General features: G+C 43.3%; 2 protein-coding genes across 5 annotated transcripts in view; both read right to left on the minus strand.

Annotated features, from left to right (window-relative positions):
- Positions 1-2,332: 2,332 nt before the first annotated feature.
- Positions 2,333-99,637, minus strand: LOC112248839 (whirlin). Of its 3 annotated transcripts, none has more exons than XM_042320752.1 (12): positions 98,231-99,637; positions 57,880-58,092; positions 45,102-45,227; positions 33,265-33,491; positions 21,476-21,512; positions 17,109-17,291; positions 16,443-16,646; positions 13,839-13,913; positions 12,840-13,617; positions 12,038-12,210; positions 11,569-11,691; positions 2,333-3,929 (listed from the first exon to the last, which is right to left on the minus strand). In XM_042320752.1, the coding sequence occupies exons 1-12, from the start codon at positions 98,987-98,989 to the stop codon at positions 3,717-3,719; spliced, it is 3,111 nt and encodes a 1,036-aa protein (XP_042176686.1). In that variant the 5' UTR covers positions 98,990-99,637; the 3' UTR covers positions 2,333-3,716. The 3 variants fall into 3 exon arrangements, with proteins under 3 accessions (XP_042176686.1, XP_024273949.1, XP_024273950.1); XM_024418181.2 differs by having other exon boundaries at positions 11,569-11,694; XM_024418182.2 differs by lacking the exon at positions 13,839-13,913 and having other exon boundaries at positions 11,569-11,694.
- A 19,367-nt stretch (positions 99,638-119,004) lies between these two features.
- The window catches only part of noxa1 (NADPH oxidase activator 1), a 10,118-nt gene continuing 6,850 nt past the window's right edge, over positions 119,005-122,272 (minus strand). Inside the window, exons 11-16 of one of the 2 annotated variants that reach the window (XM_042320753.1) lie at positions 122,182-122,272; positions 121,912-122,024; positions 120,687-120,847; positions 120,411-120,516; positions 120,077-120,200; positions 119,005-119,960 (exon numbers count right to left, since the gene is read on the minus strand). The exon at positions 122,182-122,272 is cut by the window's right edge and continues 54 nt beyond it. In XM_042320753.1, the coding sequence (XP_042176687.1) occupies positions 119,815-119,960; positions 120,077-120,200; positions 120,411-120,516; positions 120,687-120,847; positions 121,912-122,024; positions 122,182-122,272 (741 nt within the window). In that variant the 3' untranslated portion in view covers positions 119,005-119,814. The remainder of the gene's footprint in view (positions 119,961-120,076; positions 120,201-120,410; positions 120,517-120,686; positions 120,848-121,911; positions 122,025-122,181) is intronic. The other variant, XM_042320754.1, reaches the window with a different exon arrangement.

Raw genomic sequence — 122,272 nt, forward strand, 5'->3', positions numbered from 1 at the left:
ATAATACAGTGATATTGTTTGTAGTTGTGTGATACTTTCAAACAGTAATGTAATCTGTCACTATATATGTCTATAAATCTATTTACAGCATATACAGTGCATTCAGAAAGTATTCAGACCCCTTGACTTTTTCCACATGTTGTTATGTTACAGCCTTATTCTAAAATGGATTAAATAAAAAAAATCCTCATCAATCTACACACAATACCCCATAGTGACAAAGCAAAAACCGCTTTTTATGAATTTTTTGACATTGATTAAAAAACCTTATTTACATAATTATTCAGACCCTTTGCTATGAGACTCGAAATTGAGCTCAGGTGCATCCAGTTTCCATTGATCATCCTTGAGATGCTTCTACAACTTGATTGGAGTCCACATGGGGTAAATTCAATTGATTGGGCATGATTTGGAAAGGCACAAACCTGTCTATATAAGGTCCCACAGTTGACAGTGCTCGACAGAGCAAAGACCAAGCCATGAGGTTGAAGGAATTGTCTGTAGAGCTCCGGGACAGGATTGTGTCAATGCACAGATCTGGGGAAGGGTACCAGGACTCTTCCTAGAGCTGGCCACCTGGGTAAAATTGAGCAATTGGGGGAGAAGGGCCTTGGTCAGGGAGGTGACCAAGAACCCGATGGTCACTTTGATAGAGCTCCAGTGTTCCTCTGTGGAGATGGGAGAGCCTTCCAGAAGGACAACCATCTCGGCAGCACTCCACCAATCAGGCCTTTATGGTAGAGTAGCCAGAAGGGCGCTACTCCTCAGTAAAAGGCACGTGACAGCTCAGATGTTTTTCAGCGGCAGGGAGACTAGTCAGGAATGAGGCAAAGATGAACGGAGTAAAGTACAGAGAGATCCTTGATGAAAACCGACTCCAGAGCGCGCAGGACCTCAGACTTGGGCGAAGGTTCACATTCCAACAGGACAAAAGCACACAGCCAATACAACGCAGGAGTGGCTTCAGGACAAGTCTCTGAATGTCCTTGAGTGGCCCAGCCAGAGCCCAGACTTGAACCCGATCGAACATCTTTGGAGAGACTTGAAAATGGCTGTGCAGCGACGCTCAGCATCCAACCTGACAGAGCTTCAGAGGAGCTGCAGAGAAGAGTGGGAGAAACTCCCCAAATATAGGTGTGCCAAGCTCGTAGCGTCATATCCAAGAAGACTCAAGGCTGTAATCGCTGCCAAAGGTGCTTCAATAAAGTACTGAGTAAAGGGTTTGAATACTTATGTAAATGTGATATTTCAGTATTTTATTTTGTATGAATTTGCAAAAATGTCTAAAAAACTGTTTATGGGGTATTGTGTGTAGATTGATGAGGGGGAAAAAAAATCGATTTTAATCCATTTTAGAATAAGGCTGTAACGTATGCAAATGTTGAAAAAGTCACGGGGTCTGAATACTTTCCGAATGCATATATGTGGACAATATATATGTATCATGTTTGGACTGTTTGCAGTCACAAAAACATGTCATTTGTATAATATTAAAAAATACCTACAAACCTTTAGTCTATGATAATCTGTTATACTCTTATTGAAAGATGTATCGTTAGTCATTTTATACATTCTTATACTCTTTCAACAGTTCATCCAGTTCAAGACATCCATCAACAGCAAGCAATGTGATCTTTCCCAAATGGCACCCCATTCCCTATATAGTGCACTACTTTTGGCCAGGACCCATTCGGGAAGTAACTGGTGCGAACCTTCCCGTTATGGTGACAGGATATCCACTAGTATCTCACGACACTAGCATACACTGCCGCTGATACACTACATGGCCAAAGTAGGTGGACACCCCTTTAAATTTGTGGATCCGGCTATTTTAGCCACACCCGTAACTGACAGGTGTATAAAATGGCGCACACAGTCATGCAATCTCCATAGACAAACATTGGCAGTACAATGGCCCGTACTGAAGAGCTCAGTGACTTTAAACGTGGCACCATCATAGGATGCCACCTTTCCAACAAGTCAGTTTGTCAAATTTCTGTCCTGCTAGAGCTGCCCCGGGCAACTGTAAGGGTTGTTATTGTGAAGTGGAAATGTCGAGCAGCCACACACAAGCCTAAGATCAGAAGCGCCAAGCGTCAGCTGGAGTGGTGTAAAGCTCCCCGCCATTGGACTCTGGAGCAGTGGAAACACGTTCTCTTGAGTGACGAATCACGCTTTACCATCTGGCAGTCCGGCGGACAAATCTGAGTTTGGCGGATGCCAGGAGAACGCTACCTGGCCGAATGCATAGTGCCAACTGTAAAGCATGAATAATGGTCTGGGGCTGCTTTTCATGGTTTGAGCTAGGCCCCTTAGTTCCAGTGAAGGGAAATCTTAACGCCACAGCATACAATGACATTCTTGACGATTCTGTGCTTCCAAATTTGTGACAACAGTTTGGGGAAGGCCCTTTCCTGTTTCAGCATGACAATGCCCCGTGCACAGACGTCGATAGTGAAATGGTCCGCCGAGATTGGTGTGGAAGAACTTGACTTTTGGCGATGTGTACAGTATATTCTCTCCCAAACACACAATGTGCATTATGGCTGCTGCTGCATCCCCTCCACCCCATCTCTGCTAATAGTGAGTCAGTTACCTATAATTGACAAGTTATGTATCTGTATAACGATGCATTAGCAGCTCATGTACTAATTTTCCTCTCCCAGGAAACATTACTGTCTCTGATACAGCTCTACAGCTCAGATGAAGTACCTTTGCTAATTCTCAGTATTGTCTCTGCTTTTATCTACTGTGTATATACTGTATATATACTGTATATATATATATATGGAAGTGTATGAAAAAGGATTCTTAATGTAATCACAAGATTCACCCCACAGTCAATTAACCAATACTGTATACCATGAACACAAAGTATAGAAAACGAACTGCCCTTATAAATAAAAAATTAAGTAAATTAATCAAATCCATAAAGAAATGTTATCTTCTTACATACAGACGACCTAGTGTTATAAATAGCTCAAATCCTCTCCCCATTTCAGTGTTATATACAACATATAGGGTGTTCATAAAACATTACAGAAATTAAACAAATAAAGTATTTTAGAGATAGCACAAAGGTATAGTTCGACTAAGATTTAGATACCATTTCTGTCCATTTTCAAAGCACCGTCTTGGTATAACCACTTCCAGGGGAGAGCTGCTACAAATGGCAGACCTACTGGAGAGGAGAGAGCAGGGAGACTGAAAAGCAGCTAAATGTAATGACATAATTAATGACATCACAGCATTGATATTGTTGTTATAAGCTGTGATTTTCAAGATTTCAGTTCAATACCATTCGGTTCCTTTGGTGGGTTCTTCTTAAGTTCTATTAGGTTATATTGGTGAGTTCTTCTTAGGTTCTATTAGATTATATTGGGGAGTTCTTCTTAGGTTCTATTAGATTATATTGGGGAGTTCTTAATGCAGAATGTCATGCATTTTGGCAATACAACTCTACATGGAAAGCCTGGTTGTGATCTACAGACAAAAAAAGTGGGAAGGGAGAACAGGCTTAGACGAGACTAAGATAGATTGTTTATATTAACACTCAGACCTCTCCCTCCCGTTCTCTCCTTCTCCTTCTCCTTCAGTTTCACCTTAAAGTGCAAAGTCCTGCTAAAGCCCCTGCAGGAAAATAGGAACAAGCATTTCTTATTTGACAAGTTCAGGTAGTCCCTGCCTATTTTAGTCAATTTTCTTCTGTATGGTGGCTAATGAATACGACCCTGCAAGAGGCCCTGCAGGAGGGCTGCGTTGAACTCTGTGACCAGGAAGTCAATGTGGTCCCTCTCTTTGGACTTGTAGGCCTCAGCGATGATGCAAGCAGCGTCCTGGTGCTCACGGCCCCTCAGGGAGACACCGTTCACTTCCAGAATCACCTGACCCACCTTCAGCTGCCCACAACCGTGTGCCGAGCCCCCCTTCTATAAGAGAGAGAGAGAGATGTGGGGGAGAGTGAGAAAGTGAGTGAGATACAGAGATACAGAGGGGGGAGTGAGAGAGAGAGTGAGAGAGATACCACAGTGTGCCATCACAGCAGCAAGATTTGTGACCTGTTGCCACAAGAAAAGGGCAATCAGTGAAGAACAAACACAATTGTAAAGACAACCCATATTTATGTTAATTTATTTTCCCTTTTGTACTTAAACTATTTGCACATAATATGACATTTGAAATGTCTTTATTCTTTTGGAACATTTGTGAGTGTCATGTTTAATGTTCCTTTTTAATTATTTATTTCACTTGCTTTGGCAATGTAATCATATGTTTCCCATGCCAATAAAGCACTTAAATTGATAATTAATTTAATTCAGAGAGACAGAGAGAGATACAGGTAGAGAGAGATAATGAAGCATCAATTAAATAATCACTTTTGTAGACAGGATGTGTCCTTGTGGCAGAAATAAAGAGCTAAAGAGAGCAAGAAGATATGAAGCGAAGAGAGAAGGAGGAGAACATGGTTGGTGGTTTCAAGGAAAGGTGAGAGACAAAATACAAAGGTAGAGGATCTTCTGATTAATTGTCAGAAGAGATTGAGGGGAGGAATGATTTGGCACTTTGTGCGGGGGGGGCCTTCTATCGGTCAGGCCAAATAAGGACAAAGACATCAGGGTAAAGACATCAGGCTAATCCAATCAAATACCATTTTATTTGTCACATGCTTGTATACATCAGGTGTAGACTAACAGTGAAATTCATACTTACGGGTCCTTTTCCAACAATGCAGAGTTAAAGACAAAACATTTCATTAAAAAATTATATAATGACCCAAGTAAGAAATACACAGTGAAAAACGAACAACAGTGAATCACTGTGAATTACTCCTATTCTCAAGCAGGCATTGACCATCAGAAGGAGCAACATCACAACATCTGATAAGCCATGGATGACTCCTCAAATAAAGGAGCTCATTGCCGATAGGCCGAGAGCTTTCCAATCAAAGGACAACAGTGAGTACCAGAGACTGGGCTCCAAAGTGGCATACCTGGGGCAGCAGGTAGCCTAGTGGTTAAGAGCATTGGGTCAGTAACCGAAAGGTTTGCCGTTCTGCCCTTGCCCCCTGGGCGCTGATGACGTGGATGTCGATTAAGGCAGACCCCCCCGCACCTCTCTGATTCAGAGGGGTTGGGTAAAATGCGAAAGACACGTTTCAGTTGAATGCATTCAGTTGTGCAAATGATTAGGTATCCCCCTTCCCTGTCTCATTCAACATGCTAAGAAAAGATACTGCACTAGGAGGATAAAGTCTCTCATCTCAGGACAGCAGAAACTAGTCCATTAAAAAGCTGACGGGTGATGCAGAAGACCAGAGTGAGAGAGATGACACAAAGACACAAGAGTGTGAAACCCTGAGTCTATACTTCTCTTCGGTGTGGAAGGGTGCCACATGCAACCTTCCAAGCTCGGAGGTTGAAGACAGCATATTAGCAAACATCACTACTGATACCTACAGTGTTTGACACGTCAAGATACTTATTTTCAAGGTGAACGGGAGGAAAGCAGCTGGCAAAGATGTAGTGGGGTAATATTTGATATATGCATTATTATACACCTATAGGCAATTAGCCTATAATGCTTTTTATCTGACTGCATAAAGATAATTCAAATATACAAGCAAGCATTACATGCTGACCACACCGCTTGCGTCGCATGAGCAATCGTTGCAAAATAAATGTACACATACATGTTATTCAATCATTGCACCCACACTGCTTGCACGAGTCATCAAGTGTCTGCGTAGCCAGGTGCTAAAATAGAACTTGGTTCTATTTGTGATGCTTGACATGCTGCAAGTCCCGCCTCTCCCATCTCCTCATTGGTTTTTAGGAGCATATATCCATGTGAGTGATTGAAAGATGAACTGAGGTCCACGCTCCAGTTCAGTTGGTGGTGGTAATGCTTGATATTTGATATTTCAACCTGCGTGTCCTGATCGTGTCTTGTGTGAGTGGACAAAATCAACATGCGCACATGGACACACGCATTGACGAGCAAGACTTGGTCTGAGAATTGTCTATATCAAAATGCAGATATTTAAGAGATAACGCCCGAGAAGCCAGTGTTAGGAGGACACTGTATATTGGCACAGGCCCGAGTTGAAGTTGAAGGCCGGCAAACTGTGCAAATATATCCTCTAAACACCGGCTTCGAGGGCATTTTCACTTTTATATAACGGGTTACCAACAAATTATTTAAAAATAATGATTGACATATTTTCATTAAAACCTTTCTTTTGATAAATGGGTGAAACGGTTCACAAAACTCACGGTTCGGTACGATACGGTACGGTGGTGTCACGGTTCGGTACGGTTTCGATACATTGACGAAATAAATGCCTGAGAAATATGTCATTTGTATTTAGATTTTCCATTTATTATAATAGTAAACATGGGTAGCTTGAATTCCCAGGAGCATATGGAATCAAAGGGACAACAAAAAAACAGCAGTGCCTGCCTTATAACAGAACTTCAACCAGAGTGCATAGTCCAGCAGCACATATCAAAATTAAATCACATAGCAGAGCCTTAAACAAAATAGGACCACTTGAGACTGGTTAGTTCAAATTTAAAAAAAAAAAATGTAATCAGATTTTCAAGTTTTTCTTTAAGAAGATGAATCTACTGAAATGATCTGCAGTGAGCACAGATCGGCTTGCTGTGACATTGTCAGGCGCTGTGGAGAATACCCTCTCGCTAGGGACAGAGGTCCCAGGCACAGCCAGGTAGCACCTTGCTAACATGGCAACATTATATTATTAACTCTTTGGTCTTCCACCATGTAGGTGGATCAGCATCCAGGGAAATACAGTCCACTTCCCTGTATGAGGTCACCTCCTCCTCTATGACCTTGACCTTTGACTTGGTTCCCTGCTCCTGGGTTGTGAACAACTCTCCAAAAAGCTCAGCCATGGCAGACTTCTTGTCTGGAGGAGAACCCCTGTCTCTGTAGAGGGGTTGGCTCCTGTGGTATCTGTGGCTTGACCCTGCAGAATTACAATTAGATGAAAATGACTGTCTCTGAAGTGGCTTTAAAAATATGATTTGTTGTTAGAAATATATATCAGGCACTATTATGACAATTACAATTATAACTTTATAATGAATTGTTAAATCACTAATTAATCAAATAAATGTCACATTAACAAAATAAATACAATACCTGCTGTATATTGGTCACAAACTTTTAGATGGGCAGCAGCATCCAGGTGCAGCAGCGACTTGAACCAGGAGTCCAACGCGGTGCTCTTGTGTAAGAAGTCTTGGACACCAGGGTCAGCATATCTAGGCTCCAAGTTAACTCCGATAGCAGTCTTGACACCCCTTACTGCGGGTTCATCTTCATCAGATGCCACCATTGATTTCAGGGTCATTGTTTTCATAGGCGGGACCATGGAAACTGAGAATGCTCTCAGTGCATATCAGTGTTGTGACTGTTTTGAGAGGTTTGCACACTTTGATAAACTTCCTCTGCTAGTCTCACGTCATTTTTAGACAAAGTCACAATATCTTTGACATTCTTTCTCACAGCTTGATCAGTCAGTGTAAAATACACCGCACCTTTCTGATCAAAGTATCTCTCAACCATGTCATGGCTTGAATTCCATCTAGTAAGGGACATCTTGGATTAGTTTGTGGTTTGGGAACTCCAGCATGTGCAGCAGTTGTGCTTTTATGAAAGAAGGATACCACCTTCCTGATCTCTGCTTGGAGGCGAGAGATTGGATTCACTGACATTGCTTTTTGAGATGCTAAATTAATAACGTGAGGAAAGCTTCCTATCTGTGGCCCCAATCCAGCTAATGCAACTGCTTTTACAGTATTTCTAGTGTTGGCTATGCATGGCTTTTTTTATCTCCCACTCTGAAGGGGACGTGCTTAAAGGACATGGCTTTCTATCTCCCACTCTGAAGGGGATGTGTTTAAAGGACATGGCTTTTTCTATCTCCCACTCTGAAGGGGATGTGTTTAAAGGACATGGCTTTTTCTATCTCCCACTCTGAAGGGGACGTGTTTAAAGGACATGGCTTTTTTTATCTCCCACTCTGAAGGGGATGTGTTTAAAGGACATGGCTTTCTATCTCCCACTCTGAAGGGGACGTGTTTAAAGGACATGGCTTTTTTTATCTCCCACTCTGAAGGGGACGTGTTTAAAGGACATGGCTTTTTTATCTCCCACTCTGAAGGGGACGTGTTTAAAGGACATGGCTTTTTTTATCTCCCACTCTGAAGGGGACGTGTTTAAAGGACATGGCTTTTTTTATCTCCCACTCTGAAGGGGACGTGTTTAAAGGACATGGCTTTTTTATCTCCCACTCTGAAGGGGACGTGTTTAAAGGACATGGCTTTCTATCTCCCACTCTGAAGGGGACGTGATTAAAGGACATGGCTTTTTTATCTCCCACTCTGAAGGGGACGTGTTTAAAGGACATGTTGTAGAAGTTTTATCCACCACTCGTTGGTAATCCCCGTCATAGTTTAAAGGGAAAGCGAAATGTTCTCAGACGGCAGACCTGAATGGTACTGGGGCGTCTTCTAGTTCTGGCTCGCCATGTTGCTCCTTCGCATTGAGCTAACTGCTAATTCCTTCATAAGCTAATTGCTGCTACGATGTTCTCAGCTCTGTTCTCGCTGAAGTGAAATAACTACGTCTATGAGCGGAGCTGCGGACAACCATAAACAACTTTATTATTATGTGGATATGTTGCCCATGTTAATTTATACACCATTGGTTCATGCAATAATATTTTTTTACAATGAAAACTAAATAAATAAATAATGATTGTTTTCTTCTTCCTCGCTATAATATATGATTAATGTATTGTTCAGTTTGGAGTGCGTACCGAACCGTGCACCGTGGACCCTGTGCTGAACGGTTCAATATGAATACACTTACCGTTTCACCCCTAATATATATACACTACCGTTCAAAAGTTTGGGGTCACTTAGAAATGTCCTTGTTTTTGAAACCTCATTTTTTGTCAAATAACATCAAATTGATCCGAAATACAGCATAGACATTGTTAATGTTGTAAATGACTATTGTAGCTGGAAATGGCTTCTTTTTAATGGAATATCTACATAGGCGTACAGAGGCCCATTATCAGCAACCATCACCCTGTGTTCCAATGGCACGTTGTGTTAGCTAATCCAAATGTATTATTTTAAAAGGCTAATTGATCATTAGAAAATCCTTTTGCAAGCACAGCTGAAAACGGTTGTCCTGATTAAAGAAGCAACAAAACGGGCCTTCTTTAGACTAGCTGTGTATCTTGAGCATCAGCAATTGTGGGTTTGAGTACAGGCTCAAAATGGCCTCTGATCTGGCGGACTCACTAAACACAAATGCTTTGAGTGTTGGAGTGTTCCCCTGGCTATCGATTAATAAATAAAAACAAGAAGCATGCTTGTCTTACTGCTCTCACTGTTCCTTCACTGTTTCTTACAATTTAGTCATTCAGCAGATGCTCTTATCCAGAACGATTTACATTCAGTTCATTTTTTTGGTAGAAACCCCCCACCCCCCACATATCACAGTCAGTGCAAGTAGACCCTTCTTCAAAATAATTATCCTCTATCAGCAGAATCAGTGCCAGGAAGAAAAATATAAGTGTGGGATGTAATAACACTAATCAAAACACCCTAACAACAATTATATTGGACAGCAGCAGTCGCCACTTAAGTTTAAGCACCCTGCAATCTACCCTCATTACGACAGAGGGGGAAGGCATTCCAACTAACCAACAATGTTTACTCTTTGGAAAGCAGTTGCACTCTAGCGTTACGCAATAGCTGCTGCAGAGCCTTGAAATTGGCTGTGACAACCTATTGTTTATAATCTTCTTATCGCACCATATCCCCAGAGGTGGCAAGGCTCCATATCATTAAGTCAGTAAAACAATAAAATCCCATTATTGTTGACTGTCATATCCTGAAGTAACCTCTTCAACCATGTCACTTTTAATTCTCTGTGTGACCATTCCGAGCCAACCTAATGGCTGCGTGTCAAATAGAACCCTATTCCCTATGTAGAGCACTACTTTTGACTAAGGCCCATACACTCTTAGAAAAAAGGGTTCCAAAAGGGTTCTGTGGCTGTCCCCATAGGAGAACCCACTTTCGTTCCAAGTAGATCCCTTTTTGGTTCCATGTGGAAGACTTTTGGGTTCCACGTAGAACCCTCTGTGGAAAGGGACCAAAATGGGTTCTTCAAAGGGTTCTCCTCTGGGGACAGCCGAAGAATCGTTTAAGGCTCTAGATAGCAACTTTTTTTTCTAAAAGTGTAGGAACTATAAGCACTATATAGGGAATAGGTTGCCATTTGGAAAACAACTATGGACTATTACTGAATCATAGACAGTACCATTAAATGATGGGGGGAAATAGTTGGAATAACGAGGCGGTGTGATATCCCTGCTATGTTGATAAGGGGGGCAGTGAGTATTGTGTTAGATGAACCTATAAATGAGTGGGAGTCTGTCCAACAGGACTCTATTGGACTACTGATATTTATGGGGGCTGTTCATGAGGAGTCATTGATATGGAAATCTATGCACCGTCACACATACACCTGTTTCTGTCACGCCTGCTCCCACTCTCCCTCTTTGGCACTCGGGGGCGCCAGGCTGCCTTTCATTATGCACACCTGTCACCATCATTACGCGCACCAGTGCTCATTGGACTCACCTGGACTCCTTCACGTTTTGATTGCCTTCCCTATATCTGTCTGTTTCCTCGGTTTCATCCCTGTGCCAGCATTATTGTTGTTTCCATTTCCCCTGTCCAGATGCTGTCTTTATTCTGTTCCTGTCCGTAGTTATTAAATGTCCACTTCCTGTACCTACTTCTCATCTCCAGCGTCGATCCTTACATCAAGGCTGTTCTTGACAATAATATTTGCATACACATGTAGGCCCACTCACAATGACTATGTCGGTCTATTCACACCTGAAAACTAAAAATTAAAACACGTGTTCCTTATTGGACAAGTTCAGGTAGACAATCCATGTTTGGGTTTGCTTCCATTTTGTTCCTAATGAATATGGGCCCTGGTGACCTGAATTGATCATCCAATCCAAGATTTCTGAGACTAAACAGGTGGTAGAAAACTTTCTTCAACAAAGTTACAAATCCCCAGGAGAGCATCCTTTACCTGATTTGAGATTCTTATCAATGCAAATATAGGCAGCTATTACGCACATAAACAGATGCTCGGGGGAAAGTCACATTTAGGATGAAAGTGAAAATGGTAATTCCGTCGTTTTTTATGCTTGCTGCTATGCAATAAAATATATATAAGTATGGCACACCTTCAGGCGCAACATCGGGGGTCTACATTCACATAGGACGAAGTAGTTCTTACTATGTGCAGACATCACAGTACAAAAGCCCTGTGTAGTCCTCATCATGCTACATTCATGTTCAGAGTTACCCTTAAACGTTGGAGTCTGATAAGGTGATGCAGAATCATCTACTTTCACCCGGAGCCCCATAAGCCCTGGTCAAAAGTAGTGCACTATTTTGGGAATAGAGAGCCATTTGGGACGCAATGGTCTCTCTTTCTCACCTGTATGGTGACGATGCGTGGCAGCGGCTGGCGTGTGTTTGCCCCTCCCTCTATAGCGATACCCAGAGTATTGGCATTCTTTACCACATGTACCAGGGTAGGGGTGGGCACTGGAGAGCCAGGCTGCTGCAGGGAACACAAGAAGAATGAGGACCTCGAATGAGGACATTGAACAAGGTCAAAAAGACAGAAGCAAGACAAGCACTACGGTTAAAGGATGGACAGTGTTCTGTAATAAAATGTGTGGCAAACCATGAATTTGTGAAAAGGCTCAACAGAGTGTTGTGAAACTCAAGAGATTTTTGAATGTTATGTTGTGCGTCCCAAATGGCACCTTAGCTAGGGCTCTGGTAAAAAGTAGTGCATTATGAGCCCTGGTCAAACGCAGTGCACTATATATGGAAAAGGGTTTCATTTGAGACACCAACATGTTATTTCTGTTGTGATATAGGCCCTTGGTGGCCCTCACCTGTTTGGATGCCAGTGCTGCAGGTCCCTGGGCCACTTGGAACTGCTGTGTGGCCTGGTTCTTACTGGGGCGAGGACTGCTGTCTTTACTCAGCCCTCCTGCATCAGCAATGTCCACCCCACTGTCCTCACTCAGAGTCTGACCACTGTCTGACAGTTGGGATAATGTGGCGCCTGGATACACAGAAATAATATATTTGATTATATATACACACCTTCCTAATATTGAGTTGAACCCCCTTTTGCCCTCAGAACAGTCTCAATTCGTTGGGGCATGGTGTTGAAAGCATTCCACAGGGATGCTGGCCCATGTTGACTCCAATGCTTCCCACAGTTGTGTCAAGTTGGCTGGATGTCCTATGGGTGGTGGACCATTCTTGATACAGACGGGAAACTGTTGAGCATGAAAAACCGAGCAGCGTTACAGTTCTTGTCACACTCAAACCGGTGTGCCTGGCCCCTACTACCATACCCCGCTCAAAGGCATTTCAATCTATTGTCTTGCACTTCCACCCTCTGCATGGCACACATACACAATCTATGCCTCAATTGTCAAGGCTTAAAAATCCTTCTTTAACCTTCCTCCTCCCCTTCATCAACACTGATTGAAGTGGATTTACTGACATCAATAAGGGATCATATCTTGCACCTGCATTCACCCAGTCAGTCTATGTCATTGAAAGAGCAGGTTTTCCTAATGTTTTGTACACACAGGGTTCAAGCATGTAAAGTGATACACACATAGAAACACAGGCAGGAATGCACAAAAACACATAGACACACAGACACACATTGACCTTTACCTCTCTGCTGGGGCTGGGGCCTGACCTCAGCAGTCAGTCTGTGTACGCCTGCCATGGCACACTGACCTCCCTGGCTGAGGGAGGGAGAACAGGGAGAACAGGGTCTGTCTGGGCTACATGGGGGCGGCTTCAGGACAGCGAGAGAGGGACAGGGCGAGGGACAGGGGGACAGACATGGGGAGAGACCAGGGGAGGGACACGGTGAGAGACAAGGGGAGGCAGTCTTATGGGAGGTAGCATGCTTCTCATGGGAAGAGGATCTGAAGATGGGGTGCTTGATGGTCGTCTCCTGGGTTGGAAGAGCAGAGGGGAACGACAAGGGGTTGTGATCAAGGGAGCCGGGGCAGGTATGGTGGCCAGAGCTAGGGCAACCTTGGTGGGGGTGGTGGTCAGAGGTGGGGGTGGAGATGTGGAGGGAGTTTTGGCAGGTGTGGTGAAGAGAGTTTATGGATGTCTGATGAGCAGAGCTTAGATTGGCACTATGGTTGGTGCCAGGGTTGCGGCTGTTTTGGTGGCCAGGGTTGGGACAGGTGTGATGGAGGCCAGAACTAGGGGAGGTGGAGGTTTGGTGGTTGGAGGAGCTGAAGGCTTTGAGGGATTTGTGGTGACATTCCTGATGTAGCCTGGTGGGGGCAGTAAAGATCAGGCCAGACTGGGAGTGACTGGATGAGGGACGCTTGGAAGGGTCCCTCTCCTTGGGGTTTCTCATCTGGGTATGGCCGGAGGGAAGTGATGGCTTGAAGGACGGAGGAGATTCAGCTGTAGACTGCACTTCTTTCTAGAAACACAAAAGGACATTGCTTGTACAGAAAAGTGGTCCAAACTCTTTACAACCTCAGTCTGTCTGCTACTCACCTTCAAACGCAACTTCACACCTCACCTTTAGATGCATTGTACACAAAGATTAGCATTTAAGTCTAATCTGCCACTCATGCACATAATAAAACCTGACTATTATTTCCATCAGACTAGAACAACCTGAAACTCACACAGACTCACCAATGTAATGTCAGGTAGGGCATTAGTGCGTACCCCTGGATCTTGCTCTACACTGTCACCATGTGAGCACTCATGCTGAAAGTGACAGACACAAGGTTTTGTGTGTTATAATATGACTTCACCTGTTTACTTTAACGTATCATTCAAAATAAACAGGCCCAACCATAGACTCACTGACCTGCATCCCAGAACAATGTTGTGTGACAATAATGTGCTGAAACATTAACCCAGAACCCGTGACTAAAGACTTCAATTAGCAATTAACACAGGAAGTTAATTTAGTGCATACAATATAAATGAACTGCAATGACTTGTTTACTAAGGGTGTGATTTTACAGCTATAGTAATGAGGATGTCAACGAGGCCAATTATACAAGCACAGAATGGACCATGGCAATCAGCAAAACCAGCCAACCAACAGAAAACAACACTTTGTCACCTTGGACAATGGGGAAACTGACACACACACACACACACACACACACACACACACACGCACACACGCACACACACACACACACACACACACACACACAGTCGCACACACACAGTGGCACACACACACACAGTCGCGTACACACACACACACACACACACACACAGTGGCACACACACACACAGTCGCGTACACACACACACACACACACTAAGATGAACTACTGCTGAGCACACAGAGATATACAGTTGAAGTCGGAAGTTTACATACACTTTGGTTGGAGTCATTAAAACTTGTTTTTCAACCACTCCACACATTTCTTGTTAACAAACTATAGTTTTGGCAGGTCGGTTAGGACATCTACTTTGTGCATGACACAAGTAATTTTCCCAACAATTGTTTACCGACAGATTATTTCACTTATAATTCACCGTATCACAATTCCAGTGGGTCAGAATTATACATACACTAAGTTGACTGTGCCTTTAAACAGCTTGAAAAATTCCAGAAAATTATGTCATGGCTTTAGAAGCTTCTGATAGGCTAATTGACATCATTTGAGTCAATTGAAGGTGTACCTGTGGATGTATTTTAAGGCCCACCTTCAAACTCACTGCCTCTTTGCTTGACATCATGGGAAAATCAAAAGAAATCAGCCAAGACCTCCACAAGTCTGGTTCATCCTTGGGAGCAATTTCCAAATGCCTGAAGGTACCACATACATCTGTACAAACAATAGTATGCAAGTATAAACACCATGGGACCACGCAGCCGTCATACCACTCAGGAAAAAGACTAGTTCTGTCTCCTAGAGATGAACGTACTTTGTTGCGAAAAGTGCAAATCAATCCCAGAACAACAGCAAAGGACCTTGTGAAGATGCTGGAGGAAACAGGTACAAAAGTATCTATATCCATAGGAAAACGAGTCCTATATCGACATAACCTGAAAGGCCGCTCAGCAAGGAAGAAGCCACTGCTCCAAAACCGGCATAAAAAAGCCAGACTACGGTTTGCAACTGCACATGGGGACAAATATCGTACTTTTTGGAGAAATGTCCTCTGGTCTGATGAATCAAAAATAGAACTGTTTGGCCATAATGACCATCGTTATGTTTGGAGGAAAAAGGGGGAGGCTTGCATCATGTTGTGGGGGTGCTTTGCTACGGGAGGGACTGGTGCACTTCACAAAATACATGGCATCTTGAGGAAGGGAAATGATGTGGATATATTGGAGCAACATCTCAAGACATCCGTCAGGAAGTTAAAGGGCCAGAATTCACCCAATTTATTGTGGGAAGCTTGTGGAAGGCTACCCAAAACATTTGACCCAAATGAAACAATTTAAAGGCAATGCTACCAAATACGAATTGAGTGTATGTAATCTTCTGACCCACTGGGAATGTGAAAAAAGAAATAAAAGCAGAAATAAATAATTCTCTCTACTATTATTCTGACATTTCACATTCTTAAAATAAAGTGGTGATCCTAGCTGACTTAATACAAAGAATTGTTACTAGGATTAAATGTCAGGAATTCTGAAAAACTGAGTTTAAATGTATTTGGCTAAGGCGTATGTAAACTTCCGACTTCCGTCATCTTAAAGATAATCTCTCCTCACAATGGTTTCAAATCCCCCCGGTCCACGGCTGAATAATCTCTGCTTTGTTGGAGCAAATGGCACCCTATTCTGTATAGTGCATTACTTTTGACCAGAGCCAGAGTCTGGCCAAAAGAGGAACACTAAATAGGGAATAGGGTGCCATTGTGCATTCAAACACTGTTTTAACCATTTCTATTACAGGGGGGCTGGGTCTCATTTGGATGGTTATAGAGTGTTTTGTAGAGTGACTGTGCCCTGGCAGAATGAGGTCCCATTGTACTGATCAGGGCCGTACTGATTCAGTGAAACATCGATGCTACACTGGCACTTCAGCTCAGTAATCTCATCTGAAATCACTGCTCTCTCTCATTTGACACTGGTGCCAGATCCAATTGATGACAGAACATATTTTAAAAGGATGCCTGGAGGAAATCAAACACACACGCACCATAGAACTGAAAAGGCGTGCACGCACACGTGCACACACAGGGCTAATGGGGCTCTGGTCAAAGGTACTCCACTGTATAAGGAGTAGGGTGTCATTTAGGGTGCAATCTTTCCACTACCTTGGCAGAGCAGAGAGTGGTGGGGTTGGAGTGGCTGTGGCTGGCTGAGGGCTCTGTGTGTACACAGTGGCTGTGTGGATGCAACGTTCCTGTTTCTCCATGCCAGGCCTTCAGGGCCTCCCTCTCACGGTGCAGCACCAGACCATCATACAGCTCCAGGTCCTGGGGAGCCACCAGGCTACGCACCTCAGACAGCAAGGATAACTGTAGAGGAGAAACGGTCAACAAGTTACATAGAGGCCCAATAGAGTTACATAAATGCGCTATCACAGTTACATAGAGGCCCAATAGAGTTACATAAATGCCCTATCACAGTTACATGGAAGCCCTATGATGTTACAGAGGCCCTGTCGGTTACATAGAGTCCCTATAGGTTATACAGAGGCCCTATAGGCTATATAGAGTCCTTATTTGACTTAGAGCAGGTGCCGGACGTCAGAAAGGGTTCAATAAAAGGTGAACAGGGGACTCCACACACTGCATTATGCTCTCAATGGGAATTTATTGGACAGCGTTTTACTTTCGAGCACGAGGTTTTCATCGTCTCCTTTGTCAAAGGGAACTGGAGGGAGGACAGGAGGAAGAACGGTGGACAGTTCGGGTGACCTATAGGGTGCCATTTGGGATGCTAGCCCAGATGTGCTGTCTCAGCAGGCGTTACAGTACCTTGGCGTGGGTGTTGAAGAGTTCAAACAGGGCCATAGCCAGGGGTTCCAGACCGATGTGTCCCTCCTGGTACTCCTGCAGGTAGTAAACCATGGTCTGCCTCTCTGGGTCGGTCAGCAGCAGAAAGGCCTGCTCCTCCAGAGACACCTGGGAACCTGGGGGCCACGCACCTCGACACACTGACTGTATCGAGGGAGGGAGAGGAGAGAGAGTGAGAGAGAGAGAGAGAACAAGAGGGAGGGAGAGAGAGAGAGAAAGAGAGAGCCAGAGAAAGAAAGACAGACAGGCAGAGAGTGGGAGGGAGAGAAAGAGAAAGACAGAAGAAGAGAGAGAGAAAGAATGAATGTGCACTCTTAGAATTAAGGGTTTGGTTAGGGTACAGTATTGTTAACGAAAGGTACAAAGGACATACCTTAGAGTGTACCGCTACAGTGACAAGCGTTTGTACCCCTTTAAGAAAAAATCTCAACCTTTATTTCTGAGCGCGTACAGAGTCTGCTGTACAGCATATCTCCTTTGCTCTCAGACATCCCACACACATCAACAGCACACCAACAAGCGTTTCTCAAGCTCTAACAATAGAAACCACTTCAAAGTCATCAGTGTTAGGGTGAGACCAATAACTGTATCATTGTTATTCAGCTGCAGCTTGAAATGACCATTCCAGCTTTAAATAGACCGGAACATAGAATATTGAGTACCTAGCCATTGATGAATCTTAAATACCATTCATGGTTAAACGATGGCACTCAAAACGATGCAGTTCCACTCATTCTAAAATGGGTGCCTGGATAAGAGCTGTGCGTGTATGTGGAGAGGACGTCTAACACAGATGGTTATGTTTTGACAGATGATATACCGCAGCACACCTTTTTGAGGACACAAAATGTTAGAGGTTATAGACGCCTGGGAATGTGAAGCAGATTGTCAAGAGGAGCACCAAGGGGATGAATATGTTGCAGGGCCCAGAGAGTAAAGAGAAAAAATGACAGAGACAGTTAGCAGGTCAGGAGCAAAGCATTGACTCTTGTTCCTATTAATTACTAAGGGAATTTGTCAGTCACGCTGGGCTCCTGTCCTGCGCTGTGCTGCCCTCACTTCTCCACCAGCACCATACTTAGCTCAGACCAGAGAAATTCCCAAATGGAAGCCTATTCCCTATGTAGTGTGCTACTTTTGGCCAGAGCCTCTGGTCAAAAGTAGTGCACAATAGAGAGAACAGGGTGCCATTTGGGAATCAATGAAGACATTCATTTCTCCCCAAGGTGACCCTACAAGGGTTTAACCCGGTAGCATTCCAAGTAACACAACCCTGTGGAGTTTACGTGAGCTTCCATATTCTGTAGTGAAATCCATACAATGGGAGAGCAGTCACTTTTATGGTTACGTATCTGGGTTTGAGATACAGTTGAAGGTCTACAAAGGTGTAAAGGAGAGTTGATGATGTGAACATTAGAGCATGACTAAGGACAGGCAAAACTGCGGAGAAAACACTTTCAGCATAATCAATCACAGAAAGTGTGATCAAGCACAGTATAGCTCTTTCGAGTCACCTCGGTCTCTGTCTGTCTCTCGGTTTATCTCTTTCTTTCTCTCACTCTCTCACCATTGAGCTCCATTGTGAACAGAAAGCCAACATACAAATGTGCTTAGAATGCTTACAATTGGATCTACATCAAAGGACCTTGCTAAAATTAAACAGCTATTCATCAGGAATGAGTCCAAACTGGGTGCCTCTGGCGGTCTGCAACTAATGAGATTTGTAATTGGAGATTGGTGGTGAGAGCATGTTGATTTAATACAGGTCAGAGTATCATTTTAACAGCCGCAAGCCAGACTGACTGAATGCATTAGGGATACGAGGATGTGTCCTATGGGCTCTGGTCAAAGGTAGTGCACTATTTAGGGAATAGGGTGCAATTTAGGAAACAAGCCAAATAAAAAACATCCCCCTCTTTGGAAACAAAGCTGCAACCATCGCAAGGTTAGATGACACATTGAGGAACTGGTAGATTTGAATGTGTTGGTCTAGGTTAGAAGGAGGAAAAACAGAGCTTTTGTTTGCGTACCTGTATCATTTCACAGCAAGTGAATGTGTTTTTCTAAAGCTGGTTGTTGTGAGTTAGGTAGCATTGATATTGGTCATGAGTCCTCACTTCTAGGCAGGCGGCACCATAAGGTGTTCTCCTGCTGTTTTGACTGTGAGAGAATGGTATCTGTGTGTGTGTGTGACTGTGAGATTGGTTCCAGGGCCATTAACCTCTCTCTGGCTGCCAGAACTCACCCTAGACACTGAAAATCACACACACATACACACACACACACACACACACTCACACTCACACTCACACACACACTCACACACACAGACACGTGTCTATATTGTGTGTGAAACTATTGTGGTACCATTGCGCTCCTTTGTGTCTCAACGTGTTTATGATGATTGAGTGTGTGTGTGGTGTGTGTGGCACACATGCGTGTTTGCTCAACCGTGCATCCGTGTATGCATGCTCGTGTGTATGATTGAGTGTCTAGGCTGTCTGTCATTGAATCCTGCCTCTCATCACCACCATGGGACCACTCTGCAAGCCTCCCCAGGAGAGCCTGACTGGTGCACAGGTACACATCACTCTACTCACAGCAGTAGAAGGTAAACCATCATACAAATGAAAGCTTCAGATCCTAGAATTGCTCAACCATCAAGTTGATATTTCTCTCACCAGACTCAGGGCGCTCTGCACACTCATACAGTGGCTGTGAGAAGAGACTATTCCCAAACTGGAGAACATGAGGAGAACCTCAGGGTCTCCAAAGAAATGGATCAACTCTCTCTACATATCTCAGCTGATAAACACACTGCTTGCCCTAATAGTCATACTGCTGTAAACTGTAATTCTACGTCATCTGTTGCATTGCATTGATAGTGAATGCTCACGAGTAGCGTGAGGTTTTAGGGACAACAACAGTGACGCATCATGGCTGAATACGGAATACAGCATTTCCTCCATGAGATTAGCTCAGTGTTCCCCTTTAATTAAAGATGACTAACGAAGGACTCTTCCCTCGCGTTTCTCTTTTATTGACGAGACCCGACTTTGAGTCGCCATGGTGATGGCGTCTTGTCAGGTGGCTGTCACTGTCCCTTGACAGGATCGATCAAAATGTCCAACTAAGGATGAGGTCATGGATGTTAGGAATGAAGTGAGGATGAAATTCAGCAACTCTTGGGAGGACAGTGGATAAAAATGCTTCTTTATTGTTAAAACCACCACGTTTTGGCCTGTGAAGAAGGCCTGAACATGGAGAGTTGTTGAATTTCATCTTCACTTCAGTGCCTCTCTTGCTAGGAAATAGAGAGAGAAAGAGAGAGAGAGCAAGAACAAGAGAGCGAGCGAGCGAGCGAGAGAAAGAGAGAGTGAGAGAGAGAAAGAGAGATAGAAGAGAAAAGCAGGGGTGAGCTACTCTTAACTGTAAAACGGTAAAACACAATATGTACATACAGTACCTAACCCGTGATGGTTTGTTAAAGTCCCATAACTTGAGTCACTGCTCTTCATGGTCAGATACCATCTGCAGTATTGATTTTCCAATCGAACTAGCTGCAAAGTGCCTCTCTTTCTTATCTTCCAGTAAATCCTACTGTTTTCTATGTTTTCTGCATTTGCTACTAAATTGCATCCCATATAGCAACCTATTCCCTACATAGACCACTACGTTGGACCAGAGCCCATAGGGATCTAGTACACTATATAGGGAATAGGGTGCCATTTTGGGACATGGTCTTGGTCTTAGCCCTGGTCTTACTTTAAGTACTCCCACTTTGAGCTATAGATTTGTACCTTAATGGTACTGTAAGATTTAGTATGCATCCCAAATGGGACCCTATACTTTTGACCAGGGCCCAGAGGCACTTTGCGGCTAGTTCAATTATATTGCAGATTGTATCCGACCCTGAAGAGCTGTGACTCAAGTTATGGGACTTTAACAAAACATCACGGGTAGCCCTGGTAGCCCACTATATAGTAATAGCCATTTGGGACACACATACTGTGTAGTTCATGTATGATGTGCTCAGCTGTCTGTGAGGTCAAAGGGTACTAGAATATTAAGATTTAATCTGAAGATAGTGAACGGTCAGTCTAAAAGGCCTTAAGTGTGGCCAAATCTGGTGACCCCTCAATTAAAGAGACCTATTATAAATGTGTGTATGCGATGTCCGTGTGTGCTTCACTGCTGATGTCATTCATTTGGGGTTAATGTGGAGGGAAAATAACTCGGATATTATACGTTTATTTATCAATGACGATATAGTAGCATCACGTAGTATAGGAGAATATACTGTAAGTATGTAGTAGAATTTGACTTACCTTTCCTAATACAGGTGTAGCCCGCGCTGAAGATGGCCTGCAGCAAAAAACAGTAGAACATTAAAGATGCTCACATTATGAACCACTGACAGAAAACCCATTTTACAATAGCACATATAACAACCAAGCACAAATGACTTTGAAATGTGTAATATGACATGAAAACAACAACAACAGCCCGGAGAGAACTGGCAGCAGTGCTCCCTGTGCCTCAGCAAAAAAGGAAGCCAACAGATGCATCCCAAATTGGCACACTATTCTCTACATACAGTGGTTCCTCAATTAAAAGTTGCGTGCGTAGACCAAATCACTTTTCAAATACACTTTCAGAATTCCATACAGGCAAGACATTTTGATTGAGGAGATTCTAATGAATCTATTTTTGGCAAATAACTCTCAGAATTGTTTCCAAAATCTTTTTCCCACGTGAGTACTGGAATATCCTTTCTATTTTATTCTGTTATATTCTATTTTATTGTTACTGTAAAATGTGTGTGTGTTGATTACGGTAGGACAGGGGAATATTACACTGAACAAAAATATAAACGCAAAATGTAAAGTGTTGGTGCCATGTATCATGAGCTGAAATAAAAGATCCCAGAAATGTTCCATAGGCACAAAACTATTATTTCTCTCAGATTTTGTGCACAAATTTGTTTACATCCCTGTTGGTGAGCATTTCTCCTTCGCCTAGATAATCCATCCACCTGACAGGTGTGGCACATCAAGAAACTGATTAAACAGTATGATTATTACACAGGTGTACCTTGTGCTTGGGACAATAAACGGCCACTCTAAAATGTGTAGTTCTGTCACACAATACAATGTCACAGATGTCTCAAGTTTTGAGTCAGCATGCAATTGGCAGGAATGTCCACCAGTACTGTTGCCAGAGAATTTAATGTTCACTACTCTACCATAAGCTACCTCCAACGTTATTTTAGAGAATTTGGCTGACAACGTGTATGGCATTGTGTGGGCGAGAGGTTTGCGGATGTCACCGTTGTGAACAAAGTTCCCCATGGTGGCGGTGGGGTTATAATATGGGCAGGCATAAGCTGCGGACAACAAACACAAATGCATTTTATCAATGGAAATTTGAATGCACAGAGATACCATGATGAGATCCTGAGGCCCACTGTGAGGCCCATTTTTGTAAGGTATCTGTGACCAACAGTTGCATATCTGTACTCCCAGTCATGTGAAATCCATAGATTAGGGCCTAATTAATTTATTTCAATTGACTGAATTCCTTAAATGAACTATAACTCAGTAAAATCTTCGAATTTGTTGCATGTTATATTTTAGTTCAATATATAATCCTTATACAGTGTACAAAACATTGGAAACACTTTTAAAAGAACCTCAATTCATTGGGGCATGGACTCTACAAGGTGTCGAAAGCATTCCACAGGGATGCTGGCCAATGTTGACTCCAATGCTTCCTACAGTTGTGTGACGTTGGCTGGATGTTCTTTGGGTGGTGGACCATACTTGTTCCCTGTGTTGGGTAGGTTACTTTCTAAATGTATTCCGTTACAGGTACTAGTTACCTGTCCAAAATTGTAATCAGTAACTGAACTTTTGGATTACCCAAACTCAGTAACGTAATCTGATTACAGTCAGTTACTTTTAGATTACTTTCCCTTTAAAAGGCATTAGAATAACACAAAAATCAATGTTAAAGGATGTTACATTTTTTAACCCATCACTTTCTACTACATAGAATAATACAATTAAATTATATCTTTTCATTAATATATATAATTGAAACTCCAAAAATGGATGTAGCAACTACAGATTGCACCTTTAAGTCTATCAAAAGTGTGCGAGCATTGTTTTTATCAGCATGAATTAGATTGAGCAATAAAAGCCCCACTTTTATTCCATTGGCTGGGATACCCACTATGCATATGTTGCAAGAGTGCATTTTTCACAGGCTGTCGACTGGTTTCAAAAACAATGATTTAAAGGCAGTTTAAACTTCTTGAATTCAACCATTATTGGGTTCAAATACTGGTCTCTGACTTGTTGTCAGACTCACTCATGTGGAACCACCTTAAATGTGAGCCTTTTTTCAATGCTAATATGAATATCATTGAATAAAACAGAAGTGTCTAGGATTTTTTTTTCGGAAACATCCTTTCTGAATTTAAAAGTAATCCTCGATGCAGTCATCAAGTTTTTCTAAAGTATCTGTAATCTGATTACAATATTTTTTTCTGGTAACATAACAAATTACAGTTACCGATCGTTTTTTCCCCAACATACATGGGAAACTGTTGAGTGTGAAAAACCCAGCAGCATTGCTGTTCTTGACACACTCAAACCAGTGCACCTGGCACCTACCATACCCCATCCAAAGGCACTTAAATCTTTTGTCTTACCCGTTCACCATCTGAATGGCACACATACACAATCCATGTCTCATACACAATCCATGTCTCAAGGCTTAAAAATGATTCTTTAACCTGTATCCTCACTTTCATCTACACAGATTGAAGTAGATTTAACAGGTGACATCAATAAGGGATCATAGCTTTCACCTGGATTCACCTGGTCAGTCTATGTCATGGAAAGAGCAGGTGTTCTTAATGTCTTGTACACTCAGTGTATATCAGAGTGATCCGCCGTTGATACATTTTAGTAAAGCTGGTGGTTAAATGCTGACATCTAGCACACCTAGCTAATCTACTTTGTACAAACAACAGTCAATTACATTGTTACAAATCAAATCAAATTTTATTTTGTCACATGCACCGAATACAACAGGTACTGTAGACCTTACAGTGAAATGCTTACTTACAAGCCCTTAACCAACAATGCAGTTAAGAAAAAAAGTGATAAGAAAATATTTACTAAAATAAACTGAAGTAAAAAAAATAAAAAAAATACATATATATAAAAAAACAAGAAAAATTAAAAATAATTAAGGAGCAACAATAAAGTAACAGTAGCGAGGCTATATACAGGGGGTAGCGGTACAGAGTCAATGTGTGGGGGTACCGGATAGTTGAGGTTATTGAGGTACATGTAGGTAGAGGTAAAGTGACTACGCATGGATAATAAACAGAGTAGCAGCAGTGTAAAAATGGGGGGACCTAGACTTGGTGCTCTGGTACCGCTTGCACGTGTGGTAGCAGAGAGAACAGTCTCTGACTAGAGTGGCTGGAGTCTTTAGCAATTTTTTGACACCGCCTGGTATAGAGGTCCTGGATGGCAGGAAGCTTGGCCCCAGTGATGTACTGGGCCGTACGCACTGCCCTCTGTAGTGCCTTGTGGTCGGAGGCCGAGCAGTTGCTATACCAGGCAGTGATGCAACCCACCAGGATGCTCTCGATGATGCAGCTGTATAACTTTTTGAGGATCTGAGGACCCATGCCAAATCTTTTCAGTCTCCTGAGGGGGAATAGGCATTGTCATACCCTCTTTACGACTGTCTTGGTGTGCTTGGACCATGATAGTTTGTTGGTGATGTGGACACCAAGGAACTTGAAGCTCTCAACCTGCTCCACTACAGCCCTGTAGATGAGAATGGGGTTGTGCTCGGTCCTCCTTTTTCTGGAGTCCACAATCATCTCCTTTGTCTTGATCATGTTGAGGGAGAGGTTGTTATCCTGGCATCACACTGTCAGGTCTCTGACCTCCTCCCTATAGGCTGTCTCATCATTGTAGGTGATCAGGCCTACCACTGTTCTGGCCTCTGCAAATGTAATGATGGTGTTGGAGTCGTGCTTGGCCATGCAGTCATGGGTGAACAGGGAGTACAGGAGGGGACTGAGCACACACCCCTGAGGGGCCCCCGTGTTGAGGATCAGCGTGGCAGATCTTTACCACCTGGGGCCGGCCCGTCAAGAAGTCCGACGTTACAGTTGCAGAGGAAGGTGTTTAGTCCCAGGGTCCTTAGCTTAGTGATGATCTTTAAGGACACTATGGTGTTGAACGCTGAGCTGTAGACAATGAATAGCATTCTCACGTAGGTGTTCAGTTTGTCCCGGTGGGAAAGGGGCGGTATGCAAATTGGAGTGGGTCTAGGGTTTCTGGGATAATGGTGTTGATGTGAGCCTTTCAAAGCACTTCATGGCTACAGACATGAGTGCTACCGGTCGGTAGTCATTTAGGCAGGTTACCTTGGTGTTCTTGGGCACAGGGACTGTGGTGGTCTGCTTGAAACATGTTGGTATGACAGACTCGGTCAGGGACACGTTGAAAATGTCAGTGAAGATACATGCCAGTTGGTCAGCCCATGCTCGAAGTACACATCCTGGTAATCTGTCTGAAAGTTGACCTGTTTAAAGATCTTACTCACATCGGCTTCGGGGACCGTGATCACACAGTCGTCCAGAACAGCTGATGCTCTCATGCATGCTTCAGTGTTGCTTGCCTCGAAGCGAGCATAAAAGTTATTTAGCTCATCTGGTAGGTTTGTCACTGGGCAGCTCGCAGCTGTGCTTCTTTTTGTAGACGGAAATAGTTTGCAAGTCCTGCCACATCCGACGATCATCGGAAGCCGATGTAGTTTGATTCAATCTTTGTCCTGTATTGTCACTTTGCCTGTTTGATTGTTCATCCATGGCTTCTGATTGGGTTATGTACTTTGGTAGACCAGGGGGTTTGGTCAAGACGTTTACACAGATCAGACACGGACAGAGTAGGATAAACTCGGTTTCAAGGGTGTTTATTTAAATAATAAAGAAAAAAGAAAAGGATAGGTCTCCCCTTTGAGACCCTCTCCGGGATACCGTCTTCTGGGCTCCGGGTCTTGCTGTATCCTGTCGGGATCGCAACTGCACTCACTCCTGTTCCCTCTGTAACCGTCCCCAACTATATGAGAGTCCTTTCTTCCCCCACTCTCCCTTGTGTGCTGCCCTTCTGGCAGCTTTAAGGGCCGTGCACAGCTGGTGAGCAATCAGCCCTTGATTCCTCACCAGCTCCCAATCAGCCCCATTTAGTCCCGGCCGGAAAGCTGTCGAGACCTGGCACGTCCAGCAGATGGAGCCATCGCCTGGTGATGTATACTCCGTCTGTCACCAGGCCTCGACGAGTCTCTCCCTGGTGGCTGACCTGATGTACGCCACAGTATGTATGGTCACTGTCGGGATGACGTCATCGACGCATTTATTGATGAAGCCAGTGACTGGTGTGGTGTACTCCTCAATGCCATCGGAAGAATCCCGGAGCATCTGCGTCATCTGACCACTTCCCTAGTGAGTTAGATGTAGGGAGCTGTGCTGCTGTACATAATTTTCTAATAAGAGCGGTCCATGATCTCTGTAAAAAGCATGAAGTAATTATTTAGCCTATTGGCCTGCTCCAGATCAGCCATGTGAATCCATTTGCAAATGAGAAAATAAATGGGGGCAAATTAATAATGAAGCATTACCATCGAATTTAACCAGAGGGCCCCTTCCATGTTGAGAAATAGCCTCACACACATGCATCTTGGTTGTGTGTTCTGGCTTGTGTTTGGGAGGGAGGTAGAGGGAGGGAAAGAGAGGAGGGGCTCATTTCTCCCATTCTGAGGACCGGAACGAAAGCATAATCAGCGTTCTAACTCCCCCTTGTTGCGGTTTGGCACAATGGCACAATGACTAGGGCTGTTGCGGTGACTGCATCACCGCCACACTGGTGATCACGAGTCACAAAGGCAGTCAAATTCCGGTAAATAGGCTTCTCCAAGCTCTGATGCTGATGGTTATTAGTAGCCTACCAAACTAGCTAACTGCCTGTTACTCAGCACTCTATTGTCCCTCTAGTCACTCTGACATCAATGTAAATATAATCGAAAATCTAATCAAACACGTCATGAGAGCCCATGAGCAAATGTTGCGCAACATTTCTATAGGCTATGCAATTGTGCGAGAAAACCGAGTGATGGCCTCTACTAAAAAGTGGAGGATCCCATCGGCTTTCTATAGAGTAGGCCTATTATATTTACTTCTCAACTTTAATAATATTAAGCACATTGTTTATCTTTAAAACAGGAGTATAGCCTTCCTGGCTGGCATGAAAATGAACCACATGAAAATCATCTTCCATTCGCTATTTAAGTGCATACAGTTGAAGTCAGAAGTTTACATACACTTAGGTTGGAGTCATTAAAACTCATTTTACAACCACTCCACACATTTCTTGTTAACAAACTATAGTTTTGGCAAGTCGGGTTAGGACATCTACTTTGTGCATGACACGTAATTTTTCCAACAATTGTTGACAGACAGATTATTTCACTTATAATTCATTGTATCACAATTCCTGTGGGTCAGAAGTTTACATACGCTAAATTGACTGTGCCTTTAAACAGCTTGGAAAATTCCAGAAAATTATGTAATGTGTTTAGAAGCTAATATGCTAATTGACATCATTTGAGTCAATTGGAGGTGTACCTGTGGATGTATTTTAAGGCCCACCTTTAAACTCAGTGCCTCTTTGCTTGACATCATGGGTAAATCAAAAGAAATCAGCCAAGACCTCCACAAGTCTGGTTCATCCTTGGGAGCAATTTCCAAACACCTGAAGGTACCACATTTATCAGTACAAACAATAGTACGCAAGAATAAACACCATGGGAACACGCAGCTGTCATACCGCTCAGGAAGGATCGGTACGGAAGGAGCGGTTCTGTCTCCTAGAGATGAACGTACTTTGGTGCAAAAAGTGCAAATCAATCCCAGAACAACAGCAAAGGACCTTGTGAACATGCTGTATGAAACAGGTACAAAATTATCTATATCCATAGTAAAAAGAGTCCTATATCGACATAACCTGAAAGGAAGAAGCCACTGCTCCAAAACTGGCATAAAAAAGCCAGACTACCATTTGCAACTGCACATGGGGTCAAAGATCGTACTTTTTGGAGAAATGTCCTCTGGTCTGATGAAACAATAATAGAACTGTTAGTTCATAATGACCATTGTTATATTTACAGGAAAAAGGAGGAGGCTTGCAAGCCTAAGAACACCATCCCAACCGTGAAGCACGGGGGTGGAGGCATCATGTTGTGGGGGTGCTTTGCTGCAGGAGGGACTGGTGCACTTCACAAAATAGATGGCATCGTGAGAAAGTAAAATTATGTGGATATATTGAAGCAACATCAAGATATCAGTTAGGAAGTTGAAGCTTGGTCGCAAATGGCTCTTCCAAATGGATAATGACCCCAAGCATACTTCCAAAGTTGTGGAAAAATGGCTTAAGGGCAACAAAGTCAAGGTATTGGAGTGACCATCACAAAGCCCTGACCTCAATCCTATAGAAAATTTGTGGGCAGAACTGAAAAAGTGTGTGCGAGCAAGGAGGCCTACAAACCTGACTCCGTTACACAAGCTCTGTCAGGAGGAATGGGCCAAAATTCTCCCAACTTGTGGGAAGCTTTTGGAAGGCTACCCAAAACGTTTGACCCAAGTTAAACAATTTAAAGGCAATGCTACCAAATACGAATTGAGTGTATGTAATCTTCTGACCCACTGGGAATGTGATAAAAGAAATAAAAGCTGAAATAAATCATTCTCTCAACTATTATTCTGACATGTCACATTCTTAAAATAAAGTGGTGATCCTAACTGACTTAAGGCAGGGAATTGTGAAAAACTGAGATGAAATGTATTTGGCTAAGGTGTATTTAAACTTCCGACTTCAACTGTAGATGATATGTAATTGTTTCCTGCTAATTTCTCTAATCATGGTCGCACACCTCATGTAGCCCATAGGCCTATATATTTTGATAAGGTTTGTAATCACTACTAAAGTGGCTTCTTAAAATTAAGCACATTAATCTGCTTTACAAGGGGTTCAGAGCGTAACTGGCATACATAAGCAGGGCGTGAGTTTCAAGTGTGGGGAAGATAGTTTTCACCATAAAAATGTGCCTTAATAATAAATGCATTACATGCATAATTGCATTCACGGTCATTTTTGATAGTGGTGTTTTCATAGCCTACTGCCATGTGCGCATTGCTGCACTTATAATGTGAAGAAATACCCTAATAGTTTATCAACATTTTAAGCTAAACGTTCTGATCTGTTGCATCAGCCACGTATTAATTTGGGATCTATTGCACCCCACAACTGTCCCAGACTATGTTTGGAATATTTATTTCTTGCACACAATAGAATAGGTCGACTTTTGTACTATGGGGGATAGTGGATTGACATAGGCTAGTGGTTTTGCTGTTCGTTAGGCCTTCTCATCTCGTTGCCTGACAAAAAGTAAATGTGGGCAGTTCTTCCAATATCTTTAATATGCACCTCGGAATTGGACAAGGACATGCTCAGTTGCGTCCCCAATGTGTCTGTCTTCACCTGTAGCCTGTGAGACAGACCCGATCATGTGATTGAGAGCCATGTGAGTGGGAGAGGCGCTTCCGATTGCACAGCAATCAGGGAGAAGGGCACAACGCAGCACTCTGGGCCACAAAAGGCACAGATCTTTTTAGGTTGCATTAAGGCCACAAAGGAGATGCCGCCGTGAAATTCAAGGCATTATTAAGTGCTTGTCAAATTGGGAATGAGAGACGATTGAAGTGTGTACAGCCTGAGCAAAAAACAAAGCAGAGCTCGTGCCTTTTCAAGCAACTTTTTTCAAATCATCATTATTAGTCTCATCATGCAGCCTTACAATTGTATTAAAAACAAAAACATATAGCCCAACGTTTGTGGAACAACTAAAGTTACATTAATAACTCTAAATTAAGGATAGGAGTTTATAATTCTTTGTTAACTACTCAACACAGCATAGTCGCATGTGCACACTCCATCAAATCATTTGGAGAAAATGATTCAATTGCACTCTTCATCCTATAAAATAATATAAAATAATGCCACAGATTTCTAAGCAAATCTTAGAATTAGCCCACAGCCATTTGGCATTGCCACATCAGGACCTAACATAAGGACAACCCAGAGTATGATATTATTTTCCTCTGACATAGACTACATTGTATTCATATCATGCTTCTTCAGACCTGTCTAAAATAATGATGGATAATAATAATGGATTTATTGGGAAGGTGTTATATGAAGAGAAATTATCAAGAGAAAATATAGATAAAATGTAATGTTGCTCATCGGCCATTGGACATAAACATTACACAACAAGTTGGAAATTCAACAATGAGTGGTTTGGAAGGAATCAGTGGCTACCTGCAAGCATTGCAAAGCAATCACTAGTCTGCTATTCAGTGGAGTGGGTATGTGGTCCATGTCTGGGGTTAAGGGTCTAAATCTTAAACATTGGCCATGCTGTCAATCGAGCATGACTTCTAGAAAGAGGCCCGAGTTCCTGACTTGGAAACTCGGAACTGGAAAATCTCAGACTTCAGTGAGTTCAAGATAACTGGGAACTCTGAGAAAAAAACAAGCTCCGATTGGGAAAATATGTTTTGACTGGTCATCCAATTCAGAATTCCAAGTCAGGAACTCTGGCCTTTTTCTAGAGCTCACTGACATCATGATTAGAGCTCACTGACATCATGATTCAACCTTGTTTTTTTCTCAGTTGTCTTGAAAGCACCATAAATCCAGAGAATGCCAGACTTTGATGACTGCCGCGCCACCTTCTTGTTGAAGTGAACACAACACAACAAGTTCAAAAATGTCTTGTATGCTGCTGCATAAATTATGTAATATGCCAGGGAGATATGTATACTGTAGCTAAAAAAGTAATACTAAATGTATGTTGTTAAGTAAGCTGTTTGCTGTTGGTGGTGCATATGTAGCGTATAGCCTGTTTTAGATAAATGTCATCATCGAATATTGTAAGAGCTTTCACTGTCTGCTTATATGCCCCCTTTATTAATCCTACGTTTCTGACTTGGTGTACAGAGAGAATACTATAACAACGGCCTATGTTCTGAATTCTGTCTTTGTACATTTCAAAAGTGCTCAACAAATAGTTATACTGACTACGTCCGTCCTAGCTCGCTCATTAATGTCTTAATCAAAATTACGGATTGCCTCCTGTCCGCTCGTCGTCCCCTTATGCCATAGTTTGTACATCTCAATTGTCAGTAGAAACCACATGTGATTAAGCAAGTCAGCCATGTTTTTTTTTTAAAGGTAGTAAATGAGCCTGAATTAACTGTTTTGCTGCCAGACAAGGCTTCACTAATAGCCAGGTGTAGCAGTGGTAAGGATTCATTCCATGGTGCTGAAAAGAAAGCTCTGTTGGGACAGCTTTATGTAGGCCCTAACAGTTTGTGGGCAACGTTTGTCACCGTTATAGTGCAACTAATGTATTGTTTAGTGTTGTGGCTTAGCTGGCATGCAACTTAAGCCAAAAATTTTTTGGCCCCCACCAATATTTCCATGCTAAAATCGCCACTGCACATACAAGTATACACCCACACTAAAGTGCCATAGGTTTTCCTGATAACCTTGAACAGTGAATGTCATTACAACAGTCAAGGACAGTATTCAGGAGAGAGCAGAGCAGACATTCAGACAGCTGCCGCTCAAGGTTCAGCCAATAACACACACTACACTGAAGCAGAACTTAGTGCACTCGAACCCACCACAGCAATGTGTAGGCTATGCAGTTTCTTTGTTGACTAACTACTGCCCTCGCAAACACACACTTCTTACTCTGGAAATAATCGCTGGTGTCATTCGCCCATGGGAAAAGAAGCTACTGGCCTGGTCAAGCAAATTGGCTGCTGCACTCACGTTTCGTATCACGGATACGTAAAGTGAAACAGCATGTGAGTTATTGCCAGATTAGCCTGGTTCCACCAGGCTAAGCAGCTGACGCAATGCGGTTTGATTGAATTGTGCCATAAGACCGAGTAGGCTCTTTGGTTAGTAATTAAACAGAAAGTGCTGGAAGGAGGATATCACTAATAATGAGATGCCAAATATATGGAAGTGAAGGACTAAAAGCCACCTTGCTTGATTTCTAAAGGAGCTGAGGGGAAATGCATACTTCCTAGGGTTCTCAAACAGCCTGCCTCCATTAGAGCTGGTGACAGAGAGCTGAGGAAAGGAGGGAGAGACAGGCAGCTCGCTGTGGGACTGAGCACCATATCACACGTCACAGTCAAACCCAACAATGAAGTGGATGTATTCTGCCTCACATTACTCACTCAATCACTCGCATGACAAAAGCCCTGCCACTGACAGTGGTAGGATAAATAAATACATTGGTCAGAGACTGAATGGTAATTTCATTCTGCTACCTTGCTACGTGATAATTAGATGAAATTCTTCAATGGGGGCTGTCTTATAAAGAAAAAAACTATTAAATGATGTTGCTAATCTTAATGTCAACCGGTTGTATATAATTGATTTCACCCAACAGAATGACTGCATCCCAAATGGAATCCTATTCCCTATATAGTGTACTGGTAGTGCACTAAATAGGGAATAGGGTGCCATGCAGACAAAGTATTTTTCCATCAATGCCCTAGACATTCTTTCTGCTCAAATAAGAAATTACTGACTGAATGCAAATATCATTCAATGTTTGAAGCATGAAACATACTACATCCCTCTTAAGAGAATGTTGGAGTCTACCATTGTACATTCCAAGAATGTTTGGTTTAAAGGGAATTTAAAATAAACAGAGAAAAGAGCTTACACTCACTAGTTGCAGTTAGAACTGTGACCTTCAACATGACTTTTTCGCTAAAAACAAAAATGTCATAGAACTCCCATAGGAAGCATCTCAAATGGCCCATAGGGTTCTGGTCAAAAGTAGAGTACTCGATTGGGAATTGGGGTGCCATTTGGGATACACCCATTGAATTCACAAAGAGATTGCCCTTTTGACAATGTTGTGCCTGTTTGTGCTAAATCACCGTGTAGTAGCTGGGCTGGCGGTGCTCTCTGCTATGGGCGGTGGGCTGGGGGGGCTAGGGCTGCTGATCCATTTGGTCTGGTCCACCACGGTGCGGGCATGGGGCAGGCGGCCAATGTCTCTCACCCTAACCAGAAGGTGGCGACACGTCTTCAGGATCCTCACCGCCTCATCATGGGGGATGGCCACGAAGCTCCGCCCATTCACCTCCAGCAGCTGGTCGCCCACCTGAACCCACAGAGAAGAGAGGTTGTACTTGTAGATATACACTGAGTATACCAAACATTAGATGCACCTTCCTAATATTGAGTTGCACCTTCCCTTTTGTCCTCGGAATAGCCTCAATTTGTCGGGGCATGGACTCTACCATGTGCTGAAAGCGTTCCACAAAGATGCTGGCCCATACTGACTGAAATCCTTCCCACAGTTGTGTTAAGATGGCTGAAAGTCCTTTGGGTGGTGGACAATTCTTGATACACACGGGAAACTACCCAGCACGAAACAACCCAGCAGCGTTGCAGTTCTTGACACAAAACGGTGCTCCTGGCACCTACTACCATTCAAATGCCCTTAAATATTTTGTTTTGCCCATTCACCCTCTGAATGGAACACACACAATCCATGTCTAAATTGTCATAGGGCTTAAAAATCATTTTTTAAACCTGTCTCCTCCCCTTCATCTTCACTGACTGTGAAGTGGATTTAACAAGTGACATCAATAAGGGATCACAGGCAGAGCCCCACCTCTTTTGAGCCACACCTGTTTAGCCAAATGTTATTTTGGCATTTATACATGTCACATATACATATATACATATATACATACACATATACATATACATATACAAAGATCTCTTGCTTTCTTGAGTAATGCAGCTCCAAAATGCAGGTGTTTCAGCCTAGCTCAGTGATTTCTGTGGTGGTGGGGCAGCCAGCGGAAAATACAGTGTAGGGGTTGGTAATGCTTTCTAGTTGCACCATGATTGGGCGGCAGGGTAGCCTAGTGGCTAGAGTGTTGGACTAGTAACCGAAAGGTTTCATGTTCAAATCCCCGAGCTGACAAGGTACAAATCTGTTGTTCTGCCCCTGAACAGGCAGTTAACCCACTGTTCCTAGGCTGTCATTGAAAATAAGAATTTGTTCTTAACTGACTTGCCTAGTTAAATAAAGGTAAATTAATTGGCTCAGTGTTCTGTCACTCATGGGGACACTACGTCACTTCAACATTTACAGAGATAGCTCAAAAATTCAAGATTTACATTAGAAGTGCCCATCCAAGAAGGCTCAAGATTGGCTACAGATAAAATGACATCAAATCCTGTTATATCTACTGTATGCTTTGATTGCACTGATGTGAAGGAACATCATTCATAAAACCATGTTCTAGCAGACCATAACAACCAATGCTTATTATCTTCCAGCCTATTCATTCTTCAAAAGCACAAACAAAACACTTGACATAGTGATTTACAATCAATAATCCTCTTTGTTTTATTTCCTTCCACATTCTTCCTGTTTGAGAAGCAGTTTAGCTTTGATTTGTGCTTAATAGTTATTAGGGAGTGAACGTTAACACAGAGAAAATTTGACCTCTCTGAAATTAAAATGAATGGACCTCCCTTCAGCAAAATATATTTGACCTAAACCCTCCCTGAACGCGTGAAAAAACAAAACAATTGACCCTCCCCTATACCCAAAATAATAATTAAAATAAAGTGAATAGCAGAGAACATGTCTACCGTTTACCCTCACTTCTTGGACAGACCAGAGACTTAGATATGCAGTTTTAAAAACGGTTCTTAATCCAGTCAGCATTACATAGCAAATCAGGAATTTTGATAGCGCTCAGAGCTGCCGGCCAGAAGGTTGTGGGTTTGCAAACCACCGTGGCCAAGAGTAGGGATGGAAAAATCTCCTTTATAGTTAAAGCATTTTATGATTGACATTTATAAACATTTCATGCAATTCTACGTCATTTTACACATTAGCAGAACATTTTTTTAATACCACAAAAATTACCGAAATTACAGACTAATGGACAGAGTGATAGGCCTATGTGTTCATCTTATCATTATTTATCCAATGCCAAATCAGTGTGTCTTCTTTGTAAGGAAACTGTCCCAGTTGGCAAATAATTATAACCTGAGATGTCATTAGGAATCTGAGCATGGTACTTTCAAAAGCTAGGCCTACCTTTCGCGTTCTATCGATTCCTTGGATCATTTCATGTTTTCATGTGTACCTGAGTTATTGACATTCAATCAGGCAGAAATCCCACCGGTATTACAGAGCACCGTGATAAAGTCACTCTCACTACAGTCGTGGACAAAAGTTTTGAGAATGACACAAATGTTAATTTCCACAAAGTTTGCTGCTTCAGTGTCTTTAGATATTTTTGTCAGATGTTACTATGGAATATTGAAGTATAATTACAAGCATTTCATAAGTGTCAAAGGCTTTTATTGACAATTACATGAAGTTGATGCAAAGAGTCAACATTTGCAGTCTTGACCCTCTTTTTCAAGACCTGCAATTCGCCCTGGCATGCTGTCAATTAACTTCTGGGCCACATCCTGACTGATGGTAGCCCATTCTTGCATAATCAATGATTGGAGTTTGTCGGAATTTGTGGGGTTTTGTTTGTCCACCCGCCTCTTGAGGATTGACCACAAGTTCTCAATGGGATTAAGGTCTGGGGAGTATCCTGGCCATGGACCCAAAATATCGATGTTTTGTTCCCCAAGCCAAGTAGTTATCACTTTTTCCTTGTGGCAAGGTGCTCCATCATGCTGAAAAAGTTCATCACCAAACTGTTCCTGGATGGTTGGGAGAAGTTGCTCTCGGAGGATGTGTTGGTACCATTCTTTATTCATGGCTGTCTTCTAAGGCAAAAATTGTGAGTGAGCCCACTCCCTTGGCTGAGAAGCAACCCCACACATGAATGGTCTCAGGATGCTTTACTGTTGGCATGACACATGACTGATGGTAGCGCTCACCTTGTCTTCTCCGGACAAGCTTTTTTCCAGATGCCCCAAACAATTGGAAAGGGGATTCATCAGAGAAAATGACTTTACCCCAGTCCTCAGCAGTCCAATCCCTGTACCTTTTGCAGAATATCAGTCTGTCTCTGATGTTTTTCCTGTAGAGAAGTGGTTTCTTTGCTGCCCTTCTTGACACCAGGCAGGCCATCCTTCAAAAGTCTTCGCCTCACTGTGTGTGCAGATGCACTCACACCTGCCTGCTGCCATTCCTGAGCAAGCTCTGTACTGGTGGTGCCCCAATCCCGCAGCTGAATCAACTTTAGGAGATGGTCCTGGCGCTTGCTGGAATTTCTTGGGAGCTGTCACGTCCTGACCTTAGTTCCTTTTTCATGTCTCTATTTGGTTTGGTCAGGGCGTGAGTTGGGGTGGGCATTCTATGTTTTGTGACAGAGTGATCTCCAGCCTTGTCTTCATCACTCACACCTGTGTTAACAAGAGAATCACTGACATGATGTCAGCTGGTCCTTTTGTGGCAGGGCTGAAATGCAGTGGAAATGTTTTTGGGGGATTCAGTTCATTTGCATGGCAAAGAGGGACTTTGCAATTAATTCCAATTCATCTGATCACCCTTCATAACATTCTGGAGTATATGCAAATTGCCATCATACAAACTGAGGCAGCAGACTTCTGAAAATTCATACTTTTGGCCACGACTGTACACTAGAAGTTGATAGGATTACAGACGTTTAGACTGCGAAAAACATCTATCATACATGTCTGATTTCAATATTGGCCGATGTCATAACTCGGGAGGATTTATTTTCTCGAATGAGCCATTGATCATATTTTTTCGATATTCCTACCTCGAGAAATGTGTAATTTAACAGAGGATCTATCACATTTTCTATTTGTCTGCATCTTTAAGCTAGCGCGCATTGCATGTTGCATTTGCTAGAGATATTATAGAAAGTAGATAGGAATACAATGAACGAAGGAACGTATAACGTCCCACAAGCAGACTATCAACCAATCGCGGTCACGTTGTCATGCTGCGTAACACGGTTGCTAATCACGCAATCCCTTCTCAAAGTCAGTGTATATTTTTTTCCTTGATAGTACCTAATCACATGTATCTGCAAGTTCAATATGGTGAGTTTGTAGACTCCTAAATTGATCGTGCAGTTTGCTTCTGGCGATTCTACAGCCAACTAGGTACATTACATTCTGATATTGTCTTTTGTATTGTTGTTTAACTACGTTTGCTAGCTAGTTACTCATCTCCTGAACTGCCACCATAGCCCCACGTAGCACAGCCATTGGTTAAGCAGCAAACCCTCCCCTAACTCACAGCCAGTTGTGATACAGTCAATGATTGAACCAGGGTTTGTAGTGACACCTCTAGCACTGAGATGCAATGCCTTAGACCGCTGCTCCACTCGGGAGCCCTCAAAGTGCAGCCTAGTTTTGGCATAGGCTGACCAGGTAAATCCAGGTGAAAGCTATGAACCCTCATTGATGTCACTTGTTAAATCCACTTCCATCAGTGTAGTTGAAGGAGAGGAGACATGTTAAAGAAGGATTTTTAAGCCTTGAGACATGGCTTTTGTATGTGTGCCATTCAGAGGGTGAATGGGCAAGACAAAATGTTTAAGTGCCTTTGAATGAGGTATGGTAGTAGGTGCCAGGCACACTGGTTAGTGTCACGCTCAACAGTTTCCCATGTGTATCAAGAATAGTCCACCAAATCAAATCAAATCAAATCAAATCAAATTTTATTTGTCACATACACATGGTTAGCAGATGTTAATGCGAGTGTAGCGAAATGCTTGTGCTTCTAGTTCCGACAATGCAGTAATGTAATCTAACTAACAATTCCAAAAAAAACTACTGTCATACACAGTGTAAGGGGATAAAGAATATGTACATATGAATGAGTGATGGTACAGAGCAGCATAGGCAAGATACAGTAGATGATATCGAGTACAGTATATACATATGAGATAAGTATGTAAACCAAGTGGCATAGTTAAAGTGGCTAGTGATACATGTATTACATAAGGATGCAGTCGATGATATAGAGTACAGTATCAACGTATGCATATGAGATGAACAATGTAGGGTAAGTAACATTATATAAGGTAGCATTGTTTAAATTGGCTAGTGATATATTTACATCATTTCCCATCGATTCCCATGATTAAAGTGGCTGGAGTAGAGTCAGTGTCATTGACAGTGTGTTGGCAGTAGCCACTCAATGTTAGTGGTGGCTGTTTAACAGTCTGATGGCCTTGAGATAGAAGTCCCAGCTTTGATGCACACTGACCTCGCCTTCTGGATGGCAGCGGGGTTAAAGGCAGTGGCTCGGGTGGTTGATGTCCTTGATGATCTTTAAGCATCGGGTGGTGAGGTGTCCTGGACATAGTTTGTGATGCGTTGTGCAGACCTCACATCTGGAGAGCCTTACGGTTGAGGGCGGTGGTGAAGGCGGTGATACAGGCCAGGAGATTGTGCATCTGTAAAGTTTGTGAGTGCTTTTTGACAAGCCGAATTTCTTCAGCCTCCTGAGGTTGAAATGATGCTGTCTGTGTGAGTGGACCAATTCAGTTTGTCTGTGATGGTATGCCGAGGAACTTAAAACTTGCTACCCTCTCCACTACTGTTCCATCGATGTGGATGGGGGTGTTCCCTCTGCTGTTTCCTGAAGTCCACAATCATCTCCTTAGTTTTGTTGACGTTGAGTGTGAGGTTATTTTCCTGACACCACCCAAAGGACATCCAGCCAACTTGACATAACTGTGGGAAGCATTGGAACCAACACGGGCCAGCATCCTTGTGGAAGGCTTTCGACACCTAGAGTCCATGTGGAGTCCATGCCCCGATGAATTGAGGCTGTTCTGAGGGCAAAATTACATGACCCTCCCCTGGACCATGTAAAAAAATACTAAACCCTCCCCTTGACTGAAATTGAAAAAACATGACCCTCCCCCATTTTCCTCCAGGTAACCATTTTTTCCCCATTTCTATCTGTCCCTTAGAAAGGAAAACATGATCTACAGGAGGATACAAAAGGCATCTTTGCTATCAATATGTAACATGATTAGTATCTAATAGAAATATAATTCACAATGAAATAACTTCTACATAGACTGAAGTGTATCAATGTTGTTTTTCCATTTCTCAAGTCTTATACTCGTCTTCTCAGAGCATCAGAATGTTAGTCTAAAGGCCTGGGGTGGTCTAGCCCTCTCCCCCTGCCTCATAATCTCTATCCTATCCATTAAACATTAAAAAAAGAACGGACTGCCCCACTCCTTAAAAAAGAATAAGTTAGTCTAGTGTGAAATAAAAGACAACAGAAAATCTGAGAAACACAGGAGAAGCTGAGGATGTATAGTGGCATTACGGGACCTCTTCAAATGGCCAATTCTCTTTCCACAAGAGGAAGTAAAGGAAGAAATTAGTTATTGACTTCTCCCCTCCTCTCCCTCCCTCCTAACACTAATGCATTTACAGTATAAGCAGTGGAAGAATCAGCTTGAGTGAACCTCCATAACTCATTGAAGAGGAGGGAGGGAAAGAGATGGAGGGGGGGGTGAGAGGGTCTGATTTACATCGCCCAGCCAGGGCATCTGAGGTGCAGCCACTGAACGGGAGAGTTTTACTATAGTGCACTATAAAGGGAATAGGGTACCATTTGGGACTCACACAAAGTCCATGTCCCTCAGCCCCCTGCCTCTGTAATGCTTACTCTGTGGCAGTATGGGACCCCTCCAGCGTACTGTAACTCAGCTGCTCAAAGTCGATAGATTGAACCGTCATTTCCAACTGGCGTTTCATTGATCATCCGAGATGAAGCGTGAAATAAAATGGTTATGAGTCAGACAAGACTGAGAGGAGCAATTGTCCATACACAATGTTCTTGTCCTTTCTCAGAGAGAGAGCGAGAAGGGGGGTAGAGAGAGAGAGAAAAAAAAACTAAGGAAGAGAGGCTAAGGGCAATTTCCTATTTTGGGTGGCCGAGACAGTTGTCTGACTTGATAGTTTATCTCCAGGTCGCCTGAGAGAGAGGGGCTATTACGGACACGGTACAGCAAATGGACAATCTCTCCCAAACACACTAAATGTTGTTTTTCCGAGGGTTGCCAGCCAAAGAGACAAGACACTGGCACCTATCTGTGGATGAGAAGTGGCAGAGGCTATTTCCAAAATGGCAGCCTGTGAAATGTTCCAGCTACAGGCCCTTGTCAATGTTTTATTGTGATCTCAAGCTGTATGCAAAGGTTGAACACGTCCATTTGAATTGCATACACCAGGGTTGCGAGATAAAACGTGTGCTTGGTTCATAGACCCGGGGTTGTTCTCTAATAAGAAACTACATGCATATGTTTTGGCACTGATTAACTGTTGAAGCTCTTTGGAAATAGGTTTGTTGATGTCTTAAGAAAAATTCTCAATAAGATTCCTCCATTTTGCCCCGTTCTCATGCTCTTTGGTTACAATCAAAAATTCGACATGTCTTTTCAAGAAAAGCAAATAATCTTAGCAGTTTCAACAGCTGTGGAGAAAAAAAAAGCATTCTCAAAAGTTGGTTTGAACTGAATATTGTATTGTGTAAAGTTTGGGTAATAATGTTCAATGCCTGCCAAACTTAATGGAGTTAGTGTTGAGATACTAACCACCTTGTCCAAGGCCATCATGTACACCCAGAAGATGATCTAGGATATTTCACTTTAAGATATTTGGCTGCTATTATTGGCTATATTTTTATGTTTGGTTTTTATATGTACTGTATGTGTACCTATAGGTAACCGCCAAAATAACAGAAACACCAACATAAAGTGTCTAAATAGGTTAACCTGGTAAACTCTGACCCCCCTGGTGGCATTTTCTAAACAACGCATAATATTGTATAAAGTACATTTTGGATTTCAAAACTATACATTCTACAAACCTATGCTAAGTAAAGTACAGAGCCCGAGATAAAACAGGCCCTGAAATTTATTTTTATTTTTTATTGTCCCCATTTAAGGAATACGAGATTTGTAAGTTTAGGTTGAGTTCAAATATGTCACCAAAAAGATTTTCAAAAAAATTAAGAAAAACAATGAAAAGATTTGGGGGGGAAAAACAAAATAAAAAAACGACCTGTTACCTAATGGTGGCGCGCTAAACATGCACAAATTCCAATAGGAACAGAGACTTTTGAAATGGCACAAGGACTTGTTCAACGTTCTTTGCCTTCATTTTCCGTCTTAAATCAATAATGGTTCCAAGTGGCACCCCATCCCCATAGGGCTCTGTTCAAAAGTAGGGGGGAAAGTATAGTGAGCCAGTGGGCTGGCCTGTTAAAAGAAAAGAAAAGGCAGGGCTGTAGGCTGGATAAGACAGCGTCCGATCCCCTGGGGGAGTGACACTAATTAAATCCCACGTCATTGCACACAGATGGGACAGGCACACGATCATCTGTCACACCGCCCGTTAGACAACAGCTGTATCCAGACTGGCTTGATAGAGGCCCTCGTTATGGGGCTGACACCTGGCTGACGGACGGTGTCTTATTGCTCCTCAGTGACAGGATGACTAATAAGATGCATTTAGAGGAGTTTAGTTTATCCACTGTCAGAGGAGAGAAAAGAAGAGGAGGCATTTTGTTTCTCTTAGCTTCTGTCAAATAACAGAAAAGGCCTTGAATCCAAAGAGCAACATTGAATTAGCCTCACGAAATCAGACAGAACTTGATAGCTCACATTCTGTTTCACTGCTTGACCAGGCTAACATTGAATGTCCCTGTTCTCAAACATATTTTTTTAACTCCATAATTCACAGGGCTATAGATAACTTCATCCATATATAAACAGGTTGTATAGAACATTAACATCGCCACAATAATGTCTGCAATCACGTACAGCCTTTGTGGTAATTAATCATGTATACACCTGGTGATAATGCAGGTGCAAACTGCATACTAAAAAGAAACAATAGTTTGATATCTAGCTGTTTCCCATTGATATCTGCCAGAGGTAGCAGACAGACAGGCCTCAGGTCAGTGTTTAACAGGCTGAAGTAAGAGAGAGGTAGAGGGGAAGAAAGAGGACATAAGAGAGGGAAAGGAGAATAGAGAGAATGAGAGAGGGAGGGGTGGTAAATGGGGGTAGGCGAGACAGACAGAGACGGCCTCCCGAGGAGAACAGACAGCCTCTTTACTTTCCTACTGCTCCTCTTCTAATGGCAATATCACTCACTCTGCCAGACTGCCATGGATGTAGACCCACAACACAACTCCGACAGAGCATTACACTGGAAAACAGTGTAGTTCTTATGGATCTCTGAATACACTGTGGAGTACAATTACCAAAACTGAGGCAGAATATATAAAAAAATTAAAATCTAAATATCTGAGAGGCTTGTAGTAGAATAGAGAAAGAAAAATAACCTGTCACTTTTCCAAAACGAACAGGTTCTCCAGAAATCCCAGTTGGAAGATTTCGGGAATCAGGAGGGAATAACCAGGGAATCTGGAATCTTCCAACCAGGATTTCTGGAAAACCTTTAGTCCATGCAGGTTGTCATCCCAGTGGTTAGAGTACCATCAGCCCCACAGAACTAGAATGAGTAGAACAGGTCTCCGTTAATGGGTGAACTGATGGCCATTTTGAGTGCTGGCATGAGTTTACCAGTTAAATTGCCATAGTCAGAGATTTTGATTCCCATTCTAGTTATGCTATTTATATGATTGGCTGCAGAGCCCTAACACTCAGCTGATAGCGTGCCTGGCCTCTGTCCCCGCCTCCCCCCTGCCACAGTCAGCTAGAAAACACAAAGCAGCACAGTGCTTTCTGTCAAAGAAATGCTGCCAAAATGCCAAGCGCCTGTTATTTAATCAAGAGTCCAGGCTTGGATTTAGTGTGGTTTTCTGAGTTTTTTTTATAGTCCTCTTTATGGAAGAAGATTTTTTCCAAAGAGGGAGATGGACATGTTTGAACTGGGCTGACAGAGGGGATGCAGTGAGAAACAGAGACAGATGTGTGCCAGATATCTTCCCAAGCCCAGCCATGCCATAATGCTATGATGCCAGTCATACTGTTTACAGGCACACTGATCTATACAGTGGCAAGAAAAAGTATGTGGACCCTTTGGAATTACCTGGACCTCTATATAAATTGGTCATAAAATGTAAAACAATAGACAAACACAGTCTGCTTAAAGTAATAACACACAAACAATTACACGTTTTCATGTCTTTATTTAACACACTGTGTAAACATTCACAGTGCAGGGTGGGAAAAGTATGTGAACCCTTGGATTTAATAACTGGTTGACCCTCCGTTGGCAGCAATAACCTCAACCAAACATTTGGTCAGGAGGAATATTGGACCATTCTGCTTTACAAAACTGTTTCAGTTCAGCAATATTCTTGGGATGTCTGGTGTGAACCGCTCTCTTGATGTCATGCCACAGCATCTCAATCGGGTTGAGGTCAGGACTCTGACTGGGCCACTCCAGAAGGTGTATTTTCTTCTGTTGAAGCCATTCTGTAATTGATTTACCTCTGTGTTTTGGGTCGTTGTCCTGTTGCATCACCCCACTTCTGTTGAGTTTCAATTGGCAAACAGATAGCCTTACATTCTCCTGCAAAATGTCTTGATAAACTTGGGAAATCATTTTTCCGTCGATGACAGCAAGCTGTCCAGGCCCTGAGGCAGCAAAGCAGTTCCAAACCATGATGCTCCCTCCACCATACTTTACATTTGGGATGAGGTTTTGATGTTGGTGTGCTGTGCCTTTTTTTCTCCAAACATAGAGTTGTGTGTTCCTTCCAAACAACTCAACTTTAGTTTCATCTGTCCACAGAATATTTTGCCAGCAGCGCTGTGGAACATCCAGATGCTCAGACGTGCAACTTCAGACGTGCAGCAATGTTTTTTTTGGATAGCAGTGGCTTCTTCTGTGGTGTCCTCCCATGAACACCATTCTGGTTTAGTGTTTTAGGTATCGTAGACTCGTCAACAGAGATGTTAGCATCTTCCAGAGATTTCTGTAAGTCTTTAGCTGACACTCTAGGATTCTTCTTAACCTCATTGAGCATTCTGCCCTGTGCTCTTGCAGTCATCTTTGCAGGATGGCCACTCCTAGGGAGAGTAGCAAAAGTGCTGAACTTTCTCCATTTATAGACAATTTATCTTATGGCCTGATGAACATCAAGGCTTTTAGAGATACTTTTGTAACCCTTTCCAGCTTTATGCAAGGAAACAATTCTTAATCTTGTGTCTTCTGAGATCGCTTTTGTTCGAGGCATGGTTCACATCAGGCAATGCTTCTTGTGAATAGTAGGGCAGGGCAGCTCTAACCAACATCTCCAATCTCGTCTCAACGATTGTACTCCAGGTTAGCTGACTCCTGACTCCAATTCGCTTTTGGAGAAGTCATTAACCTAGGGGTTCACATACTTTTCCCAACCTACACTGTCAATGTTTAAATTATGTATTCAATATAGACAAGAAAAATATAATAATTTGTGTGTTATTAGTTTAAGCAGACTGTTTGTCTGTTGTTGTGACTTAGACGAAGATCAGATCTAATTTGAATTCATACTTTTCCTTGCCACTGTATTCCTGCCTCAGAAATCTGACCTGAAAACACAGCAGACTGAAGTTGAAAATAGAGCGCAATGAACTATGTTTTGTACATAGAATCGATGTCTTTAGTCGAGTAAAAAGCGGCTGTGTTCAGCAACACAGACCATAGCAGACTCTTTCCCCCACTGCTTTGCTGTGTCAGAACCTTGCATTGTGTTTTATTCACTGTGGTGGGGTGAAACAATTTCCATAGGATGTGTATGGTAATGGTCTGTAAATACCTTGAGTCCACCGTGGTCTGCGGCTGAGCCTGGGTCCACTCCAGTAATGTATATGCCCAGGCCGTACTCTGCCCCTCCTCTGATCATCAGGCCCAGAGAGAGACCATCGTTCAAGTTTAGGGTGATCTGCAGGGATACACAGACAGAGAGGACAGGGATCAGTGGTCGTGTTCATAAAGTGTGCAGATCTAGGATCAGGTCTTCCCTGTCTATATAATCTTATTCATTATGATCTAAATGTCACGACTTCCGCCGAAGTCGGTCCCTCTCCTTGCTCGGGCGGTGTTCGGCGGTCGACGTCACCGGTCTTCTAGCCATTGCCGATCCACTTTTCATTTTCCCTTTGTTTTGTCTTGTTTTACACACCTGGTTTCAATTCCCCAATTACATGTTCATTATTTAACCTCTGCTTTGCCCATGGTTGTTGTGAGTGTTTATTCGTTGTGAAGTGGTCAGTACTTCTGTGAGCTGGTGTGTTTCCCAGTGGGGAATTTATTGTTGGTTTATTTCGAGTAAAGTTACGTTTTTACTCAGTTCTGTGTCCTGCGCCTGACTTCGTCCGACCCGCTACACACTGACTCTTTACACTAAAAGGCAAATCCTTGATCAGCACTCCTATTGTGAGTTGATTGACACATATGGCCCCAGACCTCCTGGAAGTGACAGTGATCAGTGATTATTATTTAATAATAATAATAACAAGACTAACAATAATACATGGAACTTATACAGTATAGCACCTTTAATGATCCAAAGTCACTTGACAATTGTAGAAACTAAACAAAACAACAGAGATCATAACAAGACAACACCAGACTAACAGAAGGAAGAGACAAAAACATTAAGCAAAGAGAATGGGGAGGGGCTTAAAGAAGGGAAAAGAGTGTGATGTGTCAGTGTATGAGTGAGCGAGCGAGCAGGTTTGGCATGTGTGTATGAGAGAGAGTGCATGTGGGAGAGAGGGTGGGTGTGTGTGTGTGTGGGGGGGAGAAGGAGGTCGGAAAGGTAAGGGTGATAAGGTAGTGAAGGGCTTTGTTGTTCAGAAGGAGGATCTTGTAGTTAATGCGTTGGGAGACAAGGAGCCAGTGGAGTTCACGGAGGACAGGGATGATGTGCTGCCAGGACTTAGTGTGGGTGAGGAGTCAGGCCACAGAGTTCTGAACCATTTGGAGCTTATGGAGGGAACTTTGAGGAGGGCAATTTCAGTACTGTGGATGAGGTGGAAACCAGACTGGAGAGACTCAAATATGTTATTGTTCAGGAGGTGGGTTTGTGGTTAAAATCAAATCAAATTGTTTTTGTCACATGCTTCGCATACTTTGTAAAAAGGTGTAGACTAACGGTGAAATGTTTACTAATAAACAATAGAAGGAATAAATACACATTGAGTAACGATAACTTGGCTATATACATTGGGTACCAGTACCGAGTTGATGTGCATGAGGTAATTGGGTATGAGGTAATTGAGGTAGATGTGTACAGTGCCGCGAAAAAATATTTGCACCCTTTCTGATTTTCTCTATTTTTGCAAATATTTTTTTACACACCCCAATTTCATGGTATCCAATTGGTAGTAGTTACAGTCTTGTCTCATTGCTGCAATGAGGTGAAGGTCGAGAGCCATGCGTCCTCCGAAACACAACCCAACCAAGCTGTATTGCTTCTTGACACAATGCCCATCCAACCCGGAAGCCAGCCGCACCAATGTGTCGGAGGAAACACCGTACACCTGGCAACCTGGTCAGCGTGCACTGCGCCCAGCCCGCCACAGGAGTCGCTAGTGCGCGATGAGACAAGGATATCCCTGCCGGCCAACCCCTCCCTAACCCGGACGACGCTGGGCCAATTGTGTTGCAGCCCCATGGGCCTCCCGGTCGCGAACCCAGAATATCTGGTGGCACAGCTAGCACTGTGATACAGTGCCTTAGACCACTGCGCCACCCGGGAGGCCCTTATTTTTGCATATTTTTGATACTGAATGTTATCAGATCTTCAACCAAAACCTAATATTAGATAAAGGGAACCTGAGTTTACAATGTTTGGTTTTCGCCAGGCATAATGGGACTCATTGAAAAAGTTGACTCAAGTTTGGCAAAAAGCATCTGGAAGCACCTGGATGATCATCAAGACTCTTGGAAGAATGTTCAATGGACAGATGATTCAAAAGTATATATTTTTGGATGACATGGGTCTCATTATGCCTAGCGAAAACCAAACACTGCATTCCACAGTAAGAACCTTTGGGGTGGCAGGTAACCTAGTGGTTAGCGCATTGGGACAGTAACCAAAAGGTTGCTGGATCAAATCCCCGTGCTGACAAGATAAAAATCTGTCGTTCTGCCTGAGAACAAGGCAGATAACCCACTGTTCCCCGGTAGGCCGTCATTGTAAATAAGAATTTGTTCTTAATTAACTGACTTGTGTCACGCCCTGGTCTTAGTATTTTGTGTTTATATATTTATTTGGTCAGGCCAGGGTGTGACATGGGTTTATTTTGTGTTGTGTTTTTGTATTGGGGTTTTAGTAGGTATTGGAATTGTGGTTGAGTAGGGGTGTCTAGCATAGTCTATGGCTGCCTGAGGCGGTTCTCAATCAGAGTCAGGTGATTCTCGTTGTCTCTGATTGGGAACCATATTTAGGTAGCCTGGGTTTCACTGTGTGTTTTGTGGGTGATTGTTCCTGTCTCTGTGTTAGTTTGCACCAGATAGGCTCAGTCACTTTGGTTTTTCTTTTTTCATTGTTTTGGAAGAGAAGAGAACGAGCGCCATTCTCCTTGCGGAGATGGTGCTAAATCCATCAACACGGTCGGTCCCTGGGATTGGGCTGGCCAACACGATTCGGTTTGCTTGGAAGGAAAAGGAGTTGGAGCCTTTAGGACGGGAAACTTTTGGAAGGATAATATTGATGGGGATTCTAAAGCTGACGGTGAAGGACGTGTTTTGTTTCCAAGGCAACTCGTTGGAGGGAGCATACGACGTGGCACTATATACAGAGGAGAAACACGATGATATCCTGAGAAGGGCAAGAGCAGTGGGAGGTGAGAGGCCGATGAGCCACTATGAAATAACAAGCCTGGCGAAGAACAACTTTAGGTTGTAACTGTCAACATTTACAACCCATACGTTAAGGACGAAGAGGTGAGGGCCTTTCTGGGGAGATACATGGATAACGTCTCCTCAGCAAGGCACCTCAAAGACTCCCTTGGGTTTTGGAATGGGAGGAGAGGCTTCCAGGCCCTCCTCAGGGAGGACCCAAAGGGACATGGTGGCTACCTCCATCCTCCTGCTATGTTCTCCCTAGGGGCTGACAGGGGACGTTGTTTTATGCACGTCAGCCCCCATTTTGCAGGCGCTGTATGGCCTACGGCCACATATTCGCCTCGTGCAGCACAAGAAAATGCAGATTTTGTGGATCTGAGGAACACGAGGCGAGGGATTGTGACAAGCCTAAGGCGTGCCACGGGTGTGGCTCGTCAGCACACCTGTGGCGGGGGTGCCCGGCTCGTCAGAGGTCATATGCGTCTGCGGCTGGGGGGAGCAGGAGCGGGGGATGGGGGAAGAAGAGGAGGGGAAGGAAGCACGCCTCATGACCAGAGTACAGGTCCAGAGGGGAAGGCCACAAGGAAGGAGGAGGAGCAAGAAGCGGCGGATGGAAGAGAGAAGGAAACAGAAGGCACGGGAGTAGGAGAACCAGGAAAAGCGGCGGAAGAAGGCAACCGAGTGGAGGAGCATGAGAGAGAAGAAAGCGAGGGAGGAGTGTTGGAGAAGGAGACGGTGGAAGATCAAGTGGACTGGGGGGAAAGTGCCCTGGTGGAAGAGATGAGGGGTATGGTGGAGGAGCTGGCGGGGGGGGAGGGTGGTATCTCTCCACTGCCGCCATCACCAAAGAAGAGAATGAAGAGGAGGGTGCGATTGGCCGACAGTGAGAGGGAGGGGATGGCCAAGAGAGTGATGGGGGTGGGAGAAACCTCTGGGTTGCTGCTGGTTTCCCCAGGCCCTCAACTTCTGTTGGGTGGGGACACACCTAACAAGACTCAGGACTGGGTACAGGAGGAGGTGGGGAGTTTTTTGTTTGGGGACTCAGCCTCCCCGATTTTTTTTCCAAACCAGCTGCAGCACTGGGGAGGGGGAGGAGTGTGGGGGTAGACCCAGGGTGCAGGGCACCCCGGAGCCAAACACTATTCCTGCATCCTGGGTTGGTGAGATGGAGGAAGGGGGGGATGTCGGGAGTACGGATGGTGTTCTCACCGGTAGATATGGAGCAGGGGAGCATCGGGTGAGTCTCCTGTTTTTTGTTTTTTTTCTGTCTGGGTTTAGAATTTGAGTGTATTACATGTTTTAATTTTATTTTTTCATGGGGTCTAATTTTACTTTTGTTAGTTTAAATGTAAGGGGTTTAAGGGATTTTGTTAAGAGGAGGGCGGTTTTTAGTTATTTGGAGGGTGTGGGGTTTGATTTTTGTTTTTTTTACAGGAGGTTCACCTGAGGATGGAGGGGATGTTAGTAGGTTTAAAAGGGAGTGGGACAAGGGGGAGTCGGTTTGGGGTATTGGGGGGGTGCACTCATCGGGGTAGGGATTTTGTGTGGGCACAGGGAGGTAAAAGTGGAGGATTCTTTTGTGGTAATGCAGGGGAGGGTTATAGGGGTGGATGTCACGATAAGGGATTGTAAATTTAGATTAGTGGTGGTGTATGGGCCACAGGTGGTGGCAGACAGGAGGGAGATGGTGGACTGTCTGACGCCCCTGTGTGTCACAAATAGGAAATTAGTGATAGGGGGGATTTTAATACAGATTTAGGAATAGGGGGATAGCAGTGCAGGCGCCATTATCGGGCTAATGGCTTGCCATGGTCTGGTTGATGGTGGTCTGCACACTACTCCGAAAATGGCCGGTCCTACATGGCGCAACTCCAGGGGGGTTGAGCGGAGGCTCGACTATATTTTTGTACCCAGGTCTTTGGGTAAGTTGTCTGGGCGGCTGTTGCCTGTTTTCTTTTCGGATCACGACGGGGTGCTCCTGCAGGTGGGGTCGCCAGTCTGCCTCTTTGGTAGGGGGTACTGGAAGTTAGATCGGGATGTGCTGGAGGAGCAGGCTTTTGTTGACGGGTTTTATGGTTTCTTTTGGAGGCTTGAAGGCCTCCGGTCCATGTGCGAGGGGGTGTTAGAGTGGTGGGAATTAGTTAAGGTGAGGATTAGGGCTTTTATAATAGGGTATTGCAAGAGGAAAAAAAGGGAGGAGAGGAGGGAGGTGGATCGTATCCAAAGGTTAATTGAACTCGAGTACGAGGCAGGCAACCTCGGCGGGTCGTTTGACTGGGAGAGATCCGCTACCCTAAAGGCGCAGCTCAGGGAGTTGCAGGAGCGGAAGGCTCGAGCTTTCCTGGAGCGTGCGCATAGTGGCTTTCTAGAACACAATGAGACTTGTTCTGCTATGTTCTTTAAGTCGGTTAGGGCCAGACAGAGTAGGAAGGTAATGCATGGCGTTAGGGAAGAAAATGGTAGTATAGTTAGAGAACCAGAGGATATGGTCAGGGTGACAACTGATCATTTCCAAGGTTTATTTAAGGAAAGGGAAATAGATGTAGAGCAGGGAAATGTGTTTTTAGAACACTTGTCCAGGCGGTTGCCGGAGGACATTAGAGAAGTGATGGAGGCCCAGATTTCACTAGAAGAGGTTGAGAGCGCTCTTAGGAGGATGGGAAAAGGGAAGGTGCCTGGGATGGATGGGCTGCCGGCTGAGTTTTATCTCAAGTTTTGGGGTATACTTGGACCAGTGGTCCTCGAAGTCTTGAAGGCCATCCTTGAGACGGGGGTCCCGGGGGATCAATGGCTGTTGGTGTGCTGTCACTTTTATATAAGAAGGGGGAAGTAACAGACCTTGGCAACTGGCGGCCGTTGACCATGCTGTGTGTAGATTACAAGCTACTTGCAAAGGTTTTAGCAGACCAGTTGCGCACAGCCCTTCCCTACGTCGTCCATGAGGATCAGACGTGCGGGGTAGAGGGCCGCTCTATTAGATGGAACCTACAGTTAATCAGGGACTCCATTGCTTGGGTTGAAGATAGAGGACTGCCTTTAATGGTAGCAGCGCTAGATCAGGCGAAAGCCTTTGATCGCGTGAATAGATCCTTTTTATTCAGAGTGTTAGGTCGATTAGGATTTGGGGAGAAGTTCATAGGATGGATTCGTACATTATATGTCGGAGCGGGGTGCCGAGTTAGTGTAAATAGTCACTTGGGTGACGTTTTTGACCTCTCGTCTGGGGTCAGGCAGGGGTGCCCACTCTCGGCTCTCCTCTTCGTTCTGTACATGGAGCCTCTGGGGGCTGCCATTAGGGCAGACACAGGGGTGGAAGGCTTGTTGATCCCTGGAAGTGGTGGGCTGCGTGTTAAGATGATGCAGTACGCCGACGACACTTCCTTGCTGCTGTGCAAGGACTCGTGCCTGACAAGGTCCCTTGCCATCTTTGGGGATTTCACCCGAGCGTCGGGAGCGGTTCTGAACCATGCAAAGTCTTCCGTCAAGTTTTTCGGAAGATGGCGCGGTAGAACGGATGTGCCTGGGGGGTTATCTCTCTGTGAGGGGGCCCTGAGGATTCTCGGGGTCCATTTTGAGACCTCCGGCTCAGCGACGCTAAACTGGAACATGCCTATCACAGTGGTACAGAGGAAGCTAGCAATGTGGAAGGCTAGGTTTTTTGTCTTTTATGGGCAAAGTTCTGGTCCTAAAGGTGGATGTGTTGCCGTCTCTTTTGTATTTGGCGTACATCTACCCATTGCCGGCTTGTCTGAGGAGGCCTCTAGTGAGGCTTGTGTTTCAGTTCATGTGGAGTGGCAGGTGCGAGTGGGTCGCCAGGGCACGCATGCTCTGTCCCATCGGGGAGGGAGGTAGGGGGGTACCACATTTCCCCCTCAAGCTGGACACAATTTTTGTTTCTTTCTTGTTAACGGAGCTTGCTCATCCAGTGATACACCCGTCCGGTTACCTCCTGCGGGTGTTCTTCTCGTATCAGGCGAGAAGCGTAATGGTGTGGTCTAACACGGGTCCTCGGGCGGAACAGCTGCCGTGGCACTTTGGTCATGCAGCCAAGTGGCTGCGTGCGCACCCTGAGGTTGAAGTTGCCCGAGTAGGTTTAGATCACAGGCACCTGTACGAGGAGGTCAGAGAGGCAGGGAGTCCGGCGCCTGTAGTGGGCATCTCGGAAGTGGTCTGGGAGGGAGTGCAGGTGCGGGGTCTGGACAACAGGCTCAAGGACCTGAATTGGTTGAGCCTCCATAAGTGCTTGCCGGTACGTTCCATCATGTACCTGTATAGTTTGGTGCAATTCCCCACCTGTCCAAGATCCTCTTGTGGCAGGGAGGAGACTGTGCGCCATGTCTTTTGGGACTGTGCCTTTGCCGGAGTAGTATGGGCTAGGGCACGGGTGTTGTTAGGTTTGGTAAGGGGGGATTTTGTATTGACGTGGGCCAGGTTAGAGAGAGGTGTAGGGAGAGCGAGATGGACGGATAGGGACAGGTTTCTGCTCTGGCTTCTCATGAGTCTCTTTAAACGGGGGCTGTGGGAAGCCAGGCAGAACATGGTGAAGACAGGGAGAGATTGGGGGGTGGAAGGGATAGTGAGGAGGGTGGAAGGAGATTTGAGGGGGAGGATGAAGAGGGAGGAGAGGAAGTGGGGGCAGCATGCTGCTCGGGAGAGGTGGAAGGGGGGTTTAGGGCTGGGTGTCATTTAGATTTGTAAGGGGATAGATTAGGGACGGGGAGATAGGGAAAGGTAGTTTGTAGGGTGACGGGGAGGGAAGATGCTCCCCTGAGGTTTTGTTTGGGGTTTTTGTTTTGTTTAGTTAAATTAAAATACCATTGTTGGAGTATGTATGAAAATTATGAGTTGTAAAGAATGAATGGTATTGAAGGTAATAAATCATTTTTTATTAAAAACATTTTTTTTTTAAAGTTTAGGCTGTTTCGGTTTTCATGTACGTTTATTGTTTTTGTATTGATCGTGTTTATTCGTCTATTAAACATGTATCGAATTAACCACGCTGCATTTTGGTCCGACTCTCTTTCGACAGAAGAAAACCGTAACAGAATCACCCACCACAAGAGGACCAAGCAGCGTGGTGACAGTCAGCGACAGCAACAGCAGCGAAAAGAGGAATGGACATGGGAAGACGTTTTGGATAGCAAAGGTTGTTACACTTGGGAGGGGATACTGGCTGGAAGAGATCGCTTCCCATGGGAACAGGTGGAGGCACTTAGGAGAGCAGAGGCAGCCGGAGATAGGAGCCGATGATACGAGGGAACACGGTTGGCAAGAAACCCGAAAGTCAGCCCCAAAAATTTCTTGGGGGGCTCAGGGAGAGTGTGGCAGAGTCAGGGTTCAGACCTGAGCCAACTTCCCCTGTTTATCGTGAGGAGCAGCGATCAAAGGACTTCTGGACTTGGGAGGAAATATTGGACGGAAAAGGACCCTGGGCACAGCCTGGTGAATATCGACGCCCCAAAGAAGAACTGGAGGCGGCGAAAGCGGAGAGGCTCTGGTATGAAGAGGCAGCACGGCGACGCGGATGGAAGCCCGAGAGTCAGCCCCAAAAATGTATTTGGGGGGCCTCACAGGGAGTATGGCTACGCCAGGTAGGAGACCTGCGCAAACTTCCTGTGCTTACCGGGGGGCTAAAAAGACCGGGCAGGCACCGTGTTATGCTGTGGAGCGCACGGTGTCTCCAGTGCGGGTGCATAGCCCGGTGCGGTACATACCAGCTCTTCGTATTGGCCGGGCTAGAGTGGGCATCGAGCCAGGTAAGGTTGGGCAGGCTCGGTGCTCAAGAGCTCCAGTGCGCCTGCACGGTCCGGTCTATCCAGTGCCACCTCCACACACCAGTCCTCCGGTGGCAGCTCCCCGCACCAGGCTTCCTGTGCATGTCCTCTACCCAGTGCCAGCACCACGCACCAGGCTTTCAGTGCGCCTCGCCTGTTCAGCGCAGCCAGAGCTTTCCTCCTCTCCTGCGCTGCCGGAGTCTCCCGCCTGTTCAGCGCAGCCAGAGCCTTCCTCCTCTACAGCGCTGCTGGAGTCTCCCGCCTGTTCAGCGCAGCCAGAGCCTTCCTCCTCTACAGCGCTGTTGGAGTCTCCCGCCTGTTTAGCGCAGCCAGAGCCTTCCTCCTCTCCTGCGCTGCCGAAGTCTTCCTCCTCTACAGCGCTGCCAGAGCCTTCCTCCTCTACAGCGCTGCTGGAGTCTCCTGCCTGTTCAGCGCAGCCAGAGCTGCCAGTCTGCATGGAGCAGCCAGAGCTGCCAGTCTGCATGGAGCAGCCAGTCTGCATGGAGCAGCCAGAGCTGCCAGTCTGCATGGAGCAGCCAGAGCTGCCAGTCTGCATGGAGCAGCCAGAGCTGCCAGTCTGCATGGAGCAGCCAGAGCTGCCAGTCTGCATGGAGCAGCCAGAGCTGCCAGTCTGCATGGAGCAGCCAGTCTGTAAGGAGCAGCCAGAGCTGCCAGTCTGCATGGAGCAGCCAGAGCTGCCAGTCTGCATGGAGCAGTCCATGGAGCAGCCGCCAGTCTGCATGGAGCAGCCAGAGCCGCTAGTCTGCATGGAGCAGCCAGAGTTGCCAGTCTGCATGGAGCAGCCAGAGCTGCCAGTCTGCATGGAGCAGCCAGAGCTGCCAGGCTGCATGGAGTAGCCAGAACTGCCAGTCTGCATGGAGCAGCCAGAGCTGCCCGTCTGCATGGAGCAGCCAGAGATGTCAGTCTGCATGGAGCAGCCAGATCCGCCAGTCAGCCAGGATCCACCAGTCAGCCAGGATCTTCCATATCCGCCAGTCAGCCAGGATCCGCCAGCTAGCCAGGATCCGCCAGTCAGCCAGGATCTGCCAGAACCACCAGCTAGCCAGGATCTGCCAGAGCCTACTACCTGCCTGAGTTTCCTCTCAGTACTGGGCTTCCTCTCGGTACTAGGCATCCTCTCAGTGCTGAGCTACCCCTCAGTGCTGAGCTTCCCCTCAGTGCTGAGCTTCCCCTCAGTGCTGAGCTTCCCCTCAGTGCTGAGCTACCCCTCAGTCCCGAGCTACCCCTCAGTCCCGAGCTACCCCTCAGTCCGAGCTTCCCCTCAGTCCCGAGCTTCTACCTCAGTCCCGAGCTGCCCCTCAGTCCAGTGGGGTCCTTGGTGAGGGTTATTAGGCCTAGGTCGGCGGCGAGGGTCGCCAATCAAAGGACGCGTTACAGGGGACTAAGACTTGGTTGGATTGGGGTCCACCTCCCGAGCCGGAGCCGCCACCGTGGACAGACGCCCACCCGGACCCTCCCCTATGGGTTTTAGTGTGCGGCCGGGAGTCCGCACCTTGGGGGGGTTCTGTCACGCCCTGGTCTTAGTATTTTGTGTTTATATATTTATTTGGTCAGGCCAGGGTGTGACATGGGTTTATTTTGTGTTGTGTTTTTGTATTGGGGTTTTAGTAGGTATTGGGATTGTGGCTGAGTAGGGGTGTCTAGCATAGTCTATGGCTGCCTGAGGCGGTTCTCAATCAGAGTCAGGTGATTCTCGTTGTCTCTGATTGGGAACCATATTTAGGTAGCCTGGGTTTCACTGTGTGTTTTGTGGGTGATTGTTCCTGTCTCTGTGTTAGTTTGCACCAGTTTAGGCTGTTGCGGTTTTCACGTACGTTTATTGTTTTTGTATTGATCGTGTTTATTCGTCTATTAATCGAATTAACCACGCTGCATTTTGGTCCGACTCTCTTTCGACGGAAGAAAACCGTAACAACTTGCCAAGTTAAAGAAAGGTTCAATTAAGATTTTTTTTTTTTTTGTGTCGAACATAGTGATGGTTGGAGATGCTTTGCTGTCTCAGGATCTGGACGACTTGCCTTAATAAAAGGAACCATGATTTCTGCTCTGTATCAGATAATTCCATAGAAGAATGTCAGGCCATCCATCTGTGAGATGAAGCTGGAGCGCATCTGGGTCATGCAGCAAGACAATGACCCAAAACACACAATCATGAACATGTACATGAAAATGTCTAAAAAGCTAAAAGGTTTTGGAATGGCCTAGTCAAGGTCCAGACCTAATCCCAATTGAGATGTTGTGGCAGGACTTGAAACGAGCAGTTCATGCTTGAAAACCCACAAATGTCGCTAAGTTACAACAGTTCTGCATGCAAGAGTGGGCCAAAATCTCTCCACAGCGATGTGAGAGACTGATAAAAGACTACAGGAAGCATTTGGTTGGAGTCACTGCAGCTAAAAGTGGCACAACCAGTTATTGAATGTAAGGGGGAAATGATGTTTTCACACAGGGGCATTGGGCGTTGCATAACATTGTTTATGAAATAAATGAAATAAGTATGTAATTGTTGTGCTGACTCAGGTTCACTTTATCTAATATTAGGTTTTGGTTAATGATCTGATTCAGTATCAAAAATATGCAAAAGTACAGAAAATTTGAAAGGGGGCAAATACCATTGTGTTGTCTGCAAACTTAGTGATGGTGTTGGAGTCGCACGCTGCCACACAGTCGTGGTTGAAGAGGGAGATCAGAAGGGGACCCAGCACGCACCCCTGAGGGGCCCACATGTTGATGGTCAGCGTGGCAGATGTGTTGTTACCTACCCTCACCTGGGGGCTGCCCGTCAGGGAGTCCAGATCCAGTTGCAGAGGAAGGGGTTGGAGATGGGGAGATAGTTGTTGAGGATGGAGGTATCTAGTCCGGGCTTCTTTAGGATGGGGGTGACTGCATTTGTTTTGTAGTCTGATGGGACAGCTCCATGGGCCAGGGAGAAATTGATGTGGAGCTCCCCTCTGAGCAGCCAGACTACATCCCAAATGGCACCCTATTCACGTGAGCCCTAGTCCAAATTAGTGCCCTTTTAGTGAATAGGGTGCCATTTGGGATGTAGCCTGTGTTCTCCTTTCTCCAGTGTTTGCCCACCTCTCTCATATATTGATGTGAAACTGCATCGTCAGCTCCACAGACCAGGCGGGGTGGGCAGGGGTACGATACACCGTTTTGCACAGCGCTGCAGATTTAGATGGAAACTTTGATGATGGCCAAACACATCCAAACAGATTTACATTCACTAAAAATAAACTGTGAGAATACTGGGCTAGCCAGGGGGCAGACTTAATCCTACAGAAATTTGCTTATTTTTTCGCTGCATTTGGATGAGACTCGAATGTCGTGAGATGTTTTATGTCATTAGTGTTGACAGTGATATAGTTTCTCTGGACGTGGGGCTGAGACATTGTTACTACCACTGATATCTCAGCCCAGGCCCCAGGCAGGGTATGACGTGTTGCTTGTCTGCGTCTAAAATGGCACTCTATTCCCTTTGTACTGCACTACTTTTGAACATAGGTCACTACGTAGGGAATAGGCTGCCATTTGGGAAGCAGACCGTGTCTTTAGGTGGAGTCAGGGGACATGAATCTCTGCCAATAGAGAGGCAGGTCTTTACTTTGGGACTCCTCCTTTGCTGGGCACCTAGCCTTCTTTGTGGGAATTGATGTTACCTCTGCACCTCTATATACACTCATTTGTATAGCATGGTTGCTGGCAAGGGCATTCTTTATCGTGTATATTTAAGATGTCAAGACACAGTAGTTAGCATTTGATTCCTTGTAATAGCAAACCTACATGGCTGTCCGAGCAGCCCGACCACGGACCTACCAAAAATTCTCTACCAACGCAGCTCCGCTTCCCCGGCAACAGAATGTGTTGATGGATAGAGAAATTGTTTGAACCTTGCTGAGAATTCAAAAAGTATGACAACCAACGGTCCAATATCAGACTCACTGTCTTCTCAGCCCTATCCCGTGTGTGTCCACGTCTCTGGCTGTCCTGCCGTCCCAGGGTGCTGTGCTGCTCCTGCTTCTCCAGGTCGGAGGGAGGGGAGACACTGCGGCCCTGAGGGTCCACCCAGGTGTAGATGTGGTTGGTGATATAACCGCCAGGGATACGGCCCACAGAACACACTGACATGGCTAGCTTCTTACAGCCCTTCAGGACCTGCATGGAGGAGAGGGAGGGGATTCAATTGAATTCATCCCATAGGGCAATTTCATTTGGGGATGTGAGACTAAGTAACCACAACAACATGAGAACATACAGCAAACACACAATAAATGACACGCACACAGGAGAGTGAGTAGTAGAAGATGGGGAGGAAAGAAGAGGACAGGGTGGATTGTTTGCTAACTTCAGTCATGACGTGTTGATCTTCTGTGGCTTACACACTCATTCCACATTCCACTTTGTGTCACGGCCGAATATACCCCTCACATCATCCTAGCTGATTACGTACGCAAAGGCTCCACCATTATACAAGATACGGATGTTTTCAGACAAATTGGTGATGTAGACGCAGTGTTTTATTGTCCTCTCAGGATGAATCGCTGTGTTTACCATCGTCACGCCCCCGTCATTGATTTCATTATGTTCTGGTTGAAAACAGTGAAGCTCGTAGCGAGCGGAGGGAGTGTCTAGCAGCAGCCACATCATTCCCCTTCTTTATGGGCTGGAGGCAGCTCTCTGAGTGACTGTCCTCTGACTCATATGCACTGACGGAACTATGACAGAAACACACAGGGACACACACTGACACAGACATAGACAAACACACAAGGTTACGCACACATGGCCAAACGCACACACACACACACACACACACACATGCACGCACACACACATGCACGCACACACTAGTACACACACTCAAACAAACACACACACAGTACATGCCTCGCTATACAACACAGTCTGAGGGGGCAGGGAGATCATGTGGTGATAAGGATCTCCCTGGAGGCACCAAGCTGTCCCTCTCTACAGGATGGCTGTCAGAGACAGAAAGCAAGAGAGAGAGAGGGCAGAGACAGAAAGAGAACACACTCAAGAGAGAGAGAGATGTGTATCTGAGAGTGGCAGATTGTCTGCTTTTATCTTTCTGAGTGCATCTATCTGTTTTCCTTCCTAGAAAAATAGTTCTGGAGACTATTGAAAACACTTTTCTGCTATACTGTTATTTGTGGCTGTACTGTTTTTGTCTTTTATTGTGGATGAATAGAGTCATCCGGAAGCGAGTTCTATGTAAATTGGAGTTGCTCATCCTCTGTTCTTTCATGGTACAGTGCTAAAGAGAGCTCATAGGTTGCTTCACCCAGACCACACTGTTGAATCCACACGCCTATCAAATCAAGCTTTATTTATACAGCACATTTCAGACAAGGAATGCAATATAATGTGCTTCACAGGTAAAAAAATTTAAAACAATGAAAATAAAAACTGAAATATTTGCCACACAACAAACAAGAGGATAAATTTAAAAAAAGAATAACAATAAAAACAGAACAACTAAAAAACAACTTGAAGAAAAGCAAAGATAAAATGTGTGTTTTAAGATCTCTTTGAAATATGTCCACGGTTTCGGCCCCCCTCAGGTTCTCTGGCAGGCTATTCCAGAGGCTGGGGGCATAGTAACTAAAGGCTGCCTCCCATGCCTCTTGGTCCGAGGCTTTAATTGGGATAGTTAAAAGGCCAGTACCAGAGGGACCGACTGGGGACCTACTACAGTAGGTACATAATTTAAAAGCATGTCTAACATGGATTTAAAAACCAATTGAAAAATATTTAAATTAATTCTAAAACTCACAGGCAGCCAGTGCAGAGACCTTAAAACCGGTGTAATGTGTGCTCTTCGTCTGGTCTTGGTCAGTACCCATGCTGCAGGATTCTGTATGTTTTGCAGTTGACATTGGACATTTTCTAGAACATAGGTGCCTCCATATACATTTCGTAGTAGTCAGCAGGATAAGTGCACTCTACATGTGTGTCTAGGTCATTAGACATGCACCTGTCTGGGGGTGGGCATGTCTGGTTATTTTTGTACCATTGCTATGGCCTAATATTTACTGTTGCTATGGTTACGCCTATTGGGAATTCTAGAACATGTGTGCCCATTATACAGTTGAAGTTGGAAATGTACATACACCTCAGCCAACTACATTTAAACTCAGTTTTTCACAATTCCTGACATTTAATCCTAGTAAAAATTCCATGTCCTTGGTCAATTAGGATCACCACTTTATTTTAAGAATGTGAAATGTCAGAATAATAGTAGAGTGATTTATTTCAGCTTTTATTTCTTTCATCACATTCCCAGTGGGTCAGAAGTTTCCATACACTCAATTAGTATTTGGTAGCATTGCCTTTAAATTGTTTAACTTGGGTCAAATGTTTCGGGTAGCCTTCCACAAGCTTCCCACAATAAGTTGGGTGAATTTTAGCCCACTCCTTCTGACAGAGCTGGTGTAACTGAGTCAGGATTGTAGGCTTCCTTGCTCGCACACACTTTTTCAGTTCTGCCCACAAATGTTCCATAGGATTGAGGTCAGAGCTTTGTGATGGCCACTCCAATACCTTGACTTTGTTGTCCTTAAGCCATTTTGCCACAACTTTGGAAGTATGCTTGGGTCATTGTCCATTTGGAAGATCCATTTGCGATCAAGCTTCAACTTCATGACTGATGTCTTGAGATGTTGCTCCAATATATCCACATCATTTTCCTCCCTCATGATGCCATGTATTTTTTGAAGTGCACCAGTCCCTCCTGCAGCAAAGCACCCCCACAACATGATGCTGCCACCCCGTGCTTCACGGTTGGGATGGTGTTCTTCGGCTTGCAAGCCTCCCCCTTTTTCCTCCAAACATAACAATGGTCATTATGGCCAAACAGTTCTATTTTTGTTTCATCAGACCAGAGGACATTACTCCAAAAAGTATGATATTTGTCCACATGCGCAGTTGCAAAACGTAGTCTGGATTTGCACTTTTCACACCAAAGTATTTTCATCTCTAGGAGACAGAATGCATCTCCTTCCTGAACGACATGATGGCTGCGTGGTCCCATGGTGCTTATACTTGCGTACTGTTGTTTGTACAGATGAACGTGGTACCTTCAGGCTTTTGGAAATTGCTCCCAAGGATGAACCAGACTTGTGGACGTCTACAATATTTTTCTGAGGTCTTAGCTGATTTCTTTTGATTTTCCCATGATGTGAAGCGAAGAGGCACTGAGTTTGAAGTTAGGCCTTGAAATACACAAATTATGTCAATTAGCCTATCAGAAGCTTCTAAAGCCAAGCTTCTTTTTCTGGAATTTTCCAAGCTGTTTAAAGGCACAGTCAAGTTAGTGTATGTAAACTTCTGACCCACAGGAATTGTGATACAGTGAAATAATCTGTCTGTAAACAATTGTTGGAGAAATTACTTGTGTCATGCACAAAGTAGATGTCCTAACCGACTTGCCAAAACTATAGTTTGTTAATTAACAAGACAATTGTGGAGTGGTTGAATAATGACTTTTAATGACTCCAACCTAAGTGTATGTGAACTTCCGACTTCAACTGTACATCTTAGAGTGGTCAACAGAATAGGTGCGCTCTGTATGTGTGGCTAGATCATTGGGCACCATTGGACATGCACCTGTCTGGGGAGTGGACATGTCTGTTTATTTTTGTACCGTTGCTATTGCCTAATATTTACTGTTGCTATGATTACGCCTATTGGGAATTTTCTGGAACATTATTCATCTTGGAGTGGTCAACAGAATAGGTGCGCTCTGTTTGTGTGGCTAGCTCATTGGGCACCATTGGACATGCACCTGTCTCGGGAGTGGACACATCTGTTTATTTTTGTACCATTGCTATGGCTCTAATGTTTCTATGCCCAAATATGAAACAAAACTAAAATTAGTTAAAGGCAAAAAGATAATGGTGGCTAAATGCCAGAGGGGATGAATCATTAACATAAAGAGGAGTTACTATGTGTGTGACGTAAGGATGAAATCTGTATAAAAAGTGGTTGCCAAGGCTGGAAAGTTAGTTGTTTTCATGAACCAGCTCGGCTTATATTACTTTGTAATAAAAGTCTATTTGTACTCAGAGGCTCCGGTATTTGAGAAATGATTTTGACTGAATAGTTCCACAACATACATTGAGGCAAAAAAGTATTTAGTCAGCCACCAATTGTGCAAGTTCTCCCACTTAAAAAGATGAGAGAGGCCTGTAATTTTCATCATAGGTACACTTCAACTATGACAGACAAAATGAGAAAATCACATTGTAGGATTTTTAATGAATTTATTAGCAAATTATGGTGGAAAATAAGTATTTGGTCACCTACAAACAAACAAGATTTCTGGCTCTCACAGACCTGAAACTTCTTCTTTAAGAGGCTCCTCTGTCCTCCACTCGTTACCTGTATTAATGGCACCTGTTTGAACTTGTTATCAGTATAAAAGACACCTGTCCACAACCTCAAACAGTCACACTCCAAACTTCACTATGGCCAAGACCAAAGAGCTGTCAAAGGACACCAGAAACAAAATTGTAGACTTGCGCCAGGCTGGGAAGACTGAATCTGCAATAGGTAAGCAGCTTGGTTTGAAGAAATCAACTGTGGGAGCAATTATTAGGAAATGGAAGACATACAAGACCACTGATAATCTCCCTCGATTTGGGGTTCCACGCAAGATCTCACCCCGTGGGGTCAAAATGATCACAAGAACGGTGAGCAAAAATCCCAGAACCACACGGGGGGACCTAGTGAATGACCTGCAGAGAGCTGGGACCAAAGTAACAAAGCCTACCATCAGTAACACACTACGCCGCCAGGGACTCAAATCCTGCAGTGCCAGACGTGTCCCCCTGCTTAAGCTAGTACATGTCCAGGCCCATCTGAAGTTTGCTAGAGAGCATTTGGATGATCCAGAAGAAGATTGCGAGAATGTCATATGGTCAGATGAAACCAAAATATAACTTTTTGGTAAAAACTCAACTCGTCGTGTTTGGAGGACGAAGAAAAGGGACCAGAGACATTGAAAATCTGCAGCTGCAGACGGGGCCTCTTGGATGAACTGCACAAATAAGCGGCCACTTGAAAAACAAGGTAAGCTTAGCTTGTGTCTATAGTATAGAGATTATGTGGTTCGCTCCAGAAACCTGCCTCAGCGGTAGGTCACAGTGGGTCTCTCCAAATTTGCCAAACCAAAGATATATTGGGAGCTTTTGAGTTCAAATGAAATGCATGCAAAATAATGACGGGATACAAAGCTTTGAGGGTTGCAACAGTGAAAATAGAGTATATTCATTGGTGTGTGACCACTGCAGAGGGAGAGTTGTGTGCTTCATCTGGCTTGACTGGCTCAGTTGAGTAGGGTTATTCACTAATTTGTTCGGGCGGTACATCTGACCAGTTTGTTCAATCTGTTTGAGTTGTGACTGTGTTGTCTGATTCAGTTTGGCTGGACTTATTTGTTTTAGACATGCTTGTGTTTGCGTACAAAACACAGCCCCTTTATCTTATTCAATCAGTCCGATTCAGCCAATTCAATTCATCCAGCTCGCTCAGTTGCTCATCTGGGGTGGGTGTGTTCAGTCTCGTTCAGGTTGTCTGTCTGCCCTGTTGACTGTTCTGTTTGATCGAGTTTGGAGTGGCAACAGTCCATCTGCATGGTCAAATAAAATGAAATAGAAATCCTGTGATACCGCTTATCGTGTTGAGGAAGTCAATCAATAAGGACTGCTTGGATGGGTAGAAATCCTGTGATACCGCTTATTGTGTTGAGGAAGTCAATCGATAAGGACTGCTTGGATGGGTAGAAATCCTGTGATACCGCTTATTGTGTTGAGGAAGTCAATCGATAAGGACTGCTTGGATGGGTAGAAATCCTGTGATACCGCTTATTGTGTTGAGGAAGTCAATCGATAAGGACTGCTTGAATATGGGAAGAATTGAGCAAACTGGATAATATTGGGCAACATTTCCCTGCTAACGGAGAATTCAAAATCAAATAAAGAATTCAGGGAGGCAATTATGAATTGGCACAATCACATAAAACCAAAATCTAAAGCTCAATATACCAGTGTATTGATGTTAGCGTTCTATCAGCGTAATCGCATGAACCACACTATTTGAGTATGGATACTGTTGAATGGGGTACTTGGTAGAATCGCTCAGGCTATTTTGTTCGGATTTCAAAGTTCTATGTACCAGAGTGCAGAATAACTGATGAATTTACGAATGCTCAATGCCGGGTTGAACATGGCCGGTGTTAGTAAACGTCAGGGAAATAACGTAATTGAATTATTGCCAGAAGCACAGTTAGTCACCAACTTTTTTTAACAAACTTTAGCCAGTTAGCTTGGGTACTTGACTGCCTTGTGGGGAAAAAAAGTATTAGGCATTATGAATCAACGTTTGGATCAACCCTGTTCATTAGCGGCTTTTGGGGTTGAATAATCCTTGTGAGAATCAAGGACAGTGGATATTAGGTAACATATTAAAATTGGCAGTGTATATGGGCGAGAGCACGAATGATATTTAAAAATAGTCATACTTTGTATCACGCCGCATTCAAACAAGAGCTAAAGGGTGTAAATTTGGGGGTTCTGTGTTGATACAATATGTAAGGTAGTGTACTTGTTATTGGCGTAAAAAGACGAAGAAACTCACATGCCAAACATTGCCACATTAGTAAACTATGTGGTAGAGCAGGGACACAAGGAATTATAGCTATGGTAGAGTACAACCGGCGAAACAAGAGAACATATTTGGGGGTTTTGAGAACCATGCGACTCGAGAAGAAAACCCTAGTAGTGAGACTTTATTTCATTTTATTCTAAAAAAAGATTTTTTGAAGTGACAGAAGCGAGGAAGAGATAAGAGTAATTCAAGTGGCCTCCCTGTGAAAAGTAGAAGTTCTGTTGTTCTGACTATAATTAAAGAAAAATGGTTAACTTAATGAAGTAACGTTAGTGGAAAGACAGAGGTGGAGTATGGTTGAGATTGCGGAGAGCTTTCTGAGTTTAAGGGGAGAGATGTAGACTAGGGAAGGTAACAAAGGAGAGTTAGTCAATTGGAAAGTAAGAATTTCAAAGATTAATTGTTTGGATTGCTAAAAAATTAGTTGATGTATTTTCTACATTTGGGCATTACAAGTTCATCTTAAAATAATCGATGTTTAATGAGTGTGAAGCAGAGGTTAGTGATTAAAAATATAGTTATATTGATAAGGAGGATTGATATAAACGTACTGAGTGTTTGACAGTATGTGAATGGTAATATGTTATTAGTGTTTTTATAGCACTCTAATGATGTGATATTTTAGTAATTTGAAAATATGAGGTTTCAATACAAGGTTAAGTGATGAGTAGAGGGATTGAACCTTGAGATTGTAAAAAAGATTAGCTGCGGTTGAAAGCGAGCAGGTAGTGGAATATTTGAAGTAGAGGTATGAGAAACATTCTTTGTGTAATCGCGTGTATGTAAGTGGCAGGGAAGTCAGGCGCAGGAGAATCGAACTTGATATAAATGGAGTCGTTTAATAGACTTAACAAAACTTCATAACCAAAATGGCAAGATAAATAAAAGTGGGTACAATCACCCATCATGCACCAATACATAATACACAAACATACAAACAAACAATCTCCGACAAGGACATGAGGGGAAACAGAGGGTTAAATACACAACATGTAATTGATGGGATATGAACCAGGTGTGAAGGAAGACAAGACAAAACCAGTGGAAAATGAAAAATGGATCAGTGATGGCTAGAAGGCCAGTGACGTCGATCGCCGAACACCGCCCAAACAAGGAGAGGGACCGACTTAGGCGGAAGTCGTGACACTTTGTCAGTTTCTGGTTATTGTTGCCTGGTTTTATAGTTGGGCAACACCAGTGAATTTGAGCAGGAAGTTCATGTATTCCAAAATTATAATCTGTTTCCATTACATGGAACAGTGTCTAGTAATAAAAGCAGAATTAAATAAGAATTGACTATTAAGCTGATAAGACAGGTTCTACATTTGTTAAACAACAGTTTTGTATTTTACTAAACTAATGCAACAGGTTAAACTGATAGGATTACCAGAAAGGGTTTCTGGGATTGTTTATTTTAGATGGGGTCGATTCCACTTAATGGAGTCTGAATTGTCTTGAGTAGGATTCTTGCTTCCAGGACTGATGGAAGTCCAATACAGTAGGTATGGTAATTAAGGGAGACATAGGAGGCCATGTCTCAAACAACTTTTTATTAGATACCTGGGATCAAATATCAATGAGAAATTGACTACATTTGCAACAGGAAAAAGGTATTCAATTTAGAAAGGCTAACAGGAACAATCTAAGGTGAAACAGCTATTACATATGTTGATTGGACATTGGTCTAGTAACGATATCAGGATAATTGAACATGGTTATGGAAGAGAGGGACCAATCATATAATACCATATGGGAGTGAATTGTGTTAAAGGTAGTACATGCTAAATATAAATGTTTGGTTTATAAATAATACTTTGGGATTGCTGATTAAGATGTAGCATAGTGAATGCTAACGAAATGTACACTTTCCTTTCCAGAAGAGGAGGGTGTCTCATTACCTCTCTCTGAAATGTTTCCTGAGGCTATGGTCTTGGGAGAGCAGTTAGTGAAATTAGGCAGTTTTATAGGTATAATTCAGTATAGGTATGATTCAGTGATGAAGAGAAATGACCAAATTAAATAAGGCCTGGCCATTATTGTTTGTTTTTGTCATATGGTTTACCACACACACACACAACAGCACGCGTGCACAATTCACCGGTTTTGAATATGCGTTAGTGGTGTTGAACCTGTGAGTTTTTTTCATTTCAGTTTTAAATTGGGTATGCAGAAGAATGGAAATGCTTTGAAACATGTTTAAATGGTTTCGGAAGGTCAGGGAAAGAAAAGGGAGAGGACATATTTTAATGGTGTCGAATAGCCTGTATCCTGTCTTTCTGGTGAGGCCTTATCTATCTCACTAGAAATAACAAGAACAGGTGGGATTTAATTATAAAATTAATGAGAAGCACCAGTATCTATTCAAATTGTACCATTACTGTATGAGATTCTAATATTTCCTTAGTGAGTTATAAAGAGTTGTAATTCTAAGTTGATTAGTTATTTGAATTGGTTTATTTTTTATTTAACACATTTTTGAATCATGTCTTCGAAGGGGAACATTACCAGTTTCCTGGGGTCCTGGTCTTTGGGTAAATCTACAAATGTACTTTGTTCAGTCTGCATACAGAAGGAAAGATATATGTTAAGAAGGGATGACAGTTACTCCAAATGGAGTGTCATATGTAAATTGCTGATTTAATTTTTAGTTTTTGTTTCGATACAAATTTCACCAGATTGGGATTTATGGAGCTTGGGATTTCTGCAAGGGGTTAGGGTGATAACGTTCTGATCTGGTAACTCTTCAGAGCGATCGCTAGGAAAATAAGATAGTATGAACTAATTTAGAAAATGGTTTTAATAGTAACAGTATGCGCTTTGACATTTCTCATAATATAATGTTATTAAGAAAAGGTTAATTAATCATTTGTCATATAGTCAATGCTTGTCTGGATTTCCTGAAACAGAAATGAATTGAACTAAACTGTTGGTCTGATTTGTTTTTTTTTTAGGTTATCATGGAAGGTGACGTCAGATTGTATCTTGCATGGTAGGAATAATTTGACCACAAACAGTGTGTGTGAACCTCAAAACCCTCCCTAACCGGCTGAAGAAAGAGTGACAAAAGCATGCAATGCACAGTGACTTTTAACACTTTTATCTGAGTCCGAGCCATAAACCGGGGCAGGAGTGCTGAGGGCGCATGTGGAGTGAGTGTGAAGAGAGCGAACGGCTCAGGCTCAGGTGAGAGACTTGTGTACGTTGGAGATTAAAATTGGGACATTATCAAGGGCCATCAAATGGGACAGGCAAGAGTTACATGTGCCATTGGGAAGAATAACTTTAAACGATATATGTAAAAGACAAGCTAGAATGATAAGTGCTGGGAGAAGGACAGGGGGGGGGGACAGTTTAGACTAAGGATGCATTGTGATACTGATCTTTCATTACAAGGCCACTTACGACAGGAAAACAGGGACAAAGGGGGCTGTAATCAGAAGGGTTATTAACGGCAATAAAAGGTTCCATTTAAAAATGTACTTTCTAACCGGGATGATGTGTGCTAAGTTAAGAAGCTGGAATTCGAGTCATAGACTCAAAGTAAGCACTAAGGACTGTCATTCTGAATTTGAGTTGGATACTTTACAAACTGTTATAGTTATGATTCGGATACAGCGAGAGAGAGTTGCTTTCGAACGGTGAGGGTTGAGGGCACTGCTCAAATCTATTAGGCAGAGGGAGGCTCCAGAAACCAGAAGTGCCCTCTGACAGGGAGGTTGTTAGGGAACTCACTGGATGATAGCTTGGGTTAGCCATGAAGTTTTTTGTTCTCTTTTGTTTAACCATGTAATTAAAATTATAGTTTGTAGCATCAAGGGGTGGTGTGAAGTAATTAAATGTGTACTTTTTTCTCTCTTTCCTTTTCAAGTCAATATGTTTATTAGGTTTCGATAACATCAGAGTGATCAATGTTCCAGAGGAGGGATAAATGTATATTGACTAATTGATTTGAGAATGTTGTGGTATGTTTATAACTAAAGAAGTCTATTATTAGGAGTAGTGACTAGTGTGTTATGGGTTAGATGGAATGATATATGTGCAAATGTATCTGTAGTAGGAGTAGGTGTTTGAGACAGAATGTTTACACAGGGATGTTAAGTGGGATGTAACTTGACTGCAGTAAAGATCTGTGGGGGCTCATAAATTAAAGTCGTGGTGATAGAGGAGTATCATTCCCAGAGATTGTATATTGTTACAGGAGATAGTTCATAGGAGAAGGAGGACAGCTTACTGTGCACAATATAGGGAGTTAATGAAGTTAAATTGAACATTACACATACCCAGATCATGGTGAGAGTAGAAGAGATACAGTGCCTTGTAAAAGTATTCATCCCCCTTGGCGTTTTTCCTATTTTGTTGCATCACAACCTGTAATTTAAATCGATTTTTATTTGGATTTCATGTAATATAGATACAAAAAAAATAGTCCAAATTGGTGAAGTGAAATAATAATGAAAAAAATAATTCTCTCTACTATTATTCTGACATTTCACATTCTTAAAATAAAGTGGTGATCCTAATTGACCTACGACAGGGTATTGTTACGAGGATTAAATATCAGGAATTGTGAAAAACTGAATTTAAATGTATTTGGCTAAGGTGTATGTAAACTTCCGACTTCAACTGTATAATTTATATATACCTGTTCTGAAAGGCCCCATAGTCTGCAACGCCACTAAGCAAGGGGCACCACCAAGCACCCGGCACCATGAAGCCCAGGGAGCTCTCCAAACAGATCAGGGACAAAGTTGTGGAAAAGTACAGATCACTGTAGGGTTATGAAAAAATATCAGAAACTTTGAACATCCCCCGGAGGGACGCCCACCAAAACTCACGGACTAAGCAAAGAGGGCATTAATCAGAGTGGCAATAAAGCGACCAAAGATAACCCTGAAGGAGCTGCAAAGCACCACAGCGGAGATTGGAGTATCTGTCCATAGGACCACTTTAAGCCATACACTCCACAGAGCAGGGCTTTACGGAAAAGTGGCCAGAAAAAAGCCATTGCTTAAAGAAAAAAAGAAGCAAACACATTTGGTGTTCACCAAAAGGCATGTGGGAGACTCCCCAAACATATGGAAGAAGGTACTCTGATCAGATGAGACTAAAATGTAGCTTTTTGGCCATCAAAGAAAACGCTATGTCTGGCGCAAACCCAACACCTCTCATCACCCCGAGAACATCATCCCCAATGTGAAGCATGGTGGTGGCAGTATCATGCTGTGGAGATGTTTTTCATCGGCAGGGACTGAGAAACTGGTCAGAATTGAAGGAATGATGGATGGCGCTAAATACAGGGAAATTCTTGAGGGAAACTTGTTTCAGTCTTCCAGAGATTTGAGACTGGGACGGAGGTTCACCTTCCAGCAGGACAATGACCCTAAGCATACTGCTAAAGCAACACTCAAGTGGTTTAAGGGGAAACATTTAAATGTCTTGGAATGGCCTAGTCAAAGCCCAGACCTCAATCCAATTGAAAATCTGTGGTATGACTTAAAGATTGCTGTACACCTGCAGAACCCATCCAACTTGAAGTAGCTGGAGCAGTTTTGCATTGAAGAATGGGCGAAAATCACAGTGGCTAGATGTGCCAAGCTTGTAGAGACATACCCCAAGGTGGCTCTACAAAGCATACAAAGCATTGACTTTGGGGGGGTGAATAGTTATGCACGCTTGTTTTCTGTTTTTTTTGTCTTATTTCTTGTTTGTTTCACAATAAAAAATATTTTGCATGCTCAAAGTGGTAGGCATGTTTTGTAAATCAAATTATACAAACCCCCAAAAAATCAATCTTAATTCCAGGTTGTAAGGCAAGTCAAAGCCCAGACCTCAATCCAATTGAGAATCTGTGGTATGAATTAAAGTGGTAGGCATATTGTGTAAATCAAATGATACAAACCCCCAGAAAATACATATTAATTCCAGGTTGTAAGGCAACGAAATAGGAAAAATGCCAAGGGGGGTGAATACTTTCACAAGCCACTGTAGGGGTGACATTTAAGACACTATGATAAACTTTCAAGAAATATGCGATTCAGAGTTTTGTTTGGTTGGATATTCTTCTTTTTTCTTTACATAGTTGAATGTGCAGACAACAAAATCACACAAATATGATCAATGGAAATCAAATTTATCAACCCATGGAGGTCTGGATTTGGAGTCACACTCAAAATTAAAGTGGAAAACCACACTACAGGCTGATCCAACTTTGATGTAATGTCCTTAAAACAAGTCAAAAAGAGGCTCAGTAGTGTGTGTGGCCTCCACGTGCCTGTATGACCTTCCTACAACGCCTGGGCATGCTCCTGATGAGGTGGCGGATGGTCTCCTGAGGGATCTCCTCCCAGACCTGGACTAAAGCATCCACCAACTCCTGGACAGTCTGTGGTGCAATGTGGCGTTGGTGGATGGAGCGAGACATGATGCCCCAGATGTGCTCAATTGGATTCAGGTCTGGGGAACGGGCGGGCCAGTCCATAGCATCAATGCCTTCCTCTTGCAGGAACTGCTGACACACTCCAGCCACATGAGGTCTAGCAATGTCTTGCATTAGGAGGAACCCAGGGCCAACCGCACCAGCATATGGTCTCACAAGGAGTCTGAGGATCTCACCTCGGTACCTAATGGCAGTCAGGCTACCTCTGGCGAGCACATGGAGGGCTGTGCGGCCCCCCAAAGAAATGCCACCCCACACCAAGACTGACCCACCGCCAAACCGGTCATGCTGGAGGATGTTGCAGGCAGCAGAACGTTCTCCACCGCGTCTCCAGGCTCTGTCACGTCTGTCACATGTGCTCAGTGTGAACCTGCTTTCATCTGTGAAGAGCACAGGGCGCCAGTGGTGAATTTGCCAATCTTGGTGTTCTCTGGCAAATGCCAAACGTCCTGCACGGTGTTGGGCTGTAAGCACAACCCCCACCTGTGGACGTCGGGCCCTCATACCACCCTCATGGAGTCTGTTTCTGACCGTTTGAGCAGACACATGCACGTTTGTGGCCTGCTGGAGGTCATTTTGCAGGGCTCTGGCAGTGCTCCTCCTGCTCCTCCTTGCACAAAGGCGGAGGTAGCGGTCCTGCTGCTGGGTTGTTGCCCTCCTACGGCCTCCTCCACGTCTCCTGATGTAGTGGCCTGTCTCCTGGTAGCGCCTCCATGCTCTGGACACTACACTGACAGACACAGCAAACGTTCTTGCCACAGCTCGCATTGATGTGCCATCCTGGATGAGCTGCACTACCTGAGCCACTTGTGTGGGTTGTAGACTCCGTCTCATGCTACCACTAGAGTGAAAGCACCGCCAACATTCAAAAGTGACCAAAACATCAGCCAGGAAGCATAGGAACTGAGAAGTGGTCTTTGGTCACCACCTGCAGAACCACTCCTTTATTGGGGGTGTCTTGCTAATTGCCTATAATTTCCACCTGTTGTCTATTCCATTTGCACAACAGCATGTGAAATTTATTGTCAATCAGTGTTGCTTCCTAAGTGGACAGTTTGATTTCACAGAAGTGTGATTGACTTGGAGTTACATTGTGTTGTTTAAGTGTTCCCTTTATTTTTTTGAGCAGTGTCTATATATATAATTAGGCATAGCTTACCACATTGTTAACCGTTATGTTTTTGTTTTTTTGCTTGCTAAGTCTTATGCTACTCTCTTAGGAACCAGAAGGAGAAAGTGGAGAAACTAAAAGCAGCTCAGCTGAAGTGAAGGAAGTCAGCGGCTTCAGCTGGAATGTCATTCTGTTGTGTGATGAGAGATGGAAATAAGATTGTGCATGGTGTGATCATAGAACAGAGGCCATAAGTCTCTGAGTTTGAAAACCTCACGGAAAGAAGGCGAAAACCTGAAACAGGACCAGAGGTTCCCCGTCCACGTGGTACCATCTAAACCACTGCACCAAAGCTCCAAGGGCGATCGAACGACCATTGAGCCCGGAGGGAATGGAAGGATAGGATGCTGATACTCCAGGCAGGAGTCCGGAGGGAACGGAAGGAGAGGATGCTAATACACCAGGACAATGGCCTGGTGTATTAGGAGTATGCCATGTGCCATGTGCCAATCACTGTGCCATGTGATTAGTTTCATACTGTTACAGTATCTAGAGTTTACAAAATGGTACAATAGAGATAAATGATTATACACAACAAAGAATGACATCTGCCCACATTATCAAATTGATGGTAGGATACTGTGTAGAGACCGATCTGGCCACATAATCAAATTGATGGTGGAGGAGAAAAGGATCACCGTGCAACTCCCAATAGTTAACAGATACCCTCGCCTGAAGATCCAGAGTGTCCAGGGATGGGCTGGAGGGACATGCCTGTTGCTCCTGATGACATACCCCTGACGGAGGCGCTGTCCAAGGGTACAGAGAAATAACGACAGGAGAATGGAAAGGCCCTCACATCTGACCTCGCATTTTTTTACATTTTTAATTTGACCTTTATTCAACTAGGCAAGTCAGTTAAGAACACATTCTTATTTTCAATGACAGCCTAGGAACAGTGGGTTAACTGCCTTGTTCAGGGGCAGAACAACACATTTTTACCTTGTCAGCTCGGGGATTCAATCTTGCAACCTTCCGGTTACTAGTCCAACGCTCTAACCACTAGGCTACCTGCCACCCCTATGGTCTTCCTAACAGACAGTGGAAACCAGGACAGATGAAGAACGGTAGAATGGCCTTGACAGCAACAGTGGCAAACCTAGAAGAAATGGTAAAAACACCAACTAAGACAATAGCAGAAACACAAGAAAGTGGGTTGCTACAGAAAACCTGGACATCTGTTACCAATTGGGGTAGCCACAATGAAGAAAATACCCCAGAATCAAACATTGACCTAAAATTGAGAAAAAAAAGAGAAAAAAATGGCTGGTATAAGTGGGCTCAGTGGGCCAGCCCAAAAACATAGAATGGACAATTGTATACTGTGTAGCAAATACCCCATGACAAGTATATTAATAGTACCTGAACCTGCGACGTTTGAGGTTTGTGCAAATGGTGCAAACTAGATGATGTGAAAATTTGACATTTTCATCATGCTGACCCAATTTTCTGTGCTATTTGAAAAAGGGGGGACTGCACCTTGTGTTGGGATAGAGAATGTGTTTAAAGTATATACATAGTGTAACAGAATATAACCATGTACTCAATGTAACAGTTGCTGAATGATATATGATAGGGTTTTCCAATTACGGACCTTGCCCTTAATTCTTCAACAGGTTTAATAGGAGGGCCATATGTTTAGGTGTCATACTGAGAACAATGTTATAAGGGTTTATGAGGTTTAGTTTATTTAAAAAAAAATGTTTTTCTTGTTTTTCTTATATTTTACATAACTGAGAACCTAGGGCAAGGCTAGGAAATACATTCACATGCTTTTACACTGTATGTTAAAGGACAATTGGCTTGAGGAGGGATCTTTTACTTCCTTCTAGCTATGTAAAGGGATATATTTGGTCCTGCTGTCACGAATCCCGCTGAAGATGGTGCCTCTTCCTGTTCGGGCGGCACTCGGCGGTTGTCGTCGCCGGCCTACTTGCTGCCACCGATCCCCTTTTCTGTTTCAGTTAGTTTTGTCTGAGTAGTTGCACCTGTTTCTTGTTTGGGTTTTGCTTTGGGCTATTTAAACCCGGTAGGCCCGCTGGCTTTTGTGCGGGCTTGTTTTTCTGTTCATGGTGTGTGGATTATTGTGGATTCCGTTTTTCCGGACAGTTTCGTCCTGTTTGTTGGACTGGGTATTTATGCGCCCTTGTGTTTGGCGTGACCGTTAATCTGTTCTTGGAATAAAGATCCACGTTTTGAACTACCCTGCTCTCTGCGCCTGACTCCTCCACCCACTACTCCTAGAAGCCTTAACACCTGCCTCCCCAGTATGAATGAGAAAGTGAAGCAAAGGTTGATAAGGTTTAAGGGAGGCAGATTGTCTCCTTAGCAACATAGAAGGTGCTTCCCTTCTCACTTGTACTGGAACAAACTTTAAGGTTTGGGACTTATTAAGCCCCAGAGGAGGGATATATTGGACATTTTCCAGTACATATGTGCCCATTACACATTTCGTAGTAGTCAGCAGGATAAGTGCACTCTACATGTGTGTCTAGGTCATTAGACATGCGCCTGTCTCGGGAGTGGGCATGTCTGGTTATTTTTGTACCATTGCTATAGCCTAATATTTACTGTTGCTATGATTACACCTATTGGGAATTTTCTAGAACATGTGTGCCCATTATACATCTTGGAGTGGTCAGCAGAATAGGTACGCTCTGTATGTGTGGCTAGCTCATTGGGCACCATTGGACATGCACCTGTCTGGTCCAACGGACATTGGACATGCACCTGTCTGTTTATGTTTGTACCATTGCTATGGCTCTAATGTTTCTATGCCCTAATATGAAACTAAACTAAAATGAATGCAAGGCAAAAAGATAATGGTGGCTAAATGCCAGAGGGGATGAATCATTAACATAAAGAGGAGTTACTATGTGTGTGACGTAAGGATGAAATCTGTATAAAAAGTGGTTGCCAAGGCTGGAAAGTTAGTTGTTTTCATGAACCAGCTCGGCTTATATTACTTTGTAATAAAAGTCTATTTGTACTCAGAGGCTCCGGTATTTGAGAAATATTATTGACTGAATATTTCCACGACATTGACGAATGGCTTTCTTGGGTAGACCAGACAGGAGAGCATTACAGTAGTCAAACCTACTTGTAATAAAAGCATAGATGAGTCTCTCTGTATCAGTCTGAGAGAGAAACGGTCGCACCTTGGCAATGTTCCTCAGAGGGTAAAAAGCTATTTTGGTCACATTCCTAATGTGTGTTTCGAAATTGAGTTTAGAATGTAAAATAACACCTAGGTTTTTAGGTATTTAGGTAATATTTATTGCCCATTAATTAAAATGTGCGTCCAGATTCTCTCTCAGATTCTCTCTGCTTTGGCTCCAACAATAAGTACCTCGGGTCTTGATTTATGTGGAGGAAGTTGTGAGCCATCCAAGTATTTAAATCACTAATACAGTCTAATAATGTATTAGTCAAGCTAAAAGCCTCTCGTGACACAGAAATGGAAAGATGTGTATTGTCTGCGTAGCAGATGCTGTGCATTCTGATAACGCTGCCAAGGGTTAACATATATAAAATGAACAGTACTGGAACCATAATTGAACCTTGTGGAATGCCACATGTGATATGTATTTTCTCTGAGTTATGTTCACGAAGGGTGAAAAAACATTATTGACCGGTTCTAAACCAATTTAGAACTGGACCAGAGAGGCCAACCCATCTCTCCAGTCTGTCCAGAAGGATATCATGGTCAACAGTTTTGAATGCAGCACTGAAATCTAAGAGTACAAGGACAGAGTGCTGTTTAGCATCTGTGTTTGGCTGTAAGATCCTTTTCCACTTTAACTAAGGCTGTCTCTGTGCTGTGGTGGGCCCGAAAACCAGTTTTTTTTTATACAGTTGGCACTATCAAATAATTTAACTGTTTGAAAACCAATTTTGCTTAAGAATGGAAGGTTGGAGATTGGCTGAAAATTGCTAAAAACTGAAGAATCTAGATGACTTTTCTTCAGAACGGGTTTCACAATAGCAGTTTTTAGTGCAGTGCGGAAAGTGCCTGTGAACTTGCACGTCTTCCTACTAACAACTAAAATGAACCTGACAGACTGTTATTTCACAGCACGGTGCATTTTCAAGTGTTTTTTCATTATACTTGACTTTCAGGACATTGCAATTGATGTGTAAAATATAAACAGCAGCTCCTCTCTTCCTCTTTCTCCCTCTCTCTCTACCCAATTAGGCTACTTAAAACCCCAAGGCATTTTTAACTCAAATAATTCTAGTAAATTGAGCCCAATCTCCAGACCTGAACCCCATTGAAAACCACTAGAATATGATCAAGAGGAAGAGGGATGGTCACAAGCCATCAAACAAAGCTGAACTGATTGAATTCTTGCGCCAGGAGTGGCATAAAGTTACCCAACATCAATGTGAAAGACTGGTGGAGAGCATGCAAAGAAGCATAAAAGCTTTGATTGACAATCAGGGTTATTCCACCATATATTGATTTCTGAACTCTTCCTAAGTTAAAACATTAGTATTGTGTTGTTTAAAAATTAATATGAACTTATTTTCTTTGCATTATTCAAGGTCCCGAAAACACTGCATCTTTTTTGTTGTTTTGACCAGTTGTCATTTTCTGCAAATAAAAGCACTAAATGACAATATTTTTATTTTGAATTTGAGAGAAATGTTGATTTTTTTTTTTCCCTCATTTTTATTTGGCACAGAAACCATTGTATGATTTTTGTTTGCAATTACAGAGATCATACATTTCCTGTAGTTCTTTACTAGGTTTGCACACACTGCATCAGGGATTTTGGCCCACTTCTCCATACAGACCTTCTCCAGATCATTCAGGTTTCGGGGCTGTCGCTGGGCAATACGGACTTTCAGCTCCCTCCAAAGATGTTCTATTGGGTTCAGGTCTGGAGACTGGCTAGGCCTCTCCAGGAACTTGAGATGCTTCTTATGGAGCCTCTCCTTAGTTGCCCTGGCTGTGTGTTTCGGGTCGTTGTCATGCTGGAAGACCCAGCCACGAACCATCTTTAATGCTCTTACTGAGGGAAGGAGGTTGTTGGCCAAGATCTCGTGATACATGGCCCCATCCATCCTCCCCTCAATACGGTGCAGTTGTCCTGTTCCCTTTGCAGAAAAGCATCCCCAAAGAATGATGTTTCCACCTCCATGCTTCACGGTTGGGATGGTGTTCTTGGGGTTGTACTCATCCTTCTTCTTCCTCCAAACACGGTGAGTGGAGTTTAGACCAAAAAGCTCTATTTTTGTCTCATCAGACCACATGACCTTCTCCCATTCTTCCTCTGGATCATCCAGATGGTCATTGGCAAACTTCAGACGTGCGCTGGCTTGAGCAGGGGGACCTTGCGTGCACTGCAGGATTTTAATCCATGACGGCGTAGTGTGTTACTAATGGTTTTCTTTGAGACTGTGGTCCCAGCTCTCTTCAGGTCATTGACCAGGTCCTGCCGTGTAGTTCTGGGCTGATCCCTCACCTTCCTCAAGATCATTGATGCCCCACGAGGTGAGTTCTTGCATGGAGCCCCAGACCGAGGGTGATTGACCGTCATCTTGAACTTCTTCCATTTTCTAATAATTGCGCCAACAGTTGTTGCCTTCTCACCAAGCTGCTTGCCTATTGTCCTGAAGCCCATCCCAGCCTTGTGCAGGTCTACAATTTTATCCCTGATGTCCTTACACAGCTCTCCGGTCTTGGCCATTGTGGAGAAGTTGGAGTCTGTTTGATTGAGTGTGTGGACAGGTGTCTTTTATACAGGTAACGAGTTCAAACAGGTGCAGTTAATACAGGTAATGAGTGGAGAACAGGAGGGCTTCTTAAAGAAAAACTAACAGGTCTGTGAGAGCCAGAATTCTTACTAGTTGGTAGGTGATCAAATACTTATGTCATGCAATAAAATGCAAATGTATTACTTAAAAATCATACCATGTGATTTTCTGGATTTCTTAGATTCCGTCTCTCACAGTTGAAGTGTACCTATGATAAAAAATTACAGACCTCTACATGCTTTGTCAGTTGGAAAACCCTGCAAAATCGGCAATGTATCAAATACTTGTTCTCCCCACTGTGTATATATACAGTGGGGCAAAAAAGTATTTAGTCAGCCACCAATTGTGCAAGTTCTCCCACATAGTGGAGTTTGGAGTGCGACTGTTTGAGGTTGTGGACAGGTGTCTTTTATACTGATAACAAGTTCAAACAGGTGCCATTAATACAGGTAACGAGTGGAGGACAGAGGAGCCTCTTAAAGAAGAAGTTTCAGGTCTGTGAGAGCCAGAAATCTTGCTTGTTTGTAGGTGACCAAATACTTAATTTCGACCATAATTTGCAAATAAATTCATTAAAAATCCTACAATGTGATTTTCTGATTTTTTTCTCTCTCATTTTGCCTGTCATAGTTGAAGTGTGAAACTTGCACAATTGGTGGCTGACTAAATACTTTTTTGCCCCACTGTATGTATATATATATATATATATATATATATATATATATATATATATATGTGTGTAATATATTTTCATAATTTTTGGGGGTGACCCCACTTGGGACGCGACCCGACTTTGAATACCACTGCCTTACAGGGTCACAGTGAGAAATGACTACAAAATCACTAACTAACTGTAGGCTACTCAAATGTATTAAGTAATGACAGCACATTGGGGTTTACAGTGCATGGGAGGAGATATGGTTTGTGTGATGCCCTGATTAGTGATCTCTACCCCTGGGACAATCGGACTTTCACTCTCTCCCTCTCTTAAAACAAAATGGACATGACTGTGACTCTCTTCCAAACACACACACACACACACACACAGGTGCACGCACGTGTGCACACACAGCTTATTATTCACACAAATTATTTTCATCGTACCGTCTGCATGCATCCCCACCCCAGTGTTGGTGATGGATGTCTGCCTCAGCACTAAGGTACCTGAAGTGTCATTCCAGCAACACACTGCTCATCCATCACACTGTGCTCGGCCCATCACCAACCTGACAAACCAGCTGACAAACAGCCAAAGACAGACCTCGGATATGTTACCTACATCCCAAATGGCACCCTATTCCTTATGTAGTGCACTACTTTAGTTCAGATCCCTATGGGTCCTGGTCAAAAGTAGTGCACTATATAGTGTATAGAATGCCATTTGGGATGCAACCTCTATGCTGAGCCTATGAGCCTCGGCTGGGCTGGGCCGGTGGTCCCCCACTCAACCATCCACATGCCCAGCCTGTACAGCTTCATCAGAGGGTGTGTGTGTCTGTCAGTCTAGGGCCATAGACACAACATTAACCCCACTCAGGCTCCACCCAGCCACAAACACATCAGACTAATTGTTGTTACATCAGTACAGTCGAAAATAAACAAACAATCCACAACTGTCCATAGCAATGTGAAGCTAGCAGCCAGATGTGAGTGACTGAACCGTTGTTGTACTGTTGAACCTTTGTTGTACCCAGCTGACTCAGTATAGAGCCTTTTGGGCCTGACTGACTCACAGCTTAAAGTAATACTTTTCTCTCTCCCCCTCTTCCTCCTCTTCCCCCTCTGTCAAACCCCAGCTACACTCAGGCTGAAACTAACTGCTGTAGCAGTCCCAGTCCTAGCAGATGGTTCCAGAACACTAAGTAGAGTGTTGGCACGCTGAGTTCTACCCCCAAAAGACTGAAGACCCAGAAACACACTTAAAACAGGTAGAAAAGGGCAGGAAAGGTAGGGCTGCACCCAAATGGCACCCTATTCCATGGGTTCTGGTCAAAAATAGTAGAATAAATAGGGAATAGGGTAACATTTGTGCTGCACCCTAGGTCTTGTCTACCTCAGTCTCAAACAATAAATATGATAGACACCCCACATCCTTATGCTCTAAAGCATTTGTCACATTAAACAGGAATACTTGTGCTTTTTGACGATGTGTGAAGTTCCTCATTTACTTTGATGTGCCGTTCTATTTGGGAGTTAGGAAGTGTTTCAAGTACAGATGACAGGAGGTCATTGTGACAGTATAGTACTGTAGATCGCTTCATTTCTATGACAAGATAATTATAGATACAGTAAGTTCTGGGTTTTATCATATGAGAATGGGAGATATCATAAGTTGCTGAAGTTTTATTACTGCATTCTTCACTACACATACATGATTACAGCAGAATGTAGAGACGTAGAGAAGGGACTGTCGAAGTCTGATTGTAAACTATGTTGAACAACATTATGCTTTGGGCATGGCAAAAAGTCCCCATGCATGTCCTAATTTATTGTACATTTCCTCCTAGTTCTATCCTGCCATCCTACAATCTGCTAGGCTTTCAAAATTATTTTTAATGTCATGATGACAAACATGGAAATGAAGTGTGGTGGAATTAATATAATTGCGACTGTGTTTAGTCATTATTCATTATAGATGCACAGGGGAGCAGACAGACATAGGGTGCATCCCAAATGGCACTCTATTTCCTATTCAGTGCATTACTTTTGACCAGGGCCCATAGAGTTCTGGTCAAGAGTGGTGCACTATATAGTGCAATTTAGGACGCAGCCTGTGTTTAGTTATTCTTTATTATGGATGTTCAGAGGAACAGACAGACAGTGTTTTCCTTGGCGCTGTCTATATAAAATCATGTGTCCTCCAACACTAAAGACCTCCAACCTCCAATTAAATCCTTCCCATGCTCCATTACTTCTGACAGCACACAGTAAAAGACACGCTGTTAAAACAAGCACTCAACATTAAAATGTCTCTCCTAGCCCATTATGGTCTTAATAAATTAGGTTGAGACATATAATCAATGTATTAATCACTTGACCCAGATACAGCTTAGAACAAAACAGAACAGCGCTCTTCTGCAGTATAAAATTGTTTCCCTAACTAACACACAAAACAATGTATGCTCGATGGTCACAAAAAGGATGCTAGCATAGAATTACAGTAAGAAAATAATCACTAGTGAATTACACAATCTTTATGGAGGCTACTGACTGGAACAATGTACTGAACCATCCACTACTTGTACAACATGCTTATATCACTCTTGAAGTATACATTTAGTCAGATGTACAGAACAGTAACCCCCTTTCTATTCTAAGTTGTTGGGTAGATATGCTGCAGGCACCAAGCTCATATAGGAGTACGAGAGCCGAAGGTCAGTGCTGTATTGAGCACAGAGGAGTAACACTCAACTGCTATTAGGCTATACATGTCTCCCTCAGGTTTTCAACGGATGCAGTCAGAGTTGGAGTGGGCGTAAACAGTGCTGTCAGTGGTGTTGGAGTTGGATGTATGGTGATGGGTGGAGGAGGATAGAGGGCTTTATTTATAAGCTGGAAGAGCAGGCCGAGAGGAGCCTAGAGGAGAGGGGCCACTGCAGATGTCAACGCAGGGCAGGCGGCAAGCTGCAGTGGCTCTGGCTAACAGGGCTTTCAGAGTCGCACTTCACTACAGATGCGTATCTTAATTTGATCATCCTGTTTTTCCAGGAATTATTTCTGCACAGCAGGAAATGCAAACTTGTAGTGTATTTGAGGTTTAAAAAGGCTTCTAAAGTTCATATTCTATTTAAAGTGTCAGACTTGATTTGCCCTAACCGAAATTGGATCATTAATTATAATCCACATATGAATTCACATTTCCTGTTACTGCAGGATTATTTTCCTGCTGTAGCAAACTGGTTCAAATTCTGATCCTACATCTGTAACAGTCTTCCCTCACAGCATTATCATAAATGTTTAAATCAAGTATCTGGTTCTGGGTGCCGAGATTAACATTAGTGGTATCAGATATTAGCTGACACCATGGAAAGGTGCTCTTCATTTCAGCTATTATTACAGAACACATCTTATGCTCTGTGTACAGTCGCTTGTGAAAGTATTCATCCCCCTTGGCATTTTTCCTATTTTGTTGCCTTACAACCTGGAATTAAGATAGATTTTTTGGGGGTTTGTATAATTTGATTTACAAAACATGCCTACCACTTTGAGCATGCAAAATATTTTTTATTGTGAAACAAACAAGAAATAAGACAGAAAAAACAGAAAACAAGCGTTCATAACTATTCACCCCCCCCAAAGTCAATGCTTTGTATGCTTTGTAGAGCCACCTTGGGGTATGTCTCTACAAGCTTGGCACATCTAGCCACTGTGATTTTCGCCCATTCTTCAATGCAAAACTGCTCCAGCTACTTCAAGTTGGATGGGTTCTGCAGGTGTACAGCAATCTTTAAGTCATACCACAGATTTTCAATTGGATTGAGGTCTGGGCTTTGACTAGGCCATTCCAAGACATTTAAATGTTTCCCCTTAAACCACTCGAGTGTTGCTTTAGCAGTATGCTTAGGGTCATTGTCCTGCTGGAAGGTGAACCTCCGTCCCAGTCTCAAATCTCTGGAAGACTGAAACAAGTTTCCCTCAAGAATTTCCCTGTATTTAGCGCCATCCATCATTCCTTCAATTCTGACCAGTTTCTCAGTCCCTGCCGATGAAAAACATCTCCACAGCATGATACTGCCACCACCATGCTTCACATTGGGGATGGTGTTCTCGGGGTGATGAGAGGTGTTGGGTTTGCGCCAGACATAGCGTTTTCTTTGATGGCCAAAAAGCTACATTTTAGTCTCATCTGATCAGAGTACCTTCTTCCATATGTTTGGGGAGTCTCCCACATGCCTTTTGGCGAACACCAAACGTGTTTGCTTAATTATTTCTTAAAGCAATGGCTTTTTTTCTGGCCACTCTACCGTAAAGCCCTGCTCTGTGGAGTGTATGGCTTAAAGTGGTCCTATGGACAGATACTCCAATCTCCACTGTGGAGCTTTGCAGCTTCTTTAGGGTTATCTTTGGTCTCTTTGTTGCCTCTCCGATTAATGCCCTCCTTGCCTGATCCATGAGTTTTGGTGGGCGGCCCTCTCTTGAGAGGTTTATTGTGGTGCCATATTCTTTCAATTTTTTATAATGGATTTAATGGTGCTCTGTGGGATGTTCAAAGTTTCTGATATTTTTTTATAACCGAATGATCTGTACTTCTCCACAACTTTGTCCCTGACCTGTTTGGAGAGCTCATTGGTCTTCGTAGTGCCCCTTGCTTAGTGGTGATGCAGATTCTGGGGCCTTTCAGAACAGGTGTATATATATACTGAGATCATGTGACAGATCATGTGACACTCAGATTGCACACAGGTGGACTTTATTTAACTAATTATGTGACTTCTGAAGGTAATTGGTTGCACCAGATCTTATTTAGGGGCTTCATAGAAAAGGGGGTGAATACTTATGCATGCACCACTTTCAGTTTTGTATTTTTTAGAATTTTTTGAAACATGTACTTTTTTTCATTTCATATCACCAATTTGGACTATTTTGTGTATGTCCATTACATGAAATCCAAATAAAAATCCAAGGGGAATTAATACTTTTGCAAGGCACTGTATGCTTCTCAATAGAGTTGATATTGTACATAAAAGCAAACAAACTGCAAAGATACTATTTTTCTAGGTCATGAAGTTCATGTCATTTCCAAAGCACCACAGTAGATTTACACAAATACTTTCTTAACCCCTTCTACATGTGCTCAAGCTGGAGTCAGACAAGATTGATTTCCAAACAACAAATAAGTAAACAAGGATTGCATAACAGTTTATATGAGGCCCAACAGCAGTGATTGTGTGTGTGTGTGTGTGTGTGTGTGTGTGTGTGTGTGTGTGTGTGTGTGTGTGTGTGTGTGTGTGTGTGTGTCTGGGACAACCTCAATGTAGCAGCTGTAAATTGAGGTAAATTGTCTGTCACCTCAAATCTTCTTTGCCAGCTGCTTTCCCCCATTTCTTCATCTATCACTGTTGACTCAACTCATCCCTTTCTAAACATACCTCCCCCATCCCTCTCATCCATCCACCCTCTGCTACCCCAGGCCGAGACACATCCAAACTCAGGACATGATTACTACACTCCCACTCCCACCTCCCTCTTCCTCTCCCTCACTCTCTCCTACATGGCCAGTTAGGGTGGTTTTTAGACACCAGAGGATCTGATTCACTTCATGTCCTCCTACACAGTGACTTCACTTAGAATATGTGCTTTGGAAGAATAACGAGCTACACTACATTACCAAAAGTATGTGGACACCTGCTCATCTCATTCATTTCATTCCAGAATCATGGGCATTAATATAGAGTTGGTCCCCCCTTTGTTGCTATAACAGCCTCAACTCTTCTGGAAAGGCTTTCCACTAAATGTTGGAACATTGCTGTGGGGACTTGCTTCCATTCAGCCACAAGAGCATTAGTGAGGTCGGGCACCGATATTGGGCGATTAGGCCTGGCTCGCAGTCAGTGTTCCAATTCATCCCAAAGGTTTTCGATGGGGTTGAGGTCAGGGCTCTGTGCAGGGCAGTCAAGTTTTTCCACACGATCTCGACAAACCATTTCTGTATGGACCTTGCTTTGCACACGGGGGCATTGTCATGCTGAAACAGGAAAGGGCCTCTCCCAAACTGTTGCCACAAAGTTGGAAGCAATGAATCGTCTAGAATGTCATTGTATGCCGTAGCATTAAGATGTCCCTTCACTGGAACTAAGTGGCCTAGAGCGAACCATGAAAAACAGCCCCAGGCCTTTATTCCTCCTCCACCAAACTTTACAGTTGGTACTATGCATCCAGGCAGGTAGCGTTCTCCTGGCATCCGTCAAACCCAGATTCGTCAGATGGTGAAGCATGATTCATCACACCAGAGAATACTGTTTCACATTCCAATGGTGGCGAGCTTTCCACCACTCCTGCCACCGCTTGGCATTGCGTAAGGTGATCTTAGGCTTGTGTGCGGCTACTCAGCCATGTAAACCCATTTGATGAAGCTCCTGATGAACAGTTCTTGCTGATTTTGCTTCCAGAGTCAGTTTGGAACTCGTTAGAGAGTGTTGCAACCGAAGACAGACCTGTTCTGTGAGCTTGTGTGGCCTACCACTTCACGGCTGAGAAGTTGTTGCTCCTAGATGTTTCCGCTTCACTATAACAGCACTTACAATTGACCGGAGCAGCTCTGGCAGGGCAGGAATTTGATGAACTGACTTGTTGAAAAGGTGGCATCCTATGACGGTGCCACGTTGAAAGTCACTGAGATCTTAAGTAAGGCCATTCTACTGCCAATGTTTGTCTATGGAGTTTACTTGGCTATGTGCTTGATTTTATACAGCTGTCAGCAACGGGTGTGGCTGCAATAGCCAAATCCACTAATTTGAAGGGGTGTCCACATACTTTTGTATATATAGTGTACATTCAAGGACACTCAACAACAGCCACTGAAAAATGTGGTCTTATTAGAAGAGCTGTCATTGTTTGAAAGTGTGGGTTGTGCCATGAATAAAGAGGCTCCAAGGAACTCCAGGAGATGCTCAAGACAACATCACTGGTTCTATTAACAGCTGTCATAATAATAAGTCACTGACCTTTATCTAACTCTCAGAAAAACATCTCGTACGAAGAAAGACATTTTCCCTGACCTCTTAGTTGTCTGTTGTGGAATATTCAAAGGTGTGAGCAAAATAACAGAAAGAAAGCGAGCTAGCAATTTGGTTCCCTAAATGGTTCAAAGTTTCTGGAGTTATACTAATGTAGGTCATCACACTAGTTGAATAACTGAATAGTGTAACAGATGGGGATCAATAACTTACTCCTCAGCCTAAAATGTCTCCACCGGCACTGCTGTATTGCTAGCTTTTCAGTGGAGTAACTTGCTAGGACATTGTCAAAGAGGTTGGTAGCGCATGTGTGTGAAGCAGAAGTTCCGAGTTCTAGTCTCGCTAAGTGCTGGTTAGGTAGGAAGTGGTACGGCAAGCACAGTGCCAGTGCTGTATCAACATTCACACTGTCTGCCAAAGAAACAACCTGATTACAGATTTACAAGTGCATCCCTGCTGTTACTGACAGACTAGAGGTGCACTGAAGGGAAAGAATGTAGCATCACCATTTCCCAACTGATGGCCCAGACAGAGAGGTAAAAATATAATAATGTCAACCACCAAACAGACACAAACAAACTTTTCTTCCCTACAGTATATAGTGCACTTTTGATGAGAGCCCTATGGGTCCTGGTCAAAAGTAGTGAACTATATAGGGAGTAGGGTGCTATTTGGGATGCACTCTAAGTTAATTAAGCAGGAAACACTGTCAGGCAATCAAGTGTTAGGGTACATAATGCTGCCTGCTGTGTGACTTGGAGCTCAGAAGCTGATGTAAAAGGTGGCAAAGAGCATCTCTGTTCCACAGGGAATTCGGTGGCAATTATCAGAGTATCACAATAATGGATACTATAGTTTTGCTATTGTTATTCAACTGTAGTACATCCAAATTAGTCCATCATACTACTCATCGAAGCAAGCACCAGTGAGCCTGGAACTAGCCTCGTGCTAGGCCCATCTCCTGTCTAGCTGAAGAGGTCCATCAGCCACTTCTTGGGCTACAATACCTATTTTGCCAATTGGCCTGGATGCCATTTACTGCCTACACGGAGCCCTGCCAATCCAACACGACTGGTCTGCCGACATAACAGTCCGAGGGGGCTACAACAGACTTCTTACATCGCGAGGCCCTTCTGCCAGCCCAGGCCCGCTAGCTGTCTGAATCGCTGTGTCTCCAGCTCGCCTAGCTACCCACTGGTCCCTATGATCACTCGGCTATGCATGCCTCTCCCTAATATCAATATGTCTTGTCCATTGCTGTTTTGTTTAGTGATTATTGTCTTATTTCACTGTAGAGCCTCCAGCCCTGCTCAATATGCCTTGACCAGCCCTTTCGTTTCCCTCCCACACATACGGTGACCCCACCTGGTCTAAATGATGTCTCTAGAGACAAAACCTCTCTCACCGTCACTCAATGCCTATGTTTACCTCCACTGTATGCACACCATACCATTCCCTTGTATGTACATTATGTCTTGAAACCTGCTCCTTTTACTCTCTGTTACGAACACTAGAGAACCAGTTCTTATAGCCTTTAGCCGTACCCTTACCCTACTCCTGCTCTGTTCCTCTGGTGATGTAAAGGTTAATCCAGGCCCTCCAGGCCCTCCAGGTGCTCTCATTTGTTGACTTCTGTAACCATAAAAGCCTTGGTTTCATGCATGTTAACATTAGAAGCCTCCTCCCTAAGTTTGTTTTACTCACTGCTTTAGCACACTCTGCCAACCTGGATGTCCTAGCCGTGTCTGAATCATGGCTTAGGAAGGCCACCAAAATTCCAGAAATGGCGATCCCTAACTATAACATTTTCTGACAAGATAGAACTGCCAAAGGGGGCGGAGTGGCAATCTACTGCAGAGATAGCCTGCAGAGTTCTGTCATACTATCCAGGTCTGTTCCCAAACAATTTGAGCTTCTAAAAATTCACCTTTCCAGAAACAAGTCTCTCACCGTTGCCGCTTGTTATAGACCACCTTCTGCCCCCAACTGTGCGCTGGACACCATATGTGAATTGATTGGCCCCCATCTATTGTCAGAGCTCGTGCTGTTAGGTGACCTAAACTGGGACATGTTTAACACCCCGGCCATCCTACAATCTAAGCTAGATCTCTCAATCTCACACAAATTATCAATGAACCTACCAGGTAAAACTCCAAATCCGTAAACACGGGCACGCTCATAGATATCATCCTGACCAACTAGCCCTCCAAATACACCTGTGCTGTCTTCAACCAGGATCTCAGCAATCACTGCCTCATTGCATGTGTCCGTAATGGGTCTGCGGTCAAATGACCACCCCTCATCACTGTCAAATGCTCCCTAAAACACTTCAGCGAGCAGGACTTTATAATCGACCTGGCCCGGGTATCCTAGAAGGACATTGACCTCATTCCGTAAAAGTACTTTCCTCACCATCTTAAATAAGCATGCCCCATTAAAAAAAATGTAGAACCAGGAACAGATATAGCCCTTGGTTCACTCCAGACCTGACTGCCCTTGACCAGCACAAAAACATCCTGTGGTGTACTGCATTAGCATCGAATAGCCCCCGCGATATGCAACTTTTCAGGGAAGTTAGGAACCAATATACACAGGCAGTTAGGAAAGCAAAGCCTATCTTTTTCAAACAGAAATTTTCATCCTGTAACTCCAAAATGTTCTGGGACACTGTGAAGTCCATGGAGAATAAGAACACCTCCTCCCAGCTGCCCACTGCACTGAGGCTAGGAAACACTGTCACCACCGATAAATCCACGATAATTGAGAATTTCAATAAGCATTTCTCTACGTCTGGCCATGTTTCCACCTGGCTACCCCTACCCTGGTCAACAGCCCTGCACCCCCCACAGCAACTTGCCCAAACCTCCCCCATTTCTCCTTCACCCAAATCCAGATAGCTTATGTTCTGAAAGATTTGCAAAATCTGGACCCCTACAAATCAGCTGGCCTAGACAATTGGGACCCTCTCTTTTTAAAATTATCCGCCGCAATTATTGCAACCCCTATTACTAGCCTGTTCAACCTCTCTTTCGTATCGTCTGAGATTCCCAACGACTGGAAAGCTGCTGTGTTCATCCCCTTCTTCAAAAGGGGATACACTCTAGACCCAAACTGCTACAGACCTAAATCTATCCTACCCTGCCTTTCTAAGGTATTCGAAAGCCAAGTTAACAAACAGATCACCAAACATTTTGAATCCCACCGTACCGTCTCCGCTATGCAATCTGGTTTCCAAGCTGGTCATGGGTGCACCTCAACCACGCTCAAGGTCCTAAACAATATCATAACCGCCATCGATAAAAGACAATACTGTGCAGCCGTATTCATTGACCTGGCCAAGGCTTTCGACTCTGTCAATCACCACATTCTAATCGGAAGATTCAACAGCCTTGGTTTCTCAAATGACTGCCTTGCATGGTTCACCAACTACATCTCAGACAGAGTTCAGTGTGCCAAATCAGAGGGCCTGTTGTCCGGACCTCTGGCAGTCTCTGGGGGTGCCACAGAGTTCAATTCTCGGGCCGACTCTCTTCTCTGTATACATTAATGATGTCGCTCTTGCTGTTGGTGATTCTCTGATCCACCTCTACGCAGACGACACCATTCTGTATACATCTGGTCCATCTTTGGACACTGTGTTAACTAACCTCCAGACGAGCTTCAATGCCATACAACCCTCCTTCCGTGGCTTCCAACTGTTCTGAAATGCAAGTGACACTAAATGCATGCTCTTCAACCGATCGCTGCCCGCACCTGCCCGCCTGTCCAGCATCACTATGGACGGTTCTGACTTAGAATATGTGGATAATTACAAATACCTAGGTGTCTGGTTAGACTGTAAACTCTCCTTCCAGACTCACATTAAGCATCTCCAATCCAAAATTAAATCTAGAATCGGCTTCCTATTTCGCAACAAACATCCTTCACTCATACTGCCAAACATACCCTCGTAAAACTGACCATCCTACCGATCCTCGACTTCGGCAATGTCATTTACAAAATAGCCTGCAACACTACACAGCAAATTGGATGCAGTCTATCACAGTGCCATCCGTTTTGTCACCAAAGCCCCATATACTACCCACCACTGTGACCTGTATGCTCTCGTTGGCTGGCCCTCGCTTCATATTCGTCGCCAAACCCACTGGCTCCAGGTCATCTATAAGTCTTTGCTAGGTAAAGCCCCGCCTTATCTCAGCTCACTGGTCACCATAGCAGCACCCACCCGTAGCATGTGCTCCAGCAGGTATATTTCACTGGTCACCCCCAAAGCCTATTCCTCCTTTGGCAGCCTTCCCTTCCAGTTCTCTGCTGCCAATGACAGGAAGGAATTGCAAAAATCACTGAAGCTGAAGACTCATATCTCCCTCACTAACTTTAAGCATTAGCTGTCAGAGCAGCTCACAGAACATTGCACCTGTACATAGCTCATCTGTAAATAGCCCATCCAACTACCTCATCCCCATGTTGTTATTTATTTATTTTTTGCTCCTTTGCACCCCAGTATGTCTACTTGCGCATTCATCTTCTGCACATCTATCACTCCAGTGTTTAATTGCTAAATTGTAATTACCTCGCCACTATGGCCTATTTATTGCCTTACCTACCTAATCTTACCTCATTTGCTCACACTGTATATAGATTTTTTCTATTGTGTTATTGACTGTACGTTTGTTTATTCCATGTGAAACTCTGTGTTGTTTTTTGTGTCACACTGCTTTGCTTTATCTTGGCCAGGTCGCAGTTGTAAATGAGAACTTGTTCTCAACTGGCCTACCTGGCTAAATAAAGGTCAAATAAAAAATTAAAAAATGTTTATATAATTTTAGCACCCAAGACCAAATAATCTTAAAGCTCATTTTGCCGCAATACCTATAATCATCCAATTACCTCAAGCCTAGATTTGCAACTAATAGTGGTAAAGCCTACTTTCAAGGTCCAGTTTATCATAGTGTGAGGATGTCACCTGTCTGGACCTTTCATTATTGGGCCCATAGTTGTCCTGTGAGCCTGAGATTGTTCTGCATCCCACACGGCCCATAGTAAGGAAGTAGCCTTCCACAAGCCTTGGCTCCTGTTTCTGTAGCATGAGACAGCTTCAAGTACAAGTTCACCCCCTGGACACTGGTCTATCACAGGGTCTTAACCCCAATCTCCATAATGCTGAGTGCCAAGCAGAGACACACCGGTTTCCATTTTTACAGTCTTTGGTATGACTCAGCAAGGGATTGAACTCCCAACCTTCCCATCTCAGTGCAGACACATTAACCACAAGGCCACTGAGTTGGTCGAAAGTATTGCACTCTATAGGGTAATAGGGCGCCATTTTGGATGTAGCCTGAGATGGAGTCTAGAGCCCAAGTATCTTCATTTCAGACAGTAATTACAAGCTACAGCTCAATGCTCTAACAGCTCCATAAAACACATCATTTACTACTTCCTTTCTATCTATCCATCCATTCCACTGCTGTCTGACGGACAGACTGTTTTGATGTGCTGCTGAAGCATATCCGTTTCAATGTTTCTCTCTGTAGAGGGCTGTTGGTTGGTATTCTGAGTGAGCGGTAGAGTGAGATACACAGTATTGTCCAGGGAAGATAGAGTGCAAAGAGAGAAGGACAGAAAGATATGTTTAGCAGTGAAAGGGAGACTGAGGAAAGAAAGGAATATAGGTCCAGAGAGAGAGAGAGACAGACAGAGTAAGAGAGCGAGAGATGCAGAGAAAGCAAAAGAGTTGAAAGACAGAGATGAAAGATGGGTGACAAGAAATGGATCCCTGGTGACAGGAGACAGGTGAAAAAGAAAGAAAAAAGGAAAGAAGGGAAGATGGGGGCGAAGATGACAGACAGGTGGCTTTGATAAAGGGAAGCAGCACATACAATGGGGATGACAGTTCAGTAATGAAGCCAGGGACAAAGTCAGTCAGAACTAGGGGGGGCATGTATGGGCTAGGGCTGATCTGAGCCATAAACTAATCTAATTGTCAAAAGAATGAGCTCTCAGACTACAAATAACAAGAACTCATGTAAAGTGCATTAGTTAGCATCTTACATTTGACCTTGGGCAGCTTCAATATGTTCATTCTCAGTCCTTTGGTGCAGTGGTGAATACACTTTATGAATACAGGCCCAGAAGTATAAAAAGAGCAGGGCATGATTTTGAGAGATGGTTGAGGTGAGTCTCGTGTCGTCCTCTTTTCTTGCATCTCGTGGAGAGAGCTGTGCTGGAGTATGTTAGGCCCTGCAAGGCCCTCCATGGTGCCTCAGTAAGGAAGAGAAGATATATAGCACACATTTTGTGCATGGGATGAGAACCCACCCAATTGATTCAACTATAACTCCACATTTCAAATGTCTCCAAAAACACACACTGCTGCCCCCTCAAAGCAAAATAGCGCTTTGATGAATCAATGGATGAACTGCGTCCCAAATGGCACCCTATTCCCTACATTGTGCACTATTTTTGACCAGAGCCTTATGGTCCCTGGTCTAAAGGAGTGCACTGTATAGGGAACAGGGTGCCATTTGGGATGCAACCCAAGCCTGGCTGGGATCCACTTTGATAATACTGACCACGCCATGGCAGCTGAACACAACTGCTGCTCCCTCCCTTGATATCTATTTATTTAAATATTTGCTTATTATTCACATCATTATTCACACTCCGCCATTATATAACGGTACCGTTTCTCTAAAGCTTTTGTCATGACATTCGCTTTTTGTTAGGTTACATGAAAAACTCAATTGCCCCTGTGTATCACGCTATATAAATAGCAGCAGCAGCATTGGTTAGAGGTCTGTTCCAGAGCGGTGGGAATTCAGCACAGCTTGTTTCTGCTTCATCTACTTCCTCCTGAATGAATGGAGAGGACGAGTAAGAGTATTAGCTATTCACAAGACTGTGAGGGCTGTTTTGCCTTCAGCAAATTCCTCTGTGTGTGTGTGTGTGTGTGTGTGTGTGTGTGTGTGTGTGTGTGTGTGTGTGTGTGTGTGTGTGTGTGTGTGTGTGTGTGTGTGTGTGTGTGCATGCGTGTGTGAGAGCGTGTGCGTGAGCGTGTGAAAGAGAGAAAGAGAGGGAGGAAAAGAGAGAGGGAGAGAATGCAGATAAGAGTGACCGATATAAGCTCCTTGCCCAGCCTGTTTGGTTTACTGTGAAGAAAGAATCACAACACTGCAGGGGAGAACCATGTAGGTAAAACCCTACAGACCAAAGTTTCCATTTCACTTCAGCTACACTCCCCCCAGCTCTTTGACAGAGAAACGTACAGGCTTAAAGTAATATGGGATTTGAATATATTACACTGTATGTGTTCCATAACAGCACCGGATAAACAATGAAGAGTATACCAGCACAAAAAAGGTATGAAAATGTATGCATTCACTACTGTAAGTCGCTCTGGATAAGAGCGTCTGCTAAATCACTAAAATGTCAACGTAAATGTATATAACTGCTCACTCCCTCCAGCTGCTTCCTGTCTGGCAAACTTACAGTGGCACTTTGTCTACGTCTCAAATGGCATCCTATTTCCTAAATAGTGCACTACACTACTAAAGTAGTGCACTATATAGGGAATAGGGTGCCATTTTTGACGTATCCTTTGAAGTAGCACAAGAGAGGAAGCATTAGCCTTGTTGCTCCCTGCCTTAAATGCTGCCTGCTTAATTAAAAGCTTTAATGAATTATTTAGTTCTTGATGAGATGGGGATCGAGACCAATGAATAACTGAGAGGGAGCCACAGTCTCTCTGCAGGGAAATCATAGCAGCACAGCAGGGTGGTACAGGCCTTAGGAACTGATAGGAGTCTGCTGGGAACGTATAGGAGACAAAAACTGAAAAGTGATGTAACAGTTATATAAAATGACAATTTCATTCTGTGGATCTTATCAGTTATCTGGAACAAAAACCCTTTTCCCATAATGTTATGAGTTAATAACCCTTTTTCCATAAAAAATATTAATGCCTAAAAAAAATAACAGCGACAAACACACTGGAAAACCATTTTAATTTACTTTAGGCACACTAGAGCACATTAGTAAAATCGCTCGGAAGAGGTGGTTTTAACTGCATTCTAATGTCGACATTACTTATGGAAACCGTATTATTAAGCGAGTTAAGGCTTATACACATTTTATGAAAATATATGAAAATATCTATGGCCACTTATGTAAATAGAGCTCTTTGTAATGGTTCAACTGTGTAAAGACTGTTAGAGACTGTAGTGACCTGAGCACCTTTTCATGTATAGTATAATTAGCTTATCCGTAGTAATTATCTAGTTATGGGTTATATTGAACCTACAGTGCATTCAGAAAGTATTCAAACTCCTTGAACATTTGCCCATGTGTAACACACATACAGTACATTCGGAAAGTATTCAGACCCCTTGACTTTTTCCACATTTTGTTACATTACAGCATTCTTCTAAAATGTATTTTAAAATCCTTCGCCCTCATGACTTGGTTTTGCTCTGACATGCACTGTCAACTGTGGGACGTTGAATTGACATGTGTGTGCCTTTCCATTTCATGTCCAATCATTTGAATTTACCACAGGTGGACTCCAATCAAGATGTAGAAACATCTCAAGGATGAACAATGGAAACAGGATGTATCTGAGCTCAATTTCGAGTCTCATAGCAAAGGGTCTGAATACTTACCTAAATAAGTTATTTCTGTTTTTATTTTTAATACATTTGAAAATATTTCTAAAAACCTGTTTTTGCTTTGTCATTATTAGGTATTGTGTGTAGATTGATGAGGATATTATTTAAAAAAATATATTTTTTAGAATAAGGCTGTAACGTAACAAAATGTGGAACAAGTCAAGGGGTCTGAATACTTTCCGAATGCACTGTATGTGTGTTACACATGGGCAAATGGACAAGTACTGACAAGTACAGAAGGAGCATGTCTCTGAGTGCAAGTACGATCCTATAAGAGTTGGATAGGAGCCATCTGTCTGGGATTAGAACATGTTTTGCAGAGTTGGACAGAAGCCATCTGTCTGGGTAATGATAAGGTCGTGGTTGAGTTACTGCCCACCAGTCTACTTCCTGTGGGAAGACGGGAGATGGTCTTCAACGTCGAAGTTGGGGAGCAGAGTGAGAATAACAGGATGCAGAGAGAGGAACTGCAACTCAAGGAGGAAGAATATCCATCCGGCCCAGCCTGTGCAAATCCTCCTGTGACAGTTGCTACATGCACTGTATATAAAGAACTGTGTAACCGTATGCTATCCAGCTGAAGCATCCAGTTGGGAGAGTACATCTGGTTTGAGCTTTTATCAGTGTCCGTCTAGATCTGTACCTTGAGAAGAACCGAAGACCAACAACAATACATTGACTCATAATTACCAGGTTCCTAACATAACAAGCTGAACCCATTCCAAACGTAATAAGTCAGACAACACAACCCTATTTGCCTGTCCTTCAGAGACTTCTCTATTCAGGCACAATTAGCAGCCTGCTGAGCAATAACCACCAAGACCAACATCCATATATTTAGATATGATTTATGTATATCTTAATACTGTACATGACTCTGCCAAGGCCCAACCATTCTAAATCACTCATTTTGAGGCAAGCAAGCATATCCAATAGAATAAATGTTTATTAAATAAAAAATATCTATTCATATTTTGACTCAGTATTTGACAAAATAAATGACTGGACATGTTAACTTTGTAAAACTGTTTTTTCCTTCTAAAAGTGATCCAAAATAGCCTATGACTGTGTTGAAAATGGTTCTTTATTTGGTCTTAAATTATACATCAATCAATTCTGAATCGTCTGAAAAGGCTTTTATTTTGCAACAACAGAAAGCTGCAGGTTGTGTATTGAAGTCTGACTGGGTGAAATCAGATGGCATTTGCCATACAATGTCTTGTGACAGACAGCCTGACGAACACAGACAGCAGCACTGATAAAATACACCTGCTGTGACAACAAAACACCCCACTGATAGCAACCCCACAAATAATGTCAATATGTGAAACACATTCATTTTCCTGACTAGATAAGAGAACCAGGCATTACACTGTCTGATTGTGTCTTAAATGGCACCCTATTCCTTGCAATGCACTAAATGACACCAAATGGGTTCTGGGCAAAAGTAGTGCACTTTATAGAGAATATGCTGCTATTTGAGACACACACTCCCACTCTGCTGCTTGTATTCATCTCCCTCCACTCCACTCACCCTGCCCCCTCCACTTTACGTTCCACTTACAAGTCCACTTTCAATTTCATACTACTTGTAGTGCACTATATAGGGGATAGGGTCATATTTGGGACGGCCCCAGTATCTGCACTATACTTTCTCTCCTCAGACTAGCAAAGTTCTGCAAAAATAGAAAATAAAAAAGAGAAGTTCAGCTGAGGTCACATTGGAGACACAGGCCATAGTAGGGAGCATGAATCTGTGATCAGTGGTGTAGAATAAAATACAACATTGATTTTGATGGGATTAAAACTAACGTCTTAACTTGGACCTTAAGCAAACTGATGTCGTATCCCACATGACACTCTCTGTCGCTCTGTTTCAGCAGACAAGGCTACATTAGTAGTTTGCTTTTCACTGGTCCTGTCCTTTTTCCTTAACAGACATGAATTGTCTCCCAAAAGGCACACAATCCCTTATGAGAGCGCTACAGTTGACGAGGGCCTTTTATGGCTCACGGTCAAAAGTAGTGCCCCTTTAAAAAGAATATTGTGCCATTTGAGACGTAAAAAGAGCTTTTGTGTGTTTATTAATGTCACATTATGTTGTATTGGAACTGGGCATCATTGCTACTACTACCCTGTGTCTTGGTTTCTTCTGTTTTATTTATCTTCTCTATTTAGCTGTGGATAGGCATATGCACTATGGATAGGGACAGTGGCGACCCGTCATTCAGGGCACGTGGGTTTTTCGCCTGTTTTGCATGCTATTTTGGAATGAATATATGTCACATATCAGTTAGCAAACAACGTAATTTAAAAAAATAACATTTAGTTAATAAAGCCGCATACAAACATGGTCTCTTTTTTTGCTTTCTTGAGTAAGGCAGCTCCAAAATGCAGGTGTTTCAGCCTAGCTCAGTGATTTCGGTGGTGGTGGGACAGCCAGCGGAATATACGAAGTGTAGGGGCTGGTAATGTTCTCTAGTTGCACCATGCTTGGCTCAGTGTTCTGTCACTCATGGGGACACTACATCACCGCAAAATCTACGGGTAGAGCTTAAAAATTAAAGCACGTTGGGTGCTGCCATAGAGTTACATTAGAAGTGCCCATCCAAAAAGGCTCAAGGTCTTTGGCCACAGATAAAATGACGTCAAATTACGTTATATCTACATTGGCTTTGATTGGACTGATCATGTCGACATCATAATTTCAAAACATTAGCTAGCAAGCTACGACTGGGAAAATACATGTTCAATGGTCATCCAACTCGGAATTGTAAGTTGGGAACTCGGGCCTCTTTCTAGAGCGCCGACCTGAAGATCACTGAAGTCATCAGGATTCAACCTTGTTTTTTTCCGAGTTCCCAGTTGTCTTGAAAGCACCATAAATCCAGAGAATGCCAGACTTTGATGTAAAAGACCGCTGAGCCACCTTCCTGTTCAAGTGAGCACAGCACAACAAGTTGAGTCCAAAAATGTCTTGTATGCTGCTGCTGCATAAATTATGTAATTTGTATACTGTAGCTAAGAAAGTAATACTATGTTGTATGTTGTGTAGTAAGCTGTCAATTTCCCCCTCATAATTTAGCCTACTGTTCTGACTTGGTGGTGTACATGTAGCCTATAGCCTGTTTTAGAGAAATGTAAGCATTTAATATTGTAAGAGCTTTCATTGTCTGCTTATATGACCCCTTTATTTATCCTACGGTTCTGACTTGGTGTATAGGGAGAATACTGTAATAACGGTCCATGTTCTGAATTCTGTCGCTGTACATTTCAAAAAGTGATAAAAAATAGTTACATAGACTACGTTCATCCTTGCTCGCTCATTAATGTATTAATCAAAATTACAGATTGCCTCTTATTCGCACGTCATCCCACTATGCCATCATTTGTACATCTCAATTGTCAGTGGAAACTGAAAAAAATGTTTCAGCAAGTCAGCCATATCAGCTATGTTTTGTTAAAAGCTACTAAATGAGGCTGAATTAACTGTTTCACTGCCAGACAAGGCACCACTGATAGCCAGGCGTAGAAGTGGTAAGGTGTTGGGACAGCTGTTGGGACTCTGCTGTTGGGACAGCTTTATGTAGGTCCTAACAGTTTGTGGGCACAGTTTGTCACCATTATAGTGCAATTAATGTATTGTTTAATGGTGTGTTGTGTAGTGGCTTTGCTGGCATGCATTAAACATGTTTTTGTTTGTTTGCCCCACCAAGATTTACATGCTAAAATCGCCACTTGATAGGGATATCCGTGTACACAAACACACACAACAAACACACAAACACACACACACACACACACACACACACACACACACACAATGAGATTTGAGGTGACAACCAATTTATCCCTGCTTCATGAAGGCTGTCCCAGACACACACATATACACACAGCCTACCTTGACTGCCTCCATGTGTGAGAGTCTGTCAAACAGCATGTCGTTAACAGTCACTATTTGATCACCGACCCTCAATCCCTCATTCTCAGCAAAAGATCCGGGTTCTACTAGCGACACATATATTCCCACATCGTGCTCGGAGCCTCCCCGGATGCTGAACCCTAAACCCTCATTGCTCTTTCTGCGTCTCAGTGTCACTTGGCGGATCTCTCCAAAAGGCTCCCCCTGGATGAAAGCCTGGGGAGCGGTCCCATCAGCAGTGGTGCTGAAACCATCCTTGTCGGGACACGCTCCTGGTGATGCATAACAAGAGAGATCATGAGGGTTCATACAGTGAGCAGTGGGAATTTGGACATGGTGGTTTGCAGCATTGCCTACTTCTCCTCCAGAGCTTTCAGGGTTGTTACCACTGTTTTGCGGTAGATGGTCCGTTTTAAGGTACAGGCCCTCGGAAGTATACTGGTCAAACAACAGCTGGTCTGAGCGCGGAATGACCAACCGCAACATCGGGAGGAGTTGCCGTTTGTTTGGCGTGTTGAGGATTATTTTGAGAGTTTGAACTAAATCGAAGACGTTGCGCTTTGCATGGTAAACATTTAGACAGTGTATGAACTGTTCTCTCTCGAAGTCTGTGAGCAGCAGGTTGAGCGCGTTGTGCAGCTTCCGAACGTTTGCTGACAGCGCGCGGCCACCCGACCCAATTCCCGAGTTTGCCGTCGTTGAATTGAGTGAAACGCGCTCCAAATCACTGCTCATCATGCTACAGATTTACCATAAACAGCACACCCCAGACATGGATGGTCAGATCATGCATTTGAGATACTGCTATAGAAGTCTCTCCGCTCCGAAAACACATGACCGCACGGTGATTCTTTGAGGAAGTCAGCGTTGAAAATTGTCATCTTTCCAATAATGCCTGTCGGAAGCATCAAATAATAACAGCTCTCCATTGCCCCCGCATCTTCGATCTTCACCTATTTATGGAGAGTCCGGTTTGTGTGAAGGTGCACCGTAGATCCGTAGATGATGGTGAGAAAACAATTGCTTCAAAAAGTTGGCAAAAATACTCGTGCAGCAGAGGAATATTTCTAGACTTGTCACAACAACAACAACTTTTATTCAACTGAATATTATCCTGGATAACAAAGAATACAGAGAAGACGCGCGCGCTCTTGCGCTACGTGGCACCTGAATGTGTTCCTCTGGTTTGTCTGGGAGCAAAACAGTTCGCAATTGGTCATCTTTGTAGCCTACCTATGTCATCATTATTTTTATAGCCCAAAATTAAAAAGCTGGTTGTTTCTCGTTCGTCTCAGTGTCCCCTTCAATTGCAAGGTAGTTGATCTTCCTCTATCGGAGAAGAATATTTCATATTGTTACTTAAAAGCGCCGCACTTGCTCATTCACTCAGATCTTTTCTGATTAGGAAATGACGCAGGTGTGTGCAGTATGTATGTGTGTTGGTGAGAAACTGACGGGATTGCGAGGCGTTACACATCCACACATACAGATGCTTGGCAATACGTGAGTTGTTCTCATTGAAGTAACGCACATAAATAATAGAAGTTCCCAGCTACAGTATCACTACGCTCCAGTTAATTTACCTTACATAAGAAAGTTCCATAATATACATGAGATCTACCCAGGCTAGTGAGAGTGGCATCGAGAGTTTACTACTTAATTTCAATCACGTGTAGGCCTATGGACTAAATGCAGGGCTACATGTCCTGCATTATTCTGCCCCTGAACAGGCAGTTAACCCACTGTTCCTAGGCCGTTATTGAAAATAAGAATTTGTTCTTAACTGACTTGCCTGGTTAAATAAAGGTAAAATAAAAAAAATAAAAAAATTCAGTGTATTATAATACATCTCTGGTAATTCTATATTTTTTGGGACAATATTTGGGGCTCCTCTGTGTCTGAGATACTGTTGCTGGTGGCTCTCTATTTGTCAGGAGCTAGATAATAATAGGCTAAGCATTCAGCAGACTTTAGGACCATACAGCTGCATTAGCCAGGTCCCTACAGAGACCTCATCGCATAGCTGCACACCTTACCATGGGCTAATTATAATCGTTATCTATTTTTAGGTAATTGTCTCCACCAGCAATAACACAGCAATATATGCCTTCTCTCTCCTATCCACATATTTCCTCTTCCAGATGCACTCCACGATATTTGCTAAGGATAGGGTGAGCATGGAAGCATTAACGCTAGAATCCTTACAAAAATGCAATGAAAAAATGAAAATATGCCAAGACTGTGCAAAGCTGTCATCAAGGCAAAGGGTGGCTACTTTCAACAAACTAAAATATATTTTGATGTGTTCAACACTTTTGTGTTTACTACATGATTCCATATGTGATATTTCATAGTTTTGATGTCTTCACTATTATTCTACAATGTATAAAATAGTCAAAAATAAAGAAAACCGCTGGAATGAGTAGGTGTGTCCAAACTTTTGATTGGTTCTGTATATATACGGTATATGGATAACAAGGGTTCATGGTAGGCCTATCAAAACATGCGCCACCAACCAGCCCAGCAACACATGAAAAAGCGAGCAGGCGTATTGCACATCTCGCTGACTTTAGTAAGACCCAGAAAGCAAGTGCCGACAAAAACAGAAACCTAGAAAAGTGTTTTTAAATGCTCCGGAGTTGCAACTGTTGGTAGGTAAGTAGCCTATCCAGAAACGGTCAAGTAAGCAAATGTCTACAAAAACAGCAGCCTACAAAAACAGTCGCTAACAACACATTATTTAAATGCTCTGGATTTGAGAATGTTGCTAATTAACCTATTATGAGACGATAAAGCTGAACAGATAAATATAGGGTATTTCATTTACATGAGGGGGGAATTGCATTGAATCTAAATATTAATGTCCAATGATAATACATATGCTTTAGAATAGATTCATATCTCAATCATGTGCATATACTTTATTAAGGACAAATCTAACATAAACTCAGCAAAAAAAGAAACTTCCCTTTATCAGGACCCTGTCTTTCAAAGATCATTTGTAAAAATCAAAATGACTTCACAGATCTTCATTGTAAAGGGTCTAAATACTGTTTCCCATGCTTGATCAATGAACCATAAACAATTAATGAACATGCACCTGTGGAACAGTCATTAAGACACTAATAGCTTACAGACGTAGGCAATTAAGGTCACAGTTGTGAAAACTTAGGACACTAAAGACACCTTTCTACTGACTCTGAAAAACACAAAAAGAAAGATGCCCAGGGTCCCTGTTCATCTGCGTTAAAGTGCCTTAGGCATATGCTGCAAGGAGGCATGACGACTGCAGATGTGGCCAGGGCAATAAATTGCAATGACCATACTGTGAGACATCTAAGACAGCGCTTCAGGGAGACAGGACGGACAGCTGATCGTCCTCGCATTGGCAGACCACGTGTAACAACACCTGCACAGGATCGGTACATCCGAACATCACACCTGCGGTACAGTCACAGGATGGCAATAATAACTGCTCGAGGTACACCAGGAACGCACAATCCCTCCATCAGTGCTCAGACTGTCCGCAATAGGCTGAGAGAGGCTGGACTGAGGGCTTGTAGGCCTGTTGTAAGGCAGGTCCTCATCAGACATCACCGGGAACAACGTCACCTATGGGCACAAACCCACCGTCAATTGACCAGACAGGACTGGCAAAAAGGGCTCTTCACTGACAAGTCACGGTTTTGTCTCACCAGGGGTGATGGTCGGATTCGCGTTTAACATCAAAGGAATGAGCGTTACACCGAGGCCTGTACTCTGGAGCAGGAACGATTTGGAGGTGGAGGGTCCGTCATGGTCTGGGGCGGTGTGTCACAGCATCATCGGACTGAGCTTGTTGTCATTGCAGGCAATCTCAACACTGTGTGTTCCAGGAAAGACATCCTCCTCCCTCATGTGGTACCCTTCCTGCAGGCTCCTCCTGACATGACCCTCCAGCATGACAATGCCACCAGCCATACTACTCGTTCTGTGCGTGATTTCCTGCAAGACAGGAATATCAGTGTTCTGCCATGGCCAGCGAAGAGCCTGGATCTCAATCCCATTGAGCACATCTGGGACCTGTTGGATCGGAGGGTGAGGGCTAGGGCCATTCCCCCCAGAAATGTCCGGGAACTTGCAGATGCCTTGGTGGAAGAGTGGGGTAACATCTCACAGCAAGAACTGACAAATCTGTTGTCATTGTAAAACATGAGCTGACAATTATGCAGTGACGGATGTTAAAGACTAGTGGCGACCCGTCATTCAGGGCAAAAACCAATCGGACTAAAAAAGGTTTTTATTTTTTACAAAATTCCCTGTTTTGCATGTTATTGTGGCATTAATACTTTTCACATCAGTTTACAAACAATGTAAAAAAATTAATCCATCAGTTAATAAATGCACATACAAACATGGTCTCTTTAGCTTTCTTGAGTAAGGCAGCTCCAAAATGCAGGTGTTTCAGCCTAGCTCAGTGATTATTGTGGTGGTGGGGCAGCCAGCGGAAAATACAGAGCTTAGGGGTTGGTAATGTTCTCTAGTTGCGCCATGATTGGCTCAGTGTTCTGTCACTCATGGGGACACTACGTCACCGCAAAATCTACAGGGAGAGCAAGAAAGTTCGAGCCCTTTGGGTAATGCCATAGATTTACATTATAAGTGCCCATCCAAGAAGGCTCAAGGTCATTGGGCACAGATAAAATGATGTCAAATCACGTTATATCTACCATACCTTTGATTGGACTGATCATGTCAACATCATACCTTCAAAGTCTCAGCTAGCAAGTTAGACAAGCAGTCATAATCATGAATTAAGTCGACAATCTCTTTGTAAATCCTTTTCAATCCTTGTCAAATGAAGAGAAATTATAGATAAAATGTATCGGTGCTCATCGCGCATTGGACATAAACATTACACAAGTTGGAAAACGCTAATTCAACAATGAGTGGTTTGGAAGGGATCACTGCAAGCATTGCAAGCAATCACTAGCATGCTATTCAGTGGAGAGGGTGTGTGTTCCAAGTATGGGTTTAAGGGTCTCTTCTAAGCTTAAAATGATAAACATTCACATGCAACACCCTTATTTTGCCCTCATTACTTAGCCTACTGTTTTGACATGGTGCACATGTAGCCTACAGCTTATTTTTGAGAAATGTCATCATCAAATATTGTAAGCGCATTCATTGTCTGCTTATATGCCCCTTTTATTTATCCTACCATTCTGACCTGGTGTACAGGGAAAATACTGGAAGAAGGGTCCATGTTTCTGCATTTTGTCACTGTATATTTCAAAAGTGCTGAACAAATAGTTATATTGACTATGTCCGTTTTAGCTCGCTCATTAATCTCTTAATTGAAATTATGGATTGCCTCATATCCATTCGTCGTTCCCTTATACCATAGTTTGTACATCTCAATTGTTAGTAGAAACCACATTTGTTTAAGCAAGTCAGCAATGTCAGCTATGTTTTTCTAAAAGGCAGTGAATGAGGCTAAATGAACTGCTTCACTGCCAGACAAGGCTGATAGCCAGGTGTAGCGTTGGTAAGGATTCACTCCATGGTGCTGAAAAGAAAGCTTTACGTAGGCCCTAAAAGTTTGCGGGCACCGTTTGTTACCGTTATAGTACAATTAATGTATTGTTTAGTGTTGTGTGGTGGCTTTGCTGGCATGCATCAAAACATGTTTATATATTTTTTGCCCCACCGAGGTTTACATGCTAAAATTGCCACTGATTCTAACTCCCAATCCATATTGCGATAGCACGAGTATGAGACCCATATTTCCATGTTCTAGCACCATCTAGTGCAACTGTAGTGTATGACGTCTAAAGTAGTTCCAGAAGTATGTTGGATGCAATAGCTTCCTATAGGTTACTGCCCAAAGGTTTAAACACTTAGTAGGCTTTGAACTCAATCTGCGAGACAAGTCAGTGTGATGAGGATATCTGAACAGATGTTCAAATTTATTTTGGATGATAGTCCATAGTGATTCCACAGGTAGCGGATCTAGAATACCGACCTCGTCTCACAGCATTTCAGATTATTCTGTATGTAAATCCGAGACACTCCATTTAGTATGACATGTTATGTTTCATATGGTATGTATTCATTTGTGTTTGTGGATGTCCGGCATACATTTCGTATGATATGTTACGAATTTGCAAAACGGATGATATGTTACGAGCTGGTTAATGCTAGCTAGGCTAGGGGTTGGGTTAAGGTTAGGGTTAAGGTTAGGAGTTAGGTTAAAGGGTTTTAGTATTTAGTATTTATTAGGATCCCCAATTAGCTGCTGCCGAGGCAGCGGCTACTCTTCCTGGAGTCCAAACAGGAAACAACACAACAAATAAAATACAAAATATACATAAATATAAATAGCACTAGATTTACATTACAATTTCAGCAGACACTCCCATCCTGAGCGACCCACAGCTAGTGCATTCATCTTAAGATAGCCAGGCGAGACAACCATATATCACAGTTGTATCCGAACCACGCATCGCATACATAATACAATACATTATACAATACATAATACAATACATAATACAATACATAATACAATACATTATACAATACATAATACAATACATAATACAATACATAATACAATACATAATACAATACATAATACAATACATAATACAATACATAATACAATACATAATACAATACATTATACAATACATTATACAATACATAATACAATACATAATACAACGCAAAATACAATATAAAATGCACCGAAATGGCGGTGTGTCTCTTCACAGTCGTTGTGCCGGGAGGTTAGGCTTCGGCGAAGGGTTAGCTAAAAGGGTTAAGGTTAGAGGAAAGGTTAGCCTACAATTCTACTGTAAGTAGTTGCAAAGTAGCTAAAAAGTAGTAAGTAGTTGAAAAGTTCCTAATTATCTAAAATGCTGATGTTGTCCTTGATGAGATTCGAACATGCAACCTTTGGGTTGCTAGATGTTGGCGTTATACGCTCGACCAACTACCCTCCTTTCATTTTTTTTAACCTTAAATAACCTTTTGTCTTATGTAACCATACCAAACGTAACATATTCATGGTGCAATGCTGACCAGTACCCAATCACTTTACAAATATTTCCATTTCAAACATGGGACATTCTATTTCAATTATTTCTTAGAATTAAAAAATGTGGCTTATTCTGTTGATAATATTCAATCTGTTTGATAGATTTATTATGTACATAAGTGATAGCATTCATTTTATGACATTTTCCTCCCCCCAAAAATGTATTAGAGTTGTAAAATGTAGCCTACTTCTGTTATAATAATCAATTGATTTATTCGTGTTAATTTATGTAATTGATATAGTAGAGATAAACAGGGAATTAATTTCAGGGGTGAAGTAGAAGAGGAGAAGGGGATTGTCTTACGTTAAGGGCAATATTAGCTTATCAGCAAAAATATTGATAGCCAAGCTAGCTTCGCCCTCATGTGGTTGCTAGCAAGCAAGCAAGCATACTAGGTAGTGCTAGGTATCTACCAACAGCCAAATCCAGTAGGGGCTGGAAGCTATAGTGATCTTTGATTGGTTAATAGTGCCGTGATGTCACAGAGTATTGCTCTCCGATCTCAGTCTCCAGTATCTATGCTGCAATAGTTTATGTGCCGGGGGGCTATGATCAGTCTGTTATGTCTGGTGTAATTCTCCTGTCTTATCTGGTGTCCTGTGTGAATTTAAGGATGCTCCCTTTAATTCTTTCTCCCTCCCCTCCCAGAGGACCTGAGCCCTCGGATCATGCCTCAGGACTACCTGGCCTGATGACTCCTGGCTGTCCCCAGTCCACCTGGTCGTGCTGCTGCTGCTCCAGTTTCAACTGTTAGGCCTGCGGCTATGGAACCCTGACCTGTTCACCGGATGTGCTACCTTGTCCCGGACCTGCTGTTTTTGACTGTCTCTCTCTCTCTCTACCACACCTGCTGTCTCGACCTCTGAATGCTTGGCTATGAAAAGCCTACTGACATTTACTCCTGAGGTACTAACATGTTGCATCCTCTACAACCACAGTGATTATTATTTGACCCTGCTGATCATCTATGAATGTTTGAACATCTTGAAGAACAATCTGGCCTTAAATGGCCATGTACTGTTATAATCTCCACCCGGCAATGCCAGAAGAGGACTGGCTACCCCTCAGAGCCTGGTTCCTCTCTAGGATTTTTCCTAGGTTCCAGCCTTTCTATGAGGTTTTTCCTAGCCACCGTGCTTCTACATCTGCATTGCTTGCTGTTTGGTGTTTTAGGCTGGGTTTCTGTATAGCACTTTGTGACCTCTGCTGATTTGATTGATTGATTGATTGATTTTCCCTCCTCCACTGGTGGTGGTGCTAGCAGTTTTTCCCTTCCCCCAACTAGCTGCAGCCACGCAGATCATCTTCCCCAGCAACACTGGAAGAATGCCCAAAAGCTTCCCTGGCTCAATGTCATGATGACTTTGCTGCTCGCGCTCATGCGAGTAGAGAATGTCTAACTATCTAAAATGTCCATTATTTATATGAAAAATAATCATTCACATTTTCTATTGCTGCAGAATTGTTTTCCTGCTGTGAGAAGCAGGGTCAAATCAATATACGGCATCTGTAGAGTTAGAATGACAATTCAAACTCTGTCATGGGTTCTCACTTAGCCCTGGGCTACTCTTTTGAAACATTATGTGAGCGGGACTTATAGGTATCATGAACATCATTAGTATATGACTGACAACACACAGCCCTGTTGACCAAAGCACCAATCTAAATAGATGTGGGGTTATCTCATAGACTGAGGTTAGGGTGCAATAGGGTTAAAGGTGCTTAGGTGCAGAGGGTTGTCATCTGTGGAGCAGCATTGCCTCTCACTGACCACAGCTGGAAGCCTCAGGCCGGGTTCATGGGAAGGGGCACGCTGGGGCACATGGGAGGTCATCAGGGTCTCAGCCTGCATAATTGTTTCTGTTTTCTTGTACGAGTAGGCTACGACCCACTAATGACTCCAGAACTTCCCCTTTGAGAAAATAAAAGTTATTTGAATTGGAGCGTTTTTAACTCTGGCCTAGATGTATTTTAGATCTGCTACCTGTGGAATCTCCACAGACTATTATCCAAAATATATTTGAAATACTCAGAACACCTGTTTGGATATCGTCATCGCACTGACTCGTCTCGCAGATTAAGTTCAAAGCCTACACAGACCGCTTGCTAAACTAAAATGATTCAATCACGGATTTTACATCATAATAGACCAAATATCCTGTGCACACTCCCTGTGTTGGAGCTAACCAGCTAGCTAGCTAGCCATTGCTACCGTATATACCGCAAGTGTTTGAACCTTTTGGCAGTGACCTACAGTAGACTATTGCATCAAACATTCTTAACATTCTTCCAGATCTCTCTTGCTACATGGACTGGGAGAAATAATTATCTTTATCAGCTGTCACCAGGTCCGGTTCATTTTAAATCCATGGGGGGGCCACAACTAGTATTACTTTGGAGCCATAATAACACAAGGTAAATTGGTCCTACTACTGTACGAAAATGCATCTGAAATGTAGACATCAACAACCGTTGTTTTATATAATAATACATGAAAGACATGCGCCCCCCACATACGACATTCAAGTGTATCCGAAATGCAGCCATAGCCTCACTGGAATACCGGAGAGGGGGGCTCTGAGCTCTGAGTGCCCATGTGCCTGTCATCGATTAATTTAATATTTAACAAATCATTTAGACAGTAACACTACGATAAGTAAATGATAAATCTTTTTAATTTCCACATGTACTAGGAAGCTAAGTATTTCTTTCTTGGGCTTCAAGAATGTGACTGATCAAAGTGCCTCATGCCTTGAAAAATAAATCATTGAACTGATTGAAAGTATGTGGATATCGGTGAACAAATGCCGTGGTCAAGGCTACGACGGCGCCAGTGCAATGAGTGGCTTACTCAGGTGTCTAAAAGCGCATATCAGACCAAGAGGCTAATGCTTAGTTCTTAGGTAGTTCTTTATGAGTTTTAGTTTAGAAAACAATCTCTCTGCAGAAGCGACAGTTACAGGGATGGTTCAAAACTGCTTGATTACGGTAGCCGAAATCTCGACGGCCCCCAAAGAACTTCACTGGACGTTATGCAAACTGGAAACCAAATATCCTGAGGCTGCATTTATTATAGCTGGGGATTTTAACAAAGCAAATCTAAGGACTAGGCTGCCGAAATTCTACCAACATATTGACTGTCCTACTCGTGCTACTAAGACTCTCGACCATTGCTATTCAAACTTTCGGGATGCTTACAAGGCCCCCTGCCCTCCTTTCGGCAAATATGACCATGACGCCATCTTGCTCCTTCTGTCCTATAGGCAGAAACTCAAACAGGAAGTCCCCATGCTTTGTACTATTCAACGCTGGTCTGACCAATCAGAATCCACGCTTCAGGATTGTTTTGATCACGTGGACTGGGATATGTTCCGGGTAGTGTGCGGAAATAATCTAGACACATATACGGATACGGTAACTGAGTTCATAAGAAAGTGTATAGGAGATGTAGTACCCACTGGGACTATTAAAACCTACCCTAACCAGAAACTGTGGATAGATGGTAGCATTGAAAGCGTGATACACCACATTTAATAAGCAAGGTGAATATAAACAGTGTAGTTATTCACTCTGCAAGGCAGAGTATAGAGATAAAGTGGAGTCACAATTCAACGTCTCAGACACAAAATGTATGTGACAGGGACTACAGACAATCACGGACTACAAAAGGAAAACCAGCCAGTTCGCCGAGACCGATGTCTTGCTTCCAGACAGGCTAAACACATTCTTCGCACGCTTTGAGGATAACACAGCGCCACTGACGTGGCCCGCTACCAAGGACTGTGGGCTCGCCTTCTCTGTGGCAGACGTGAGTAAAACATTTAAACGTGTTAACCCTCGCAAGGCTGTCGGTCCAGAAGGCATCCCTAGCTGCGTCCTCATAGCATGCACAGACCAGCTGGCTTGCGTTTTTACGGGCATACTCAATCTCTCCCGATCCCAGTCTGCTGTGAAAGACTATCACCCCGTAGCACTCACCTCTGTCATCATGAAGTGCTTTGAGAAACTAGTCAAGGATCATATCACCTCTACCTTACCTGCCACCCTAGACCCACTTCAATTTGCTTACCACCCCAATAGATCCACAGACGATGCAATTGCCATCACTCTGTTTAAGAATGCTGTTTATTGACTATAGCTCAGCATTCAACACCATAGTACCCCCCAAGCTCATCATCAAGCTTGAGGCCCTGGCTCTGAACCCCGACCTTTGCAACTGGGTCCTGGACTTCATGATGGGCCGGCCCCAGGTGGTGAAGGTAGGAAACATCATCTCCACTCCACAAGAGTGCGTGCTCAGCCCCCTCCTGTACTTCCTGTTCACCCATGACTGCATGGCCAAGCACGCCTCCCAACTCAATCATCAAGTTTGCAGACGACACAACTGTAGTAGGCTTGATTAGCCTACAAGGTGAGGGCTCTGGGAGTGTGGTGCCTGGAAAACAACCTCTCACTCAACGTCAACAAAACAAAGGAGATGATCGTGGACTTCAGGAAACAGCAGAGGGTGCACCCCCATATCTACATCAACTGGACTGCAGTGGAGAAGGTGGAAAGCTTCAAGTTCCTTGGCGTACACATCACTGACAAACTGAAATGGACCACCCACACAGACAGTGTGGTGAAGAAGGAACAACAGAGCTTCATCAACCTAGTCACCTAAAACCCTCACAAATGTTTACAGATGGACAATTGAAAGCATTCGGTCGGGCTGTTTCACCGCCTGGTACGGCAACTGCACCGCCCCCAACCGCAAGGCTCTCCAGAGGGTGGTGCCCAACGCATTACCGGGGACAAACTACCGGCCCTCCAGGATAGGGCTGGGCGATATACTGTATTTTATGATATACTGGTATTGATGCAGGGACCGGTTTGGGTTTTTACTTCTATACCGGTATTTGAATGTTTGGTTTGTTAAATGTGATACGCCATGTGTAATTTAAATTGTCATAGTTTACTTCACTACTTGAGTCATCTCTCTCTGCTCTTTCTCTCCATGCCACTTTCTACACAGACCAAGCCACGCTCCCTGTCACTCAAGGAGGGAATTTGATGTTCCTCAACCACGAGACACTTGTGTTCAGTCTGCATGGTCAATGCAGCACATGAAACAATGTTGATGACAACAATGCTGTTTTCACTTTGCTTCTTAATATAAATCCACTAGCGTTCTATAATGGCACTATTAGTTTGTGTTTCTTACATCAACAAACAGCTAGTTTGTCTTTTCGTTGCAAGTGTTAGAAATTAGATATGTAGCCGGGCGAGTCGGTCAAGGATCGATTCAGACAAGGTGGTAAATTGTATGACAAGCGACAGTTTATTCAGAGTGAAGATATCTAGAACAGCGTAATTACGGCTCTCCCGCTGGTTCGTACGGAACTGCAGACAAAGAGACCGTTACAATCAATACATCACTTATATATAGAACAGAAAGTAGGTTGATTCTGGAAGATCGGATCTTTGGATTGGTTCAGCTGGGGTGTAGTATGTAGTCTTCCGCCATTGGCTCAGTTGTCTGTCCGTCATCGTAGAATCCTCTTCGGGCACACAATGTTCAGCTATAAAGGAGATTATGTGTGTGTGCGCTGGTTTTGGCAATTAGTGTAATGCGGGAGCTATCCTGTAGGGGACCCCAAAGGCTTTACTTTGAGTCGTAGCCCTATATTAACAATAGTTTGGTCACCTGTATAAGAAATAGCATTTCTCTACACAAGTTGCCCTAAATCTTGTGAGATGCTATTTGTTAGCCGCTAATAGCTAGCTAGCTAATAAATGTGCTGAGTAAGAGCAAACGCAGCTAGCTAATACAGCCTGATAATACTATTGATGGTGTGGACCTAAATCAGCATGTTGTTTGTGCAACAGTATCTTCTAAATCAAAGAGGAATATGCAAAGCAAGAATATGTTAGCTACATGAAGTAGCTAAGAGAAAACATGCAATGTAGCCAAAGCTTATAGGGAAGTGTTACCAACTCCTCAGTAAGGAAAGTAGCAACTGGCTGTCCTAAAAGTCGCTAGAAGTTGCTAAATGATGTCATCACCTAATTTGCATAATTGACCATGCGCATGTCATTGTTAAGGACGCTGTAGGAGAGAGGAATAATGTCGTGGGAGAGACAAAAAATGAGAAAAAACACCTTAATATGTTTAGAACTACAAATGAGCAAGCTGCAGAGAGTGGCACACACAGCAAATAAGAACCAGATATTTGAGGTCATACTCCTCCTTCAGCACTTTATGGACCCCATTGTTAATCCCCGTCATAACAGAGGCATTGTCAATCCCTATCCCCAGGAGTTTCTCTTTTTTAAGACAACACTTCTCTCGAGGAAAGCAACAACAGCATAGGGCTATAGATTTGGCATCTCCTCCCTCCAACTCAACAAGCCCCAGAAATGTTGATACAATTGTCTGCTTGGTGTCACTAAAGTACCTTATCACAACCCCCAGGTACTTAGAAACACTTACATCCGTGGACTCATCGAGGAGGCTGAAACGCTGGTCACCCACAACTGCGACCAACATTTTCAGAAAGTATGGTGCTAGAACACCATTAATCATTTCTGTGCACTTTGAAGTGGGTAGCAGCAGTGGAGTCTGAGAAAGCAGCTCTACATGCTTCTCCAATGTCAGCATGGAACAGTGTTCAGCGAAAGCTAATGCCATGGTGGCCTCAGCCTTTTTTGCAGAGTCTATTTTTTTAACCATAAATAGCAGCTTGTTTTGCCCTTTGAGTATGTTTTTGAGTTGTCGTATTTTTTTACATCACTAAGTTTGGTGTAGAAATCAGCCTTACAATGCAGGCAGTATGCCTGTGTATCATCTCCAATAAACGGCTTCAACCAGCCTTTGAATTCAGGGTTTGATTCCCACTCCTTTCTGTATTTTTGAGTGTATAGTTTGACTGAGACATGATGAGCTAGCCAGCTGGACGTTTAGCTTATGTCACAGAGAGGCACACACACAGTGGACAAGGTGAGTAAAGTGACTGAGGCTGTGTGAGTCAAATGCAGTGATTTATTTTTGTGCAGTGGTTTATTTTAGACAAGAAAACATTTTACATTTACATCCCGCCCTGAATGTATACCATGGCGGGATCAGCCAGCGGCGGCTTCCCGCATGCGTTATTCATTTGCAGTCTGGACGTGGAGGGGTGAACATCTCCTGCTCTGACTGCAGCTGGGAGGGACTGCTGTGCGAGGACTGGGCCGTCTGTGAGTGCTTTGGGATGGGGGTGGGGCCCACGGCAGCACCCGCTGCTCGTTGAGAAGAGTAAGAACGATACGTGCTTTCACGTCAGTCTCCAAAAGTCTCCAATAACACAAGAAAAAGTCGCTAGTCAATTTTTTAAAAATGTGTCGCTAGAGGGGTCTGAGTGGCAACACTGTATAGGGTCTCATAGGAAACATTTCTCAACACTTCAGTTCCTATCATGTCACAATAACTCCTCCCTGCCATTTTAATTCGTTGTCATCTCAAACAACACTATTCAAAGTGTCCACTATTATATTCTAACTATAGAATTAGAATAGTCATTCTATTTCCATGATTCCAACAGTTTCACTCTAATTCGCAAGTCAAATCGCAATTGCAACATTTGGTTAATTAAAAATAAGTCCTAGAATATTTGCCCATATCGTGCAGCCCTACGTGGCAGTGTGGAAATTATCTCATTTGAGCAGTGGTGTGAAATACTTCAGTAAAAATACTTTCAAGTACTACTTAAGTCGTTTTCTTGGTGTCTTTACTCTACTTTACTATTTTTTATTTTTGACAACTTTTACTTCACTACATTCCTAAGGAAAATACTGTACTTTTTACTCCATACATTTTTCCTGACACCTAAAAGTACTCGTTACATTTGGAATGCTTTGCAGAACAGGAAAATGTTCCAATTCACGCACTTGTCAAGAGAACATTCCTGGTCATCTACTGCCTCTGATCTGGAGGACTCACTAAACACAAATGCTTTGTTTGTAAATTATGTCTGAGTGTTGGTGTGCCCCTGGTTATCCGTACATAAAAAAAATGTAAAAGAGAATGGTGCCATCTGGTTTGCTTAATATAAGGAATTTTAAATGATTTATGCTTTTACTTTTGATACTTAAGTACATTTGATCAATTACATTTACTTTTGAAAACCAAATCCTTTTAGACGTTTACTCAAGTAGTATTTTACTGGGTGACTTTCACTTTAACTTGAGTGATTTTCTATTAACGTATCTTTACTTTTACTCAAGTATGACAATTGGGTACTTTTTCCACCACTGCAATTGAGTGCAGGAAATGCAGAAATGATAAAATTGCTGAAATTTGTTTTGGTTGAAGTTGAATTGAACAGTATAAAACAATCAGAATGGAGAAAGACTAATTGAAATCACTTAGAATGTATGTGTTGCCACCCTAGGATCACTCACTACTCGTAAAGCAAACGTAAAACTTGTATTATTCAAAAACTAAAAATACAGTCAAATACTGTCATACCGTCCAATTTGTAAAAAAAATACCATGATATTATATTTTTGCCATATCGCCCAGCCCTCCTCCAGGACACCGACACCACCCGATGTCACAGGAAGGCCAAAAAGATAATCAAGGACATCAACCACACGAGCCACTGCCTGTTCACCCCGCTATCATCCAGGAGGTGAGGTCAGTACAGGTGCAACAAAGCTGGGACCGAGAGACTGAAAAACAGCTTCTATCTCAAGAACATCAGACTGTTAAACAGCCATCACTAGCACATTAGAGGCTGCTGCCTATAGGCATAGACTAGGAATCACTGCCCACTTTAAGGAATGGAAGACTAGTCACTTTAATAATGTTTATGTATCTGGTATTACTCATCTCATATGTAGATACTGTATTCTACACTATTCTACGGTATCTTAGTCACTTAATAATGTGTACATATCTTGAATTACTCATCTCATATGTATATACTGTGTTCTATACTATTCTACGCTATCTTAGTCACTTAATGCTTACATATCTTGCATTACGCATCTCATATGTATACTGTATACTGTTTTTTCTGTACTATTCTACTGTATCTTAGTCCGTTCCGCTCTGACATCGCTCGTCTATATGTATATAGTCTTAATTCATTCCTACTTAGATTTTTTTGTGTATTGGGTATCTGTTGTGTAATTTTTTAGATATTACTTGTTAGATATTACTGCACTGTCAGAGTTAGAAGCACAAGCATTTCGCTACACCCGCAATAACATCTGCTAATCACGTGTGACCAATACAATTTGATTTGATGCAGCACTCCATCACTCTCCTTCTTGGTCAGATAGCCCATACGCAGCCTGGAGGCCTGTTGGGTCATTGTCCTGTTGAAAAACAATTGATAGGCCCACTAAGCGCAAACCAGATGGGATGGTGTATCGCTGCAGAATGCTGTGGTAGCCATGCTGGTAAGTGTGTTTTAGTAGTAGTAAGTGTGTCCTCCTCCATGCTTCACGGTGGGAACCACCCGTGTGGAGATCATCCACACGGTTGGAACCAAAAATCTCCAATTTGAACTCATCAGACCAAAGGACAGATTTCCCCGGTCTAATGTCCATTGCTCGTGTTTCTTGGCCCAAGCAAGTCTCTTCTTCTCATTGGTGTCCTTTAATAGTAGTTACTTTGCAGCAATTCGACCATGAAGGCCTGATTCACACAGTCTTCTCTGGACAGTTGATGTTGAGATGTGTCTGTTACTTGAACTCTGTGAAGCATTTATTTGGGCTGCAATCGGAGGTGCAGTTAACGCTAATGAACCTATCCTCTGCAGCAGAGGTAACTCTGGGACTTCCTTTCCTGTGACAGTCCTCACGAGAGCCAATTTCATCATAGCGCTTGATGGGTTTTGCGACTGCACTTTTAAAGTTCTTGACATTTTCCGCATTGACTGACCTTCATGTCTTAAAGTAATGATGGACTGTCATTTCTCTTTCCTTATTTGAGCTGTTCTTGCCATAATATGGACTTGGTCTTTTACCAAATAGGGCTATCTTCTGTATACCACCCCTACCTTGTCACAACACAACTGATTGGCTCAAATGCATTAAGAAGGAAATCAATTCCACAAATTAACTTTCAATAAGGCACACCTGTTAATTGAAATGCATTCCAGTTGACTACCTCATGAAGCTGGTTGAGAGAATGCCAAGAGTGTGCAAAGCTGTCGTCAAGGAAAAGGGTGGCTCTTTTGAAGAATCTAAAATATATATTTTTTTGGTTACTACATGATTCCATGTTTTATCATAGTTTTTATGTAATCAGTATTATTCTACAATGTAAAACATAGTCAAAATAAAGAAAAACTCTTGAATGAGTAGGTGTGTCCAAACTTTCGACTGGTACTGTATATATATTCTTTGCTAAACAGGTGGGGCTCAAAACAGGTGGGCTCTGGGATGCAGACAAGATCCTCTGCCCTTATACCTTTAATTCACACAGACTCAAGCTTCTATCTTTCTGCCAGTCCACAACCCTATTAAAAGAATATTACTTTCTGTTCAATGTGGGTACTAAGGTAAAGTAGGCCTATGTAGTCCTCCACATATAGCCTGCGTCTCAAATGGCACCCTATTCCCTAAATAGTGCATTACTTTTGACCAGGACCTATAGGGGTCTCTTCCCAAGGGGGGGACACACACACACACACATACACCACAAATATACATTAACACACAGAAACTGCAAATCCTCCATATAATTAATCTCATAGGCCTAATAGTACTGTAGAGCTCTTTTTTACTTGCACACATTATAGCTGGGTCGCCCCGTCCTGTCCCTAGGGGTCCACCACCCTGCAGTGCCCCAACTCAACACACCCCACTCAGCTTTAGGATCTTAGTGAAACATTCATTTATTGGTTTTGGATGTGTTAGGCCAAGGCCAGAGTGACAAGCAACAGGACAGCAGACCCCCAGGGTCAGGACTGAGCAGCCCAGCAGCTAGGGATTGCCTAAATAGGTATCTCCCCTGACATGGGCATGTTTTCAATACAGGCTCGTTTACTTGTCCTGTATTCCATATGATGCATCAAATCAAATTTTATTTGTCACATACACATGGTTAGCAGATGCTAATGTGAGTGTAGCGAAAGGCTTGTGCTTCTACTTCCGACAATGCAGTAATATCCAATGAGTAATCTAACCTAACAATTTCACAACAATTACCTCATACACACAAGTGTAAAGGAATTAATAAGAATATGTACATACAAAAATATATGAATGAGTGATGGTATAGAACGGCATAGGCAAGATGCAATGGATGGTATAGAGTACAGTATAGACATATGAGATGAGTAATGTAGGGTATGTAAACATATAAAAGTGGCATTGTTTAAAGTGGCTAGGGATACATTACATCAAGATGGCAAGATGCAGTAGATGGTATAGAGTACAGTATATACATATGAGATAAGTAATGTAGGGTATGTAAACATTATATGAAGTGGCATTGTTTAAAGTGGCTAGTGATACATTTATTACATCAATTTTTCCATTATTAAAGTGGCTGGAGTTGAGTCAGTATGTTGGCAGCAGCCACTCAATGTCAGTGTTTAACAGTCTGATGTTCTTGAGATAGAAGCTGTTTTTCAGTCTCTCGATCTCAGCTTTGATGCACCTGTACTGACCTCGCCTTCTGGATGATAGCGGGGTGAACAGGCAGTGGCGGGTGGTTGTTGTCCTTGATGATCTTTTTGGCCTTCCTGTGACATCGGGTGGTGTAGGTGTCCTGGAGGGCAGGTAGTTTGCCCCCAGTGATGCATTGTGCAGACCTCACTACCCTCTAGAGAGCCTTGCGGATATGTGAGGTTATTTTCCTGACACCACACTCCGAGGGCCCTCACCTCCTCCCTGTAGGCCGTCTCGTCGTTGTTGGTAATCAAGCCTACCACTGTAGCGTCGTCTGCAGACCTTATGAAAGTTGCCCAGTATACCCATAATCTTGTAATAAATCAAATTTAGTGATACATGAACTTGACATTTCTGCCATCTATTGTGACATTGTTGGAGGATAACCAACCTTTTCTTAGCTGCTATAAATGCTCGGCTACACAGTTTCTTCCTTTCTTTCTACACAGTCTCCGGTATCAACATTGCCAAGCAAACAAAAACAGGCAGAAGGGAGAATTGGTAGACATGCTGAGATAAGAGATCATACTCTTTGCCAGAATTCAGCCAGCCTTCACAAGACCCTAACATATACAAACATGTCCCATGTTGTGTTTTACACCTCCAGCAGAGGAATGACATTTCTTTTTTTTCCAGTATCACTGGCATATAGTATGTTCTATGGATGGTCTTAAACTACAGTAATTTATGTCTGAGATTATATGAACATGACTGGGCATTCAAACATATCTGTATCCATTCATCATCATCATCAATAGCTTTTCCTCCGATTTGTTGTTTTACATGTCATCTGAAAAATGCCTGCGGGTGGCGACAGAGATCATTGCGACTTGGTCTGCATCTTTCATGCTGCGGGCGGTCAGAGAAACGTCTTTGGGATTCAAATATTTTTGTTGTCCTCTATATTATTTGGAAAGGTTCCGCTTTCTGCTTTATATGCGTTAGCCTATCTATTGTATTAAAAACACATCTTTATTCACACTCAGAATTCGCTGTTTCATTTTGGTAGCCTACCTCTCCTAGTTGGGCGTGAGAGTTCAAGTGCGCCTAGTATGTCTGGTCTCGTTAAAATAGAGTAGGCTGCATACATGGGTGGAGAATCACGTGGTAGTTAATTGAAATATGAAATTAACTTAAATATGATTAGACTGTAGTTTACTACAGTGTCTGTAAGTAAATAGGCTTTTGATAATGGAAAGAAGTGGAGGGCGCTCAACCAACGTGAGTCAAAGTGCAATATCTTTCTGGAATCATCATTGAGGAAAAAAGAAAAGGCACACAACATGCGCAAAGGTTAGACTACTATGTTAAGCGAGCGTTGAACCTTTTCATTTTCAATAACTATTGATTATCTATTTATTTGTCTCTGCCTTGTAAAAGCTAGACTATATCCTATAGGCCTATGCAAAATGTTGCTGTCGCTGTCATAATTCTTGCTGCTTCAAGTTCAGTAGCCATACCTGCGACATCAGGTGCGTGTGTGGTCTCAATTAAATACAGTAGGCTATAGCCTATGCATGGGCGAAGAAGCACGGGGCAGTTATCTTTCCGAGGAAATGTACTTCCTAAATACTTTACTACATTGCCTAGAAATATATCACCCATATTTCTCCTTCTGATAATCTTCCAACTCCTAAAAGGTAGGCTATACAAATAGCTCAAGAGAAAGTGCAAGTCTCTCCTACTCTGCTCTCTTCAAACTACATCTAGCATACTGGCTGCCCAGTAATACAGATAGCCTAATATTATGGCCATGTGCTGAATCTTTGGTAATTTAAACTATTTCTTAAGTTATTTTTGCGCATCTGATATAGCCTATAGGGCGCAACATTTCAGGGACCATGGCTGGCAAGTAAGCTGAGTCACATAGCCTAAAATAACATTGAGGGACTGGAACAAGTTCTTGCAGTAGCAGGTGGGAGTCAACGGTGCAGGCGGTTGCAGGTGGAGTGCGATATGAAAAACTGCAGATTAAGAAATCGGTCCTGCTCAGACCTCTACTGTGCACCATGACAGTGGAGCCTGTAATGTTAGAGCTGTTTATTACTGTGTCAGTGTGAAAAGCAGGGAATTAGCTAGGGAAACTGATAGATCAATAAAGTTACATTGCCATACTGACTAATAAAAACTCACATTGCACTGAAAAAACATTAGAATATCAATTCTCAATCATTTGGCTGAAGGTTTCATCATTTGATTCAGGTCTAGTGTCATCAAAAATCATAGCTAACATTAGCCAACCTTTTGCCAGCTCTCTCTTTCTAATGGTACATCAAGTTGTGAAAGCTTTACAAGTTCATTTACTTCTGTTGAAACAGAACAAAACGAAGGCTAAAAAACATTTCCATACAAACAACTGCTGTTAGATAGTAATAATAGCCACCTCATATCGCTATCTGATAGATAGCTAGATGTTAGAACTGACCTGGCTGTGGTAGCTACAGTACTAGCTAGCGTGGCTAATTCATTCACCTCAGTAGCTAACGTTACATGTCAGTTACAATACTAGCTCAGCACTGCGAATAAACACTAGTTGCCTTGTCAGTTACATCAGTCGCCTAAAGAGTAGCCAATTTTTACAACTCTGTGAAAAAGCGCAACACATACACACTGAACTATGCTCAACTCTTGCGTGCCGGTCCAGCCAGCCTTCCAGAAGCTTTGCCTTCAGACAGCCTGTCAGCCTGCTCTGTGGTATCCAAGCGGTCCTAAATCCAGCTGGCTGAACACTCCAAACAGCCTACCCGACCACTCGGAGGCATGGTCCTAAAGCACACCTTTGCCTCTTTTTGTATCACATTGCAATGATACAACTGGGGGGGCAAAAATGCAATTTCAGAATGTGGGGGGGACATGACCCCCCCCGTCCCCAGTGAAAGTTGCACCCCTGGTTGTGGGGGTCTCTTCTTCCCGGTAGGCAAAACAGCTGGGGAAGATGCCAATGTAACCAGCACAGTGTCCCTCCAGCCACTCCTCGTTGACTGGTAGACAGACGGGGGAAAGAGGGGGGGATAGAGTCATTTGTCAGAACAGGAGGTTACGTACTTACTGTGCACTTAAAAAGCACAAGACCTCATAATTTCTCATTCTCCATTACCTTCACTGAGAATGTCAATAGAGTCTCCCTCACTGAACTCCAAGTCCTCTGGGCCCTCTGCTGCATAGTCATACAGTGCCACCATCTGGTAGAGAATGGTACGGTTGTCCAGGCGGTCCTCAGTCTGACACAGGGAGAGCAGAGGAACATATTATTTACTCAGAAATTAGCCACACAATACATTGATGAATTTAAATTCAAAATGGCCCTGTGCTACATACAGTATATTGTACTATTGATTATTCCAGAGGGATACACTATAGGTCTTTGTCCAAAATGGCACCCTATTCCCTATATGCTGTAATACTTTTTGCCTGAGCCCTGTGGATCTCACCTGGCACCACAGTGTGGTTCTGCCTGCCTCTGCCACCTCCAGCAGGGCCCTGAGCCCCTCCTCCCCATCCAGAGGCTTCAGCACCTGGGAGCCATGCTGCCTGTGTCTGAGGGGAGAGGAGATAAGGAGAGGAGGAGGAAGGAGGGGAGGAGAGGGAATGGGAGAAAGGAAGAGAGGGGGGGGGGTAAAGTGGACACACATGAGGGTGAGTGGTTATATTTTTAGTGCGATAGCAGCACTGAAATGACAGAAATGGGTTGGCAGGTCTGCAGTTACCTGAGGCGCAAGTGTGAGGCTGGCTGCCCCAATTTGTGTGCAATTCTCTCCTGTAGGTCATCGTATGGCGTGCCTAAAGGGACACTCAGAGCCACGGTGTATCTGTAATGCACCTTTACCACCACAGACCCAGCCTCTGCTCCCTGGGGTGAAGTGGGATCCTGTGAGAAAACATGTAAATTCTATGGCATGGGAAGTATCTGCACAAAAAAAACTAAAACAAATTCTGCAAAAAGCACTTTCAACATGATTGTATAGGAAACAAACATGAGTGAATGATCATAAGGAAGCTTTCAGAAAAAATGTATCTCCTGACAGTATAACTGGATTGGCAGCTTTTGCCTGGACAGAGATGGGGAAGTCTAGACTAGTGTAGAACACTCTCCCTGAAACCTCTCTTTCCCCTAGCCAGCCAGTCAGGCATCATATTGGAAAGTATAACAGCCTTCACACGAGAAGTCCATTACATTTTGGCACAGGCATCAGGGAGATTTTAAGAGGTAATTTCTTCTTATGAAAGAAATTCAGGTCACTGACATGCTGAGGCACAAAATAACATATTATTTTATCTGACATCTCCCTCCCATAGGCATTCTCTGGACTTAATCAGGGCACATCATCAGCATTCTATTCATTACACCACTACAACACTTTATGAGTCCTAAAATGATTTTCTATTTATACACAACTCCATCAGAATAATGTATATGTAAACCCAGCTGGAAGGAAGTATAGTATAACATAGTTTGTGGGTGTCAAGTGATTACTTCTGTACACCTGCACATTGAATAAGGTGCTGGCACTGACCTGTATATACTTACATTCTCATGCTTCTTTAACTCACATTGTAGTTGTTGTGCATTTTAAAAAAAATATATATATATTTCTGTAATTATCTATATTATTATCATCACCACTGCTTTGTTGGGAAATAGCTTTCAAGGTAAGAATTTCCCTGTACTGTTTCATACTTCTTGTTTCCTGTGCACATGGAAAATAAACTTTGAAACCTTGACCCTTATTTGAATCATGCTGATACACATTCTGTGAGATATCCTACAGTACAACTTGAGGACAGATCGACTAAATATTTTCACCTGCTATCTTTAGAGGAATAAATTACATGATCATAATCTTCATTTTATCTTTAAATGTATTATTTCGCTGGTGATTAACAGCTACAAACTCAGATACAAACACTGATTAAGTCAGGCCCTTCACTCACCAGTTCAGTGGGGCTGTCTACTGTGGATGTGTACTTGTGTAGCGGTGTGGAACTGATTGGTGGGTGGGTGGCAGAGGCATAGGATGGTGGTGGTGTCTGTCTAACTGGGCTCTCTGCAGATGAATTACAGTACAACATTAAAACACTCAGTGAAGAGGCTTTCAAAATGATCAAATTTATACCGGTAGTACTGTACATGGGCATGCCAGAATGACGACTGTTATAATTAAATAAACAACAAAAGGTGCTTTAGTTTAGATGGATTCTCGCCTGGCTCCATCCCCTTGTCCTGTCCTCTGCCAGAGGGGTTAAATGAGTTGAGCCTACCCGGAGGAGATGCTTTGGGGCTGGGCTGGTTCTG

This window comes from Oncorhynchus tshawytscha, linkage group LG04, assembly GCF_018296145.1.
Source record: "Oncorhynchus tshawytscha isolate Ot180627B linkage group LG04, Otsh_v2.0, whole genome shotgun sequence".
Lineage (NCBI taxonomy): Eukaryota > Metazoa > Chordata > Actinopteri > Salmoniformes > Salmonidae > Oncorhynchus > Oncorhynchus tshawytscha.

Bases quoted from the DNA above. Each gene is read 5' to 3' on its own strand.
- LOC112248839 (XM_024418181.2), bottom strand. From the start codon at position 98,989: ATGATGAGCAGTGATTTGGAGCGCGTTTCACTCAATTCAACGACGGCA. The intron at 13,914-16,442 runs GTAGTGGAAAGA...TGTCACTTTCAG, and splicing joins CCACTCTCTGCTCTGCCAAG to CATGAGTGCTCACATGGTGA. The intron at 12,211-12,839 runs GTAAAGGTCAAT...CTGTGTATCCAG, and splicing joins GCCCCAGCCCCAGCAGAGAG to GCGCCACATTATCCCAACTG.